The following is a 122,109-nucleotide window of genomic DNA, read 5'->3' on the forward strand; positions in this document are numbered from 1 at the left end:
ATACAGAGATCTCACATTGTTGAAATAAACTACTTTGGAGACAACAAACACAAACAAAGAGGTGAAAAGTACTCACAATAAAAATGCATATAAAGTACTTTTATCATTCCTACAACAATGTAGTAGATCACTGCAAAAAGTGAAATCGAAGCTATCCTAAATATCTTATATTGAGTGATAATTTGTTCAAATGTGTGTTTTTTCATACCAAGCTAAAGTATCTAACATCATTGGCAGATAATTTTGCTTATTAACCCTTTACACTGGCCGACTGTAGATGGATAGGGCTAAATTGAAATCTTACAGAAGAAATATGAAAAGCATATACATAACCATTTGAGCAATTTAAAGAACAGTTTGGCGATAATGGGAAAATGATTAGACCAAAGGTGAGTACACAGCAGTTCACCTGACACAAAACTGACTCCAACCATTACACTGTTGATTTTATGTGCATTTTACATTTACTGTACTTTTCGATGCATTTGCTGATAACAAAATCTGAAAATACTCTGGATACATTCAGTAACATAATAAGACTATTGCTGGAAAATGTGGAGTAGGTGCACATAATACAAAAAATGACAATTATTTGAGAGAGGGGACTAACTGGTGTCTACAAATAGACACACACCTCTCCAAAGTATACAATGTTCATAAGCAGTTTCAATGCAAAGAAGAGTCGTCAACTATAAGATGTTTCTTTCGCGCTCTCCTAGCTGTGCCGCTGAGGAACTGGAGCAAGCACACTTGTAGTTGTTTCGTTTGGAACACAACCCTGCATTCCTACCATCACACAATTACTGTTGGTATTTACACAATCCAAAAACGTCCCATTATATATCGCAATCTGGGTCAGGTGGGTATGACTTGCAAGCTTGTTCTATTGCCAACATGACTAGCTAAGTTATAAAATAGATCTTAAGTGTTAGGCTTTCACAAGACATTTCAAAGAAACAGATCGTAATTTTGGTGTGCATAGAAACAAGTCATGAGTGCATTTTTCTTCACAATAAACAAACAACCCAGGGTATGACGACATAGTATCTTGTACATCAAACAAATTGATCATAAACGTTGACACTGTACATGATTTGAGTTTTATGATTTGGAAATCAGAAGTGCACATTTGGACTCACGGATGTTTGGCTTGCTTGTATGACAACGAAGCAGTAGACCTATTTACAGAGCCTTCAGAAAGTATTCACACCCCTTGACTTTTTCCACATTTTGTTGTGTTACAGTCTGAATTTAAAATGGACTAAATTGAGATTCATTTGTCACTGGCCTACACACAAAATTCCATAACGTCAAAATGGAATTATGTTTTTAGAAATTTTTACAAATTAATTAAAAATTAAAAGCTGAAATGTCTTGAGTGAATAAGTATTCAACCCCTTTGTTATGGCAAGCCTAAATAAGTTCAGGAGTAAAGATGTCCTTAGCAAGTCACATAATAAGTTGTATGGACTCCCTCTGTGTGCAATAATAGCGTTTAACATGATTTTTGAATGACTACCTCATATCTGTACCTCACACATACAATTATCTGTGAGATCCCTAAGTCGAGCAGTGAACTTCAAACACAGATTCATCCACAAAGACCAGGGAGGTTATCCAATGCCTCGCAAATAAGGGCACCTAATGGTTAATGTGAAAAAACAAGCAGTTTAGAATAACAAGCAGACAATGAATATCCCTTTGAGCATGGTGAAGTTATTAATTACACTTAGGATGGTTTATCAATACACCAAGTCACTACAACAATACAGGCGTCCTTCCTAACTCAGTTGCCAGAGAGGAAGGAAACCGCTCAGGGATTTCACCATGAGGCCAATGGTGACTTTAAAACAGTGACAGAGTTTAATTACAGGGGCTGAGTCACTGGCTTACTGGTGCACTTCCATGCCGTCCCTAGGAGGGGTGCGTCACTTGAGTGGGTTGAGTCACTGACGTGATCTTCCTGTCTGGGTTGGCACACCTTATCCGGTGTCCTGTGTGAATTTCTCTCTCTCGGAGGACCTGAGCCCTAGGACCATGCCTCAGGACTACCTGGCATGATGACTCCTTGCTGTCCCCAGTCCACCTGGCCGTGATGCTGCTCCAGTTTCAACTGTTCTGTCTGCGGCTATGGAACCCTGACCTGTTCACCGGACGTGCTACCTGTCCCTTACCTGCTGTTTTCAACTCTCTAGAGACCGCAGGAGCGGTAGAGATACTCTTAATGATCGGCTATGAAAAGCCAACTGACATTTACTCCTGAGGTGCTGACTTGCTGCACCCTCGACAACTACTGTGATTATTATTATTTGACCATGCTGGTCATTTATGAACATTTGAACATCTTGGCCATGTTCTGTTATAATCTTGGCCACCCCTCATAGCCTGGTTCCTCTCTAGGTTTCTTCCTAGGTTTTGGCCTTTCTAGGGAGTTTTTCCTAGCCACCGTGCTTCTACACCTGCATTGCTTGCTGTTTGGGGTTTTAGGCTGGGTTTCTGTACAGCACTTTGAGATATCAGCTGATGTAAGAAGGGCTATATAAATAAATTTGATTTGATTTGATTTAATGGCTGTGATAAGAGAAAACTGAGGATGGATCAACAACGTTGTAGTTACTCCACAATTGTAACCTAATTGACAGAGTGAAAAGAAGGAAGCCTGTACAGAATAGACATATTCCAAAACATGCATCCTGTTTGCAACAAGGTACTAAAGTAATAGTGAAAAAATGTGGCAAAGCAATTCACTTTTTGTCCTGAATACAAAGTTTTATGTTTGGGGCAAATCCAATACAACACATTACTGAGTACCACTCTTCATATTTTCAAGCATAGTGGTGGCTGCATCATGTTATGGGTATGTTTGTAATCGTTAAGGACTGAGGAGTTTCTCAGGATAAAAAAGAAACAGAATGGAGCTAAGCACAGGCAAAATCCAAAAGGAAAACCTGGTTCAGTCTGCTTCCACCAAACACTAGGAGATGAATTCACCTTTCAGCAGAACAATAACCTAAAACACAAGGCCAAATCTACACTGGAGTCGCTTACCAAGAAGACAGTCAATGTTCCTGAGTTGCCGAGTTAGGGTTTTGACTTGAAAATTTATGGCAAGACCTGAAATTGGTTGTCTAGCAATGATCAACAACCAATTTGACAGAGCTTGAAGAACTTTGAAAAGAATAATGGGCACATTTTTCACAATCTAGGTGTGGAAAGCTCTCAGAGACTTACCCAGAAAACTTACACCTGTAATCGCTGTCAAAGGTTCTACAAAGTATTGACTCAAGGTTGTGAATACTTATGTAAGTGAGATATTTCTGTATTTCATTTTCAATACATTGCAAAAAATCTAAAAACATTTTTTCACTATGGGTATTGTGTGTAGATGGGTGAGATTGTTATTTTTTTTATTAATTTTAAATTGAGGCTGTAACACATCAACATGTGGATTAAGTCATGGGGTATGAATACTTTCTGAAGGCACTGTATTATAATCCTCAATTTCTCATCTTTCAAAATACATCAAGTCATCTTCATTTACAGGATTTCCCTGACACAGACAACAACAAATGTACAAAAGTTGCCCAATTACCGGGAGGGGTGTGGGCAACTTCTTGTCGTGCATGGGTGCTCAAATTCAGAAAGGCTGTCAGTCAAAACCCATACAGTGCTGTGAAGCGAAGAGCCTATAGCATGTTACTATACAGCCTCTACATTCCAATTTAGGCCCTTAATAGAGCTAAAATCTGCCATTATCAACCCATATAGGGTACTACTGTAAATGGCTACACTGACAAAGGTTTAATACAAGTAATTGATCTTATTTTAATATATTTTTCAATATATTTTACCTTTATCATCTTAAGGTATGTTTAAAGATATCTTAAGATACTATCGATTCTACACCGAACAAAAATATAAATGCAACATCTAAAGTGTTGGTCCCATGTTTCATGAGCTGAAATAAAATATTCCCAAAACTTTTCATACACACAAAAAGCTTATTTCTCTAAAATGTTGTAAAAATTCCCCAGACATGTCACCCATGTTAGGGATGCTCTGGATCGACGTGTATGACAGCGTGTTCCAGTTCCCGCCAATATCCAGGAACTTCGCACAGCCATTGAAGGGGAGTGGGACAACATTCCACAGGCCACAATCAACAGCCTGATCAACTCGATGTGAAGGAGATGTGTCATGCTGCATGAGGCAAATGGTGGTCACACCAGATACAGACTTTTTGTTGTTGTATCTGTGGCCAATAGATACATATCTGTATTCCCTAGTCATGTGAAATCCATAGATTAGGGCCTAAATGTCTGACTTCCTTATATGAACTGTAACTTGCATGTTGCGTTTATATTTTTGTTTCATATATTTACTCACCCCTAGTTTCTCATGCCGGATGGGGAATTTCCTGGCACTGGCCACTGACTGTCTGTCTGTCCTGTCTATATCGCATGAGATGCGGACTTTGCTCTCCTGCAGCGATGCACAGTGCTGCTCCAGCTACACAAGGGCCGTCTTCCTCGACATAATCAGCAAATGAAAGGCTTTTAGAAATCTATTCCGATGTTATTTGTCTTTTACATGTAAAATACCTGTCCTATTAAACTATTGTATTTTAAGGGTAGATTGTGCGGTTTGGTGCACACTTTATAACTTCTATCTAATGCTACATTCATAACATCTCGTTAACTTCTTATGGCTGTAGGGGCAGTATTGAGTAGCTTGGATGAAAGGTGCACAGAAGTGCCCAGAGTAAACGGCCTGCTCCTCAGTCATAGTTGCTAATATATGCATATTATTATTAGTATTGGATAGAAAACACTCTGAAGTTTCTAAAACTGTTTGAATTATGTCTCATATGGCAGGCAAAAACCTGAGAAAAAATCCAAACCGGAAGTGGAAACTCTGAGGCTGGTATATTTTCAACCAAGCTCCCATTGAAATCACAGCGAGATATGGATGAGTTTTCACTTCCTACGGCTTCCACTAGATGTCAACAGTCTGTAGAACTTTGTCTGATGACTCTACTGTGAAGGGGGGCCGGATGAGAGGATAATTAGTCAGGTCTGCCATGAGGTGACCATTCTTTGACCATGAGAGAGAGGGAGCTCCGTTCCATCGCTCATCTGAAGTCAATGTAATTCTCCGGTTGGAACGTTATTCAAGATTTATGTTAAAAACATTCTAAAGATTGATTCAATATATCGTTTGACATGTTTCTACTGACTGTTACGGAACTTTTGGACATTTCGTCAGGTTTTAGTGAACGCGCTTCCCTGACGTTGGATTTGTATACCAAACACGCGACAAAAATAGCTATTTGGACATAAATGATGGACATTACCGAAAAAAACGAACATTTCTTGTGGAAGTGGGAGTCCTAGGAGTGCATTCCGACGAAGATCAGCAAAGGTAAGTGAAGATTTATAATGCTTTTTAAGAGTTTTGTTGACTGCACAATTTGGGCGGGTAACTGTATGGCATGCTTTTGTGGCTGAGCGCTGTTTTCAGATTATTGAATATTGTGTTTTGTCGTAAAGCTTTTTGAAATCTGACAGCGGTTGCATTAAGAACAAGTGTATCTTTAATTCTCTGTAAAACATGTATCTTTCATCAAAGTTTATGATGAGTATTTCTGTTATTTGACGTGGCTCTCTGCAATTTCTCAGGATATTTTGGAGGCATTTCTGAACATGGCGCCAATGTAAACGGACGTTTTTGGATATAAATATGAACTTAATCGAACAAGACATATATGTATTGTGTAATATGAAGATCATCAAAGGTTAGTGATTAATTTGATCTCTATTTGTGCTATTTGTGACTCCTCTCTTTGGCTGGAAAAATGGCTGAATTTTTCTTTGAGTTGGCGGTGACCTAACATAATCGTTTGTGGTGCTTTCGCTGAAAAGCCTATTTGAAATCGGACACTTTGGTGGGATTAACAACAAGATTACCTTTAAAATGGTATAAGACACATGTATGTTTGAGGAATTTTAATTATGAGATTTCTGTAGTTTGAATTTGGCGCCCTGCACTTTCACTGTTGTCATATCGATCCCGTTACCGGGATTGCAGCATATTAATTCCTAAATACGAGTATACGACTGCAAAAACTCGACTTGAACGCCCGTCCAACTCGTAATCACTTGTGGGGAACTCGTCTATCATACCTGAGCTCTGACTCTCCCATGTGTTGAACTCTGACGTAATTGATGAAAAAGACATACGATAGTGAATGACCGCCATCTACTGGAACATGCACGAAACATTCTGGATTGTAATTTGGGCCATTATGCGATGATATCAAATAGACCACCAGAAATACTTTCACGCTATATTTTGCCAGTATTTCTCGAAGATTAGCCAACATTGCATTTAGTGTACATTCATGTTCAACCATTTATTTGCAAACAAAAATAGTAAATACACATTTAGCAAGTTGGTGTGACAGACATTTTCACTTTAATCTGTAGGCCAAACACATGATCACCAACTATCACATTTCCTCTACTTTTTCCCTTTTCTTTGGACTGACACAAAGTCAGTCTCACAGTAGGCCCCTATTTTTGTCTTTCTTTTTTCAGATAGTTTCGTTTTATCGGAAATGGGAGCACTGCAAAAAGTTAAATCTAAGCAAGTACAGAAGTACCAAGTATACTGTAGATATGATAGATGTAGAGTTCGAAGTCAAAGACCACCATTAACTATAACAGTGAGCTAGGCACAGAGTTACAACCGCATGAACACATCTCTTCATATTGACACAGAACCCGATATTCTCCCTGAGACGCTCAGTACTGAGACTATTGAATTTGTAGTAAACCGAGACCCCCGTTTATACAATAATGTAGGAGCATGCATACTATTAGTACCCAGAATAAATAAAGTCTACCCTGTTCCTCTGGATGAGTTCGATCGCTGCGTTTAACGGCTGGAGCCACAGTCCGATCGGACACGACAATATAGAACTCATGGACTCAGAGCACGCTGCAAAGAAACAACTATGGGGTTTGTGGAAATATTATAAATAATGCGAATTATTATCATGTAATAATTGTACATTTCACATGATCAAGCAAGAAAACGCATCAGAAAATCTATGAATCAGTATGCAGAATGCATGATCTAGATTATATACAGAGACAGAGAAATATCATCAATTATTGCTTTTTACATATATAAAATGTGAACATTTCAGCAGAATAAATAACACAAGATTGTAAGAGTAGGGAGCTAGAGAGACCACTAGATGGGGGTATTGAACACCAATAAGAGGCAATATATCAGTTACAAAAAAACACTTCAATAACAATTCTTTATTCATGCCTGCTGGGTGGAGAGTTTTTAAATAGAACATCCACCGGCATTCTGTCTGGAGAAGAACAAATTCAAGATTGCCACCCCAACGTGAACATGTTATCTGCTGTATAGCACAGAAGGACATGGAGGAGACGGGTGACCGGCCTCTGAGAAATGACATGCAATAGGAGATTTAGGGTAATTTCTCTTAACAGCACTAGTGTGTTCTATAATACGTGTTCTTAACTGTTTTACATAATGCAATTATCTTTGAAATAGAAACCAGGTGTGTGTGCTTACGATGTACAGTGATGATGGCCAAAGGCCGAAAACGATTTGTTTTCACCTTTCATTTATGCACTTTCTTGCATGATTTTTTGGGCACCATGACGTTTTAATAAACATCTTTATTTTGCATTCAATCCTCAGTTATGTATATATTTTGTTTTTTCAACAGTGTGCGGTTCTCCATCTCTTCCAGTATTCTTATTTTGACTCCTATACAACTGGAACAGGCACTATTCAGTAGTAAGGACCTTAAAAGAGCGCAGATGACCTCTTATCATGATTTATAATCCACATAATAATTCACATTTCCTGTTGCTGCAGGATTATTTTCCTGCTGTAGCAAACTGGCTCAAATGAAGATCCTACATCTGTAACTTTATCCTGATTAATAATACAAATCTAAACATTTGTATTTTTTACCATGGCATTATCTGAAAATTACTGCAATTGAAAAGGGCTTATTTTCTTCATTTTCTGTGTCAATAACTCATGCTTTCAATGTTTCAGGAAAATGCGGTGCTGGAAGATAAGAACAGAGAGCTGATCCAGAGTATCCAGGAACTGCAACACAGACCAACATCAGGAAAGACATATTCCAAGACATTTTCCCCAAATTAGATAAGTTTAGTTTAGTTTATTAATTATACCATTAAAAAAAAGAAGGAAAATCATTGAGTACAACACACAATAAAATGTGGGACTTCCATTGATTTCCATTGTGGTCCTAGCCTAGATGGCTAGGCAAGATCGAATATGGTTGAACACAGTATGGCAGCGAGATAATAAAACATAAAAACAAAGAAGAAGAACATCTGTCTCATCATTGCAGTTACGTCGTAGGGTACATTCATATAGGCACAGAAGTCATCAAACTGTTTTTTACTTTATTTTTAAAGCTGGAAAGAGGACATCGTTTTTATGGGCAGAGGCAACTCATTCCACTCTGAGGCTCCGGTACACAAGAAAATACCTTTCCCAGCATTACTCCTGAACCTGTATAAGCACATATTAGCAACACCTGATCTGGTGCTGTGGTTGTGTGCATCCCTAACATGGGGAAAGTAACAGAACCATAAATACTCCTGTAAACCAGATCCAGTGTCACGACTTCCGCCGAAGTCGGTCCCTCTCCTTGTTCGGGTGGTGCTCGGCCTTCTAGCCATCGCTGATCCATTTTTCATTTTCCATTGGTTTTGTCTTGTCTTCCTTCACACCTGGTTCTAATCCCATCAATTACATGTAGTGTATTTAACCCTCTGTTTCCCCTCATGTCCTTATCGGAGATTGTATGTTATGTGCAAGTTATGTTTTGGTGTGTGACGGGTTTTGTACCAACTTTTATTATTTTTTATATTTTGGTTTTCTGAGTTTTGTGAGCACTTATTAAACGACTCCGTTTATACCAAGTTCTCCTGCGCCTGACTTCCCTGCCACCAACACGCACCCATTACACCCAGTCTAATCTGGGACACCCTAGCCTCAACAGGCAGCAAGTTGAGTTCCTGAAAGCCGCTCCTACCTATGTGAGTACACGGATTCACCTTCAATACTACCTTGATCAGCTTATTCTGGGCTGTATGGAGTTTCCCCTCAGAAGCTTAGATAAGCCCCCAAACCAGGAAGTACTAGCATAATCAAAATGGCATTGAATGAGGGCAGTGGCTATCACTCATGGAGTCCTTATCAAGCAGCTTTGACTTTCTAGCCAAAAACTTGGTCCTGGCATTAACCTTCGCTAGCACTTTAATAGCCATGCTCACACCCCCCCCCAAGCTTCCATCAAAGATGCATCCCAGGTAGCTAACAGATGTTTTAGTAGTCAGCACCTCACCCCCTAACTCCACTCTGATTTCAGAGGACCTACACAGTTTAGGGTCTGGACCCAAACAGTATTGCCTCTGTTTTACCTAAGTGCAGAGATAGCTTATTATCTCCATGCCATTTGATAATGTTAGTAAGCTCTGTGCTAAGTATGTTCTCCAACATAGTTTTACTTTTATGAGACACCAGAAGTCTAGTCATCCGCATAAAGGAAAAGACAACAAGAACAAGCATCTTTCACATTGTTTATATACAGTAAAAAGGGTAGTGGCCCAAGCATGCTACCCTGCGGAACACCACAACTTATCAGTTTTGCCTGAGACAGTGGACCATTAACCTCTACCACTTGCACCCTACTTGACAAGTAGGACTTTACCCAGCCTAGAGGGATACTGCTTAACTCCAGTGCCTCCAGTTTGGATATTAGGAGAGAGTAGTTAACTGCATCAAAGGCCTTCTGTAGGTCAAGCAGTACCATTCCACAAAGATTTCCCTCATCAATCTCTTTCATGATGAAGTCAGTGAAGTAGACATGAATCAGTGGAGTATGTTTTTCAAAACCCTGACTGAAAATCATACATTAGGCTTTGTTTGTTGAAATATTCATAAATTTGCTCATGTACAACTCTCTCCAGGATCTTTGATGTTAAACTGATACAGGCCTATAATTCCCAGGTTCAAACTTTATCCGCTTCTTATACAGAGGTAGAACTTTAACTTGTTTCATGTCCTTGGGAAATATGCCTTGTTCAAGAGAGAGATTAATGATATGCATAATACAAGGGGCAATTTTCTCAGCAGAATCTCTAAGAAACCTTGCAGGAATATTATCAAGGCCTGTGGCTTTGGAGAATTTAAGCTCTGCTAGCATACTGGCTACTTTGGTTGTTGCTACCTTTGCAAAAGAAAAAGAGTTTGGCTGAACCCCTAATTCAACATAATACTTATTCGTTTCCATACAAACTAGAATTGGTGGGCAGCTTGCTAACCAGCTTGCTGGCAACAGAAGTAAAAATAAATGTTGAATTCATTGGCAACCTCTGCTTTTTCATATCATCTCCCCCCTGATGTTCAGTCCAATACTGTTTATTTTATTTTGGTAGTACTACTACAGCCTAGTTCCTTAAATGATTTCCAAAGCTTTTTAGGGTCATTTTTGTTCTCAATGATTGTATTAGCAAAGTAACCCCTCTTAGCTTCATTCATCCTGCTCTGTGCTTCATTTCTGTGATATTTATATAGGAGAGTTCTTACATTTCGTAAAGGCCTTATTCCTTGCTTGGATAGATTCTAGGATCCCATGATTAAACCAAGGGCTAGATCTCTCCTTTACTCTGACCTGTCTAATAGGAGCCATCACATTCACCACATCAAGGAATATACATTTAAACGCTTCCCAGGCACTGCCTACCTTTGCACTATCCAGCACAGGTGACCAGCCAATTTTATGAGTGACCAGTATTTTTTGAGTGCTCTGATTCTAACAGTTTTGTGACATGTAAATATACCTTTAAAAACACTCCTTGTGCAAAATGTAATAGAATGGTCAAAATGATCAATGACTATCACTCCACTCAATCGTACTTTGCACTGTTTATCATACCCTGGTGGGATCTTTTATTATTTGGATCAGAGCAAGTGATCTACAGAAGTGCATAAATACATGATGGGTTGGGTTATCCTTTTGCAAACATCAGCATTGAAATCCCCTAACAAAATGATTCCCTTCACCAGGGAATCATTACAGTTTGATGAAACAGTTTTCATAGAATTCATTCTGATTGGGCGGCCTGAAACACACCCCACAAAAAAATCTGCTTGATTTTGGGGAAGCAGATATCCAGCCAGGCAATTCCAGAGCATCGATTAAATTCGATCTGATGTTTTAAGTAATGTCCGATCTTACAAAGCACATATCTCGCCACCGTTCCGATTCCAATCCTTCCTGACAACAGAGTAATTGCCTGAGTCACAAACAGATGAATCCAACCATGTGTCTGTAAAACATAAGACACCCACCTCTGATTTGCAAACCAACAGGCGTATCTCATCAATCTTCAGTTGTAGGCTTCGGACATTTAAGTGCACAAAATGTAAACCTTTCTTCCCAAAGGCCTCGTTGAATTCCCGATCCACTTGTAACTTACTTGTATGTCAAGTCAACTTGATGGAGGGCACTTTACTGTACACTACTTCTCTTCATAGGCTGTGTGATGTCATCAATCCATGCCATGGGGGTGGTTACTTTAGACAATGTGGCTTCAGGCATTTCTTGATGGGGGTTTAAAAAGAATTCCGAAGGAACATTGTCTAATGTGCATCCCTAAAACTAAACAAATACTAAAACTAATATACTCACATTATTTGATTTAAGTAACTATTACCAATATGTAGTAAATTGAGTAAAATCTGAACTGTAGGGTTGTTTATCTATCAGACATCTATCAGTGTCACTAAAACAGTTGGACCGAACTAATACACGTGACAGGATTTTAACCTCTTCTTTCCTCTTTCCATCAAAAGCGATGTCTCGGAAATAGTAATGGGGTATCGCTGTTTAATATTACCCAGGTTTGGAAACAGACTTGCAGCGGCATCTTAAATTGAAATGAAGAAGCACAGAAGAGCCTTGTGTTCACGGAATCCCAGTCTGACATTAAAGGGTAATAAGGTGGTCAAATTTCCCCCCAGCCTGTTCCAAAACAAAATGACACTCAACACCCTCCGAATACATTCATTTCACGTGGGATTTTATATAAGGGAGATTCGATGTTGAATTGGGGTTTGAGAAATTACGACGTTTTCGGTAAACATCCTGAATCTCACTTAGCAAAGACAGCATTTTAGCACTAACGTGTTTTAAGCCTCAGAGAGGGAACTATAAATATGAAGTTGAACTGTAAGTGCAAATGTTCCATATGGAATAAGCTGTACTGACTCTGACTGATTCAAACTCATCATTCTCTGGGCTGGTAAATAGCGGGTCCACACAGACCCAACTGCTTTCTCTCACTCTGTTATTGTCTGAAGTCACTTTTGGGGAGAGAGTGTGTTTATTTAAACAGACGTGTTTTTTCCTTCTTCCGTGATAGGATACAGTCTTCCATAGAGAAACTGCTGTCAGCTTGTTTATTCTGTCTTTTACAATTACTTAAGGCAATGTGAGATGTTACTTTCCATTCATTTGTTCTCACTCAGAGGGGCCAGTTTAAGGATGTAAAATGTAGGTCTCCATCAGAATTGAATTAGCCCACAGTACATCTATCATAGGATAACACACCTGATATGCATGTAAGGAAAGGGACCCAACCCCTCTGAATCATTTTATGTGAACATTTAATTTTTTACATTATATCAGTACTGTAGGTTTCTAAAATATTGAATATCCATCAAGAATAGCCAAAACGTAATCATGATTTCATTTTTGAAGGGCACTTTAAAATGGCACCAAAACCTTTTCTTCCTTATGGCATTACACCTTCACAAACAATTAACATTTCCAAATGTATACTAAGTATGTTTATAAGGAAATTGTGCTCAGTGTGCATTAAGGTTCTAAATGTGTGTTGTGTTAATTCCAGATGCACCCCGGAAATGGCCGTGACCTTAAACATCCCTCATGAGGAGCGGCTCCCCATTTAGATGTGTGACAGACTAGTGTCACTTGGCTGCATTTAAACCTGTTGGGCTCTTTTAGGCGCAACCCCAAAATGTGTGTTACACTGAGTGCCCATCTTCTCAAACCTAGTTCCACATTGTAATACGGCTCAACTGGGGGTCAATAATCGATTGTAAAACTTTCAAATAAATACCTCCAGGGTTCAGGTTCAAATCATTTGTATATTCTTTGAAAGAGAAAGGAACTTCAAAAAAGTCAAATTTATTCTCCTTTTTTGGGAGTGGAATCATACACTATATATACATACACTTCAAATTAGTGGATTCTGCTATTTCAGACACACCCGTTGCTGACAGGTGTAAAAAATCGAGTACACAGCCATGCAATCTCCATAGACAAACATTGGCATTAGAATGTCCTTACTGAAGAGCTCAATGACTTTCGATGTGGCACCGTCATAGGATGCCACCTTTCCAACAAGTCAGTTCGTCAAATGTCTGCCCTGCTAGAGCTGTCCCGGTCAACTGTAAGTGCTGTTATGGGTAAGTGGAAATGTCTAGGAGCAACAACGGCTCAGCCGCGAAGTGGTAGGCCACATAAGTGTGTAGCATGTAATAATTGTCTGTCCTCGGTTGCAACACTCACTACCGAGTTCCAAACTGCCACTGGAAACAACGTCAGCGCGAGAATTGTTTGTCGAGAGCTTCATGAAATGGGTTTACATGGCCGAGCAGCCGCACATAAGCCTAAGATCACCTTAGGAGGAATAATGGTCTGGGGATTTTCTTCATGGTTCGGGCTAGGCCCCTTAGTTCCAGTGAACTAAAATCTTAACGCTATAGCATACAACGACATTCTAGACGATTCTGTGCTTCCAACTTTGTGGCAACAGTTTGGGGAAGGTCCTTTCCTGTTTCAGCATGACAATGCCCCTGTGCACGAAGTGAGGTCCATACAGAAATGGTTTGTCGAGATCGGTGTGGAAGAACTTGAATGGCCTGCACAGAGCCCTGACCTCACCCAATCGAACACCTTTGGGATGAATTGGAACGCCGACTGCGAGCCAGGCCTAATCGCGCAACATCAGTGCCCGGCCTCACTAATACTTGTGGCTGAATGGAAGCAAGTCCCTGCAGCAATGTTCCAACATCTAGTGGAAAGCCTTTCCAGAAGAATTATAGCAGCAAAGGGGGGACCAACTCCATATTAATGTCCATGATTTTGGAATGAGATGTTCGATGAGCAGGTGCCCACATACTTTCGGTCATGTAGTGTATGATGTGTTTGATGTGTTAATTGGTGTGGTTTCATTCAGCTATAATTTATGGTCTATAACTGTCAGTTGAATCTAATGTATTGCCCATTATCAAATTCTTCAATGTGCCGGTCCACAGAAAATTATTTTCAATATTTAGAATGTTTATAGTTTGCTTTTTCTTTCCACAGTAAGTGCCTCAGTGAGAATAATCCACTTCCAACCCACCCTCTTTTCACAAATCTCCTCAGACCCTGTAACTGTAGATTTGGGAAGTCTCTGACTGTGATTTACTTAAGTGTGGGAAAGAAGCTGGCTTTATAAACACTGTAGGGCCTTCATCTGGCCATCGTACGGCCGACTGGTCTGATTACTTATGTTGTTTCAGTTGGAAAAGATTCAGCAGAGCCTTAGAGAATACAATTTCCTGGTAGAGAGTGCTGGTCTGCGGCTAGGGGTGTGAACTCTGCCCTCTCACAGTGTTAGGACAGAACTGATTTACAGATGTGTGTGTGTGTACTGATTGTCTCAAACTGAAACTATGCAGCATACTTGTAAAAGTGCTTTTAATGGAGACTTGGCTCCCTTTGAAGATATTTTTGTACTTTATAAAGGGTTCAACACTGGGGCTTGATTTGACTAATCTAAACAGACATGGATGTATGGACAAGACACATCCTGTCCCCATATTTTCTATAGAAATGTATATAAAGCAGTGGTTGTCCTGCTTGGGCAATGTGTAATCATTAAAGGCATCCTAGTACAGCTGATTCAAGTAACCAACTCATCATCAAGCTTTGATGATTTGAATCAGCTGTGTAGTGCTAAGGGGAAAACCAAAACGTGCACCCAGATGGGGGGGCACCAGGACCGAGTTTGGGAAACCCTGCCCTAGTAGATATCTGCACCGTGGAGGTAAACATTATTGTGGTAAAAGAGAGAGAAAACTAACAGTTTAGAACAGGAAGTGACTTACTTTTACGTCATGTAGTCGGGGTGGGTTCTTCGATGAGATTAAAGTAGATTCACACAGGGAAAAGTTGCAGCAGCAATGAGAGAATTGAATGAGGGCTGATTCGAAGCACGCGCGCATCATCAAAGGACACGCTCCGCTGAAAACACCCAGAACGCGCATTGCCTACATGCGTTAAACGGAATTTACAGCACGGGTGAGTATCCATAGGTAGAAAACTGAAGTAGCCTAATTAAAATACGCCATATGACATTTGGAAATTAGCATCCACCATTTAGCCAACAACTTTTTGGACAGGAAGTGCAATAGCGTTCATAGAAGAAGCGCTATGGTTTTATAAAAGCGCATATTGAAATGATTGTCCATTACATGATTTAGTTGTTGACCAACAAAGTTAGCGGTGTTCGAGTTTTTAAAATAGTATATTTGAATTAGCCTACACCATGACTACGTCTCAGTGCATGTTATCACAGGAGGTGATCTGAAACATTGTGTCTGCCTTTGTGTGTGTGTGTGTGTGCGTGTGCATGCCTTCTTGTGTGATACAGAGAGGAGATTGAAAAAGAGAGGCGAGCGAGCAACCCCCGATTCCACTCTTACATTTTTACAGGGTTGTGGAACGTTGCAGGATGTTGCCATGACTCCAGGGGTATACTGTTACACTTGTATAGAATAGCTGATGGGACACTGTAACAAAACTGATTGATACATTGGAAGCTTTTCCTTGGTACAAGAACAGAATGACAGCTCAGACACAGCTCACCGACCCGAGAAAACTTTACTATATGGTGAAGTCTGTGCTTTGCTCTGCAATGGAGAATACTGGACAAAATTAGAAGATTCATGGCTACAGTTGTGAGTAAATTCCATACAATATTATGTTTCAGTGCTATTTACTGTCCATAGGCCGTGATATTTTTGTTTGTTTCACAATGTATCTTTTATCGGGGAGCAGTGTCTGTTTATAAAGTGTTAATTTTGGTGGTTTGTTATATTATTTAGCCCAACCAAGTATATTATAGTAAACGAAAACTAATCATGAAAAAACTACTTGGTAACCTGAAATAAAATAATCAACACCCCGTTTGAAAAACTACAACTAAACAAACTATTTGACTCCAAAACTAACTAAAATTAAATAAACCATCACGAATTATTATTTTTTCTAAACTTTGAGTAAAAATGTAATGGGGATTACAATCGTGTTTTCAAGCTTTTGACGGGGTTTTCAAGCCTACTAAATTGGGTGGTAAATGTGGCTAAGAGATGGTTTCAAAAAGACCTAGCTTGTGCATCACTATCACCAGCTAACAGGGGAAAGCAGCTAACTTGATTACATGTACTACTTAAGTTAAACATTGGATTGGTGTAAACATGGGCGAGATACCCATTCCACCATATTTCTTTGCATCAGTCTCAGCGCTATTCCTTTCAAATCCAAGTCACATTGAGAGTGACTGTATAACGTGAACCTAACCTATGACCTGACCCATCACTTTACTGACCCCCCCCAGTTGCAGACTATACAACACAAATGGCTCCTAGCCTGGCACACACATACTTTCTTGCCCTAACATTAAAACGGAAACTAAATAAAATCTAAATATTTTTATACAACTTATTAAACTAAATAAAACTAGCTAATTAGGTCTGAACTGAAACGAAACTGCATTTCAAATAAATCGCAAAACTAATAGAAATAAATATAAAAACGCAGAACTATAATAACCTTGAGCTTAACTCTTATGTCCTAGTAAATTGGGACTCTATCTTATGATTATTTTACATATTCTTATTTTTAAGGGATGTTCTTTGCCTTTTCGCTAAGATGACACACACACAGAGAGAGGGCAAGGAGACTTTGCGGAGAAGGGCAAGTACTCCTATCCCTGCCTCTCATCAGCCGGGGACGAGAGGTAGAGACCCGCCAGCCGACCCCCATCACCCTCCGCTCGGCCAGTCCGCCTCATACCATCCCGGAGACAAGTCTCTCCACTGCCGCGCCAACTGGTCGTCTGATGACTCTGATAATGACTCGGATGGCTCAGGAGCAGATTGTTTGTACCACGTTGTTTTGCTAGGAGACCACGGTGTTGGAAAGTCGAGTCTTGCCAATATCTTTGCTGGCATTCAGGAGAAGGATGCTCACGACCATACGGGAGGTGGGTTTCTTTACCAAGCACAATTCTTATGATTATTATGAGGCTATTAATGGTGTGTAGCCTATTAACACAACTATTTAGTAGTTGTTTGTCAATGCCTGATAAGTAACCTAAAAAACTATCAGTATCATCCATCCTCATCTGCTAATTAAAATGATGAACACTAAGCACTAATGAGTTATTCAATGAGTTAATTTTATGCATCTCTTCAACAATGACTGTCAAAGTAATGGTCTCTGACATTGCCCTGGCCCTAACAACCTTGGCTAACCTGTCAGAACTACATTGATTGAACTCTTGTCTCTGTCATGTGTAGTACTGAGTGACCTCAAAGCATTGATTGGCAGCTTATATTGACCCATGCATTTTGGCATTCAGCTGTGCTGCTGAGTGATGTGATTTGTGCAGTTTGTCCTTTTTGAAACACCAATTTCTCAAAGTGTTTAATATGACAGGATAAAAGTCATAATATTTACAAAATAAATAATGAAAACTTCTAGGTCTTGCCTGATACGGTAGCCTAGACACAGTTGCTTTATTCGTTTGTGAGAGGTTCATACTGTCGTGACTTGTGCGTGTCGGGTCGGCTGATGGGAGTGACTGGCTAAAGATGCGTCCCAAATGGTACCCTATTCCCCTTAGTGGGGTAGCTCTGGTCAAAAGTAGTGCACTATACAGGGAATAAAGTTCTATTTGTGAGGCAGCCCAGCTGAATGTTGCTGTATAGCCCCTGGTCAAAAGTTTCTGCAATATACAGGGAAATCGGTTGCTGTGTGTGTGTGGCAGCTCCTAGCTCTCCAGAGTGGTATGGTCTCTCCTCATGAGACCTCCCTCTGACATCATCAGGAGAAAGTGTATAGCTGTCCTGTTTTCAGCCTGTCACTGACTGGTCATGTTGTTTTTAGTTTTGTGTCACTTTGCTTGTCACACTGACAGCAATTTAACTGTTCTTCATAGTGGACTCCTTGGTTGGTTTAGAGCTGGTGTGGTGAATGGCAAGTGTTTTATGAGGAAAGAATGGCATTACGAGGACATTACAATACATTCCATTGTAGGCATATTACTTGTTTACAGGTTCTGACCTTCACAATACCCAGGTCCAGAACAAATTCAAGGAAACGTACAGTATTATACAGAGCCATGATTGCATGGAACTCCCTTCCATCTCATATAGCTCAAGTGAACAGCTCATCTGGTTTCAACAAAAATAAAGCAACACCTCACTGCACAACGCCTCTCCCCATGTGACTTTTTGTGTGTATGAACTGACATGTATGTGTAACTGATAGACGCAAACACACACACGCACACACTACATGTTCATGTATTTAAACGTATGTAAATGGTAGTCTTTTGTCTGTCATGTATTTTTCGTTATGTGTCGGGGCCCAGTAAGACTAGCTGTCACCATTGGCTTCGGCTAATGGGGATCGTAATAAATTCAAATCAAAAACCTAGATTGTCACTTCAACTCAGACCTCAACTTCTCAAGGCTTTGACGAGCCATTTGTCCTTGTCTTGTGCAGCAGCTTTTACAATAAGGCTAGGGTTGAAAGGAAAATGTAACAAGTTCTTTCACTCTTGGCCAAAGTGTGTTTTCGTCTCGCTAGGATGATCTAATCAGACTAAACTAGACATGGCTCAATGGTGTTTTCCACGGCTTATATTCCATGGTCATGATGATATGGTAGTGAAGTGTAATAACTATATTGCACATTTAAACAGTAGTAGGGATAAACACAAGTGTAGTTCTTGTATGTCAAATATATGTATATAACCAAATTTGTAAAACGCCTATTTTAGTTTCTAAAGTCATAACCTTAAAATGGACATGGCATAAATGATTCAGCATGAGGAAAAAAGAGATTCCGCACACTGAAATCTATGCTCCCATGTGGTTTATTGACAGCAGTCTACAAGATTTTGACCCTTAAGTCTCCATCAGGTCTCCATTCACAAAGAACAAGCCTATATTTATATTTACAGTAGGAAATAATATATTTTCTATTCTCTCTCCTGGTTGTTTTGTTTGTTTAGAGGACACCTATGAGAAAACCATGATTGTAGATGGGGAGGAGACCACCCTCATCGTCATGGACACCTGGGAGAATGAGAAACAGGTATGACACAACACCAACCATCAACATCTTTGTCACAAAAAATGCGTTGCACAGTAGAGAATATGATATAGTCTCACATCAAGATTTATTTCGAAAAGGGGGCTGAAAGCTTTAAGCTTTCTAATTTCTATAACTTAATCTTACTCAGTGTTACATGAGAACACAGGTAGAGCAAAGAAACAAATCCGCTTGTGCCAACCGAACCATAAGGCTCCATTCTAAACAACTATGACCCCTAGGGACAACCCTGCCCCTCCCTCGGTTTTGTGGAAAAATATATGTGCTCGCGCTGTGTGCCTGTAGCTAAACTCCATTGAGTCGAGCTGAAGTGGGGCGAATCCTGGCTGTGCTGGAGTCAGTGAGTGGTGGCTCCAGTGGCATTAGGCGAGTGTCTGTATGGGACACCGATGGCTGTGGGGCCTAATTACTCCAGTATTGATTACAGCTGGGGAGTGAAGCGTGCAGGCCAAGCCGCATGTTGACTTGTCTGTACCGGGTTAGAGGAGATATAGGGAGATAAGGATGTCTATAAAGACAGTGGTTTCAATGTGTTAAAGGGCACCAAGTGTCACTACAGGCAGAACGTCAGATGTATGTTTGACCAATAACCATCCCTGGAGACCAGAGTTCTGTATTCACAAATACATAAGTCAATTTAGCTTAGTGCTTTTTCAAATAACGACTTTAAAACTTCATGTTGACCATCAATTATCTTTTGAATGCATGAGTGCATTTTTGACATCAAAGGTGGCTTCAATGATTCAATTATACAGAAAACACATGCTACATTACAAAGACCCCTTTTGGAACCCTTTTTTATAAGGCAAACTTTTTTAATCCAATGAACTGTTTTTGGAAGAACGGGTTCTTCGGATGGCAAAACAGATTCTTTGGAAGGCAAGAAGGGTTTTACATGTATTTATTTTATTTATAACCTTTGTATAACTAGGCAAGTCAATTAAGAACATATTCTTATTTACAATGACGGCCTAACAAGAGCAAAAGGCCTCCTGTGGGGACAGGAGATTTAAAAAAAATACAAGACAAAATACGCATCACGACAAGGGAGACAACACTATATAGAGACCTGAGACGACAACACAACATGGCAGCAACATATGACAACACAGCATGTTAGCAAGACATGACAAAAACACAGTAGCAACACAACTTGGTAGCAGCACAAACATGGTACAAACATTGTTAGGCACAGACAACAGCACGATGGGCAAAAAGGTATAAAAAATGATAAATCACGTGAAGCAGCCACAAGTATCAGAAAGTGTCCATGATTGAGTCTTTGAATGTAGAGATGGAGATAAAACTGTTAAGTTAGTGTTTTTTGTAGCTCGTTCCAGTCACAAGCTGCGGTGAACTGAAAAGAGGAGCGACCCAGGGATGTGTGTATTAGGGGGCCTTGAACAGAATGTCACTGGCAGAACGGGTGTTATGTGGAGGATGAGGGTTGCAGTAGGTATCTCAGATAGGGGAAAGTGAGGCCTAAGAGGGTTTTATAAAAAAGCATCAACCAGTGGGTCTTGCGTCAGGTATACAGAGATGGCCAGTTTACAGAGTATAGCGTGCAGTGATGTGTCCTATAAGGAGCATTGGTGGCAAATCTGATGGCGGAATGGTAAAGAACATCTAGCCGCTCGAGAGCACCCTTACCTGCCGATTTATACATTTCATCTCCGTAATCTAGCATAGGTAGGATGGTCACCTTAATCAGGGTTAGTTTGGCAGCTGGGGTGAAAGAGGAGTGATTATGATAGAGGAAACCAAGTCTAGATTTAACCTTAGCCTGCAGCTTGGATATGTGCTGAGAAGGACAGTTTACCATCTAGCCATACTCCCAAGTACTTGTATAAGGTGACTACCTCAAGATCTAAACCCTCAGAGGGGAGGGGCATTCTTCTTACCGAACGACATTACCTTTGTTTTGGAGGTGTTCGGAACAAGGTTAAGGGCAGAAAAGGCTTGTTGGACACTAAGAAAGCTTTGTTTTAGAGTGTTTAACACAACATCCGGGGATGGGCCAGCATCATCTGCATTTAAGAGCGCTTCCTTAAGAGCACTTCCTGAGAGCGCTTCCTACTGCCTGTGCTATGTTTTTTTAAATATAAATTGAGAAGAGCGTGGGGCCTAGGATCGAGCCTTGGGGTACTCCCTTGGTGACAGGCAGTAGCTGAGACAGCAGATGTTCTGACCTTACACATTGGACTCTTTAAGAGAGGTTGTTAGCAAAACAGGCCAAAGACCCCTCAGAGACCCAATAGTCCTTACTTGACCAACAAGAATGGAATGGTCTACCGTATCAAAAGCTTTGGCCAAGTCAAAAAAAATAGCAGCACAACATTGCATAGAACCCTCTGAATCTGAATAAGTTTTATATTATAATTTTTCCCTTTTAAATAGTGCCTGAGCATGAATGTTTATCAACAGGAGTTTGAGTTATCTGATCAGTTAAAAAAGATAGGTGTGCTGTTTAAACTGTATCTATATGGGAATACTCAAAACCATGCCCATCATTACCAAATTTCTCAGCATGCACTATTTTGCAGGTAAATTTTTTGAGTTGTTTAAATATCTGTTTTTGCATGTATATTGATTAGATAATTACTCTTATGCTACACAGGCTAATCCAATATGTTAGTAGTTGGACTTATTTCACCCGTTACTGAGATAGTAATTCCAGATTAGAGGATTTAGGTTGTCTCATTTATCAATCTCTCCTACCATGGCAGTCATTCTAAATGCAGGTTGCAGGTGATTTAAATGTTCCAATTGTTGGATATCCTCACTCTGGCTGGATTCCAATAGGAATTACACATCAATTTGCATGCCAGCATAATGTGACTTGAGTTTCCTAACACCACTGTGTTAGGCTATGACTACGCTCTCAAAGAAAGGTCTTATGTAATGTATTGTCATAAAGATTAAGGCTAATAAAGCTGGTTGAACCGTTCATGGAGGGTTCTGGAAAGAATCCAAAGATAAAACGGTTCTCGGAAGAACCCATCTAGGAAGAACCCTTTAGATTATAAAAGAGTTATTGGTAGAACCATTTATAGATTGTACTTGGAAGGACCATTTACATGGAGTTATATCGATGGGCTAGCTGACAACGTCACAAACGGTGCGCGCCTTTCCATGGGGTAGAAGTCAGCGTGTTATTGTGATTTCTGGATTTTTCAGATTGCTAGCAAGAGTCTGGGGCATCATAAGTGGCTTTTTTCAGCTCATTTTATCTTGTTCTTGATACCATGTCTTGTTTTGACTGATTTCATGTCAATGCTAATATGGCTGTGCTCATTGTGCAAATGTATTTGTTTTCAATGAACATTGTAGATGAAATATAGATTACATGTTGTCAACAGTCTAAGCTGTGATGGAAATGTTATGTTCGTGCTTTTTTTAATAACCAATTTCTGTGTTCATGCAAGTGACTGAACGAATCCTCACTATCAGTATCTGCAATTTGGCAGTACGTCCAGACCCTTGTTTTGAGAACTAAAGATGTCTCAGCTTAGAGAAGAAGCCTTTTGAGGTATTATGCAAATATGACTTGTCTGCAGTATATAAGAGAACTAACAGGAATGCCCTGGGCGAGCTCCTGATCGACATGTGTACTTGATCCTGGACGAGCACCCAAATATGGCTGTTGGTGAATGTTGAACTTCTCTCTGTTGTCTGTATCTCTCAGGAGGAGGATGAGAAATGGGTCCAGGACTACTGTATGCAGGTGGGCAACGCCTACGTCATAGTTTACTCAATCACGGACCGCACCAGCTTCGAGAGTGCCTCTGAGTTACGCATCCAGCTGCGGCGCATACGGCAGGCCGAGAACATTCCCATCATCCTCGTGGGCAACAAAAGTGACCTGGTCCGCTCCAGAGAAGTGGCTGTAGAAGGTAACGTTGATTCTAATGTAATCATTAAAGCATCTCTCCACACCTTCTGAACAGTGACTTGATGAGAGCCATTTAACAATATGAGCAGCACTCTGCTTATAAAAGAGACAGTTTGGCATACAATAGTCTGTACTGCACTTTCTGTGGCCTTCATAGTCAAATAAACAAGCAAAAGTTACAACTACAGAACATGATCATATATCAAATGTTGCAGTCCACACAACATACTATAAGCTGTTCCCTTAATATTCCATGAGTTGGATTTACAGCACACATCTCATACACTAACACTGTATTTTACAATGTCACCGTAATTCTTGATATTTAACCTGTTCTGCAGATGAGAATAAGCTTGTGCTAATTCTGGTGCAATGGATCAAATGTATTTATGTTATGAGTTTCACCTGATCCCTGACTAATAAAGAATCAAACGTAGACCTCTCACATGTAAACACCTCTCGTATGACCTCTTCTTTCTCTGTGCTCTGCTCTCTCCCAGAGGGCCGTGCATGCGCCGTGGTGTTTGACTGCAAGTTCATCGAGACATCCGCTTCGCTCCATCACAACGTCCACGAGCTCTTCGAGGGCATCGTCCGGCAGATCCGCCTGCGGCGAGACAGCAAAGAGACCAACGAACGCCGGCGCTCCGTCTACAAGCGCAAGGAGAGCCTCGCCAAGAAGGCCCGCCGCTTCCTGGACCGCCTGGTGGCCAAGAACAACAAGAAGATGGCGCTGAAGGTTCGCTCCAAGTCCTGCCACGACCTGGCCGTGCTGTAACGGTTGCTGTGTGGCCAAGTGGTTCACGCCAACAGTGGTCGCAGACTTCAACTCTCCTCTTTGCCCTGACGCTGTGTTCTTCGGGTGGCCATCTTGTGGGTCAAATCCTTAAACCAACCAATGGCTGTATTGTACTGTCTAGAGAGACTAATTCTATGCTCCAACCCCCTAGTGGTAAAGGGGAAGGACGTTGTTATTTCCTATTTATTTTAGCCATTCAAAGCAATTGGGATGAGAAAATGTGAGGCAATTTAGACTATTTTTTTTGTTGCTATATCACAGATCCGCTGAGAGCGAGTTTGCTAAACAGACCTTATCAACTGTTTGCCTTACATCTAAGTCAATAGATTCCTAGACCAGTGTATCCAGACATAGATCTGGCATTTGAAGTCCTTTACGGTCTCGTTTGAGAAGGTTTTCTAAGATTATTGAGGTATGAAATAATCGTTTTATTTTCTACCAAAGAAAGTGCTTTGAATACACCGTATGATGTATTTTTGCCATGAGGAAAGCAATGCCCACTTACGTACTTTTAAGCAAACGTCACTAACGATTTGATTACAAGGTTTTGCACTATGGGAGACAGTCAATGGACATTCTTCTACAACAACCAAGAGAGCTCTGGTTTAAGACTTCTGTTCTGTCTATGAGCCCATCAGTTGACAGCTAAATGACATGTGAATGCCGATGTTGTTTGGGAATCGACACCATCGTGAACTTTCCAAACGGATTATCCCGTCCACACCTTCCTTTACAAGCACCTCCTACGCTGGAAGGACCAGTGGGGTGTTAACAGTACAACTGTAATGGATGCTTTTGAAGAGGCGTGGTCTAATTGACCACAGTCAAAAAACACGGTCCTGAAGAAACCAAAGAAGAAAAATGTTGAGTCTTCAATGTGTGTGAATGTGTGTGTCCTGGTTGGGTTTGAAAGGTATTCTAATCACTTTTGTACAGAGTTTGTAAATACAGTACATAAATGTCAAGGATTTTTATGAGGAAATAAAGAAGTAGGAAATACATTACCACTAATTGTCTGCTCTGGATTTTAAGGTTTGTCATGTTTTTGTAAGCTTTTATCAAAAAAATATATGTATAAAATAAATGGAAGAGATAGTTGTGCTACCTTTCTGCTTTTTCCCCTCATTGTCAAGTGACAATTTGGCTGAAGTAAAACCAGACCAGGCTACATATTACACTCTGAACAACGTGAGCATAGAGTTTTCAATGGCTTTAAAAGTACAAGCGATAGTTGTGCTGATTCTGGTGGGCACCTTTAGGCCAGAGCCTTCCATAAACCTGCTAAAGGAATCGGTGACTAGAGAACAGTTTTACAATGTCTACTTCCCAAATGGCACCCTACTCCCTAAAAAGAGCACTACTTTTGACCAAGGCCCATAGGGCTCTGGTCAAAAGTATTGCACTATATAGGGATAAGGTGCCATTTGGGACATAGGATACCGTCTGTTTGTGTTCCATATGGAGTAGTATGGCTGCCTCGTAACGTTGACAAAGTACAGATGATCAGGAGGTTTCCATTGATTAATGACAATGCCCATGTTGTGGTTTAAACCCCTAGATGGGTAGAAGCTCATGTTTGCATGAAATTCATGTCCAGACACAAACGTGTTGGGAAAAATATGGAATTGTTCAATGCAACTTTAATTTATTTTGATATGGAAGAAATACTGATCTCTTTTGATGATCCAGTCTTATTACATGTTCCTTACTTTGTTACATTATGGAAATTTTTTAATCAAATTTGAATTACATCTAAATATTGAATTAAGGAAAACAAGAAAAACATATGAACTGGTCAACCCTGGATTATTCTATGGATAATATCATATTGCATTTTATCCCCAAAACTGTCATTTGACACGGTTTAGATCAGGCCTTGGAATTATACGTGGATTTCCATGATTAGTTGCTGGCTTAAAAAGAGGAACAACATAAGTGGATACTCTCCCTGCGTCTCAAATGGCACCCTATTCCCTACATGGTACACTGCTTTTCACCAGAGCCCCCCCCCCCATAGGGCTCTGATCAAAAGTAGTGAACTATAAGGAAGGGTGCCATTTGGGACGTAACCCCTAAGTGACACTTTCACAAACAACCAGAGCCCAATGTTAGCCAACCATGCAGACAGTATCATTGAAACTACAGTGTGCTGAGAGGTCCTCAAGTGACATTCACAATAGGAGGCTATTCACTCAGTGTTCATTAACACAGGTTATTGCACTGCCATTTTGTGGCATTGATGAGGCTTCATGTAACATTCCTGAACAAAATAAAACTCAAAAACAGGATGGAATAGAAATAACAGTTTTCTCTTGTCATTCGTACAATATACACTGCTCAAAAAAATAAAGGGAACACTTAAACAACACAATGTAACTCCAAGTCAATCACACTTCTGTGAAATCAAACTGTCCACTTAGGAAGCAACACTGATTGACAATACATTTCACATGCTGTTGTGAAAATGGAATAGACAAAAGGTGGAAATTATAGGCAATTAGCAAGACACCCCCAATAAAGGAGTGGTTCTGCAGGTGGTGACCACAGACCACTTCTCAGTTCCTATGCTTCCTGGCTGATGTTTTGGTCACTTTTGAATGCTGGCGGTGCTTTCACTCTAGTGGTAGCATGAGACGGAGTCTACAACCCACACAAGTGACTCAGGTAGTGCAGCTCATCCAGGATGGCACATCAATGCGAGCTGTGGCAAGAAGGTTTGCTCTGTCTGTCAGCGTAGTGTCCAGAGCATGGAGGCGCTACCAGAAGACAGGCCAGTACATCAGGAGACGTGGAGGAGGCCGTAGGAGGGCAACAACCCAGCAGCAGGACCGCTACCTCCGCCTTTGTGCAAGGAGGAGCACTGCCAGAGCCCTGCAAAATGACCTCCAGCAGGCCACAAATGTGCATGTGTCTGCTCAAACGGTCAGAAACAGACTCCATGAGGGTGGTATGAGGGCCCGACGTCCACAGGTGGGGGTTGTGCTTACAGCCCAACACCGTGCAGGACGTTTAGCATTTGCCAGAGAACACCAAGATTGGCAAATTCGCCACTGGCGCCCTGTGCTCTTCACAGATGAAAGCAGGTTCACACTGAGCACATGAGCACATGTGACAGACGTGACAGAGTCTGGAGACGCCGTGGAGAACGTTCTGCTGCCTGCAACATCCTCCGGCATGACCGGTTTGGCGGTGGGTCAGTCATGGTGTGGGGTGGCATTTCTTTGTGGGGCCGCACAGCCCTCCATGTGCTCGCCAGAGGTAGCCTGACTGCCATTAGGTACTGAGATGAGATCCTCAGACCCCTTTTGAGACCATATGCTGACACATGCACATTTGTGGCCTGCTGGAGGTCATTTTGCAGGACTCTGGCAGTGCTCCTCCTTGCACAAAGGCGGAGGTAGCGGTCCTGCTGCTGGGTTGTTGCCCTCCTACGGCCTCCTCCACGTCTCCTGATGTACTGGCCTGTCTCCTGGTAGCGCCTCCATGCTCTGGACACTACGCTGACAGACACAGCAAACCTTCTTGCCACAGCTCGCATTGATGTGCCATCCTGGATGAGCTGCACTACCTGAGCCACTTGTGTGGGTTGTAGACTCCGTCTCATGCTACCACTAGAGTGAAAGCACCGCCAGCATTCAAAAGTGACCAAAACATCAGCCAGGAAGCATAGGAACTGAGAAGTGGTCTGTGGTCACCACCTGCAGAACCACTCCTTTATTGGGGGTGTCTTGCTAATTGCCTATAATTTCCACCTTTTGTCTATTCCATTTTCACAACAGCATGTGAAATGTATTGTCAATCAGTGTTGCTTCCTAAGTGGACAGTTTGATTTCACAGAAGTGTGATTGACTTGGAGTTACATTGTGTTGTTTAAGTGTTCCCTTTATTTTTTTGAGCAGTGTATATATTTTTTGTACTTTTACAACTTTTTCGTGATATCTAATTGGCAGTTACAGTCTTGTCCCATCGCGGCAACTCCGCTACGGACTCGGGAGAGGTGAAGGTCGAGAGCCTTGCGTCCTCCGAAACAAGACCCTGCCAATCCGCACTGCTTCTTGACACACTGTTCACTTAACCCGTAAGCCAGCCGCACCAATGTGTCGGAGGAAACACCGTCCAGCTGCCGACCGAAGTCAGTTTACAAGCGCCCGAAGTCAGCTTCCAGGCGCCCGGCCCGCCACAAGGAGTCGCTAGATCGTGATGGGACAAGGAAGTCCTGGCCGGCCAAACCCTCCCCTAACCCGGATGATGCTGGGCCAATTGTGCGCCGCCTCATGGGTCTCCCAGTCATGACCGGCTGTGACACAGCCTGGGATCGAAACCGATGCTGTAGTGACGCCTCAAGCACTGTGATCCAGTGACTTAGACCGCTGCGCCACTAAGGAGGCCCGATGTGCAATATCTTTAAGTTCCAAGAATTCAACCAATATGGAACACTGGAATCCATAAAACAGCATTGCTCCTGGCTGCACCTCTGAAAATATGTATCTGGGTTTGATAGAATTTGAGATCAACATGCTAAAAGAGAGTTCCGATTCTACATAGTTACAGCAAAGGCCTCATGTTATGGCAGCATTGATTGTTAGTGTTGTGCTATGCCGCCAGGATTGGTTCAATATATAAACTGATTTATAGAGGTTTGATGAGGTGAATTACTGTGGCTCACCACTGCATATAAAGTCAAATCAGCATTACTGTAAAGTTGAAAATGATGCGATATGGTGACCACCCACCGTAAGCAGCAGTGAAAAGTATAATTTTGAAAGTACAAATTTGAGTGTTCAAATCCCCCAAAAGCATTGATACAAGTTATTTGATCACTCATGGAAATGCTTATAGGCCTACATGTCAGGGTAGTGGGTCAAATTCCAGGAGCCCCCATACGTACAATGTATGCATGCATGACTAAGTTGCTTTGGATAAAAGTGTCTGCTAAATAGAATTATGTCAAATCAAATGTATTTGTCACACGCATCGAATAACACAGATGTAGACGTTTACCATGAAATACTTACGAGACCTTTCCCAATATTGCAAAGCTAAAAAGTAAGAAGAATGTGCACACAAAAAATAACAAAATAGTAACACAATAACGAGGCTATTTACAAGGAGTGCTGGTACCGAGTCAATGTTCAGGAGTACGAGGCAGTTGAGGTAATATGCACATGTAAGTAGGGGTAAAAGTGACTAGGCAATCAGGATAGACAAACAGAGTAGCAGCAGCGTGTGCTGTATGAAAGAGTGTCTGTGTGTGTGTGTACCGTCAATATGCATGTGCGTATGAGTGTATGTGTGTATGTGTTGGAGTATCAGTGTAGTATGTGAGTGTGTGGGTAGAGTCCAGTGAGTGTACAAGAGCCAGTGCAAAAAAAGGGTGTCATTGCAAATAGTACGAGTAGCATTATGTAAAAAAAAAAAATGAAACAAATAAGATCAGCGCAAAAACACAAAATAGCACAATTGGTCAGGAGCACGTAAAACGCCTGCTATTCCCTCCAGCGCCATAAAGTCATGTCCTGTTACCCAAAGGCTCATTGAATCATTTTGACTAGCTTCTTCTACTCAGTTTTCTATTCAGAAGAATGCCTCACTTGTTTTTTCACAAATTATCTCAGTTTTTAGGCATATTTATTCCGTTCCTGACATTATTTTGAACCGTCCTCCCCTCAGCAGCCTCCTGTGCTTTACACTTCTGACAAACCTCACCTTTCACATAAGGTGCCAAAACCAACACATTTCACAGGAATAGTCAAAAGAAACATAAGCAAACAGTAGAACTAAGAATGTGTGTGAATAGTCTATGTGTGCATGCAAGGCTGTGTGAGTGTGTGTGTAAATGTTATTGGAGCCTGGGTCGCATGTGTTGAGACAGCCACTGTCTGTGTGTGTGTGTCGAGCTCCATGAGCAGCAGCAGGAGGCCAGGCAGGGGGCCAGGGCTACATTGGGGCCAGGCCTGGCCTGACAGGGTTGGGTCAGCTCTTTCCACTCTCCCCCCTAGCACAGCACAGCACATCCAGAGAGGGAGGAGGAGGAGAAGAGATGTAGGGGGGTGCTAGTTGGCTCTGAGCTCACTGCATTGATTTGGTCTGGGTAATGGAAAGAATGCACAACCCCTAACGAACACACACATGCACCATACACACGCATACGCACACACAGACCCACTAACATACGTATGTATGCAAACAAACAGGATGTCACAGGTCACACGCAGACATGTAGAAACACACACACATCAAACACTCTTAATAAGCCCTTTCATTAATTTTGCATTATATCGTTAGCTGGAGTTATGAAGCCAAGATTATAAATTGAATGAAATAATGGTGTCATTAGACATTATCCATCTTCTGTGACTGATGTAATGGTTGTGGACAATTAGGTGAATTATTGTACTCACACTAAGTCATCTATGAAAAACGAAATCCACCATATGTTTTTACTGTACTGTCTAACTGTTGTGCAATCACCATGTAGAGTTTATAGATGCCACCATTAGCTATTCTTAGTAGAATAGCTAATGGATGAGTAACAGTGAAAAAGATCAGTCATTTGATAATCAACTTGAGAGTTTTGGGGAGAGTTTACTGCCTGCGGAGCACCGACAACAAAACAACAGAAAGCAGAGAGCAGAATGGAAAAAGTGAATAACAGCAAGAGGAGAAGGGAGGTGGCGGGGAATACAAGAAGATGAATGCTCCTGCGCCAGTCGCAAGGCTGGTTCTTGTTACGTGTCAAGAATCTGGCGTCCTCCAGATGTGTGTCATGTTTATATTGGGCAAATCCCCCAGAGAGATTTAATTCGCCGGCCCTGCTCTCTGGTGAACAGCTAGCAGAGATGGAGAGAGAGAAGGGGAGAAGGAGAGCGAACGTGAGCGAAAAAGAGAGAGCAAGAGGGACAGAGAGAGAGAAAGAGAGATAATTACGGAAAGTTGGCAGCCAGCAGAGGAGCAAGCTGTGGCAGGACACAACGGAAAGAATAAGATTAAACACAGAAAAATGCAGGGTAATAAAGTTTAAGACAAAAAAGATGAGTAATGATCATGCTCCTCAGCCTCTAAAAGGTGAACTTCCTCTCCTAATGTTTTGGCTAGTTTGTCCAGGAGTGCAGACTGGTTGTAACAAGGATAACTTGTAAGGGAAGGATGATCTCCAGGTCATAATAAAGGTGTACTTTGGGGCTCTTGTTTCAGGGCAAGTATCTTTTTCATTAATTTTGTTTATATCTTTTGTTTTCAAAATATAAGACATGCAAATATTATAATCCATACATATATTCAGGGTAATTTCTCACTGACTTCGATAGTCTACTGGGAGAGTTTTAAGGCCAACTGTTCCTTGTCCTCTTTCTGTCCCTCTCCCACACTTCCTGTGTGGACCAGCGCCATGGAAATCATGCTAATTAACTATCCTTGAACTGTAAATCTCAAAATAACATTCACGATAGCAATCCAAAACCATGGATATCGAGCCAACATAAAGCCCTATAAAACATGAAGGATTTCTTGTTACTTGCAAGAATGCTAAGTATGTCAACTTCTTGTTGCTCCCCATCTGAAAATCAAATATTGTAATCAAACTCGAGGGAATATTACTCTCAAACTACACTGTGTTTGAAAGTAATATTTCCTGCCCCCGACTTTGACATAACATCAAATGTAATAAAATGGGGATTATGTACAGTTTCAAAAGTGAAAAAATAAGACTATTTTAAGGGAGAACGTGCAACTGGTATCAATACAAATTAATTGCTTGTCATACTGTACTCAAAAACATTGTTTCCTAGATGAATTGTAAGGAAAGAGTGCCAATTTGCCATGTAAGGCTCCGACTTAACCCACACAGCCATTTCCACTCATCCTCCCAAACATCTCTTGGAAAAATGTATTTATCAAGGAAGATCATGTAATAGTATTGGGACACTGTGTCTGCTAGTTTATGAACTTACAATACGGTTGGTAACTGATCTAGACTTCAGATCCAGGTATATAAATATATCTATTGCTGACTGCAGATATGCACTGCTACATGGATTTTCCAAGAGTCCAGGCCTAGGTCGAAATGGTATGAAGACGAGGTGGTGTAACAATGACTGATTTAGATTTAGTCTTTGGCTCCCTCTTGTGGATGTACTAAATGCCAGCACACAGTCTGTACTGTTCCTAGGGACTTGTACTGTTATTTATCCAGTCAATGTACTATAAATAGCCTATCTATTTAGGAAGTACATTTTCTTATATAACTTTGCCCTGTGCTTCTCCAATCTTGCACTTCCTATAGCCTATCGTGCACTGCTGCTGAATTTATCAGAGATCAGGGGCATACATCAATATATAATAAGCAACAAAATAATCACAAAAAAATCTATTACAAATTACATGACCTGATTTGTTTCCTCGAGTTCCCAGTTGTCTTGAACACACTGATGTTGGAAGTCTGAAATTTCAGAGTTCCCAGTTGTATTGAACGCATTTCTACCACTGTATGTCATCACTACAAGCGCTACTTGATTCGCTAGGTTCTCTACACGCCCACATTCTTGATACGCCAAGCACAAAGATGGACTGATCGAACAGCCAATGGAAAGGTAAAAGCGAAATGCCCACCAATGCTGGCCTTAGCAAGGAGAATGAGAGAGCAAGGTTGTAAACCAAAGTTACATATGGTCTAATTCAATATGTACATTCCAAAATGCTGAAAAATACTGACATTTAATCGATTACAAATGACATGACCCTCCCCTGAACAAAAATAATAATAATACTAAACCCTGCCCCTGGCTGAAATTGAAAAAGCATGACCATCCCCCATTTTCCTCCAGGTAACAATTGCGTAAATTTCGACCACTCCCTAAAAATAAAGACTCAAGTGAGTCACCCAGTAAAATACTACTTGAGTAAAATATTCAAAGTATCTGGTTTAAAATGTACTTAAGTATCAAAAGTATAAATTACATCCTATACATCAAATTCCTTACATTAAGCAAACAAGACCGACCAATTTTTTTTTTTTTATCTACGGACAGCCAGGGGCAAACTCCAACATTCAGACATAATTTACAAACCTATTAGTTGCGTTTAGTGAGTCCGCCAGATCAGAGGCAGTAGTGACGACCATGCGTTCTCTTGATAAGCGCGAATTGGACCATTTTGCTGTCCTGCCTGAGCATTAAGTACTTTTGGGTGTCAGGGAAAATGGGAGGAAAAAGTGCATATTATCTTTATGAATATAGTAAGAGTCAAAGTTGTCAAAAATATATATACACTTGAGTGAAGGACAGATACACACCCCCACCCCCCCAACAACAACAAAAATGACTTACTTATTTTTACTTAGTTACTTTACACCACTACCTGCCAAGCAAGGAGGGAGATTTAGTTTAGTACCACACGAATGCCTTGCTGCGCCCACTGTCTAGCCTAGTGTTGCACATTATTTGTAAGTGGGTTACAGACATTTTTGAACACATTGTGCCTTATTGTAAACCCCACAGTATCCGTCCAACCCCCATTTATCCCCAACAAAAAGCCTAGCTATTAGCAACTGTAATAAACTCAACATGGGCATTTTTTTCAGGCAAGTAAACAGGAGTTAATTTTTGTTTGTTGTTCTTCTTTACAATTACTGCTAAATCGATCCTCTAAGGTAGTCTTCTTCTCCACTCCCTCATGTTGGCACTGATCATTAGCTGACATTCTAGAAGATGCTGTGGCTGGCTGATCCACGTGTCTAGAAGTTTGTTGTTCTTCTTTGTAGGCTCGCACGTCCTTTCAAATAAGTGTAGCCAAGCCTGTGAAATTAAAACAAATCGAGGGCACGGCCTTCACGTTGGAAAGGTAGTTTGATACACTTGAATGACTTGCTTTAGTTATTTAGCAAGAGTAATGGCACAGAGATTTTGCTAACGCTCTCTATCTCAACCACTGAGGTGTGATCACAAGTTTATCGAAAACTACAGAGGACATTCAAGGATATTCAACAACAGTGTCATAGAAAAATACATACACTAGGGGGTGCACAGTCCCATAGCATGACAAGGGCTTGAAGTTATGCAATGTGCAGTTCATTGCTCTTTAGAAAAACTCAAATAAGATACATTAAAGAATTAAAGATGGCTCCGGCTGAGAGTTTTTCCATATATGATAATCCAAATGTAGCTAGAAATGTTATTAATAGAAAAAGCTAAACTTTTGAAAGTAAAACAAACAGTTCATGTTATTCAGAGGGTTTCTGTTTATTTAAAACAACCGTAAAAGTAATAAAATGCATTTCATACAAATTGGTGACATTTTTTGTTGTTGTCACCATTAACATGGACTACAAATTATTTTTAAATAACCTTTTCAACAATGCCCCATGGGCTTGTTCAGTTGAGATGGTTTCAAACAGAAATGCAGTATATGGCCTACACAATTCCCTATTCATTGTCAGTGTCAGCTCTTGCACAAAAGTATTTTCCATTGGACCTAAAAAACCCAACTCTGACTTCCAGGTCTTCAAAGCATTGGTCACAACCTTACTTCTGTTTGGACTTCACAGCTGCTTTCAGTTTGGTGTAGAGATATCCACAATTCTTAAAATTGAAGAAGGAAAGTGGATAAATGAGCACATGGTCAGTGTTTCTTGAGCAACAATTTCAGACCCTGGCACTAATGCATAATTCATATTGCATAATCTCACAATAAAATAATATGCTTAATATCCCCGTTGGGAAAATTCACTTTTTTGGATCCAGTGACAGGGTTTGTTTGCAAATGGGCAGTCTATGTATACCAAGGTGAACTGTGAATGTCTACCAACCTCGATGGCATAGTAGACTATCGCCAGGTAAGCAGCTATACAGCCCCCAAGGAAGAGGTCAAAGGCTGCTGGCTTAATCCTGGTGATAAAACATGTAGGGAACGAAATCCAGTTAACAATTACCAAACATAATGAAAACATGGAAACAAACCTCACAAACACAGACTATGAAATGCATTGTTTACTTAATTTGCATACACTATTTCGTATAATAAAAATTTGAAAAATATAAGGTTAGTCGTTGGATTTGCAAGTGTGGGTGTTTGGATACTGTTTTCCTCATTGGACTAGCACCTAAAATGTGACTGTTTTACACATTTAGTCCTCATACCTATACATCATCATTGGTTGCTCCATTTGGTCAAAAAAGGTAAGTTCAGGATCCCTGAAAGAGAAACAAAATATTACCAATTCACTCTTATTAACAATCATAATTTCAAGGAATGAAAGGTAGGAAGACATGTTCTTTATGGCTGTGTGCATGCGCACGTGCGTGCGTCTGTCTGTCTTGTACCTCTTGTCTTGGCGGAAGGTGTGTCTGTGGACCTGGTGCAGATAGTACCTCAGCTCATGTTCCAGAGTGTTCACCAGTGTGGCGTGTTTGGGATCCTTATCCAGCTGTGTTGCCCGTGGGATTGACGTCAGGAAGGACATCAGGCTAGACATGCGACTGTCCTGAAACTCCTATACCAGAGATTGAGATGGACACTTGAGGATGCATACTGTACAAGTTTAGGTTAGAGGTACAGTGCCTTTTGAAAGTATTCATACCCCTTGACTCATTTCACATGTTGTTGTGTTACAGCCTGAATTCAAAATGGATGAAATGTATATATTTTTTCTCACCCATCTACACACAATACCCCATAATGACAAAGGGGAAAAATGTATTGACATTTCAATAAATATTTAATTTACATAAGTATTCACACCCTTTTGCTATGACACTCCAAATTGAGTGCATCCTTGAGATGTGACTACAACCTCATTGGAGTCCACCTGTGGCCAATTCAATTGTTTGGAACACACCTGTCTATATAAGGTCCCACAGCTGGGTCCCACAGCTGACAATGCATGTCAGAGCAGAAACTGTACCATGAAGTCCAAATAACTGTCTGTAGATCTCAGAGATAGAATTGTGATGAAGCATATACTGTGTGTATATATATGAGGAAGGGTATAAAACTATTTCTAGCATGTTGAAAGCTTCTAAGAGCACAGTGGTTTCCATCATTGGGAAATAAAAAAATATATAGAACTACCCAGACTCTGCCTAGAGCTGGCCGTCCGACCAAACTGAGCAAGAAGGACCTTAGTAAAAGGCACGTAAAAAACTGAGATCATAAGGCAAAAGATTCTGTGGTCTGATGAAACAAATGTTTCATCATGAGAAAACCAGGCACAGCTCATCACCAGGTCTAACATCATCCCTACTGTGGTGGCAGGATCATGCTATGGGGATGCTTTTCAGCAGAAGGGACTGGGAGACCGGTAAGAAGAGGGAACAATGAATGGAGCCAAATACAGACAAATCCTTGATGAGAACCGTGCAAACGACCTTAGACTGGGGTAAATATTTACGTTCCAACAGGACAATGATCCCAAGCATACCTCCAAAGCAATGCTGGAATCCCATTGACAATCTGTGTAAAGAAAGACTTGAAGATTTCTGTTCACTACTGCTCCCCATCTAATTTAACAGAGTTTAAGAAAATCTGAGAGAAAAATACCTGAATCCAGATGTGTAAAGCTGATACAGACATACCCAAGATGACTCAAAGCTGTAATCACTGCCAAAAGTACTTCTACAAAGTATTGACTCAGGGGTGTGAATTTTTATGTAAATAAGATATTTCCGTATTTCATTTTCAATAAATTTAGCAACAATTCAAAAAATACTATGGGGTATTGTGGGTAAATAGGTGAGAAAAAAATATATTTCATCCATTTTGAATTCAGGCTGTAACATAACAAAGTGGGAAAAAGTCAAGGGGTATGGATACTTTATGAAGGCACTCCAAGACGGAATTCTTTCACACAAAAAGTGGCAATCAAGTGTTTCCTTAAGAATGTTAGATTTGTATTTGTATTTATGGAACCCCATTAGCTGCTGCCAAGGCAGCAGCTACTCTTCCTGGGGTCCGGGACAATTAAGGCAGTTATACAATTTTAAAAACATTACAATACATTCATTACATAATTCACAACACTCTAAGTGTGTGCCCTCAGGCCCATACTCCACTTCCACATATCTACAAAACTAAATCCACAATAACATAGTGCGTGTTATTGTGTGTGTATGCATGTGTATGTGCCTGTTACTTCACAGATCCCACTGTTCCATAAGGTGTATTTTTACCTGCTTTCTAAATCTGATTCTACTGCTTGCATCAGTTACCTGATGTGGAATAGAGTTCCATGTAGTCATGGCTCTATGTAGTACTGTGCGCCTCCCATAGTTTGTTCTGGACTTGGGGACTGTGAAGAGACCTCTGGTGGCACGTCTTGTGGGGTATGCATGGGTATCCGAGCTGTGTGCTAGTAGCTTCAGCTTGTCAACACCTCTTATGAAAACAAGTAATGATGATGTCAATCTCTCTTCCACTTTGAGCCATGAGAGATTGACATGCATATCATTAATGTTAGCTCTCCGTGTACTTTTAAGGGCCAGCCATGCAATTTTCCCAAGTCCCTCTTTGTGGCACCTGACCACACTACTGAACAATAGTCTAGGTGCGACAAAACCAGGACCTGTAGGACCTGCCTTGTTGATAGTGTTGTTAAGAATGCAGAGCAGTGCTTTATTATGGACATCTTAGCTACTGTTGTATCAATATGTTTTGACCATGACAGTTTAAAATCCAGGGAAACTCCAAGCAGTTTAGTCACCTCACCTTGCTAAATTTCCACATTATTCATTACGAGATGTAGTTGAGGTTTAGGGTTAAGTGAATGATTTGTTCCAAATGCAATGCTTTAAGTTTTGGAAATATTTAGGATTAACTTATTCCTTGCAAAACATTCCGAAACTAACTGCAGCTCTTTGTTAAGTGTTGCAGTCATTTCAGTCACTGTAGTAGCTGATGTGTAAAGTGTTGAGTCATCCGCATACATAGACACACTGGCCTTACACAAAGCCAGTGGCATGTCGTTAGTAAAGAATGGAAAAAGCAAGGGGCCTAAACAGCTACCCTGGGGAATTCCTGCTTCTACCTGGATTATGTTTGAGAGGCTTCCATTAAAGAACACCCTCTGTGTTCTGTTAGACAAGTAACTCTTTATCCACATTATAGTAGGGGGTGTAAACCCATAATACAGTGAGGGAAAAAAGTATTTGATCCCCTGCTGATTTTGTACGTTTGCCCACTGACAAAGAAATGATCAGTCTATAATTTTAATGGTAGGTTTATTTGAACAGTGAGAGACAGAATATCAACAAAAAAATCCAGAAAAACACATGTCAAAAATGTTATGAATTGATTTGCATTTTAATGAGGGAAATAAGTATTTGACCCCTCTGCAAAACATGACTTAGTACTTGGTGGCAAAACCCTTGTTGGCAATCACAGAGGTCAGACGTTTCTTGTAGTTGGCCACCAGGTTTGCACACATCTCAGGAGGGATTTTGTCCCACTCCTCTTTGCAGATCTTCTTCAAGTCATTAAGGTTTTGAGGCTGACGTTTGGCAACTCGAACCTTCAGCTCCCTCCACAGATTTTCTATGGGATTAAGGTCTGGATACTGGCTAGGCCACTCCAGGACCTTAATGTGCTTCTTCTTGAGCCACTCCTTTGTTGCCTTGGCCGTGTGTTTTGGGTCATTGTCATGCTGGAATACCCATCCACGACCCATTTTCAATACCCTGGCTGAGGGAAGGAGGTTTTCACCCAAGATTTGACGGTACATGGCCCCGTCCATCGTCCCTTTGATGCGGTGAAGTTGTCCTGTCCCTTTAGCAGAAAAACACTCCCAAAGCATAATGTTTCCACCTCCATGTTTGACGGTGGGGATGGTTTCTTGGGGTCATAGGCAGCATTCCTCCTCCTCCAAACACGGCAAGTTAGGTTGATGCCAAAGAACTCCATTTTGGTCTCATCTGACCACAACACGTTCACCCAGTTGTCCTCTGAATCATTCAGATGTTCATTGGCAAACTTCAGACGGGCATGTATATGTGCTTTCTTGAGCAGGGGGACCTTGCGGGCGCTGCAGGATTTCAGTCCTTCACGGCATAGTGTGTTACCAATTGTTTTCTTGATGACTATGGTCCCAGCTGCCTTGAGATCATTGACAAGATCCTCCTGTGTAGTTCTGGGCTGATTCCTCACCGTTCTCATGATCATTGCAACTTCACGAGGTGAGATCTTGCATGGAGCCCCAGGCTGAGGGAGATTGACAGGTCTTTTGTGTTTCTTCCATTTGCGAATAATCACAGAAACTGTTGTCACCTTCTCACCAAGCTGCTTGGCGATGGTCTTGTAGCCCATTCCAGCCTTGTGTAGGTCTACAATCTTGTCCCTGACATCCTTGGAGAGCTCTTTGGTCTTGGCCATGGTGGAGAGTTTGGAATCTGATTGATTGATTGCTTCTGTGGACAGGTATCTTTTATACAGGTAAGAAACTGAGATTAGGAGCACTCCCTTTAAGAGTGTGCTCCTAATCTCCGTTCGTTACCTGTATGAAAGACACCTGGGAGCCAGAAATCTTTTTGATTGAGAAGGGGTCAAATACTTATTTCCCTCATTAAAATGCAAATCAATTTATAACATTTTTGACATGCATTTTTCTGGATATTTTTGTTGTTATTCTGTCTCTCACTGTTCAAATAAACCTACCATTAAAATTATAGACTGATAATTTCTTTGTCAGTGGGCAAACGTACAAAATCAGCAGGGGATCAAATACTTTTTTCCCTCACTGTACATCAGTTTGTCCAGAAGCAGACTATGATCGATAATGTCAAAAGCTGCACTGAAGTCTAACAAGACAGCCCCCACAATCATTTTATTATCAGTTTCTCTCAGCCAATCACCAGTTATCAGATTAACGATTCCCCTTGCATTATGTTTGCACTGTGCATAGGACAGTCAACTTCTGATAAATCTGCTTGGAACTGATGCAACAGTGTACACTAAACTGGAGGACAGAATTGTTCCCTTCATGACTGTAGTTGCCTTTCTGGATTCTGGTAAAAAATTGAATCTTACCATTTCACCCTTGAAGACCTGTATGTCTTTTGGCGAACCCTATTGGAAAACAAATTGAGATGAGTTCATTTGTTTCCTCATTGATTAAAATAAAGTATTCTAGTGTGTGTGTGTGTGTGTGTGTGTGTGTGTGTGTGTGTGTGTGTGTGTGTGTGTATGTGCGATAGTACATGTTTTATACCTTGTCAGAGAGATTATACATAAACCGAGCTAGCGATTCTGCAATAACGATGGCATTGCGCTTCATCTTCCTCAAGTCCACGTGCAACCTGTTGGGAGGGTAACAGCCTCAATATGGACCTTTTCCAGACTCTGTAATAATAGCAATATGTCTAAGAGTCTAGATGCTAGACTGGGAAAATCTTGTGGAATATGCATTTAATATACTGTTGTCATTCCACCCTAAAATAAAACAGAGCAGTGCCACTCACACAGTGTCCAGGATGGAGCCTCTGAGTTCAGCTTTGGGGTCCTCCAGGTGAGACAGCGTGAAGCCTGGTATCCTGCGCATGGCATAGCGCTCGTGCTCCCAGGAAACAGTGGACTCCCCCAGGTTGATCTTCTTGTGGACCATCCCAAACCTCACCAAAGGGAACCGGGAAGAAACTACCTACATGGAAGGTGGTGGGATGCATGTACGTTTAGTTCATACAAGTGACAATGGGCCATCAAGCGCCTCCACACTTCCTACAGTATCTGCTGGTGGGAGGAGTTACCTGCTCCAGATGTTGTACGAAGGCATGCTGAGGGGTGCCAGGTTTGGGGGGGCGGGACACGTGCAGGAACATGTTGTCCCCATTGGCCAGCGTGTCCAGACACAGAACAAACGCCACATTGTCATGGAGAAGGCTGGTCTCTGGAGGGAGACAGACCACAAAGATAGAATCGACTTGAGAGAGACATAAGGCACAGCTACAATCAACCAGACTACAGGGCTGTTGTAGCAGTGCCCTCCCAGCCATGGTTCACCCACTAAGCAGCAGATGAAAACACAAGTATGTGGCATAGTAGGTATGAAAACATGTGTTAGGGGGCCTACCTCCCTATTGTAGAAGCTGGGTGTACATGCAGTGGGTAAAGTTTTTAGGGTATAGATGCTTTATGTTTCTGACTTGAGATGGTTGGTCTTGGTCTAGTCTTCGATAGTTCTGGTCTCGACTCCATAACTGAAAGACGATCAAGTGAAACAACAACTCACCGGCATGATCCATATTCTCCTCAATAAACCTTTTGGTACCCAGGAAGTTATACTTTCCACCGCCAGTCAGGGAGAAAAGAAGATGGTATCTAGAACACAAAGAACACAAGTGTCATTTCAAATGCACAAACATTCCCTTAAAACCTGATTGGATAAGGTACTAAGGCCTATCACTCAAAGTGTATGATATTTGAAATGTAATAAAAATGTAATATACAGTGCATTTGGAAAGTATTCAGACCCTTTGACTTTTGCACTTTGTTACGTTACAGCCTTATTCTAAATTAGATTTTTTTTTTATATAAAAAAAAATCATAAATCTACCCACAATACCCCATAATGAAAAAGCAAAAACAGGTTTTTATACATTTTGACTGAAATATCACATTTACATAAGTATTCAGACCCTTCACTCGGTACTTTGTTGAAGCACCTTTGGCAGTGATTACAGCCTTGATTCTTCTTGGGTATAATGCTACAAGCTTGGCACACCTGTATTTGGGGGAGTTTCTCTCATTCTTCTCTGCAGATCCTCTCAAGCTCTGTCAGGTTGGCTGGGGAGCGTCGCTGCACAGCTATTTTTACGTCTCTCCAGAGATGTTCGATCAGGTTCAAGTACGGGCTCTGGCTGGGCCACTCAAGGACATTCAGAGACTTGTTTTCCAAAAGACACTCCTGTATTGTCTTGGATGTGTGCTTACGGTCATTGTCCTGTTGAAAGGTGAACCTTCGCCCCAGTTTGAGGTCCTGAGCAGGTTTTCATCAAGGATCCCTCTGTACTTTTCTCCGTTCATCTTTCCCTCAATCCTGATTAGTCTCCCAGTCCCTGCCGCTGAAAAACCACAACATGACGCTGCCACCACCATGCTTCACCGTAAGGGATGGTGCCAGGTTTCCTCCAGACATGACGCTTGACATTCAGGCCAAAGAGTTCAATCTTGGTTTCATAAGACCAGAGAATCTTGTTTCTCATGGTCTGAGAGTACTTTAGGTGCCTTTTGGCAAACTCCAAGCCGTCTGTCATGTGCCTTTTAGTGAGGAGTGGCTTCCGTCTGGCCACTCTACCATAAATTGGTGGAGTGCAGCAAAGATGGTTGTCTTTTGGGAAGGTTCTCCCATCTCCACAGAGGAACTCTGGAGCTCTGTCAGAGTGACCATCGGGTTCTTGGTCACCTCCCTGACCAAGGCCCTTCTCCCCTGATTGCTCAGTTTGGCTGGGCAGCCAGCTCTAGGAAGAGTCTTGGAGGTTCCAAACTTCTTCCATTTCAGAATGATGGAGGCCACTGTGTTCTTGGGGAACTTCAACACTGCAGAAATGTTTTGGTACCCTTCCCCAGGTCTGTGCGCGACACAATCCTGTCTCAGAGCTCGTCAAGGGGTCTGAATACATTTTCCGAATGCACTGTATATGTGATTAATTATTTTCATTTGATCTATGAATAGTGATCATATTTAATATATATAGTAATAATTTATGCCACTTAGCGACTTAAAGTCATGCGTGCATATGTTTTACGTCTGTAAATAACTAAAAGATAGTGTGTTTAACTCACGGAGGCTGGCTGTGGGGGTTGCTATAAAGTTTCTGGAAAAGACGGACCAGCTCAAGCAAGATGGTGACTCCGCTACCGTTGGAGTCTGCTCCATATGACAGCCACTGTTTTACACACACACCAATATTTTTGATTGAAACTCAGTATTTGTGAATACATCTTTATTTCACTAGTATACGCAGCGTGCAGTTGACTTACTGGAGTAAGGCCGTAGGAGTCGTAGTGGGCCGTGATAACGATGGTGGGCGCATCCTCTCCAGCACCAGGAAGTACACCCTGAAGGCACAGTGACCAATCACAATCTGTATACAAGTCTGACTTGGCTATGTTGGGACCAGTAGGCCTAACAGTATTTCACATCCAATTATAATTCATTCCATGGTTCATATGCCATAAGAATTAACTGATGTCCTTGGTCATAGACAGGGTTGGAGAGAGACTCACCTCCAGAGTAATGATTGTACTGTCAGTGATGGGCTTGATGGGGTTGGTGTTGCTCACTAGAATCTGAAATACGGTGGCTGTGACCATACTACGGAACACTGACAGAGTAAAATAAAGAAGTTCAAGTTGTGTTATGAAAGATGCTGAACCTATTACATTTATTATTATTAAAATCGACTTTCACATTGCGCTGTATCCCCCTCCTTTCTCTTCCCTCAGTCTACCTCCTTTCTTTCATCCCCTTCACTCATGCCCCTCTCCAACCTTCCTACTCTCCAGACCCTCTTCCTCCCATCCCGCCTTCTCCACTTACCTCGGACCAGTATAGAGGAGGTGCGAGAGGCTGCAGCGTGCTTGACCTCTTCGTACATATAAAGGAGCTGCTCGTCCTCCGGGGTCACATACACAGGCATGATGGTATCCTTTAACAACGCTTCGCTCTCACTCATCATGAAGGTCTGTATGGAAGCAAAGGGTTAACATTATATTGGATTAATGTGCCACATATCCAGAACTTGAAGGTGCCAGGTAGAGAAAACAGGCATTGTCATAAACCTGTAGATTGTTGTATACTCCCAAGTGATTGATATTACAATAGAATGTGCCGCCAACCCTGATAAAAGGTCTAACCTACCTGTATGATATCCTGGGGGACAGCGGACATGTTTTTGGGTAGCAGGAGGAGTACAGCGGCAGCGCTCTGCCTCAGAGCCTCCAGGTATCGCTCCACGGTGAAGTCCGGCAGCTTCATGATGACACAGCGTCGTGTTAACACTGGTTCGTCTGCTGAGCGGGCCTCCGCCTGCACTATGGCACCGCGACAACCTCCACAGGTCAACACAGAGGTCACATGAAAAAACACAGTTCCAAACTTCACTTTGTCTTTCCTGTCTCAATCACAGAAAATAAAAATATTAAATTATGAAAACAGTACACAAATACCTTCTTGAGGAGTACAGCACATAAAAAAAGCTGCTCCACAGAGCTGCACTATATATTTTGAAATGATAAAATAACAGGTGTAAACTTTTCTCTGGTGCAGATACTTAGTATGTCTGGCCAAGTGACCCTACCATGTTTTTCCTGCTGAACGGCGTACTGCTGCATCCTATAGGCAGTGAACTCGTAGGAGGATACAGCAGGCAGCACGGAGGCATGCAGTAGCTGAACACACAGCATGAGCAGTGCAGCCGCTCGGGGCAAAATTCTCAGCAGCATGGCTCCACGTCCTGATGAGATCCCCTTACTGTCCTGACACAGAAATCTATGGAGGAAGGTTGGCTGTTAAAACAAGCATGATACATGTGCTTATTGAAAACACGATTGCTCATATAGTATTCCTCTTTTTAAGGAGATTCCTCAGATACGCCAATAGAAAACTCCTATTACTCCTCACCTCACCAACAGATATAGCACTATAGCCAAAGGATTTACGAAGTACCTGAGGAGCTTAGGAGAGACACATACCAATCTCTCCATGGCCTATGCCCAGAGTTAATTTGGGGCCCAAACTATCCAGGGAGACACTCAGGGCCTGGATGTCTTACTCACCTGTCTCCTAGGCTCTCTCCCTCTCGGTGGACAGACAGCGAGTTCTCTCCACACCTCCTCGCAACGTGGACATAGACTAGCCTCCTAAGGGAGAAGGCTCAAGACGCCTCGTTGGTAAGCCGCTAAACCCGTGTCCACCATCTGTCCCTGGGGATAAAGTCAGGCTAATCACCACATCTTCCCTTCTCTCCCCTACCCTCCTGGCCCATAGTTACTGTCCCAACCCCAATCACTAGTGGAGGTAATAACTGTACAAGCCCTTGGTCATTGGGCTATCGCCTACAATTTGCTCTATTGTAGGTTCTCAAACATTACAAAAATAAACATGAGGACATTACTTTAAATATGTTTTCTATCCAGCACCTGACCATTGGCTGTGCATATTTTTCCTTTTTTCAGACATCACATGGAAGTTGCGCCACAACTTTTAATTCAGACCGTTGATATTTATTTGTAGACATGATACACTACACAGAACAATAACATTGTTACATACAGAAACTTTAATTGTTCACATCTTCTTTAAAATCACAATGAGTGTCTGAATGATACCCAAAAAAAGCCTATGGGCAATATTTAACATCCGCAAAATGGCACTAAACTCACAATATTGTGAGTACTGTAGAATTTCAGTGCAGTTTCATAGCTGTAAGTGCTGCCCTCTGTGTCCATGTTAAAATGTAGATTTCCCCCCCCCCCCCCCCCAAATAAAATAAATAAATAAAACAGGCAATAAATATCTTCCAATACAATGCATTACTTAAGGCATACTCTACTTTAGACAACTCTGGGGTGAGAGGGAGTGTGATCAGGGAGTGTGAACTTGTGATCACAATGACAGGGGAAGCTAATGCTTAGCGCTCAGACAAAGCAGGTATACATTTCCATTGCTATTTGGATGATGCGTCCTTGAATATAGACAAAGCGTTTTTCCACTTCTTGCCTACTGAACACAGTGTTCCCTGTTTCGCACCATCCCAAAACAGCAGGTATTTTCATTATTTTGGATTGACCCGTTTCTGCTTGATTTGTGTGTATTCAAACTGGAGTCAACCCCTCATATCATTCATTGCACTACAATGGAATGCACTGGATAACCAAGCACCCAAAGCAGTACAGTAAATAACATCTTTACCTCATCCATCCCTTGCTTTACATATAGTACGCTATACACAGTCTTGGATCGTTAGACACGAGGAGCCATTTCCAATTTGAAGCGTTCTATAGTGCGTTCTGTGTGTGTGCGCCATGTGTACTATGCCTGTGTGATTGCACAGACTGTGTCAGTGGCAGTGAGAGAAGCACAATGTGGCGCTACAGCCTACTTCTGGAAGCACTATAGGAGGACATGGGCTGCTGTGTGTACAGGCGGACATTTTGCCCAACCACTATCATTAGTGTACTGGGAACATCCCTGCTCAGGAATTCAGAAGGACACATTCTCCATTACAACTGTTATATTCATACAATAATTTAACACCATCTCATGTTACATTATGGCTGTTATGCCCATGAAAGTTGTTTTTTTTGGGACACTATTATACAAATACTTTTTTTTTTTTAATGGCCTTTTGGCAGTTAAACTACAGTACCCACAACCACTGGGTGCCAGGACTAGGACATGGTATTATAGTATGGCAGGTACAGTAATGGTTAGCACATGGTTGTTAGCACATTAATCCTACTGAGCATATTGGAAAATGTGCTTTTCAAACAACAGTTCAAAGCAACTTACACAACAAAATAAAAAGATAAGATTAGAAGTACAATAGACAAGTGAAGACAGCATAGTGAAATCAACAATGAGTATACATATAAGCAGGATGACCCAATATACAATTATATTGAGGGGTAACAAACCATTTAGTGTTACAGAAATATCCACTAAAATAAGTTATCATTTTCATGTGGACAGTAGTAGAATGGCACTAAATACACATTGGCTTCACCATACAGTATCGGACCTAGACCGGTCCCAGATCAGTCTGTGCCATCTTGCCAGCTCCTTGTCATGCCAAACAATGTGCAAGACAGCACAAACAGATCTGGAACCAGGCTTTGTGACCTATGAATCCCATATCTTTTCTCTAAGTTAAGTACTGCACAAGAAAATGACCCGATCTAATTGGCACTAGGGTGAAGTTGCAGTAGACTGGTCCCAGATCTGTTAGTGCTGTCTTACCTTGACCATACTCAAGTTTGTCAAGACAGCACCAGACAGATCTGGGACCAGGCTAAGGATGCAGTGGGTCAAGTTGAGAGCCTAACCCCCCCAGTTACTGTATTGGTAAGGGTGTTTATCTAAGTGGCACAGTGAGCAACATGCAAAGCTGTTCTCATGTCATATATCAACGTTGTAAATAGGAATAGTTATTCTGATGTCTTTGTATGAGAATTCAAATATTTGTTATGTTCACACATCATCATGTGAAACACGTATCACGACAACAGGAAGAGAAAGAAAATCTGATCAGAAAAGATAGAGGAGCGAGAAGACAGACTGCTGCAAATCCACTCAACTCAAAACTCACTTTGCATTTTAACTTGTGAGATGCCTGCTTGGAAACATAAAATAAATATTCGGGATTCCTCTGTGTTCGTTGCTGTATCTCCTTAAATATTCTAAAAGGTTTGATATTTGATTTTAGACACGTTACACACACTCAGACAGCTCTTCAATCAAATGTTTGTCCTTTTTCCACGCTCACAGTACATTCCCTGTTGATCTATCCATACAGTAACAGCAACAAAGACTTTCAGGAGGTCAAGAAAAGTTTAAGACGACATAATCCTCAAGAGACCATCTTCGAAACACTGCCATCTCACACAAGTTCAGCATTTGAGACCTTTCCATTGCCCTCCATGAAATATTCCAAGATGAGACAAGGGAGAGCTGCTTCTGAATACTACTCAGACATAAAGACCCTATAACGTAACAGACAAACGTATGCACATGTCCTACCATAGGAGGAACTAGTTACTCAGTAAATTTGTTCTGCATTTTCACCCTTTTCAAATCCACACTAATTCCAATACACCTATTCTTCTGTCCCGTCCCCCCAATCATTTCAACTCCTCCTCTTCCTTGTTGCTGCCCTGGTGGCAGGGGCGGGAGCATCTGTCATGGGAGGGGCTACTGGATGTGGCAGGCTGAGGATGAGGTGGCTTGGCAGCACATGCAGGTGGGGTTGACTGATTTGGGAGGGATCAGATCCAGATCCTCGTCGTCAGGGATCTCGTCTAGCCGGTAACCGTCCTTCAGAAGCTGGATGTTGAGGTCCTGGTTGATCTGCTGCAGGGGACAGAGTGGACAAAACATGACCATTTCCCAATCATAATACAGTGTGTTCAGAAAGTATTCAGACCCCTCGACTTTCTCCACATTTTGTTACGTTACAATCTTATTCTAAAATGGATGACGATGTCCGCCCTCATTAATCTACACACAATACCCCATAAGGACAAAGCAAAAACAGGTTTTTAGAGATGTAAAAACTGTCTTTTTTTTTTTTTTTTTTTTAACATGTCACATTTACATACAGTGGGCAAAAAAGTATTTAGTCAGCCACCAATTGTGCAAGTTCTCCCACTTAAAAAGATGAGAGGCCTGTAATTTTCATCATAGGTACACTTCAACTATGACAGACAAAATTAGGAAAAAAAATCCAGAAAATCACATTGTAGGATTTTTAATGAATTTATTTGCAAATTATGGTGGAAAATAAGTATTTGGTCACCTACAAACAAGCAAGATTTCTGGCTCTCACAGACCTGTAACTTCTTCTTTAAGAGGCTCCTCTGTCCTCCACTCGTTACCTGTATTAATGGCACCTGTTTGAACTTGTTATCAGTATAAAAGACACCTGTCCACAACCTCAAACAGTCACACTCCAAACTCCACTATGGCCAAGACCAAAGAGCTGTCAAAGGACACCAGAAACAAAATTGTAGACCTGCACCAGGCTGGGAAGACTGAATCTGCAATAGGTAAGCAGCTTGGTTTGAATAAATCAACTGTGGGAGCAATTATTAGGAAATGGAAGACATACAAGACCAATGATAATCTCCCTCGATCTGGGGCTCCACGCAAGATCTCACCCCGTGGGGTCAAAATGATCACAAGAACAGTGAGCAAAAATCCCAGAACAACACGGGGGGACCTAGTGAATGACCTGCAGAGAGCTGGGACCAAAGTAACAAAGCCTACCATCAGTAACACACTACGCCGCCAGGGACTCAAATCCTGCAGTGCCAGACGTGTCCCCCTGCTTAAGCCAGTACATGTCCAGGCCCGTCTGAAGTTTGCTAGAGAGCATTTGGATGATCCAGAAGAAGATTGGGAGAATGTCATATAGTCAGATGAAACCAAAATATAACTTTTTTTGGTAAAAACTCAACTCGTCGTGTTTGGAGGACAAAGAATGCTGAGTTGCATCCAAAGAACACCATACCTACTGTGAAGCATGGGGTGGAAACATCATGCTTTGGGGCTGTTTTTCTGCAAAGGGACCAGGACGACTGATCCGTGTAAAGGAAAGAATGAATGGGGCCATGTATCGTGAGATTTTGAGTGAAAACCTCCTTCCATCAGCAAGGGCATTGAAGATGAAATGTGGCTGGGTCTTTCAGCATGACAATGATCCCAAACACACCGCCCGGGCAACGAAGGAGTGGCTTCGTAAGAAGCATTTCAAGGTCCTGGAGTGGCCTAGCCAGTCTCCAGATCTCAACCCCATAGAAAATCTTTGGAGGGAGTTGAAAGTACATGTTGCCCAGCAACAGCCCCAAAACATCACTGCTCTAGAGGAGATCTGCATGGAGGAATGGGCCAAAATACCAGCAACAGTGTGTGAAAACCTTGTGAAGACTTACAGAAAACGTTTGACCTCTGTTATATACCCTTTTACCCTTTTTTTTTCTAATTTTGTCTGTCATAGTTGAAGTGTACCTATGATGAAAATTACAGGCCTCTCTCATCTTTTTAAGTGGGAGAACTTGCACAATTGGTGGCTGACTAAATACTTTTTTGCCCCACTGTAAGTATTCAGAACCTTTAATCAGTACTTTGTTGAAACACCTTTGGCAGCGGTTACAGCATCGATTCTTCTTGGGTATGACGCTACAAGTTTGGCACACCTGTATTTGGGGAGTTTCTCTCATTCTTCTCTGCAGATCCTCTCAAGCTCTGTCAGGTTGGAAGGGGAGCGTCGCTGCACAGATATTTTCAGGTCTCTCCAAAGATGTTCGATCGGGTTCAAGTCCGGGCTCTGGCTGGGCCACTCAAGGACATTGAGACTTGTCCCGAAGCCACTCCTCTGTTGTCTTGGCTGTGTGCTTAGGGTCTTTGTCCTGTTGGAAGGTAAAGCTTTGCCCCAGTCTGAGGTCCTGAGCGCTCTGGAGCAGGTTTTCATCAATGATCTCTCTGTACTTTGCTTCATTCATCTTTCCCTCAATCCTGACTAGTCTCCCAGTCCATGCCGCTGAAAAACATCCCCACAGGATGATGTTGCCACCACGCTTCACCACAGGGATGGTGCCAGGTTTCCACCAGACATGACGTTTGGCATTCAGGTCAAAGTGTTCAATCTTGGTTTAATCTGACCAGAGAATGTTGTTTCTCTCGGTCAGAGTTCTTTAGTTGCCTTTTGGCAAACTCCAAGTGGGCTGTCATGTGCCTTTTAGTGAGGAGTGGCTTCTGTCTGGCCACTATCATAAAGGCCTGATTGGTAGAGTGCTACAGAGATGGATGTCCTTCTGGAAGGTTCTTCAATCTCCACAGAGGAACTCTGGAGCTCTATCAGAGTGACCATTGGGATCTTGGTCAACTCCTTGACCAATGCCCTTCTCCCCCAATTGCTCAGTTTGGCCGGGTGGCCAACTCTAGGAAGAGTCTTGGTGGTTCCAAACTTCTTCCATTTAAGAATAATGGAGGCCACTGTGTTCTTGGGGACCTTCAATGCTGCAGGAATGTGTTGGTACCCTTCCCAAGATATGTGCCTTGACTCGGAGCTCTACGGGCAATTCCTTCGACCTCATGGCTTGGTTTTTGCTCCGACATGTACTGTCAACTGTGGGACCTTATATAGACAGGTGTGTACCTTTCCATATCATGTCCAATCAATTAAAATTTACCACGTGGACTCCAATCAAGTTGTAGAAACATCAAGGATGATCAATAGAAATAGGAAGCACCTGAGCTCAATTTCAAGTCTCATAGCCAAGGGTCTGAATACTTGCGTAAATTAGGTATCTGTTTTTTATTTGTATTAAATTTGCAAAAATTTCTAAAAACCTGTTTTCACTTTGTCATTATGGGGTATTGTGTGTAGATTATTTTATTTTTTCCCCTCATCAATTTTACAATAAGGCTGTAACGTAACAAAATGTGGAAAAAGTCAAGTGGTATAAATACTTTCCGAATAGACTGTAATAAAGAGCCACACACGTTATTATTGATTTGAAATGTCACAATGTTTTAGGTAAAACCTAAGCGACTACAGAAATGCTATGGGTCGTGCTAGTGCTAGTCATTGTATAGTCGCAGACCTAACACCAAGTAATGATGTAAAAAGAAAAAAACTCAAGTGAGACAAAAATAAAATGACTACTTAAACACATATAGACAAACACATGGATAGAAATGTATGGTGATGAAATGTATGGATAAATCACGACTGATGGAAACGCCAGTTATACATTTACAAAAGTGAATGGTGATCAGAGGAGAAAATATACAGGTTACAGGATAGAAGCCATGGGAATTGACATAAGCAGGGAAGTGACATGACAGGTTATGCAGTGCTTATGACAGCTTATGGTGACATTAGCTGTATGTAGTGCATAGATACCTGGTCCCTCAGACATCTCACCTCGGCTGAGGAGTATCCAGACGAAGAGTATCTGGACATGTCAAAGTCATCATCACTGAAACAAGAAGAGATGATTAGTCTGACACCTAGACCTCCCAAACACCAGGACGTAACACAAACATTGATAGGGACAGTAAAAAAAAAGTTAAATAATCAATACAATATTGTGCTATGGAGCTTAAATTTCTAGATAATAAAAAGGGAACTGTAAACTCATTTCGGGATACTTTTGAAAACATTGCTCAGCATTTCAGTGTGTTCCCTTCCAGAAAATGATTTATGAAAAACAGTGTTATATTCTAGATCTCCAGGCATCTCCCCAGCAGATAATTAGGCACCACGAGGAGTTGACATTTCAGCAGGATTGATTTATTCTAACAGAGACAACCAGCAGAGACAATCTGGAACGTTCCATTGATCCTGACTCCAGGAATGATTGGCCCTTTTCTTAATGAGGCTGAACTCTATCAGACATGCCCAAAGACAATAAACACAAACACACATGTACTTTCATACATGTGTTTTTGTGTGTGTGTGTTTTCGAGTAAGGGCACATGACATAATACAAAATTGTGTGTGTGTGACAGAGAACAACAATGGCAGTGCAATTGAGTGCAAGTGTGAGAGACAAATGAGAACAACCGAAAGAGAATAATTGGGGGAGTGAGTGTGCATGCTTAAGCTGAAATAAGTGTCTCTCTCTCTCTGTGTGTGTGTGTGAGTGAGTGTGTGAGAGTGAGAGTGTGTGTGAGAGTGTGAGTGTGAGAGAGAGAGAGGGAGAGAGAACATGACGTCATCGTTGTGATGGGTGCCAAAAAGCGCAAATCGGCAGATAAAGGTCATGGAAAAACAACACAGGGTACAGGACCCATGTATTCGTTCCAAATGGCACCCTATTCCCTTCATAGTGCACTACTTTTGACCAGGGACCTAGTCAAAAGCAGAACACTATGAAGGGAAAAGGGTAGAAACGGGTGCCATTTGGGACACATCCCATCTGTATCACACGCTGGGCAGAGAGCACTGAAGGAGGGAGGACACTGAGCCTCTTTTCCCGGTGGTCCAAATCCCAAACCCCCTAATCCGGCACCCTGGGAGAGGATTTTCCCTAAATTTGGGAATGACTCTGCCTGCTTGCCGAGAGAGGGAGGCTCAGAGCGGAGCTGTAACAGCCAACAGAGCAATTACACTTTTCCTGCTTTCCCCGAGTCGGCTCACTCTTTTCTGGTATGTGCTACTCTTTCAGCCTGTATTGAATAGTAGAAGTAGTTAGTCCCCTACGCACTGTGACTGAGCTTTGAAAGGCTGAAAGCGGAGGTCTGGAACAAGTCTGTTGGACGCCAGTGTCAGAGAGAAAGAGAGTAGACATCGGCAAGATGTGAGATGGATATCTTCTTCTCACCCTTTTGAAATCCCATTCAGAGAAATATTACATTCACCGTTACCTGTCTGTATCCAGCGCTACCAGGGGCTTCTCATCTGGGCTGGTCTGGTCTAAAGAGGAGTAGCCTTTGTTTGGCACCACCAACCTAAAGGAGAGTAGAAGAAAAGACACAAAACGTGTGTGAAAATGTCATGGGGATCCTCAAAGTAACATTTTCAAGTTTTCAATAAAATGGGCAATATATCCCAAAATTGTAAACTTGAATGTTAGCTGAGTTCCAGTTATGTGGCGCCAAAATGAAGATATTCTGGTTCCTGGGTTTCTCCTCCGATCTCTTGAATACAACAGATCTGTGGCTAAATCTAGGCCAAATCTGGGATATCATAAAATGGCATGAACCAGCCTCCTCCTCAGCAGCAGCTGTTAGCCACAGCAGGGGTTAGTACTCTCCTAGCCTGGATAGAGCGCTTTTGGCTAAATCGCCAGCCTCCAATCTAATGGGTGCTGCCCATAATCTGGGGCTCTGGGTGTAGGGGGAGCTGCTTTCACATCTCTGCTAATCCACCGAGGGACTAGGATTACAGACAAAGGGAAGGGCACCTGTTAGTGGGTTTGACTGAACCAGGCCCATACGCTTATCAACTAGAGTGAGTCTGAATTTATCATTCACACAGACCCTAATTTCTAAAGTCCCTGTTTAATTATGAATGGTTTATAAAATGTGTTTTTGTGCATTTCTGATACCATTTAAGACTTTCTGGTAGATGATTTCTAAGTCCCCTTTTCCATCTGTTTACCCAGAAATCAAAGCTTTTACCTATGGCTAAATTATAAGACGGAAAATACAGACTCAGCTTTCATTTGACACCCAATTTGATATGATCAATTAAGTTCACGTTGGTGCTCATTGGTCCTTTTCCATGGAAATGCCCCAAAATAATAACATGGTGAGGAAACCATAACGTTTGAGCTTGTTACCGTGTTCTGGCCATGACGTTGTTCTTCTTGGGTTGCTGGTTGACAGGGCTACCCACGGTGCCATTTTTCACTGATCCCTTCCTGGCCAGCTCTCTCTGTTTCTCTGCCAATCACAGGAGATAACATCATAGTTAGAAACAATTAACAAACAAGGCAACAGTAAACATGTAGTCCCCCATGAATGATGCAGCGCCCAACTTTGGGCCAATTGAGACAGCTGAAATTTGTTAGTCACACGCGCTAATTACTTCAGCTCCTGCCTTGGGCAATGTAATTTTGCAAATTCTGGATCTCTACGGCAAGACACATCATTCACCTAAGTTTCTTCAAAATCAGACCAGGGCTGTCTAAGATATCATGTGTCACTAACATATGAACGAACGAACAAACAGAGAGAGATCCAAAGTCCCCTCTCCAATTTCATCGTGGGCGACAATGAGGGAAAGTGTCACCCCCTCCATCCCCATTGTCTTCCAACAGGTGGTGTCATTCCTAGACGACACACAGTCCTCAGCGTAGTCGTCACCACTATTTAATGCAAGACAATGCCCCAACACCCTTTTCCACAATGTATTCAATTGTTCATCTGCTTTGCTTTCTTTAGTGGGTCTACAATAAAACATGTTGCTTTCAGGTCCATCACTACCTTCTACCTGAAAATGACTAAAAACAAATGATAGTAGGCAACCGTACTGCAACACTGGTCGTGCTGACATATGGAACACTGTGGTCATTTATAACTCATATAGCCCTACTGGTGGGGGCATGTGGGGTTTATAATGTAAACTTTGGGCTTGACTTTTATGGGACTTCCACACTGTCGTCTGTGTTCTTGGAATTCCTCTGCGGTCCAGTAGTGAATAAGCAGGCTGCCAAGACGATGATTGTGATGCAAAGCTTAATTAACATCAACATGACACTTCATTTATTTAATCTCTGAAGCACAGTGCTGCTGACCAACTGAGTACATGAGGGAGATAGGGTTATGGGATTGGAAGCTGTGACCTCAAAGCCCTTTCAAAGTTCCTGCCCTGGGATATGTTGAGTAACTTCAGCCTGTTACTGCTAGCAAGGGCAGAATGGCTATTGGGTATTGGCTTTAGGCAATATACCCCAAACAACCACAGCAATGCTCAGGGAGATCAAACACACTAAAGCTTTATTAGGCTTTATTGTGGAAACCGTTTAATAGGAATACAGTGCATTCGGAAAGTATTGAGACCCCTTGACTTTGTCCACATTTTGTTAGATTATTTTATTTTTCTCACCAATCTACACACAATTCCCCAAAATGACAAAGTGAAAATAGGTTTAGACATTTTTGCAAATTCATAAAAATAAAATAAAAATGTAAACGTTATTTACATAAATATTCAGTATTCGGTGTCAGAGAAAAGGCCCAAAAAATTGTCAAAGACTCCAGTCATCCAAGTCATAGACTGTTCTCTGTGCTACCACACGGAAAGCGGTATCGGAGCGCCAAGTCTAGGTCCAAAAGGCTCCTTAACAGCTTCTACCCTCAAGACATAAGACTGCTAAACAATTTATCAAATGGCCACCCGGACTATTTACATTGACACTCCACCCCCTTGTTTTTACACTGCTGCTACTCGCTGTTTATTATCTATGCATAGTCACTTTACCCCTACCTACATGTACAAATTACCTCGACTAACCTGTACCCCCGCTAGAGTTGCAAAGGGTCTGAAACTTTCTGGTCAAATTCCCAGAAATGTTCCATGGGAAGTTAAGCCCGGGAATTTGGGGAATTTTTCTTAAATTCATAAAAAAAAAAAGTTTGCTTATAACAGTGAACCTTTTTTGTGGGATACACAAGGCAATTCTAGGTATTGTGGCATATTTTGGTTAACCTATCCCCAATTCAATGGAATTACAACCCTCTGCATGCACAGTGCATTCTTCCATCACATGTGCAGCTGATTCTCAAGATCTTGCACACTAATGAGATGCTATTGAGCCCACACTACTACACTGTCTGAGCCAAGGACTACATGCTTTCTAGTATGTTTTGATTACAATACTGGGTGGGGTGAATATATTTAATATGACATGCATGATTTTTTGTTTACTAGTAAATAGTAGCCTACAGCAAAGTGTGTTTAAATCATTTATAACTTGTTAATTTCGGCTAGTTAGTTTTTTCTACCATGTGGGTTTTAGCTTGCTTGAGCCTGCTAACTGAGGAGTGTTAATTCACCTGTTTCCATACATTTTTCATTTTAAAACATTTATCTTACAAAAGGAGTTATTTAATCTAACTGCTTAACTATTTATCTGTACATGGAATTGTATTTGGTTTTTTTACAATTTTTTTTCTAATCTTTACACAAAAATGCCACAGGCACTATCTGATGTGTGGAGAATTTTCACTGCAGCCAATGTAGAAGGAAAAGCTGTGTACATTTGCAAATACTGTGCCAAATCATATGTTGGACCACAGAAAGTATTTGCACTGGTGACAGACAATGCTGCGAATATGAAGGCTGCTTGGTCTAACGTGGTGGAGTCCTACCCTCACATTACACCCATTGGCAGTGCTGCTCATGCACTGAATCTGCTCCTCAAGGACATCATGGCACTGAAAACAATGGATACACTCTACAAGCGAGGCAAGGAAATGGTTAGGTATGTGAAGGGTCATCAAGTTATAGCAGCAATCTACCTCACCAAGCAAAGTGAGAAGAATAGGAGCACCACATTGAAGCTGCCCAGCAACACCCGTTGGGGTGGTGTTGTCGTCATGTTTGACAGTCTCCTGGAGGGGAAGGAGTCTCTCCAAGAAATGGCCATATCAGTCTGCCGATATGGACAGCACCATCAAGAGGATCCTCCTGGATGATGTATTTTGGGAGGGAGTGGTAAGCAACCAAAAACCTATAGCAGTAGCCATTGCACAGACTGAGGGAGACAATGCCATCCTGTCTGATGTTCAGACACTGCTTACAGATGTAAGAGAAGAAATCTGTACTGCCCTTCCCACTTCACTGTTGCTCCAAGCAGAGGAAACTGCAATTCTGAAATACATCAAAAAGCGTGAAGACTTCTGTCTGAAGCCCATACACACCGCAGCGTACATGTTGGACCCCAAGTACGTTGGCAAGAGCATCCTGTCTGGTGCAGAGATCAACAAGGCCTATGGTGTCATCACTATCGTGTCTCGCCACCTTGGCCTGGATGAGGGCAAGGTTCTTGGCAGTCTGGCAATGTACACTTCCATGCAAGGACTTTGGGATGGAGATGCAATATGGTAGTTGTGCCAACATATTTCATTAGCCACCTGGCGGAAGGGACTTTGGGGATCTGAGGCTCTTTCCCCTGTTGCCTCCATCATCCTCCAAATCCCACCAACATCAGCCGCCTCAGAGCACAACTGGTCCTTGTTTGGGAACACACACACACACAACACTAAAGCACACAACAGGCTGACCAATACAAGGGTTGAAAAATTGGTGGCCATCCGGGCAAATTTGAGGCTTTTTGAGCCTGACAACGAGCCATCCTCAACAAAGTTGGAAAGTGACAGTAAAGATGAGCCCTCAGAGTCTGATGTTCAAGAGGTGGACATTGAGGAGGGACAGGGAGAAGACATGGAAGTCTGAGAGGAAGACAACCAAAGCTTTAGTTCCTAAACTCATTTTTACAGATGTACAGTTGAAGTTTACATACACCTTAGCCAAATACATTTAAACTCAGATTCACAATTCCTGACATTTAATCCTAGCAAAAATCCCCTGTCTTAGGTCAGTTAGGATCACCACTTTATTTTATGAACGTGAAATGTCAGAATAATAGTAGAGAGAATTATTTATTTCATCACATTCCCTGTGGGTCAGAAGTTTACATACACTCAATTAGTATTTGGTAGCATTGCCTTTCAATTGTTTAACTTGGGTCAAACGTTTTGGGTAGCCTTCCACAAGCTTCCCACAATAAGTTGGGTGAATTTTGGCCCATTCCTCCTGACAGAGCTGGTGTAACTGAGGTTTGTAGGCCTCCTTGCTAGCACACGCTTTTTCAGCTCTGCCCACACATTTTCTATAGGTTTGAGGTCAGGGCTTTGTGATGGCGACTCCAATACCTTGACTTTGTTGTCCTTAAGCCATTTTACCACAACTTTGGAAGTATGCTTGGGGTCATTGTCCATTTGGAAGACCCATTTGTGACCAAGCTTTAACTTCCTGACTGATGTCTTGAGATGTTGCTTCAATATATCCACATAATTTTCCATCCTCTTGATGCCATCTGTTTTGTGAAGTGCACCAGTCCCTCCTGCAGCAAAGCACCCCCACAACATGATGCTGCCACCCCTGTGCTTCACGGTTGGGATGGTGTTCTTCAGCTTGCAAGCCTCCCCCTTTTTCCTCCAAACATAACAATGGTCATTATGGCCAAACAGTTCTATTTTTGTTTCATCAAACCAGAGGACATTTCTCCAAAAAGTACGATTTTGTCCCCATGTAAAAAAGCCAAACCGTAGTCTGGCTTTTTTAGGGCGTTTTGGAGCAGTGGCTTCTTCCTTGTTGAGCGGCCTTTCAGGTTATGTTGATATAGGACTCGTTTTACTGTGGATATAGATACTTTTGTACCTGTTTCCGCCAGCATCTTCACAAGGTCCTTTGCTGTTGTTCTGGGATTGATTTGCCCTTTTCGCACCAAAGTGCGTTCATCTCTAGGAGACAGAACACGTCTCCTTCCTGAGCGGTATGACGGCTGTGTGGTCCCATGGTGTTTATGCTTGCGTAGTATTGTTTGTACAGATGAACGTGGTACCTTCAGGCGTTCAGAAATTGCTCCCAAGGATGAACCAGTCCTGTGGAGGTCTAAAATTTGGAGGTCTTGGCTGATTACTTTTGATTTTCCCATGATGTCAAGCAAAAAGGCACTGAGTTTGAAGGTAGGCCTTGAAATACATCCACAGGTACACCTATTGACTCAAATGATGTCAATTAGCCTATCAGAAGCTTCTAAAGCCATGACATTTTCTGGAATTTTCCAAGCTGTTTAAAGGCACAGTCAACTTATTGTATGTAACCTTCTGACCCACCGGAATTGTGATACAGTGAATTATAAGTTAAATAATCTGTCTGTAAACAATTGTTGGAAAAATTACGTGTGTCATGCACAAAGTAGCTGTCCTAACCAACTTACCAAAACTATAGTTTGTTAACAATACATTGTGGAGTGGTTGAAAAACTAGTTAATGATTCCAACCTAAGTGTATGTAAACTTCCAACTTCAACTGTAGGTCAAATAGGGGAGAGGCGTTGTGCCGCTTTATCTGTTTTTTGAAACCAGGTTTGCTGTTTATTTGAGCGATGAGATGGAAGGAAGTTCTATGCAATTAGGGCTCTATATAATACTCTAAGCTATCTTGAATTTGTTTTGGATTTGGGGACTGTGAAAAGACCCCTGGTGGCATGTCTGGCAGGATAAGTGTGTGTGTCAGAGCTGTGTGTAAGTTGACTTGCAAACAATTTGGGATTTTCAACACATTGTTTCTTAAAAAAAGAAGAAGTGATGCAGTCAGTCTCTCCTCAACTCGTAGCCAAGAGAGACTGGCATGCATAGTACTTATATCAGCCCTCTGATTACAATTAAGAGCAAAACGTGCCACTCTGTTTAGGGCCAGCTGCAGCTTAACTAGATCTTTCCTTGTAGCACTAGACCACACGACTGGACAATAATCAAGATTAGACAAAACTAGTGCCTACAGAACTTGTTTTTTGGAGTGCGGTGTCAAAAAAGCAGAGCATCTCTTTATTACGGCAAGACCGCTCCCCATCTTTTCAACCATTGAATCTATATGTTTTGACCATGACAGTTTACAAATCTAAAGTAACGCCAAGTAATTTAGATCCCTCAATTTGTTCAGCCACACCATTCATTACCACATTCAGCTGAGGTCTAGAACTTAAGGAATCATTTGTACTAAATACAATGCTCTTAGTTTGAGAGATGCTCAGGACCTGTTTATTTCTGGCCACCCATTCCAAAACAGACTGCAATTCTTTGTTAAGGGTTTCAGTGACTTCATTACGGCGGTACAGCTTGCCATGCGTCTTATGGCTTGGGGGCTGAAGCTGTTAATAAGAAGCCTTTTGGACCTAGACTTGGCGCTCCGGTACTGCTTGCCGAGCGGTAAGGGCTTGTAAGTAACCATTTCACGGTATTCGGCGCCTGTGACAAATAAATCTTATTTGATTCAGACCCTTTGCTATGAGTAGTGGTGGAAAAAGTACCCAAATGTCATACTTAAGTAAAAGCATAGATACCTTAATAGAAGATAAGTTACCCAGTAAAATACTACTTGAGTAAAAGTCAAAGTATTTGGGTCTAAACATACTTCAGTATCAAAAGTAAATGTAATTGATAAAATATACTTAAGTATCAATCATTTCAAATTCCTTATATTAAGCAAAGCAGACGGCACCATTTTCTTGTTTTTAAAATGTACAGATAGCCAAGGCCCCTGGCACTCAGATATAATTTGTGCATTTGTGTTTAGTGAGTCTGCCAGATCAGAGGCAGTAGGGATGACCACGTGTTCTCTTGATAAATGTGTGAATTGGAATATTTTCCTGTCCTGCTAAGCATTCAAAATATAACGAGTACTTTTGGGTGTCAGGGAAAATGTAGGAAGTAAAAATAACATTTTCTTTAGGAATGTAGTGAAGTAAAAGTAGTCAAAAATATCAAAGTAAAGATACCCCCAAAAAACGACTTAAGTAGAAATACTTGAAAGTACTTTACGCCACTGGCTATAAGACTCGAAATTGAGCGCAGGTGCATCCTGTTTCCATTGATCATCCTTAAGATGTTTCTACATCTTGGAGTCCACATGTTGTAAATTCAATTGATTGGACATGATTTGGAAAGGCACACCTGTGTGTGATTTGGAATAGTTGACAGTACATGTCAGAGCAAAAACCAAGCCATGAGGTCGAAGGAATTGTCCGTAGAGCTCCGAGACAGGATTGTGTCGAGGCACAGATCTGGGGATCTGCAGCATTGAAGGTCCCCAAGAACACAGTAGCCTCCTCCATCATTCTTAAATGTAAGAAGTTTGGAACCAAGAATCCAATGGTCACGCTGACAGAGTTCCTCTATGGAGATGGGAGAACCTTCCAGAAGGACAACCATCTCTGCAGTACTCCCCCAATCAGGCCTTGGTAGAGTGGCCAGACGGAAGCCAATCCTCAGTAAAATGCACATGACTGCCTACTTGGAGTTTACCAAAAGGCACCTGAAGGACTCTGACCATGAGAAAAAGATTCTCTGGTCTGATGAAACCAAGATTGAACTCTTTGGCCTGAATGCCAAGTGTCAAGTCTGGAGGAAACCTGGAACCATCCCTACGGTGAAGCATGGTGGTGGCTGCATCATGCGGTGGGGATGTTTTTCAGCGGCAGGGACTGGGAGACTAGTCATGACCGAGGGAAAGATGACTGGAGGAAAGTACAGAGCGATCCTTGATGAAAACCTGCTCCAGAGCACTCAGGACCTCAGACTGGGGCGAAGGTTCACCTTCCAACAGGACAACGACCCTAAACCCACAGGCGAGACAACCAGGAGAGCCTTGGGGACAAGTCTCTGAATGTCCTTGAGTGGCCCAGACAGAGCCCGGACTTGAACCCGATCAAACATCTTTGGAGAGACCTGAAAATAGCTGTGCAGCGACGCTCCCCATCCAACCTGACAGAGCTTAGGAGGACCTGCTGAGAAGAATGTGAGAAACTCCCTAAATACAGGTGTGCCAAGCTTGTAGCGTCATACCCAAGAAGACGAGGCTGTAATCGTTGCCAAAGATGCTTCAACAAAATACTCAGTAAATGGTCTGAATACTTATGTAAATGTGATATTTCAGTTTTATTTGTAAGAAATTTGCAAGAATTTCTAAAAACCTGTTTTTGCTTTGTCATTGTGGGGTAGTGTGAGTAGATTGATGAGGAGAAAAAAAACAATTTAATCAATTTTAGAATAAGGCTGTAACGTAACAAAATGTAGAAGTCCAGGGGTCTGAATACTTTCCGAATGCACTGTATCTTGGTTATGACTTTCAGTCAGTAACTCAAACCTATTTTGATAGATCAAGGCCTATGTCAAGAAAGAAATTCAGCAAAACATGGTAAAGGAGTAATGTTACAAAGATGCATGCCAAAGAAGAATCATCACTTTGGTGCATCTGACTGAACCTGCCTTTCTACATGTCGCTGTGCTAGAAGCCTATCATAAATATTTATTGTGCTTACGCAAAGACCACAGCATTGCTCCAAAAATAGATGAACTACTGAATGAGAATAACACCGTTGACTCATTAATACATTCTGTGTTGTGGATATGTGGTGTAGGGATGTTATATGATGTACCGTTTCATCTTTAGCTCATTTAGTACAAACATAGTTCACCGTTTTATCTTTTGTTTTAGATGTAATGTGGGTGCTTTGGTGTCTTTGGACCCCAGGACGAGGCAGCAGCTAATGGGGATCCCAAATAAATACATTAACCAATTGCTATAGCTGATTCACTCAGTTTGATAGCATGCCATCAATTTATGCATTTGCTCAAATGCCACAGCTGGTGGTTGTATGTTATATATTGACTGACAGACTGAATGATTTAATCATTTATAGACAGAGAGATGGTCTTATTGAAGGCCACCGTGTGTTAGTAGAAAACAGACACATTGATGTTGTACAGAAAATGAGGAGTGGATATCCTATTATAAGGCTCACCTATTTTCACTTGCAGTGGGGAGGGCTTGTAGTTCATGGCCACCGTTTCCCCTTCTCTAGTATCGGAGTCGGCCTCGGAGGTGGAGGATGCTGCTGGGTCCTGCCGCAGAAAACAAATTATGATTAGCTTTCCCAGGTTTGATATTGTCATTTTCTGTCAGATGTATTCAACTTTCACTTTCCCCCCCCCCCCACCTTTATTTAACCAGGTAGGCCAATTGAGAACAAGTTCTCATTTACAACTGCAACCTGGCCAAGATAAAGCAAAGCGACAAAAAACAACACAGAGTTACACGTGGGATAAACTAAAGTAGTCAACTTTCAAGATTCACTATGGTTGTTTTACATTTGACCTCTGGCACAAATCAGCTTCCATAAGCGACAGTCGTATTCTTAATTCCAAAACAGGCAGACTTCAGCTTAACTTCACAACCGGTGAAAATATTTGTATTATTTGACCATGTCCAAAAGGCCTTTTCCAGCCCCTTGAGCACCTTCTTCCCCTCATCTATGGCGTTCTACTTATATTTTACTGTTTAGTTAGCCTCTGCTTCCAGGCTTCGCTCACGTGAGGTGAAAGCCTGTGACAGAGACTACTGTTAAGTGTGTGCCTGCTTGTGACTCTATGCTTGGCCAGTTTCCACTGCCAGAGCATTCTACTTGTGAGACTGGGCTGGGAGAAGGCCAGTGAGGATGTCTGCGAGTGACGTCACTCGGGGGCCGTGGGAGAACAGAGGGGGTTCCTATTGGACGGGAGTGCGTCCCAAATGGAACCCTACGTAGTGCACTACTTTTGACCAGGCTCTGGTCACAAGTAGTGCACTATAAAAAGGTAAAAGGGTGCCGTTTGGGATGCAACAGAGCTGCTGGAAGGTCTGGCTGGCTGGTCTGCCTACTCCGTTGACAGAGCCCTGCATTATGTTCACCACAAGCCTGTCACAGCCAGCAAAGTAGGCCGGAGCAGAGATCCCACAAGGGCAGCCTGAAAGAACCCTGCATTCTCTCCAGGGAACTGCCTGGCTGCCGTGGTGAAACAACAGACCACTAACAAGCAGTACAGCAGGCAGAGCTTGAAACTACTATACAGCACCTAGTGAACATATCCAGTCCCTCTCTTGCACAGTTTTCCCATTCTGCTGACTTCAATTTTACAAGCATAGTTGATTACATTTAAACACGTACTGTGTAGTCTACACTGTAGACAGACCTAAGTGTCATTACGTAATAGCCTATATTTATAATTTAGCAGACACTCATCCAGAGCCACTAACACACACAGTTATTTCGCTCCCAGAACAAGTGTTAATAATGGACTCAGAGCTTTTTCCCCTGTCTAGTACAATTCATACCGGCACTGGACACAAACAACGGCTTCATCCGGTGAAATATTGTTCATTAAGCTGAACGAATTAATCAAAGTGACAACGTGGTGCTAACAGAGCACAGGGACATGGGAAAGTACAACAATGAGCTATTCCCACTGTAACAGCCTGCAAACATCAGGCTATTTTTATAGAAACAAAGACCCATTATTTTCTTTATGAGGTTTTCCAAGCACCAGCTTCTCCTTCTACCCATTCAGAGTCACACCTTAGCTCACACAATAGAGGTCTGAGCAGCTGGAGAGAAAAAAAAAGAATATTGAAGTAATCTCCACTCACAATAGATGAAGTGTGGATGATGTGTCAAATTATGGAATTATGTTCTCCTTGAGGTCTTTAATCTAGTATGGATGCATGTAGAAGGTGCATCTGTTTGTGTGTGTGTTTTGATGAAGTGAGCTCTCACTGTGCAGAAGGTGTGAGGGATACATGTTAGAGGTCATACGACATATCATCAACACACACTGATACATCTTCTATATGCATCCATGCTTGATGAAAGACCTCAAGGACATCATACCATACACCAGTTAAACTAGGTGTGTTTCCATTGCCTAGTCTGGTCAGCTATGACCTCCAGAGCTAACATCAGTGGTGGAAAAAGTATCCAATAGTCATACTTGAGTAAAAGTAAAGAAAATGACTCAAGTAAAAGTGAAAGTCACCCAGTAAAATCCTACTTGAGTAAAGTCTAAAAGTATTTGGTTTTAAATATACTTATTGATCGATATGACAACAGCCAGTGAAAGTGCAGGGCGCCAAATTCAAACAACAGAAATCTCATAATTAAAATTCTTCAAACATACATGTGTCTTATATCATTATGTTGTTAATCCCACCAAAGTGTCCGATTTCAAATATGCTTTTCAGCGAAAGCACTACAAACGATTATGTTAGGTCACCACCAAACCACAACAAGCACAGCCATTTTTCCAGCGAAATATAGCAGTCACAAAAAGCAGAAATAGAGATCAAATTAATCACTAACCTTTGATGATCTTCATCAGATGACACTCATAGGACTTCATGTTACACAATACATGCATGTTTTGTTTGATAAAGTTCATATTTATATAAAAAAATCTGAGTTTACATTGGCGCGTTACATTCACTAGTTCCAAAAACATCAAGTGATTTTGCATAGCCACATCGTTTCAACAGAAATACTCATCATAAATGTAGATGATAATACAAGTTATACACATGGAATTATTGATATACCTCTCCTTAATGCAACCGCTGTGTCAGATTTCAAAAAAACTTTACGGAAAAAGCAACCCATGCAATAATCTGAGACGGCGCTCAGAAATATAATAAAATTAGCCGCCATTTTGGAGTCAACAGAAACCAGAAAATACATGATAAATGTTTCCTTACCTTTGATGAACTTCATCAGAATGCAGTCCTAGGAATCCCAGGTCCACAATAAATGCTTGATTTGTTCGATAATGTCCGTTATTTATGTCCAATTAGCTACTTCGGTTAGCGCGTTTGGTAAACAATTCCAAAGTCACAAAGCGCGTCCACTATAACGTGACGAAATGTCCAAAAGTTCCGTAACAGTCAGTAGAAACATGTCAAACGATGTACTGAATCAATCTTTAGAATGTTGTTAACATACATCTTGAATAACGTTCCAACCGGAGAATTAGATTGACTTCAGATGAGCGGTGGAACGGAGGTCCTCCTCATGTGAACGCGCATGGTCAGCTCGTGGCAGTGGTGACTAATTCCTGTCTCCTTCGGCCCCCCTTCACATTAGAGTCGTCAGACAAAGTTCTATTGGCTGTTGACATCTAGTGGAAGCCGTAGGAAGTGAAAACTCATCCATATCTCGCTGTAATTTCAATGAGAGCTTGGTTGAAAATCTGCCACCCCCAGAAAAAATCTAAACAGGAAGTGGAACTTCAGGTTTTTGCCTGCCATATGAGTTCTGTTATACTCACAGACATAATTCAAACAGTTTTAGAAACTTGTTTTCTATCCAATAGTAACAATAATATGCAAATATTAGCAACTATGACTGAGGAGCAGGCCGTTTACTCTGGGCACCTCTGTGCACCTTTCATCCAAGCTACTCAATACTGCCCCTGCAGCCATAAGAAGTTTTAAGTATCAATCATTTCAAATTCCTTATATTAAGCAAACCAGACAGCACCATTTTCTTGTTTTTATTTTAATTTACGGATAGCCAGGGGCAAGCACCAACACCCAGACATCATTTACAAACGAAACATGTGTTTCATGAGTCTGCTAGATCAGAGGCAGTAGGGATGACCATGGATGTTCTCTTGATAAGTGTGCGAATTAGAATATTTTCCTGTCCTGCTAAGCATTCAAAAAGTAACGAGTACTTTTGGGTGTCAGGGAAAATGTATGGAGTAAAAAGTACATACTTTTCTTTAGGAATGTAGTGAAGTAAATATGTTGGCGGGAAAATTCCAGTTCCCGTCAGTTAAATTGGATGTGGCATTTGGCTTAAATACATGTCACCCTTCTATAGTGCTGTTTAAGTTAAAGGGAGTGTTGGCACAACCCAACTCAAACCGTAGCCTAATTCTACACAGGACAGCCTGTTTAATTAATTTAAAGTCAATTTAAGAACATTTGAAAGGCAGTTGCTAAGTTGATTCATTTGCTTTACCATTCACAATGAACTGATTAGCATGAGAATGCACAGAGCTCTCTGTGCAACAGAACAGCTGGCTCTTTGACTCTCTGATATGGGTTGAATAAGGATAGACCACAAGTTGTCATTGCGGTCTACGTAGACCTAACAGACCTAGCCATTGGATTTTCTTCAAGTAAATCAGGCTAGAAGTAGAAACCAATACTAGCAATCTGAAAAAAAATGAAGAAAAAAATCACTGACAGCAGTAGTACGTTGAAGTCTTAATACAAAAACAGGCTTGAGGAAAGGTGAATGTCAATGTTGAGAATTTTAAAAAAGCAGGCTGAGAGAAGAAAATAACAGCAATGATGGAGCTCTACCATTCATTTATGACCAACACACACAAATACATTAAGGCGTAACCAGATAAAAGCATTAAATCCATGCCAGCCTTAGCAGACGTGAGAAACATGAGAACATGGACTGTGAATCAAATCGATATGTTGAAGAGAAGCGAGATAGGCCTAAATTATTCTCTGATTTTGTGTGGGGGGGCACCTAATAATATCAAGGAAGCCCCCACAGTGTAGCTGCACTGTATCTTTTTCACATTCAAAGTATTTTCTATCCAATGCACCTTGAAAGAGAAGATATAAAACTAGCAGACACTAGGCCTTCCATGGAATGAATTTGAGTAGTTGAGGAACTGAAGTGTATGGGGCACTACGCATATTGAGAGGTCTGAATGGTGAAAACCCATAAAGAAACAATGAAGGACACTGAAAGACCTAGTTGTGGTGGTGAACCTATACTCATCCTGCACTGACAGGCACCTGCAGTCCCTGTTGAGACTCAAGAGGTACAGAAAGGTCATTCCTGAAACACCATGCATATATCGAAGCCAGAATGCACAAATTAAATGTGAACTGACACAGTGTCCAGACCAGTGTGCATGTATACAGTGCAAGTGCGAATGTTAATCTGTATCCAGAGTTAAGCCTATCAGTGGTATAGTACTGTAATTCTCTCCTCCAGACGAACCTACCATCTCGGGCTATGCATCAGCTGAGGCTGGGACTGAGGCTGCCGGGCTGGGGCTAGGCATCAGCTGGAGACAGCGCATATTCACCCAGCCAGCAGTCGTCATATCGAAACGAGCTCTACTTCCCCCTCCCCAATTCCCAATAAATAACACGTCACCAGTTTGGTTAGAAACTAATCTCGGTGGCAATGACTGCCAGACGAAGTCCATTCAATAAAATGTTATCGGTCAGAAGAAATGCTTAGGAAGACTCAAACATAATTGTCAAACGGGAACCCACCCACCCCCACCCCAAGCAAACAACACCAGGCAGTCGCTAACCAGCTGTCTGACAAGGATTTGACAAACACACCCGTACACGCATTTACATTCTAGTATAGGCTTAATTTCAAGGTAATTTGAAGTCAAATGAAGCTAGCAATAAACTAAACAAGACATTGCACTTGCCAAGGGCTGCGTCTCCGTAACTGGGGGTACTTGGAACCTATCCATTTCTTCTTCCTTCATCATTTTCGACGATTGGTGTTAGCTAGCTACACCGCCAAACCGATGTAAGATCTTAATACTTGTAAGCACAAAAATACTCGACTTATTCCTTAGGTTGTCGCATAAACGATCTGTTATTCTTGTGTGATTCTCGTTTGTTTTCTGCCTCTAGTCAGTCAGTAAGGCATGGTCAGATCTGGTGACTCAACCAAAACAGACAGAGCTACGTCGGTCCTAGTGATCTGTCATTCGCGAACAAACGGCTCTTTTTGGATGTATCTTTTTGGTGAACGTCGGGAACATAATGGAATCGGTGAAAGAGCCGTACATTTGGCTCCCTGATTTGCATACTGCTTTTTGAGCTCAAAACAACGTTTTTCTGCGGATAAGTTACAAAATAATTATCTAAAGAGGGTGAATCCTCACTGCAAAATCAATAAATAATGGGGAGAGCGCGTCAATCTGGTCCACGCCGTTTTGGAGCCAAATGAGCCGGCTCTTTTACGTGAATGAGCCAAATGAGCCGGTTCACCAAAAAGACTCGGAATGACCATCACTAGTCGGTGCCATCTTCCGGGTCTGGAAAAATTCATACATTATTCATGACATCACCGTCCAATCATGGACGAATGATGATGGCAATATGAGATAACGCTTGAAAAACATAAATTTAGGAGATCACAACAACCACGTCGACAATATAGGAGGTCTAGATTAAAGCATGTCAGATAAAGGCTATATATATATATATATATATATGTGTAAATGTAAATGTAAATATTTGTATGAACATAACAAGATTCAACAACTGAGATAAAAACTGAACAAGTTCCACAGACATGTCACAAACAAAAATGGAATAATGTGTCCCTGAACAAAGGGGTGGTGGGGGGGGGTCAAAAGTAACAGTCAGTATCTGGTGGGGCCACCAGCTGCATTATGTACTGCAGTGCATCTCCTCCTCATGGACTGCACCAGATTTGCAAGTTCTTGCTGTGAGATGTTACCCCACTCATCCACCAAGGAACCTGCAAGTCCTGGACATTTCTGGGGGGAATGGCCCTACCCCTCACCCTCCGATCCAGATGTACTCAATGCTATTGAGATCCGGGCTCGTCGCTGGCCATGGCAGAACACTGACATTCCTGTCTTGCAGGAAATCACGCACAGAATGAGCAGTATGGCTGGTGGCATTGTCATGCTGGAGGGTCATGTCAGGATGAGCCTGCAGGAAGGGTACCACATGTGGGAGGAGGATGTCTTCCCTGTAACGCACAGTGTTGAGATTGCCTGCAATGACAACAAGCTCAGTCCAATGATGCTGTGACACACTGCCCCAGACCATGACAGACCCTCCACCTCCAAATCGATCCCGATCCAGAGTACAGGCCTCGGTGTAACGCTCATTCCTTCGACGATAAACCTCGAATCCGACCATCACCTCTGGTGAGAAAAAACCGCAACTCGTCAGTGAAGAGCACTTTTTGCCAGTCCTGTCTGGTCCAGCGACGGTGAGGTCCTGCCTTACAACAGGCCTACAAGCCCTCAGTCCAGCCTTTCTCAGCCTATTGCGGACAGTCTGAGCACTGATGGAGGGATTGTGCCTTCCTGGTGTAACTCGGGCAGTTGTTGTTGCCATCCTGTACCTGTCCCGCAGGTGTGATGTTCGGATGTACCGATCCTGTGCAGGTGTTGTTACACATGGTCTGCCACTGCGAGGACAATCAGCTGTCCACCCTGTCTCCCTGTAGCGCTGTCTTAGGCATCTCACAGTACGGACATTGCAATTTATTGCCCTGGCCACATCTACAGTCCTCATGCCTCCTTGCAGCATGCCTAAGGCACGTTCATGCAAGTGAGCAGGGACCCTGGGCATCTTTTTTTTGTGTTTTTCAGAGTCAGTAGAAAGGCCTCTTTAATGTCCTAAGTTTTCAAAACTGTGACCTTAAATCCCTACCATCTGTAAGCTGTTAGTGTCTTAACGTCCGTTCCACAGGTACATGTTGATTAATTGTTTATGGTTAATTGAACAAGCATGGGAAACAGTGTTTAAACCCTTTACACTGAAGATCTGTGAAGTTATATGGATATTTATGAATTATCTTTGAAAGACAGGGTCCTGAAAAAAGGATGTTTCTTTTTTTGCTGAGTTTATAGACACACACACACATATATATATATATATATATATATAGTAAAATTGATTGAATGATCCATCAAAATATATCAGACAAATGTTAAGTATATCTATATCTATATATATATTTTTTTTTTTTGCTGAGTTTATAGACACACACACACACATATATATATATATATATAATAAAATTGATTGAATGATCCATCAAAGTATATCTATATATATATATATATATATATATATATATATATATATAGATATACTTAACATTTGTCTGGTATATTTTGATGGGTCATTCAATCAATTTTACTCTTGGAGTGCATGCAAAAGGCTTGAAAATTGCCCTCCGTCAATATACCTTCATCAACAAAATGTAGGCTGCATTTGGAATATCACTACCATTGACATGCAAAGGACAGCTGGAGGCGCTCGTGCTCCACAAGACCCAGACCCGACATGTTCGTTGGCACGGCAACTGATAAACACTTGCAGCAGCTGGAGTAGAGTTACAGTTTGAAAACTTTTCATCTCTCTATTTAAAAAATTGTTGTATAGCGTTCGTTATCTATACAATAAAAATACATTTCTTATCAATAGTTTGTTATCTCTTGGACACAATGCCTGTAGCTCACAAGACAGGAGCTGTGAAATCCAAGCAGGTAACGTTAACGTTTTATAACGCTAATGTTTTAGCTAATAAGTTCGCTATTGCTGAATGCATGATTGTACAGTAACATACATTGTAACTACGTTGCTATCAAGTAGCAATAAGTGACTGGTTTGCTGATTAATGGCTGCATCGCAACGGTTTACAGTGGCTTCCATTCTTTGTTCCCTCTCCTTATCTTCATTTAGGTGAAGAAACTAAAGTTACTAGTAAACAGCTGACAGGGTGCTCCCAAGGTGATGCTGCTGAGTACGGCTGTAACTGACATTTTCTGCAATCAAAAGCAGAAATGTGCCTTAAATGATAACAAATACTGGCACAACCAGTCCACAAGGTTAAGCAGCAGCCCTCTTACATTCTTTGGGGAGAACCCTGAGAGGCAAATGTCTGGTTGCTATGGTCTACTCTGTTCTTTTCAGAAAATTGCAGATAAAGGAGAGAAGACAAGCAGACGAAGCCACTGACTGACTGTAGAATATTGAGATGCAGCCCTAGTGGATCATGAAACAAAGTTATGAAATATGTCTGTTTTGTATAGGGATCAAATGCTCAGTCCCAGAAGGCACCCGCAGCAAAGACTGCAAAAGCTGCCAGCAAGAAAAAGGTAGGTGGCTATTATAACTATACACAAATTTAATGACTAAATTCTATTTGTGCCATTGGAAGCAGGTAAAACACTTCTTTCATTTGTGTTTCGTGTCACGTGTGCTTCGAAGTTGTTACATTTGTATAATTTAATTTCACCTCACCTGTGAAAGTGAAGAGGACATCCAGCATCTCTGGAGGACAGTGGAAGTTGAGCAAAGGGGTTCTTTAAGATGAACCCTATTCGGTAAAAGCAACACCCGTAGCTTCAGATTCTAGGCCTACAGTCTGTTTTACTAATAGAAAATGACGGAAGTTTATGTCTCAAAATCGACTCTTATTGGTCAGATTTTTCTACCAATCCCGTCATGTTTTATGTTGTATTCCCATTTTGATTGGTCACTGAAACCACAGGAGACAAGTTTGAAATACAGTGAGCTCCAAAAGTGTTGGGAGAATGCATTTTTTGTTGTTGTTTTGGCTCTGTACTCCAGCACCTTGGAATGATACAATGACTATGAGGTTAAAGTGCAGACTGTCAGCTTTAATTTAACAGTATTTTCATCCATATCGGATGAAAACGTTTAGAAATTACAGTACTTTTTGTACGTAGTCCCCCCCATTTCAGGGGACCAAAAGTGTAGGGACAAATGAGCTGATGTGTATGTATTATAGTAGTCAAAAGTTAAGTATTTGGTCCCATATTCCAAGCACACAATGATTACTTCATTTTGGAGTCACTTTTATTGTAAATAAGAATAGAATATGTTTCCAAACACTTCTACATTAATGTGGATTCTACCATGACTACAGATGTAGTGCATTTGGAAAGTATTCAGACCCCTTGACTTTTTCATAATTTTGTTACATTACAGCCTTATTCTAAAATTGATTAAATTGTTATTTCCCCATGTCAATCTACACACAATACCCCATAATGACAAAGCAAAAACAGGTTTTTAGAAATGTTTGCAAATTTATATAAACCCCCCCTGAAATATCACATTTACATAAGTATTAAGACCCTTTACTCAGTACTTTGTTGAAGCACCTTCTTGGGTATGACGCTACAAGCTTGGCACACCTGTATTTGGGGAGTTTCTCCCATTCTTCTCTGTAGATCCTCTCAAGCTCTGTCAGGTTGGTTGGGGAGTGTCGCTGCACAGCTATTTTCAGGTCTCTCCAGAGATGTTCGATCTAGTTCAAGTCCGAGCTCTGGCTGGGCCACTCAAGGACATTCAGAGACTTGTCCCAAAGCCACTCCTGCGTTGTCTTGGCTGTGTGCTTAGGGTCGTTGTCCTGTTGGAAGGTGAACCTTCACACCAGTCTGAGGTCCTGAGCGCTCTGGAGCAAGTTTTCATCAAGGATCTCTCTGTACTTTGCTCCTTTCATCTTTCCCTCGATCCTGACTAGTCTCCGAGTCCCTGACGCTGAAAAATATCCCCACATTATGATGGTGCCATCTCCATGCTTCACCGTAGGGATGGTGTAAGGTTTCCTCCAGATGTGACATTTGCCATTCAGGCCAAAGAGTTCATTCTTGGTTTCATCAGACCAGAGAATCTTGTTTCTCATGGTCTGAGAGTCCTTCAGGTGCCTTTTGGCAAACTCCATGCGGGCTGTCATGTGCCTTTTACTGAGGAGTGGCTTCCGTCTGGCCGCTCTACCATAAAGGCCTGATTGATGAAGAAAATGTTTTATTTCATCTATTTTAGAATAAGGCTGTAACGTAACAAAATGTGGAAAAAGGGAAGGAGTCTGAATACTTTAACCTCATAGTTATTGCATAATTTAAAATCCAAAGTGCTGGAGCACAGAGCCAAAACAACAAAAAATGTGTCACTGTCCCAATACTTTTGGCGCTCATACAACCCTCCTTCATGTCTCTTTTCTGTCCTGAACAGTCTTTTTTTTATCTCCAGTTTGGCATTTCTCTTATGATGCGGTTCACAGAAGCACTGACAAATGTGTTGACTTGACAACTGCGTCTGAGTTTTGAACAAACCTTTCCCACTTTTGTTCCATGCTGGCTGAAGACCTAGCTAGCCAGTAACTAGCTAACAGTAGACACAAAGGGGAAACATATAAGTATCTTTGCCATAGATGGGGTAAACTTGTAATGATATATGCTGACATTTGCCTACAGTAAATTGTTGGCACCAATAGAGTAGCCATCTCATTATATAAACCACGCCCCTTTGCAAACACGCCTTGTCTGATGTTGGTTACAAGGCGGTACATATTTAAATTAGGTAAGAGAATATCATGTTACCATTGGTGTATTAAAATGAGAGTTAAGATGATGTCACCTTGTCCCCTTAGTAATGAATCTAAGTGTTTGACATGGGGGAGGGCACCAGTAACTTTATGATCAAACTTTATCAGTTTAGAAGCAACAGTAATTGTTCATACTTTGGTCATCATACTTTGATCTGGTTTCCTTCAAATATAATCACATTTCATAAAAAATGTGATTTTGACAGTTCATGACCTTTAAAACCTGATAAATACATAGACTGAGTGCATTTTTTATGTTATCAATAAAGATGCACTTTTAACAACTTCCACTGTCCTCCAAGAGTTGCTGAATTTTCTCTTCACTTCAGTTTGCTCCTCACATAATGCATCTTTCCCTTTGCACTTCACCTGTTAAAACCACGACCACGGGTAAGTCTTTTCTGCTTTGTGACCATAGTTGCGCCTTTACGATGCAGTAAACTGCTCCTCTCTAGCCAAAACCTATCGAAAGTTATGACTCATTTACTGAAGCTAAAATGTTTCTTTCTTCGCGGTCACATTTTATTATAATAATTCAACGTTATAAACTAGCCTTCTCACTATTTGTTTGATAAGAAACAAACATGTCGAGCCATAACTTTTAGATGGCACTGAAAGATAGAAAAAGGGCTGGATAGCTACTCTAGGAGATCAGACACTCATTACTAAAGCACCAGTGCTACCAATGAAAAAGTTCATTCAGAGCCCTGTATCCACATGATCACATCGTTAGCATTAGGCAAGCAATATAGCCTATGTCCACTTTTTTTAGTCAGACAAACATGTTGGTTATGTCCGTTTGGTCATGTTTTTTTGGTCAGGATGAGGAGGATGGAACAGAAACGGGTGAAGGAGATGAGTGGATGCAAGGGAAGACTCTGATCAAGCCACTTGACCAGCTGGATCTCACCGAGGCTGTGAGTTTACTGTAGCTGGACTGTGGTGTCTGGAATCCTGACATGGCACCAAACAGAGCCAGACTGTAATTGAGTCATAAAGGATACACAGAATAGTTCTGACCACAGATACTGTATAAGTAACTTCTTCTTCATAAGACTTTAAGGTTCTGGCTCATTCATTTACCAGTTGTATGTAATGTTTAGAAGTTGTTTGATGTACTGTATCTTTTTTCACTTAACCAGGAGTTAAAAGAGGAATTCACCAGGATCCTGACTGCAAACAACCCACATGCCCCTCAGAATATCGTCCGCTACAGCTTCAAGGTAAAGTATTACAGTAACCTCCAGTCTAATCCATGATTTTATGAACAACTTCTCCCTTCTTCCTTATTGGGTCCATCATGTAATGGATATTAATGTAAACAAACAAGATTTTCAAGATACCTTGTATGATGGATACACATAAGCATTATCCAATGTAAATACATGTGTATCATTGTCTTCTCTCAGGAACGTTCATACAAGCCAATCAGCAGTGTGGATCAGCTGGCTGTCCACTTTGTGCTGGAGGGTAACCTGTTGCACCAGGACTCAGATGAGGCACGCAGACAGAGGGCCAAACAGGGCCTCCCTGAGGGTAGATAGCCAGGGCTTCAGGAATTTTTGTGTGATCAAATATGCTGCCTTTACAAGAGCAAACGTTTGAAATAACTTTGAATGTAACATGAGATGTTGATTATTATTCCAGAAAAAGCCACAGTTGAGACCGCTGTAGCTGAAAAACCTGAGACTCCGGTAGGAAAGCACTTAATTTATTAACATACCAAGAAGTCTGTGAAATAGCCTACATTCAGTAATTTGAGTGACTCTTAAGTGAAGTGACCCAAACAAGAGTCAGAGACAAGATAGTGAAAAGTGTTCTCTGGTTCTTTCTTCTGGCTCAGGCTGCAGGTGGGGAGGATGCAGGGGATGTGGAGGAGGGCGGGGGAGAGGAGAGAGCTGACAGCGTGGAGTCCAGGGCTGGCAAGAAGGAGCAGAAAATCACCAACCAGTTCAACTTCAGTGAGAGGGCCTCCCAAACCCTCAACAACCCACTCAGGGTAGGTAGGGTAGGGCCAAGGCAGACTATGTTGCAAGAAGCATAAATTGCCTATAATATTGTAGAAGGGCAAATCTGTCTTGCGAAGATTGTCAAGACAATAATTCTCAGAATTCCTTCTCAGGAAAGGGGATGTCAGACAGAGCCCCCTCCTCGTGCAAACTTCTCAGCTACTGCCAATCAGGTGAGAAATACATAATTTTGAGTTTGATGATTATTATCGTTTGTTGCTCCTAAACATGAACTTTATGAAGGCTAGTGATACAACAGGGTAACCTCCTCCTCCTCCTCCTGCAGTGGGAGATCTATGACGTGTATTTGGAGGTGCTGCAGAAGCAGGAGAAGAACAAGGAGAAGGCGAAAGCCGTCCCCAAGAAGGACGACGACAAAGGCAAGAAGAAGATGATGCTGGTGGAGACTCAGGTAAACCTCAAGTCATCAGCTATTCACTTTGACATGAAAAATAAACTATGACCCCAAGCCAATCAATTGGAGATAACACTTAGATAAATCGGACCCTCAATCAACAACACACAGACATTGTTGATCCCATTGAAGGTAGAGAACTGAAAACTTTCCCCGTTTTCCCCTCAGAGTGATGACACCACCAAAGTGGCCAAGGTGGCCAAGATCATCGAGCGGATGGTGAACCAAAACACATTTGACGACATTGCACAAGGTAGGTCCTTCTTGTGTGTGCCATGTTATTTTACCTTGATACAAAACCTCCTGATAGTCCCTGCATGGTGACATGATATGAGATGTCACTTCCCTCTTTTAGATTTTAAGTACTTTGAAGATGCCTCTGATGAGTACCGGGAGCAGGAGGGCACCCTTCTCCCCCTCTGGAAGTTTCAGTATGACAAAGCCAAGAGGCTGTCTGTCACTGCCCTCTGCTGGTCAGTCTTCTCACATTACAACAACAACGACAATGCGGCTTTACTATCACTGAAACAGTTCTGATAGGTGTGTGGCTTATAGACAGTAGTTGGACCACTGGGAAAACCTGAGATCTTCGTAATATTTTTGGGGAAATGCATGAAATAATTATAGTCTCTCTGTTTCTCCATAGGAATGAAAGCTACAAAGATTTGTTTGCCGTCGGCCTTGGATCATGTAAGTACGCAAGGTATAAACCTCCAAACCTGTACCCTTTTTTACTTCTTTCTCTGAGCTATCTTGACCCAGCTCTTCCACCCAGACGACTTCACCAAGCAGGGGCGGGGCATGCTGGTGTTCTACTCCCTGAAGAACTCCACTTTCCCTGAGTATATCTACCCCACGACGTCGGGCATCCTGTGCCTGGACATCCACAAGCACCTGCCCTACCTGGTGGCCGTGGGCTTCTACGACGGCTGCGTGGCCGTCTACAACCTCAAAGAAGAGACGCTGCAGCCCATCTATAAGAGCACCGCCAAGTCTGGCAAGCACACCGACCCCGTGTGGCAGGTTTGTGTTCGTTTGTGCATGTTCTGTATTTTGGATAACACTCACTGACGCATGATGTTCTAAGACTTTGTTTGTCTGTCTGGCTGCCTGTTTGTCTGCAAATCACTGTCGCGGATGTATGTTTTTCTGGGTCATTGTGCTAAATTATGTTTGTGGCATTTCTTTTTCAGGTGAAGTGGCAGAAGGACGACATGGACAACAATCACAACTTCTTCTCTGTGTCATCTGATGGCCGTGTGGTGTCATGGACTCTTGTCAAGGTGCTCGAGAAATACATTTACTTTCCTCAGTATGTGTGTTAATATATGCATGTCTGCTTGTGAGCATTTGTGAATATTTTGTATTAGGATCCCCATTTAGCTGTTGCAAAAGCAGCAGCTACTCTTCCACAAGACATGAAACATGACATAATACAGAACATTAATAGACAACAGCTCAAGGTCAGAACTACATAAAAAAAATATATATATTACAAAAGGCACACGTAGCCTACATATAAATACATACACACAAACTCTCTAGGTCAAATAGGGGAGAGGCGTTGTGCCGTGAGGTGTTGCTTTATCTGTTTTTTAAAACCAGGTTTGCTGTGTATTTGAGCAATATGAGATGGAACAGAGTTCCATGCAATAATGTCTCTATATAATACTGTATGCTTTCTTGAATTTGTTCTGGATTTGGGGACTGTGAAATGACCTCTGGTGGTATGTCTGGTGGGGTAAGTGTTTGTGTCAGAGCTGTGTGTAAGTTGTTTATGCAAACAATTTGGGATTTTCAACACATTAATGTTTCTTAGAAAAATAAGAAGTGACGTAGTCAGTCTCTCCTCAACTTTTAACCAAGAGAGACTGGTATGCATAGTATTTATATCAGCCCTCTGATTACAATGAAGAGCAAGACGTGCCGCTCTGTTCTGGGCCAGCTGCAGCTTTAAAAACATTAAATATGCGTTAATAAGTACAGTACGTGAATGTTCATGTGTGTGTGTACCAGTCAAACGTTTGGACACACCTACTCATTCAAGGGTTTTTCTTTCTTTTCTTTCTTTCTTTTCTTTATTTCTACGTTATAGAATAATAGTGAAGACATCAAAAAGATGATATTCTTTTAATCTTCAAAGTAGCCACCCTGATATATTTTATTCTTCAAAGTAGCCACCCTGTGCTGAGCACTTGTTGGCTGCTTTTCCATCACTCTGCGGTCCAACTCATCCCAAACCATCTCAATTGGGTTGAGGTCGGGTGATTGTGAAGGCCAGCTCATCTGATGCAGCACTCCATCATTCTCCTTCTTGGTAAAATAGCCCTTACACAGCCTGGAGGTGTGTTGGGTCATTGTCCTGTTGAAAAACAAATCATAGGGCCACTAAGCGCAAACAAGATGGGATGGCGTATTACTGCAGAATGCTGTGGTAGCCATGCTGGTTGAATTCTAAATCAATCACAGACAGTGTCACCAGCAAAGCACCCCCACACCATCACACCTCCTCCTCCATGCTTCACGGTGGGAACTACACATGCGGAGATCATCCGTTCATCTACTATGCGTCTCACAACAACATGGCGGTTGGAACCAAAAATCTCAAATTTGGACTCATCAGACCAAAGGACAGATTTCCAGAGGTCTAATGTCCATTGCTTGTGTTTCTTGGCCCAAGCAAGTCTCTTCTTCTTATCGGTGTCCTTTAGTAGTGGTTTCTTTGCAGCAATTCGACCATAAAGTCCTGATTCACGCAGTCTCCTCTGAACAGTTGATGTTGAGATGTGCCTGTTACTTGAACTCTGTGAATCGTTTATTTAGGCTGCAATTTCTGAGGTGCGGTTAACTCTAAATGAACTTACCCTCTGCAGCAGAGGTAACTCTGGGTCTTCCTTTCCTGTGGCGGTCCTCATGGGAGCCAGTTTCATCATAGTGCTTGATAGTTTTTGTGACTGCACTTGAAGAAACGTTCAAAGTTCTTGACATTTTCCGGAGTGACTAACCTTCATGTCTTAAAGTAATTTTAGCTGTTCTTGCCATAATATGGACTTGGTCTTTTACCAAATAGGACTATCTTCTGTAAACCTACCTTGTCACAATACAACTGATTGGCTCAAATGCATTAAGAAGGAAAGAAATTACACAAATTAACTATTTCAAGGCACACCTGTTCATTGAAATGCATTCCAGGTGACTACCTTATGAAGCTGGTTGAGAGAATGCCAATAGTGTGCAAAGCTGTCATCAAGGCAAAGGGTTGCTACTTTGAAGAATCTCAAATATAAAATATATTTAGATTTGTTTAACACTTTTTTGGTTACTACATGATTCCATATGTGTTATTTCATAGTTCTGATGTCTTCACTATTATTCTACAATGTAGAAAAAAATTAAGAAAAACCCTTGAATGAGTAGGTGTGTCCAAACTTTTGACTGGTACTGTAAGAGTATTTTTGTGTATCAAATTGTTCTCACAGTAGTTTTGATGTGGGTTTGAATGGTTGCAGAATGAGCTGGTCTTCACAGACATCATCAAGCTGTCGTTGGCGGGAGCTGTGTCAGAAGGACCAGAAGGCGTGCAACTTCCCATCATGGGTAAGACCTGTCATCAACTGATGCATCATTTCAACACTGTTTGATACCTGTTAGGATCATTGAAATATTTGACAATGTTTGTCGTCCCGCAGCTTGTGGAACATCCTTCGACTTCCACAAACAGATTGACTACCTCTTCCTGGTTGGCACGGAGGAGGGCAAGATTCACAAGGTGAGAAGACATTAAAACATGGTCCCCAGTCATGTATCCCCCACTGACTATTGCTGTGTTCAGCCACTCCAAAACGTTTACTTATTTTACGGCAACTTAATGAGATATGAACCCTCTTGGGTGTCCTGACCGTCTGCTAGTTGCTCGTCTGAGGAATCAAATGGAGTCTTGTTCTGTTGTGTTTGTAGTGTGGTGTGTGATATCCTGCTTGGCCACAGAAGCAATGCCTTCTCCTTGTCTCTCAGAGAGTGAGGAAGTTCTCTCATTAGCACTAGGCTTTGGGCTTGGCACAGCCTCTTCCCAGCGGGCTGTAAAGCACCACTCTGAAGTGGTGCTTTACCTCTATCTCCGCTCTCAACGGTGTAGCCCTACAACTTGTTTAGTGGTTTTTCAGGGGCTCAGAGGGAAGGCTTTTTCGAATGCTAAATTTAAGAAGAGGAGTAGTCACGGCGATTGGCATAATTTAAACACTGTTTAAAAAATAAAAATAAATGTTTTACTGTATTTGTCAGTCTATGCTAGGCTTGTTAGTCTAGGAAAGGCTTGTCAGTCTAGGCTGGCGCTCTGGGAGGCCCTCTCACGCGGTGCTAAGCATTTAATGAGAGCCAAAATGAGGGCAGAGCCTCCAAACCTCTCCCAGATTTGCTCATTAACAGCAGACAGCTGTAGTTTTTGGCTGGCGTCCATCCTCATTTGGCCTTCTCACACAAGTGTCTATCCAGCAGTGGTGCAAAGAGACACGCTACTGTGAGATTCTGAACACATTCCACACACACTGAAGCAGAGTTCTACAGGGGATCCTTTTTTTTTGCCTCAATCTAGACGGGATGACGGATTCAATAAGGTTCCATCGCTCTCAGCTACAGCTTTGAGACAGATTGACTCAATCTCACACACACAGACAAACGCCTTTTAGAAGCCCCTTACAGAACTGCCACAGCCACGCAGAGCCTCAAGTGACAGGCAGCTCAGTCTACTCTCTCTAAAGGCTATGCTAATTGTGAGCCTTAGCCCACTGTGTTAGCTAGCTAGCTCCCTGCAATGTTATGGTTCGGTAAGCGCAAATGCTAATGAAGGGTTTTGGCTGATTGCGAGCTCGCTGTAGCAGTGTCTCATCAAAGGCCCATTCTGATTTTCCAGATCTTGCTGACTGTGCAAGCTCATTAGTGTCTCTTCAGTGTCTCGTTGTTGTGGCGTTTTTGCAACATCGGGTGGGAGATAGACCCCAGTGCATGTGTGTGATGAAACTAAGTCACAATAAACCTACAGTATTTAGTGTTTAATATGCCTACATGAAGGGTTTTTGAAAACTCTGTACATTACATTGTAATGAAGGCCTTTTATGTTGTACAACAGGGGTTCCCAAACGTTTTCTCCCAGGCCCCCCTTCCAGCATTGGGGAACATCCTGCCACGTTTATCTCTATGGGCATAAGCACTGTAAACAAATGTAGGTTTTAAAGCTTATTTCCTGCAATTCTACACATTTTGTCATGAGGTGTAGAGAAGTTTCAGTTTTAAAGCAAATTTTCTTGCAATTCTATACATTTTGCCATGTCTAATGTGTATTCATGTGATATTTGAGTGACTCAAACATTACAACAAAATCTATGGGGGGAAAAAAACTAGCTAAAAAAACGTTAGCTGACATGGGCAAGTTGATCTGGACATTTCTGACAAGTTGTAAATAGCTCTCTTAAGGTATGCAATGACTGACATGAAAAGAGAATTATACTAGTGCATTCTACTATTACAACTTTCAAGAGTAAGTTGAAAGCCGCGCCCCGCCCCACAGTTTGGGAACCACTGTTGTAAAAGATGCTAAGACGTTCATCAGGCTCATGATCGTGTGCTCTATATCAGGATAAAATTGAGAGAAAAGATCATAGGTGGCACAGGAGTTTCAAGTTTGGGGAAACTATCTTTTCACCCCCCAAAAAATCACCTTTAAGATAAAGCATGCATCTATCATCCCATTTGCAGACTAACGTAAAATAGCCTACTATTTCTAATGTGATGAGAAGATTGAATAGTCATAAATTAGGATTATAATATAACTCAATATTTGCAAAATAATTAGGTTCTGAGCAATGCTTTTTTCTCTTTGCACCTTTGCACAGATTCAGAGCTCAGCCCTAGCTAGAGGATTTTTTTGGGGGTTCCGGAATACATATTTTCATTTTAGAAACACATTTTATGCAATTCTACGACACTTTACATGACTGCCGACATATTAGCAGAATCCTAATCTTTAACAAAAATGACAGGGTAGCCTGCTCTGCTGACAAACTGACAACAATAAAAAAAAAACTTGTCTTGAATGCATCCATATTGTACAATATGACGTCCATCTAGCCTGGAGGAGGAAATTATATTATCCTAAAATGACTTTCCAGTGGCACTGACTCACACAACGAATGATAAAGACAGTGAATATGTTCTCCACTAGTGCTAATACGATGGGCAATAAGCCTACTGTTTCGTTCAATTTAAGAATTGAGAATTTTTGTAACTAAAGACAGATTATAGTTTTTACTCTCTTTTCTCTTTAGTGTTTGTCCCGCGATTGTATTTTGAAATATTGCGATAGCCCTAGGACTATTTTAGATGCATTTCACTGACAGCCGCACTCAACAAACAGCTATGCGCTTGTGATTTAAAACAATCCACAGCTATTTCTTAAAAGAAGCTAAAGGCCCTCTGTGGATAAATCATGCTCTCTGGTGTAGTAATTTGAATGATTTAAAAAAGTTATTTGTATCATTTATATTATAATTTTATTTATTTATTCATAGATACGATTAATTATAGCTAGCTCCTTGTCTCCTCCTTGTTAGCTCTAGCTAGCTCCTTGTCTGTGACACTTTTTGATTCATGCAAATACACACACACCCACACACACAGCTATGCGTGTGATATCAGTTCCAATCTGTCACCTCTTGTTGGAAAACAGCCACCTCCGGGAGCTCTTGGGACAAATGTAATATCTCTGCTGTGATTTATTCACTACATATCCCCTTATATAACAACCCCACTGGGCACAGACATCAGTTCAACGTCTATTTTTATTTACATTTGGTTGAGTTGTCAACTAACACGAAATCAACAAAACATGTCACCATGACATTGGATGTAGGTTAAAAAAAAAAAGAAATTCCCTTACGTTGATGACTTTTTGCAAATCCAATCTGTTTTCCACGTTGATTCAACCTCCTAATAATGAATGTCCTTGTTGAAATGACGTGGAAACAACGTTGATTCAACCTCCTAATAATGAATGTCTTTGTTGAAATGACGTGGAAACAACGTTGATTCAACCAGTTTTGCCCAGTGGGGGACATGCCATTTAGGCCTGGGCTGCATTTTGATTTATCCCTTTAATTTAACTCTGATACTTTCTCTGTGCTTTCACTCCTATCATTCTGTCACCATGCAAATGATGTAGCTTGCAATAATAGTAGAGAGCAAGTTTGGTTCACAGATACAGTATTATGTCTATCTGGAGTGGTTTATGGGGGAATGTGAGGACTGACTCCATATTATTGCCGTGTCATTTCCAGTGCTCCAAGGCTTACTCCAGCCAATTCCTGGAGACCTACAATGCCCATAACATGGCAGTGGACGCAGTTAAGTGGAACCACTTCCATACCAAGGTCTTTATATCCTGCAGCTCTGATTGGACCGTCAAGATCTGGGACCACACCATCAAGTAAGTCTACTCACCATCACAATATTGTGCCCACCCGAATCAAACTATGCTGTCTCTGATATTTATTTTCACATTGGCCAGCTTAGATTAGAGGAGTAGCTAAATTCAAAAAGGTCTCGCTGTTCCAAATCTATGTCAGGCTATAATTCTGGTTTTAAAATGGCAACTCAAAAACATCAATTTGAACCCTGGGGGCTCTACTTTTGGCTGCCACTAAGGAGGCACAAGTTAGTTTCCAATTTTATGATGTAAAAACTGGTGGCCTGGCATTTTCCAGCTCCAACGTCAGGTTCGGCAGTTTACCTGTCTAACATCAGCTCGATTGCGCTGAGGTGGGAGGGGTGGCAATATCTGAGGCCTGTCCTTAAAAACAAGCACAAAATAGAAAATGTCATAATGCGCTAATTGGAAGTTTTAAGACCCAAAAAAAGCAGGTCTTAACGGTAACGCATGGATTTTGAGAGCGGATGCGCAGCCTAGCCAGCCATGACGTGCAGTGCACATGGTGATTCTCGTTTTTATAAACATAAAAAACTATTGGTTTCCCCCCATTTTGTTTCATTTGATTAAATACCAAGCATAGCCTACCCTCCCCTTAATCAAGAGTGGTTTAGCAGCATCACATAGGTTTGTCTTTGTATCCTGGCCATTAGCCAAAAGTAGCCTATGAATAAAGGGGTTTTAAATGGTCTACTGAGTGCTTCAGTTCACATACCTGCATTTCACTTGTTCAAGTAGGCATCCATCTCCATTTTCAAAGAGCGCCCCTCGCTCGATTACCAATGACACGCACTTCCAAACTATTCAGTCCTCCGGTAATGCCAAATCAATGGGCAATTTTTGGGAGAATCAGTCTCGCACTTAGGCAACGATACAATTGACAGGAGCCTAGTATTTTGTAGACGTGCAAATGTTATACGTAAAGACATTTAGGCCTACTTGTGCACACAGTGCCATGGAATGAGAAAGTGATTTATGACATCATGCTTCTGACCCAATCCTATTTAGAAATATTGTTGTTGGTTTCAAAAACAGATTGATTGTTTTTCGTTGAATTTGATTAAAAACCAAACATATTAGAAAGATTCACCTTCCATGGGTTTATGGTGAGAACGTACTGTACATGGCTCGAATGCAATTTTGTCTTCTATTTCTGGAGATGTGCAAATGTGGTCTGTAAGATTGTTCTATGATGTTTATAAAACATTACATTTGCAAGCAGTATAACGGTGAGTGGACATTCCCCCTTTTTCATTATATTGGATCTTAATCCAGCTCCTGTCAAAAGTTTGGATGTGTGTAAAACCCTCAATAGTCTAAGTTGCCTTGTCTGTATTATACGCCTACAGGGAGCAATTATGGTTCCTGGAACTGTATTTAGACATAGCCTGTTTTAAAACAAGTTGTTGTTTTGTTTTTATAAGAATTTGATTAGAATGATGCACATTTTTTTCAGGCCTTATCAATAGCCTAGTGATTTTAATCATGCATATTGACTACGTTTGGCATGTCCAGACTGTATTTACAGTTTGCCTAGCACATATATCAGTGTACAGTAAATGCTATGGCCTATGTTTAACAAATCAAATCAAAAATACATTTTCACATGCGCCGAATACAACAGGTACCTTACCGTGAAATGCAGGGGGTACATGTACCGAGTCAATGTGTGGGGGTACAGGTTACTCGAGGTAATTGAGGTAGTACAGTATGTACTGTAGGTAGGGGTAAAGTGACTATGCATAGATAATAAACAGCGAGTAGCAGCAGCGTATAAAAGGGGGTCAATGCAAATAGTCCGGATAGCTATGTGATTAACTGTTTAGCAGTGTACACTGAAAAAAATATAAACGCCACATGTAACAATTTCACAGATTTTACTGAGTTACAGTTCATAATGGAAATCAGCCAATTGAAATAAATTCATTAGGCCCTAATATATGGATTTCATGTGACTGGGAATACAGATATACAGTACCAGTCAAAAGTTTGGACACCTACTCATTCAAGGGTTTTTATTTATTTTTACTATTTTCTACATTGTAGAAAACAAAATATATTTTATACTTGAGATTCTTCAAAGTAGCCACCCTTTGCTTTGATGACAGCTTTGCACACTCTTGGCATTCTCTCAACCAGCTTCATGAGGTTGTCACCTGGAATGCATTTCAATTAACAGGTGTGTCTTGTTAATACGTTTAAAATCAAATCAAATCAAATTGTATTAGTCAAATGCGCCAAATACCAAAGGTGTAGACCTTACAGTGAAATGCTTACTTAAAGGCCCTAACCAACAATGCAGTTTAAAAAATATGAATAAGTACAAGTAATTAAAGAGTAGCAGGAAAACAACAAAAGTGAGACTATATACAGGGGGTACCGGTACAGAGTCAATGGGCGTGGGCACCGGTTAGTCGTTGTAATTGAGGTAATATGTATATGTAGGTAGAGTTATTAAAGTGACTATGCATAGATAATAACAGTGGGGGGGGGGGGGGGGGGGGGGGATGCAATGCAAATATTCTGGGTAGCCATTTGATTAGATGTTCAGGAGTCTTATGGCTTGAGGGAAGAGGCTGTTTAGAATCTTCTTGAACCTAGACTTGGCGCTTGCCGTGCGGTAGCAGAGAGAGCAGTCTATGACTAGGGTGGCTGTAGTCTTTGACAATTTTTAGGGCCTTTCTCTGACACCGCCTGGTATAGAGGTCCTGGATGGCAGAAAGCTTGGCCCCAGTGATGTACTGGGCTGTAGTGCCTTGCGGCCGGAACCCGAGCAGTTGCCATACCAGGCAGTGATGCAACCAATCAGGATGCTCTCGATGGTGCAGCTGTAGAACCTTTTGAGGATCTGAGGACCCATGCCAAATCTTTTCAGTTTCCTGAGGGGGAATAGGTTTTGTCGTGCCCTCTTCATGACTGTCTTGGTGTGCTTGGACCATGATAGTTTGTTGGTTATGTGGACACCAAGGAACTTGAAGCTCTCAACCTGCTCCAATACAGCCCCGTCGATGAGAATGGGGGCGTGCTTGGTCCTCCTTTTCCTGTAGTCCACAATCATCTCCTTTGTCTTGATCACGTTGAGGGAGAGGTTGTTGTCCTGGTATCACACTGCCAGGTCTCTGACCTCCCTATAGGCTGCCTCGTCGTTGTCTGTGATCAGGCTGTTGTGTCATTGGTAAACTTAATGATGATGTTGGAGTCGTGCCTGGCTGTGCAGTCATGAGTGAACAGGGAGTACAGGAGGGGACTGAGCACACACCCCTGAGAGGCCCCTGTGTTGAGGATCAGCGTTGCGGATGTTTTGTTACCTACCCTTACCACCTGAGGGCGGCCCGTCAGGAAGTCCAGGATCCAGTTGCAGACGGAGGTGTTTAGTCCCAGGGTCCTTAGCATATTGATGAGCTTTGACGGCACTATGATGTTGAACGCTGAGCTGTAGTCAATGAATAGCATTCTCACATAGGTGTTCCTTTTGTCCAGGTGGGAAAGGGCAGTGTGGAGTGCATTAGAGATGGCATCATCTGTGGATCTGTTAGGACGGTATGCAAATGGAGTGGGTCTACGGTTTCTGGGATAATGGTGTTGATGTGAGCCATGACCAGCCTTTCAAAGCACTTCCTGGCTACAGACGTGAGTGCTAAGGGTTGGTAGTCATTTAGGCAGGTTACCATAGGGACATGGTGGTCTTCTTAAAACATGTTGGTATTACAGACTCGGACAGGGAGAGGTTGAAAATGTTAGTGAAAACACTTGCCAGTTAGTCAGTGCATGCTCGCAGTACACGTCCTGGTAATCCATCTGGCCCTGCGGCCTTGTGAATGTTGACCTGTTAAAGGTCTTACTCACATCGGCTGCGGAGAGCGTGATCACACAGTCGTCCGGAACAGCTGGTACTCTCATGCATGTTTCAGTGTAATTTGCCTCGAAGCGAGCATAGAAGTAGTTTAGCTCGTCTGGTAGGCTCATGTCACTGGGCAGCTCTCGGCTGTGCTTCCCTTTGTAGTCTGTAATGGTTTGCAAGCCCTGCCACATCCGATGAGCGTCAGAGCCGGTGTAGTACAATTCGATCTTAGTCCTGTATTGACGCTTTGCCTGTTTGATGGTTCGTGGGAGGACATAGCGGGATTTCTTATAAGCTTCCGGGTTAGAGTCCCGCTCCTTGAAAGCGGTAGCTCTAGCCTTTAGCTCAGTGCGGATGTTGCCTGTAATCCATGGCTTCTGGTTGGGGTATGTACGTATAGTCACTGTGGGGACGACGTCATCGATGCACTTATTGATGAAGCCAATGACTGGTGTACTTCTCAATGCCATCGGAAGAATCCCGGAACATATTCCAGTCTATGCTACCTAGTCCTGTAGCATAGCATCTGCTTCATCTGACCACTTTTTTATTGACCAAGTCACTGGTCTTCCTGCTTTAATTTTTGCTTGTAAGCAGAAATCAGGAGGATATAATTATGGTCAGATTTGCCAAATGGAGGGTGAGGGAGAGCTTTGTACACGTCTCTGTGTGTGGAGTAAAGGTGGTCTATATTTTTTTTTTTAGCACATTTAACATGCTGATAGAAATTTGGTAAAACGGATTTAAGTTTCCCTGCATTAAAGTCCCCGGCCACTAGGAGTGCTGCCTCTGGATGAGCGTTTTCATGTTTGCTTATGGCGGAATACAGCTCATTGAGTGTGTCCTCAGTGCCAGCATCGGTCTGTGGTGGTATGTAGACAGCTATGAAAAATACATATGAAATCTCTCTAGGTAGATAGTGTGGTCAGTTTATCATGGGATACTCTACCTCAGGCGAGCAAAACCTAGAGACTTCCTTGGATATCGTGCACCAGCTGTTGTTTACAAATATACAAAGTCCGCCCCCCCTTGTCTTACCAGACGCCACTGTTCTATCCTGCCGATACAGCGTATAACCAGCCAGCTGTATGTTGATAATGTCGTCGTTTAGCCACGACTCCGTGAAGCATAAGATATTACAGTTTTTAATGTCCCGTTGGTAGTTTAATCTTCCTCGTAGGTCATCAAATTTAATTTTCCAATGATTGCATGTTAGCTAGTAGAACGGAAGGCAGTGTGGGTTTATTCGATCGCATATGAATTCTCAGAAGGCAGCCCGACCTCCGTCCTCTTTTTCTCCTTCTTCCTGTTCCCGGGAAAGCAGTATGTCCTTCACGTCGGGCTCGTTGGACTCGTTAAAGGGGAAAAAAATCTTCTGCCAGTTTGTGGCGAGTAATCGCTGTTCTGATGTCCAGAAGTTATTTTCGGTCGTAAGAGACGGTAGCAGCAACATTATGTACAGAATAAGTGAACAAATAAGTTACAAACAACGCAAAAAAATGAACAAAAAAACACAGTTGGTTAGGAGCACGTAAAACATCAGCCATCTTCTCCGGCGCCATGAGCCAATCAGTTGTGTTGGGACAAGGTAGGGGTGGAATAGCCCTATTTGGTAAAAAAACAAGTCCATATTATGGCAAGAACAGCTCAAATAAGCAAAGAGCAACGACAGTCCATCATTTCTGTAAGGCATGAAGGTCAGTCAATCTGGAAAATGTCAAAAACTTTGAAAGTTACTTCAAGTGCAGTCGCAAAAACCATCAAGCACTATGATGAAACTGGCTCTCATGAGGACTGCCACAGGAAAGGAAGACCCATTATTACCTCTGCTGAAGAGGATAAGTTCATTAGAGTTAACCGCACCTCAGAAATTGCAGCCCAAATAAGTTCTTCACAGAGTTCAAGTAACAGACACATCTCAACATCAACTGTTCAGAGGAGATTGCGTGAATCAGGCCTTCATGGTCGAATTGCTGCAAAGAAACCACTACTAAAGGACACCGATAAGAAGAAGAGACTTGTTTGGGCCAAGAAACACGATCAATGGACATTAGACCAGTGGACATCTATCCTTTGGTCCAAATTTGAGATTTTTGGCTCCAACCGCAGTGTCTTTGTGAGACGCAGTGTAGGTGAACAAATGATCTCTGCATGTGTGGTTCCCTCCGTGAAGCATGGAGGAGGAGGTGTGATGGTGTGGGGGTGCTTTGCTGGTGACACTGTCAGTGATTTATTTAGAGGCACACTTAACCAGCATGGCTATCACAGCATTCTGCAGCGATACGCCATCCTGCCTGGTTTGTGCTTAGTGAGACTATCATTTGTTTTTCAACAGGACAATGACCCAAAACACACCTCCAGGTTGTGTAAGGGCTATTTGACCAAGGAGAGTGATGGAGTGCTGCTTCAGATGGCCTGGCCTCCACAGTCACTCGACCTCAACCCAGTTTAGATGGTTTGTGATGAGTTGGACCGCAGAGTGAAGGAAAAGCAGCCAAAAAGTGCTCAGCATATGTGGGAACTCCTTCAAGACTGATGGAAAAGCATTCCAGGTGAAGCTGGTTGAGAGAATGCCAAGATTGTGCAAAGCTGCCATCAAGGCAAAGGCTGGCTACTTTGAAGAATATAAAAAATATTTTTTTGTTACAACATGATTCCATATGTGTTATTTCATAGTGTTGATGTCTTCACTATTATTCTACAATGTAGCAAATAGTAAACATAAAGAAAAACCTTTGAATGAGTAGGTGTGTCCAAACTTTTGACTGGTACTGTATTTATATACTGTTTCCTGATCTTTGTTATATCCCTCATATATAGGACAGACACTTCAGAACAAACATCCTTTAGATTTTTTGGGGGGGACTATCTGTTGTTCCATGCAGTGAATCTGTTATTTAATGCGTTTGTATGGGCTATTAGCAGTAAGGCCAAATAACACTTTTCATAAAATATTTTTTTAATGTATTTTTTTGATACTTCAAGGGGTCTTAAAATTCTAAATCAAATAGCAAAATGATCCTTGGTATGACCTTCTTAAAATAATTCCATACAGCTTAGTAGATATTTATCTTTCAAAATACATATATTGAAATATATATTTCTTCCCGTATGGGTTTAGTCATGGAACATTGCGTTAGGTTTGTTAAAATAGAACCCTGGGTCTTATTTCAACTTTCACCCAACCATTATATGATACTACAAATTGTGAAAACTATTCCAAGATTTTCAACCATATCCATCACTTTTCTCACCCCCTTTCTGGAAACAATGTCATTTGCCTGCCAGATTATTTGACAAATCCAATTAGATATTTATATAAAATATAATTTCATACTAAACAATAATCGTAATTATCTAATCGCTTTCCATGAAGTCCACGTTTATGGCTAGCATTTTGCTACACCACAAGCATTTTGCTACACCCGCGATAACAGCTGCTAAACACGCGTATGTAACCAATAAATTTTGATTTGATTTTGGCTATAAACAGAACTACCAGCAGAGGGCTTGAACACATCGAAACACACGCATGTTCAGTGATTTTCAACTGGTTCTCAACTGACCTCAGTGTTATCAAGACTGTTCATTATGTTGATCATTACCACTGAGATATTGACTGTGCCTGCTTTGGTCTTTTGTGTTAGGGCAGACTGTTGGTGTTATAGTACTTGTATGTATCACTACACAATCATTAGTTTAGCACCTATCTCCGACCTGCCATTGAACCCACCAATGATATCACATCTTTAATCAAGTTGAAAGGGGTTTGACAACAACAGAATACTTTTTCAGAAATTGATTCTACATTGTTTAGGGAGCATGGTGAAGGAGCCACTTATTTAGTTCAGCAGTAGTTGAACAGTAGTCCCTCTGCACACTTAAATGGTCATTTGAATAATAATCAATCATGTGGATTGGTTAGGTCGGAACTACTTTTTCCTGTTGATACAAGCCCTGGTAACTCCATCTCTCAGAATGGGTTGTGAGTGATGAGTCATGCGTCTCAGATAAGATCTAGCCTGAGTCACAAAATGTCAGAAGTAGTGTTACAGATTTCTCTGCCGGTTACAGAAATCAGGACTTCAGCCTGGCAGCCTGTGATAAACTAATAATATCATTCAGCTTACCCCGCACTCTCTTGACATCCTAGCTTCTTTCAGTGGCTTCATGTGCTATCTGTCTGTTTATCCACATAGAATAACTATCTCTCTAGTCTATGGACTGGCTGCACCACTTTTTGATTGACAAAATACAAGCGTTTGGCTGCACCTGCAAATCTGTGTACGCAACCAATAAACTTTGATTTCTAACCTATTTTGTATCTTAGTAAACAGAAATGATTTAGAGTAAATGTGTTCTTTAACTACCTGATACCACTTTGGAATCAGTGTGACCCAATCTGTTTTGTTCTCATTTAATGAAGAATCACTCCAAAGATATTTTGGATTGATTTTATTTAACCAGGGAAGTCATTTAAGAACACATTTTTATTTTGAATGTCAGCCTACCGGGGAACAGTGGGTTAACTGCCTTGTTCAGTGGCAGAACAACAGATTTTTTACCTTGTCAGGTCGGGGATTTGATCCAGCAACCTTTTGATTAGTGGCCCAACACTCTAACCACTAGGCTATCTGCCGATATGGAATTGACCAGGTTCTATTTTCCACATGCCTTTAGCGCTACTTATCTGCCTGCCTGCACCTCAAAAGACTGAGGACAAACATTTCAAACCATTGTATTGTTCCTACAGTTCACAAAGCAGTCTCACCATTGGGAGCAATAACAGTCACTGTTCATGTCTCCTTCCTTTTCTTTGGAAAGAATGGAATATAAGATACTGCAGTTCACGCACTTTCTAACTTATCATCCTGGATCCCATTCCCCGCTCTGGCTCATCTCTCTAGACGCTGAAGACCTCACAGGAGGACTATAATACACTGACAGGAAGGAGAGGATATCTTTGGTGGGATAAGAGGAGGGCGCAGGTTGCATTTACTCATCGGCTCGACCCAATGGAGTCTATGTAGCCTGAAGAGGTGCTATTGATTTTTATTTTCAAGCCCTCTCTCTCTCTCTTTCTTTTTCTCTCTCGGGAAGAGTAATGTCTGTCTTCGTCTTTTTCACTCTTTACTCTCTAACTTTTTACTTGAACTTATGATGAACAAGTAATGTGACCTGCTTTTACAAAAGTTTAGAGAAGGTGTCTATGATGTCTTGTTTTCTGCTATCTTTAAGGTAAATAAAGTAATCTTGACTTTATAGTATTAGTATTTGTATCCATTACGGAGTCCTTATACTTCAGTGTCCATGTCTCTCTAGGACCCCAATGTTCACCTTTGACCTGAACGCCTCTGTGGGAGATGTGGCATGGTCTCCTTACTCCTCCACTGTCTTCGCTGCAGTCACCACTGATGGCAAGGTATGTAACCAAATAGAGGCAAAGAGACCAAGGCATGTCCTCTAACTCAAAAGTTGTTTTTATGAAACTCCATCAAGGCCAATGTAGTCAAAACGTTGTTAACTAGCAAAAGCTTAAATAACTTTTTTGAGGAGCAGCAAACGGTGAATGGACATTAATGTCTGTCTGTCTATCTTAATTTCTTTCGAAAAATATGTTTAACACAATGACTCTTATATGGCTAAGAGGTAACAACCAACTTATATTACAAGGGTATCCCCTACTGAAGACATCAAAAAGAAAGAAATCAATAAGCATTGCCAATGCAGGTTTGATGGAGTCCGTCCCAGAGTCATTTGTACTACAGCACTCTCCAAGTATTTTGTTCTGTTTATCTCGGTGTCTGTTGTTAGCGCGCCAGCCAGCTGTTGTCGTTGGTCTACTGACGTGATTGGTCTTCAGTGGCTTGGCCGGTCCATTGATGCAGGAGTAGCTGTGGAGGTTGTCATCTCTCTGGCCTGCCTGGGAGTTCATCACATATTCCTGTCTCTCTCTCTGTCTTTCTGTCTCTCTGTCTCTCTTTCTATTTCGCCTGTCATGTGAAATTAAGGAAATTAGTGCTGATGAACAATGTGACGAAGCGCTATGAACCATCTGCTCTGTCACTTTGTCTGCAAACAGACAAATTAGAAAACTCTGCGGTGTGCATGGTGTCTGATATGGCTGAAAACTGAGTCCTGTACTCCAGGGGTTTGGGCCTCCCCAGTCCCCCACAGACAGGGAATGATATGGTTCACTGATAAAGACAGTCAAAAGGATGCAATAGCCTACATAAAAAATCTGGGCTAATTCACAAAACATGTATCCAGAAAATACTCAACACAAACACAACAATAGCCTCAATAATGGCAAATAATTACTGAAATCCAGTTACCTCAACATTTGCTGGATAAATAGTTACTGTAGAAATGGAAAAGGCCATATTCACCTAACCAAAGAGATACCTTCCATTAACACTATACGTTTATCTCATTCTCAGCAATGCCAAATGAAATACATTAACAGTCATAACAACACAATTATTATTGAAAGGAATTACACTCATTTATATTCCCTAGATTCAACGATAAAGAAGAATAGAGACTTCCCAATTGTATGATATTACCAGTTATTTACCTGTTTTGTATCTAATCCAGTTCCTAGCTGCTAGAAAACTTTGTATGGCATAGCCTAGATTTTGTTTTTCAAGCAGTTCCACAGCAACATCAGTTTCTAAGGAGACCAGAATATTAAGTATTCTTGGTTAAGGTTGAAACTGTCAAAATACAACCATTCGTTTTTTGTCTTATACAGTACCACTTGTCTAATGACTGCTACAATTTGTATCATTTGGATTATATTTACAGTCATTCATAGTTGTCTCATTGAGATGAAAAATCCCTATTATAAGTGATAGCAAGCCTAGAGGTCAACGGCACCCCTTCTTCAGAATGTCACCGCTGGCTGTGTGGACTGCTTGCTTCGTCACTCCCGCTAATGACCAAAATACTCCCTCTACACTGTGATGTGGTATTTGTTGTTATTGTGTGTGTGTGTGTGTGTGTGTGTGTGTGTGTGTGTGTGTGTGTGTGTGTGTGTGTGTGTGTGTGTGTGTGTGTGTGTGTGTGTGTGTGTGTGTGTGTGTGTGTGTGTGTGTGTGTGTGTGTGTGTGTGTGTGTGTGTTGACATGTATTTACTGATGAATGGACCAATCTGCAGCGATGCTAAATGTCAGGAGAGGCAAGCTTTTCCTGTCAGGGTCATTTGAATAACAAGACACCACGCACACACACACACACTCTCTCAGTGTTGCGCAAACACTGGTACGTACACCAGATGGTCCGAGTTGCATCCCCACTGAGAATCTCTCTCTCTTGCCTTGCTGATTTGGTTTGTCACTCAGAGGTTCCCAGCTGGAATAGATGAGGATGGAACAACATGCGCAACTCAATTTATTTAGAGAATATCTCATATATTCTTCTATAAAAAACAGTATGAGTCAGCTTTCACACTCATTCCAAAAGGCAGCCGGTTCAACCATATTTCTGTTCTCCACCATCCCACATTGTATTGCTTTTCAGGTTTGACCAAATGACTCCCCTTGCATTTGCATGCAATAATCTACCGAACTTTCTATATATTTGTTACTTTTTTTCCTCAGGTTCATACCTTTGACCTTAGCATCAACAAATATGAGGCCATCTGCCAGCAGCCGGTGGTGGCCAAGAAAAAGACTAAGCTGACTCACATTGAGTTTAACCCCGTCTACCCCATCATCATCGTGGGAGACGACCGAGGATATGTCACCAGCCTCAAGCTCTCGCCTAACCTGCGCAAAAAACCCAAGGTAAGAGCCTAAAGAGCCCAGCAGCGCTGGAGCTGTGTCAGCAACTCTTAGCATGGTAATTTGGTATGTTAAAAAAGCAGCCTTTCTTTGTTGGAATGGTGTGAGCGTACCCCAACGAGAGAATGGTCTAGGTGTGTACCAGTCATTTAAAAACATGAATTTAAGTAAACCGTTGATTGGCCAGCTCATCCTCCATGAGGAAATAGCAGGCTTTTTTAAAACAGTTTGTTTGAGATATTGAGATACAAGTTTGAGGTTTTTGAAGTGTTTTGTTTCTCTAATTTATGCTTTGGCCACAAATACAGGTATATTGTGAGTCAATAACATTATTTGGGTATATGTTAACAGAATATTAACTTTTAAAAGTGAGATTTTCACTGGACAGTTAGTTTAACAATCAAGCGCTAGTTTACCAAGGATACTTTTATGTGTTGCGTTAACAGGAGGCCATGGCACCCTATTGCCTATATTAGTATTTTGGACCAAAAGTAGTGCAGTATATATGGGAATAGGGTGCCATTCAGGATACTTTAGCTCTTTAGACCCATTTTCAGAAAGAAAAGCTAGCTCACAGTGCTACTGATGATTAAAAAACGATTAGATAAGCAGTGCTCTAATGATGAGCAGTAGTTCAGTGTTTACTGATTTCAACAAAGCGAGATGAGAGTTTTTTTCCCTCCTTGGAAACAAGAAGATGCCGTTTCTTCACTTCCTGATGACGTGACCTCACTGGGCCGGCCATCGATCGGGGACTAAATTGTTCATTGCCAGCCGCTGCGGAGCTTATTGAAAGTATCACTCAATTGTACATTTATGTGAGCCGGCCCTTGTCACATGCAGTTCTCATAAAGGAAAAAACTAATTTATAATCATTGGTGTGTCTAGCTGCCAAAAAACACCATTGATTGAAGGCCTTTGTGCATTTGTTTATTTTCACCTCTAGAGGCTCAAGCGAAAATGGATTGAGTGATATTTTATTACAGTATCGGATTGTTTGTGGCAGATATCCATTTGAGGGCAGAGCGTTCGGTCTTTTTAGGTGCTCATGTTCATTTTCATACTCTCCGTATTAATTCTTTGATAGTTGAGTAAGGCCACATATTTTCCAGTCACTTATAATTTCATGTCATGCTGACGCATGGCCTTTCTTCAAGGAACACACTTGTTTGCATCTCAGTGCTACAATGAGACAGCAAAATGACTTCCAAAGCCAAATGCTTCTAATTGGCATCAACAATGCTCCGATAGAAGAGCAGAGTATACTAAATGATAAATCACATTTCAGGGGGCGTGCAGTTATCGTGACAAAAATGGTCAAAGATGATTCACTTCCTTCGTAGCTTAAAAGGACTACACTCTGCTAGCGTCATTGGTGTACTACTTGTACATTCTGTGCTTTCATTTGAGTGGGGAAACTTTACTATTCACCTGTGGCTGTATCCCACTCTAGATATGTATCTGGCCTTTGCATTATTCATACAGGTTTGTTGTTGTTCTACACAGCTGGGAACAGATCAAATGATTCATCATCAGCAATGCCCACACCCAACACATAATGCAATAAATAACACTGTCATGTTGGCTCTGCTACTCTCTCCTCTAGGCCCCGACACACACACACACACCTCTTTTTCCCCCCTCCTCTCTTTACGCTAAGTGCTTACACATAGGCCTTTGTACAATGTAAACAGTTGATTGAATCACGTGTATAGTATGTGTGGTTCAACATGGGACTACCGCTCTCTCTCCCCCACTCTGTCCAATTAGCTTTGGTTGTTTGTTTGTTCATCTGTTTAATTAGATAATCAGTTTCTAAATGATTGTTGTACTGTGGTGAGAATATATATATTCTCCGTTTCAGTTCTTGTTCCCTCTTGAGGGCTCCGCTGAAGAACATGGGGGTTGGGGTCCGGGCAATTCACGGAGTAAAACCAATTTGACACGGGAGCCTTCAGCTGTTCCCATCTCATTAGTCACACTCCCGTTGTACCCTCTGATAGTGGTGGCTAATGAGGTGTGGTGTTTATAATCACTGTGCGCTCAGTAACCACAGGCCAAGAGAAGGAGTCTCTGACATAAAGGACAACACGGACATCAGACGTCAAGTCACGGCATATTAATTACACTCATTTTGGGGGTTAGCCGCGGCTGTAGTTCCGGTACACGTCAGAGCATTTAACAGTTGGACTCTGATGTTTCTCAGTGACTAAATGAATCATTAATGGGAATTGTTGGTGTTGATGAGACCCGAGTTCTAAGCCAAGTTATATAGTTGAGGGCAAACATTTGTCTGTCCAACTCCATTCCCAGCACAGCACCCTCCAGATGTTTATTTAGGAGCATTGTGACAACCAGCCTCTCCCCTCCTTCTCCCGTGGCTGTCCAAAGTCACTGACAGTGAAAAAAGACAAAGCCTGCCCAAAACTCAATCTGTTGCCCCAGGACACAGCAGAGCCATCTCTTCCTTTGTCCACTGGCACACCAATGAACCTGCAATGTGTATTCACGGTTACCACCTTCACAACGTTGCAGATAGACATGCAATGTATAGCCTAGAGCTGACATAATACACAGCCTAGCCTATCATCAATGACTGAGATCCATGTAACTTCTACTCCAGCGATTCTCAACTGGTGAACACAAATTTGGGTCGAGGGAGGTTTTGAATGTGTCTGAGTTAAAAAGAATATATATATATATATAGTATATACAGTACCAGTGAAAAGTTTGGACACACCTACTCATTCCATGGTTTTTATTTTTACTATTTTCTACTTTGTAGAATAATAGTGAAGACATGAAAACTATGAAATAACACATATAGAATCATGTAGTAAAGTGTTAAACAAATCAAAATACATTTATATTTGAGATTCTTCAAAGTAGCCACCTTTGCCTTGATGACAGCTTTGCACACTCTTGGCATTCTCTCAACCAGCTTCATGAGGTAGTCACCTGGAATGCATTTCAATTAACAGGTCTGCCTTGTTAAAAGTTCATTTGTGTGATTTCTTTCCTTCTTAATGCGTTTGAGCGAATCAGTTGTGTTGTGACAAGGTAGGGGTGGTATACAAAAGATAGCCCTATTTGGTAAAAGACCAAGTCCATATTATGGCAAGAACAGCTTAAATAAGCAAAGAGAAATGACAGTCCATCATTACTTTAAGACGTGAAGGTCAGTCAATCCGGAAAATGTCAAGAACTTTGAAAGTTTGTTCAAGTGCAGTTGCAAAAACCAACAAGCGCTATGATGAAACTGGCTCCCATGAGGACCGCCACAGGAAAGGAAGACCCAGAGTTACCTCTGTTGCAGAGGATAAGTTCATTAGAGTTATCTACACCTCAGAAATTGCAGCCGAAATAAATGCTTCACAGAGTTCTAGTAGCAGACATCTCAACATCAACTGTTCAGATGAGACTGCGTGAATCAGGCCTTCATGGTCGAATTGCTGCAAGAAACCACTACTAAAGGACACCAATAAGAAGAAGAGACTTGCTTGGGCCAAGAAACACAAGCAATGGACAAGCAATGGACAAATCTGACCTTTGGTCTGATGAGTCCAAATTTGAGATTTTGGTTCTAACCGCCGTGTCTTTGTGAGACGCAGAGTAGGTGAACGGATGACCTCCGCATGTGTGGTTCCCACCGTGAAGCATGGAGGAGGAGGTGTGATGGTGTGGGGGTGCTTTGCTGGTGACACTGTCAGTGATTTATTTAAAATTCAAGGCACACTTAACCAGCATGGCTACCACAGCATTCTGCAGCAATACGCCATCCCATCTGGTTTGCGCTTAGTGGGACTATCATTTGTTTTTCAACAGGACAATGACCCAAAACACACCTCTAGGCTGTGTAAGGGCTATTTGACCAAGGAGAGTGATTGAGGGCTGCATCAGATGAGCTGGCCTCCACAATCCCCCGACCTCAACCCAATTTAGATGGTTATGATTCAGTTGGACCATAGAGTGAAGGAAAAGTAGCCAACAAGTGCTCAGCATATGTGGGATCTCCTTCAAGACTGTTGGACAAGCATTCCTCATGAAGCTGGTTGAGAGAATGAGTGTGCAAAGCTGTCATCAAGGCAAAGGGTGGCTACTTTGAAGAATCTCAACTACAGTTGAAGTCGGAAGTTTACATACACCTTATCCAAATACATTTAAACTCAATTTTTCACAATTACTGACATTTAATCCAAGTAAAAATTCCCTGTTTTAGGTCAGTTAGGATCACCACTTTATTTCAAGAATTGGAAATGTCAGAATAATGTAGAGAGAATGATTTATTTCAGCTTTTATTTATTTCATCATATTCCCAGTGGGTCAGAAGTTTACATACACTCAATTAGTATTTGCTAGCATTGCCTTTCAATTGTTTAACTTGGGTCAAATGTTTCGGGTAGCCTTCCCACAAGCTTCCCACAATAAAGTGGGTGAATTTTGGCCCATTCCTCCTGACAGAGCTGGTGTAACCGAGTCAGGTTTGTAGGCCTCCTTGCTCGAACACGCTTTTTCAGTTCTGCCCACCAATTTTCTATAGGATTGAGGTCAGGGCTTTGTGATGGCCACTCCAATACCTTGACTTTGTTGTCCTTAAGCCATTTTGCCACAACTTTGGAAGTATGCTTGGGGTCATTGTCCATTTGGAAGACCCATTTGCGACCAAGCTTTAACTTCCTGACTGATGTCTTGAGATGTTGCATCAATATATCCACATCATTTTCCTACCTCGTGATGCCATCTATTTTGTGAAGTGCACCAGTCCCTCCTGCAGCAACGCACCCCCATGAAGTGATGCTGCCACCCCTGTGCTTCACGGTTGGGATGGTGTTCTTCGGCTTGCAAGCCTCCCCCTTTTTCCGTCAAACGTAACGATGGTCATTATGGCCAAACAGTTCTATTTATGTTTCATCAGACCAGAGGACTTTTCTCCAAAAAGTACGATCTTTGTCCCCATGTGCAGTTGCAAACCGTAGTCTGGCTTTTTTATGGGGGTTTTGGAGCAGTGGCTTCTTCCTTTTTGAGTGGCCTTTCAGGTTATGTTGATATAGGACTCGTTTTACTGTGGATATAGATACTTTTGTACCCGTTTCCTCCAGCATCTTCACAAGGTCCTTTGCTGTTGTTCTGGGATTGATTTGCACTTTTCGCCCCAAAGTACATTCATCTCTAGGAGACAGAACGCATCTTCTTCCTGAGCGGTATGATGGCTGTGTGGTCCCATCGTGTTTATACTTGCGTGCTATTGTTTGTACAGATGAACGTGGTACCTTCAGGTATTTGGAAATTGCTCCTAAGGATGAATCAGACTTGTGGAGGTCTACAATCTTTTTTCTGATGTCTTGGCTGATTTCTTTTGATTTTCCCATGATGTCAAGCAAAGAGGCACTGAGTTTGAAGGTAGGCCTTGAAATACATCCACAGGTACACCTCCAATTGACTCAAATGATGTCAATTAGCCTATCAGAAGCTTCTAAAGCCCTGACATAATTTTTTGGAATTTTCTGACCCACTGGAATTGTGATACAGTGAATTATGAGTGTTGGGAAAATTACCTTTTTTTCTCTATGTTTGTTTGGTCAGGGTGTGACTCGGGTGGGAAATTCTATGTTCTATATTTCTTTGTTTTTGGCCGAGTGTGGTTCCCAGTCAGAGGCAGCTGTCTATCGTTGTCTCTGATTGGGAATCATACTTAGGCAGCCTGTTTTGCCACCTTAGTTGTGGGATGTTGTCTTCGTGTATGCATGTATAGCCTTACGGAGCTTCACGTTCGTTTTTTGTTGTTTATTGTTTTGTTGGCGACATTTAAAAATAAAGAAAAATGTACGCTCACCACGCTGCACCTTGGTCCGGTCATTTTCAAGACGACGCTCGTGACACATGCACAAAATAGATGTCCTAACCGACTTGCCAGAACTATAGTTTGTTAACAAGAAATTTGTGGAGTGGTTGAAAAACAAGTTTTAATGACTCCAACCTAAGTGTATGTAAACTTCCCACTTCAACTGTATATTTTGATTTGTTTAACACTTTTTTGGTTACTACATGATTCCATATGTGTTATTTCATCGTTTTTATGTATTCACTATTATTCTACAAAATAAAGAAAAAACCTTGAATGTGTAGGTATGTCCAAACTTTTGACTGGTACTGTAAATATATGTGTATATTCGTTTTTTTAAATGAAATCGACTAAATAGTGGTGGAAAAAGTAGCCAATTGTCATTCTTGAGTAAATTTAAAGATACATTAATAGAAAGTGACCCAAGTGTCAAGCCCTGATCTGTTTCACCTGTCTTTGTGATTGTCTCCATCCCCCTCCAGGTGTCGTCCATCTTCCCCATTATCCCCTGTGTATTTATACCTGTGTTCTCTGTTTGTCTGTTGTCAGTTAGTCTTGTTTGTCAAGCTTACCAGCGTTTGTCCTGTCAGCTCCTGTCTTTTCCCAGCCTCTCTTTTTCTCGCCCTCCTTGTCCTGACCCTGAGCCTGCCTGCCGTCCTGTACCTTTGCCTCTGTTGCTATAATAAACGTTGTTACTTCGACACAGTCTGCATCTGGGTCTTACCTTATCCTGATTTCAAGTAAAAGTGAATGTCACCCAGTAAAATAGTATTTGGGTAATAGTCAAAATGTATTTGGTTTTAAATATACTTAAGTATCAAAAGTAAATGTAATTGCAAAAATATACTTAAGTATCAAAATTAAAAGTATTAATCATTGCAAATAGCATATATTAAGCAAACCAGATGGAACAATTTTCTTGTTTTTATTTATTTACGGATAGCCAGGGGCACACTCCAACACTCAGACATAATTTACAAACAAAGCATGTGTTTAGTGAAGCCGCAAAATCTGAGGCAGTAGGGATGATAAGTGCGTGAATTTGACCATTTTCCTGTCCTGCTAAGCATTGAAAATGTAATGAATAATTTGTGTGTCAGGGAAAATGTATGGAATAATAAGTACATTATTTTCTTTAGGAATGTAGTGAAGTAAAGGTAAGAGTTGTCAAAAATATAAATAGTAAAGTACATATTTTTATTTATTTTTACATATACCCCAAAAAACGATTTATTGTAGTACATTAATGTATTTTTCCTTTAGTACTTTACACCACTGTGACTAAAACCAGGAAGAACAAGTGTAGACATGATAATGATCCTATATTTTTTCACATTTAATTTAACATCTTAACAATTTTTCTTCAATCACAGTATTATTAGCAGCGATATTTAGCGGATTTGGTTGATTTTGTGATCACAAACAGTGACCTTAACATTCTTCATAAAAAATATTGGCAAAATTGAATTATTGACAATGAAAAATGTTTGACTGTTGTCATATAATTGGTACGTTTACTATCAATATAGCATCAAAAATAGTTTTCCAGCTTGCATTTTGGCAAAACATTATTCGCAATGTGAATATTGGATTGTGACTGAGACAACCTGGTTAAATTTGGGTTCCGAGGCAAAACCAATTGAGAACCAATGTTCTACAGTATATCTATCTGCATGTCCTGTAACGTTGCACCCTCCTGAACAAGCCCCTGATTTAGGAGCCTACGTGTTATATTAGTCTGCAATGCAGCACTGGGGTCTCATCTATATGCATAACCTCTCGGCATTGAGAGAAATCCTATTGAAATAGGTAGGACAAGTGCCATGATTTGAAGATCTCTGTCCCATGCATGCCGACAAGATAAGCTCCCCCTCGGTAAAAGCTTTCTAAACAAGGTTATGAATGAGATGTATTTTTTCAAGGCCAGTCAGCTATCTACTCACTGTACCACTGCCTAAATCAAGTCATCCACTACAGCATCAAGTCATCTGTAGCATTTTTGCAAAATATATTTTCGAAGATTGTGAATATTGCAGCGCTCTGTCACTGAATTTCCATAAATTCAATATTAGACCACCATGTTAAACTGCTGTGTGTGTGTGTGAAGGTCTCTGTGCTATAACACTCTGCAGCCCAGCCCTGTGTGCTTTGAGGATCCCTATAATATAGTATAGAGATGTTGTATGAGGGTTGGAGCAGGCAGCAGGAACAGGAATGGGCTGGGTGGAGAAAGATGAATCTCACTCCACTACTTATCATCTCTGCCCATTCAGCTTTCTCTCTCTCTCCCATATCTATCAGATATGATGAAATGCCTTAAACAGATAGAGGGGGCATATTTAAACAGATAGGGGAATATTTTAATAAATGCACCAATTAAGATACTATGTCCGGTCTGCCCACCTGTCCTCGCACTTCTACCTTGCAACTTCTAGAAACAGCATTAGTGTTTTTCAAGAGTGTTAAAGCACTCTGTGCATGACATGTACCGCAATGCATGTTGGATTGAATCATACCCTTCCTTAGTCCTTACCAGTTAGCAAGGTTGGGCAATGACCGCTGAAAATAACCAGCGCTCTCAAGTAAATAATCCAAAGGATGTTAATTCAGTTAAAGTCTCACCCCCGGATACACAGTGTTCCATCAGCTAGGTCGGTAACCATAGTGATGATCTCAGATAAGGAGGAGGTACTTGATGTCCTCCCAGGGAGAAATGATGAACCTCCAGAACAGCATGGGAGAAGTGCCAGGTGGCCACATTACCACCGGACACCATGTTGGACCGCTTCCTTTACCTCTTGTTGGCCACGTTTGAAGTCAACAATGGATGAGTTTTAACTGCCAATAACACATTCCATATTGGAAGTTGCACGCTCTGCAAGTCTGCCTTTTTCTAATTTCTTAGTCTCCGGAAAGAAAGGCTTTTATTGGATTGCATTTCTCCAGGTCTTTTATCTTGTCTTTGTTTATCATCCCTTCCTTCCCAGCTTGTTTTCAGTGTATGTTTTTCTTCATTAAGGTCAAGTTGTTTCCCCTCCGGTATTTGACATGTGTGCTACTGTGTCTCTCACCAGGAGAAGAAGGGTCAGGAGCTGCCCAAGGGGCCTGAGGTGGAGATCGCCAAGATGGAGAAGCTGCTGAGTTTACTGCGGGAGCCAGAGAACAGCAATGCTTAGAAACTATGACAACACCATGCAGGACTGTGGTCACCCACTATTTTTACTACTGCACTCCAGTTATAAACCCACCACCATTCATGCCTTATTCCTACTGTCTTATGTCTTCTAAACCTGCGATACTAAAGCCACCGTTCCTTCCCATGTTGAAGTACAGTGCTGTCTATTGAATCTGCAATCTAGCCTACTGTTTTTCTCACTCTTGCGCTGTGCACTATACTAAACATATAGATAGTCATTGTGCAACCAGCAAAGTCTTCTTTACCTGATGCGGCAAAACCACTCAAGCTTTGGGATATATTTTTTTGTTTTGGAAAACAGAGTAGCTCAGTTTGTTTGGAAATATTCATTAAAAAATGTATCATTCCAATGTCTGGCACGTCTTGTTATTTTTGTTGTGAAGGGGAAGAGATGCTATGTCCTCGTCAGAACAAGTCACATAATAGGAGTTGTAGGAGTACTGTCCTACAACAATGTGTGGGCTGTCATTGACACTGTACCAAAGGAGGTTAGTACTGAGAGGACCACATTTTAAGAGGACAAAGCGAACAAAGCCTCTAAGCTCCTTACATAACACTTGGTATGCTTCGCTCACAGACCACTGCTATGTATGAGTGACCATGACCATGTATGAGTGACACACTCCACACAGCCCGCTGTTACCGTCAATACACACAGGCTTGTTTTTCTTCGCAAGAAAATGTCTGAAATGAGAAGCATTTAGAAGCTTTGCAGAAGTCCAGTCCTTCGGAGAAGTCTGGTCCAGTCCTCAGACACTCAAGGTTCTAGCCTCTTTGACTCCACATGAACTAACCTTGTGTTAAACCATGTGTCTTTGACCTCACTAGGTTGTGAGTGTGTGCGTGTGTGTGTATAACACATTTATGCCTGCATTTCGTTATCCATGTCAGTACTATCAAGGACCAAGAAGATCAAAACGGACTATAACAGTTGAGTTATTGATGCCAACTTGTCTCTGAGACACATTTTTAACTGTTACAGGTTGTTTCATTCATTCCGCTGCTGAATTTAAGAGGAATAGTTATACTTTGATTTTTAAGAGGGCCAGTGAGTGTTGTCTGCTTGACAGTTGACATGCAGTTAGAGCCAATTTGTCTGGCACCCACTCCTCTACTAGCCAGTTGGCTAGTAGAGATCAGTCTATTCGGTCTACTATACAGGGGATCAGTCTATTCCTCTACTATACAGTACCTCCCTGAGCATTTAATATACGCTATGGTGCTCACTCTCTCTAGCTGCCAGTCAGGAGGTCAGCAAGTACTTGTGTTCGCTGCTCTGTTGCGGCTGCCCAGCGGGAACAGCCAGCACTGGCAGCCTCTCCTGGCTGGAGGGCACCTTGCAGGCCCTGTAGATGACGAGGAAGAGGACGAGGAGGAGGATGGCCACCAGGGCATTGCAGGCGATGGCCACCACAGCTGCCGTGGACAGCCCCAGTCTCTCCCCGGACTCCATGACACAAACCAAACAGGAGCCGAGTCAACTGAAACGAGTCACCCAACACTAGAGTGGGCTCTCTTTAACTGTAGACTCAGAGTAAGAGTATATGGTGTGAATGTATTCAAATATCTGTGGGTGGGTAGACTGGCGCCAACTAGAATGATTCTAGAGCTCTTGATGTTGTGATATTTGTGCAGGACAGATGATGTCAGTATGATGTCATTTAAAATATATATATATAGTTCCTCGACTCAGGCTCCCCATCAAAAATGTAACAACTGCTTTTAAGCTTTTAACTTGCTCTAAGGCTTCATCTTCGTTTTCATTCTTGTAATACTGAAGAACAACCTTTAAAATATGAATATATTAGAGTAAAGTATCAGTCCCAGGAAGCAGTCTATGCTTTCATTTTGGGGAAAAAATGTAATTCAACCCTCGATTTACTTGAACAAAAAATGAAATGTCTTCTAATGATACAGCACTGTATATTGGAGAGATGTTTTTATGTCCTATAGTTCTCAAATCTCTCTTTCTATTTTGTCTGGAGTAAGTCTTCACCGCTGCCCCTGCTATGTCTCAGAGTCAATCAGGGCCCAGTCATCAGGACCCCCAAGGGTCAAACCGCTGCAGCTGGCTCTCTATGATGATGATCCACAGTGATGTCGGTACATCCTGGACATGTGTGTGAGGCGGACGGCTCTCCGCAGGTTGGCTACAACGGTTGGCTTTACAGTGGTTGCCCTGCAACAGAAAACATTTGAGAAATGTTAGGAGGTAGAGAAAAAAGCCTGTCAGAAAACAAATATATTTTTGATGCACAATGCAGTCTCTTCATTGTAGCCTTTAGACATTCCGTATTGCTTGTTTTGTCCCACTTACATATAACATCTGCTCCCTTATCTGTAAATGATCCACTCAGCAACTTTACATCCCTGAGACATACCACATGCTGATGTTCTGAATGCAGTAGTGAAATTGTAAAGCTGCTCTTATGCCGGTTCTTCCTAATTAACTTTTGCATACCTATAAATGTTCTTGAAAAGCATCATCAAGCATGTATTAGGTAACATTTGTTTACATAGAGGGCATCACAAATGGCACCATGTTTCATATATAGTGCACTACTACTATGTGCTGGACATATTGTTAAGCACTATGAAGGGGAATATGGTGCCATTTGGGACGCAGGCATACTGTACATATGTTCTTACACATTTATATTTAGCACCTCTTTTTTAGGGTTGTCACTATACCAGTATCGTGATACTACGATACCTGATTTTCCAGGGCAAAAAGCAGACCCCATTCTTTGGTCCTTTAAAAAACCTACTGTATGTAAAATATTGTGTGCTATACAGTGCCTTGCAAAAGTATTCATCCCCCTTGGCGTTTTTCCTATATCGTTGCATTACAACCTGTAATTTAAATAGATTTTTATTTGGATTTCATGTAATGGATATACACAAAATTGTCCAAATTAGTGAATTGAAATGAAAAGAATTACTTGTTTCAAAAAATTCTTAAAAATAAAAACTGAAAAGTGGTGTGTGCATATGTATTCACTCCCTTTGCTATGAATCCCCTAAATAAGATCTGGTGCCACCAATTACCTTCCGAAGTCACATAATTAGTTAAATAAAGTCCACCTGTGTGCAATCTAAGTGTCACATGATCTCAGTATATATACACCTATTCTGAAAGGCCCCAGAGTCTGCAACACCACTAAGCAAGGGGCACCACCAAGCAAGCGGCACCATGAAGACCAAGGAGCTCTCCAAACAGGTCAGGGACAAAGTTATGGAGAAGTACAGATCAGCGTTGGGTTATAAAAAAATATCAGAAAATTTGACCATCCCACGGACCACCATTAAATCCATTATAAAAAATGGAAAGAATATGGCACCACAACAAACCTGCCAAGAGGGGGCCACCCACCAAAACTCACAGACCAGGCAACGAGGGCATTAATCAGAGAGGCAACAAAGAGACCAAAGATAACCCTGAAGGAGCTGCAAAGCTCCACAGCGGAGATTTGAGTATCTGTCCATAGGACCACTAAGCTGTACACTCCACAGCGCTGGGCTTTACGGAAGAGGGGTCAGAAAAAAGCCAATGCTTAAAGAAAAAAATAAGCAAACACGTTTGGTGTTCGCCAAAATGCATGTCGGAGACTCCCCAAACATATGGAAGAAGGTACTCTGGTCAGATGAGACAATAATGTAGCTTTTTAGCCATCAAGGAAAACGCTATGTCTGGCACAAACCCAACACCTCTCATCACCCCGAGAACAACATCCCACAGTGAAGCATGGCGGTGGCAGCATCATGCTGTGGGGATGTTTTTCATCGGCAGGGACTGGGAAACTGGTCAGAATTGAAGGAATGATGGATGGAGCTAAATACAGGGACATTCTTGAAGGAAACATGTTTCAGTCTTCCAGAGATTTGAGACTGGGACGGAGGTTCACCTTCCAGCAGGACAATGACCCTAAGCATACTGCTAAAGCAACACTCGAGTGGTTTAAGGGGAAACATTTTAAATGTATTGGAATGGCCTAGTCAAAGCCCAGACCTCAATCCAATTGAGAATCTGTGGTATGACTTAAAGATTGCTGTACACCAGCGGAACCCATCCAACTTGAAAGAGCTGGAGCAGTTTTGCAGGTGGCTGTACGAAGTATTGGGTTTGGGGGGTGTATAGTTATGCACGCTCAAGTTCTGTTGTCTTATTTTGTCTTACTTTGCATCTTCAAAGTGGTAGGCATGTTGTGTAAATCAAATGATACAACCCCCCCCAAAATCCATTTTAATTCCAGGTTGTAAGGCAACAAAATAGAAAAAATGTGAAGGGAGTTAATACTTTTGCAAGCCACTGTAGCTTGGAAAAGGACCATGATTCTTGGGGACAACGTAAGGATGCTTGTTTCCAACATTTTTCTCAGGAGATCTAGTCCTCTTCATGTTTTGTTTCCTTGCCACGATTTTGCGAGTATGGTATCGTGACAACCCTATTTTGTTTACCTGTACATTTTTCATGGCAAGCTTGAAAGGCTTTAGCAGATATTCCATGGCTAGATAATAGTGGCAGGTGGATGCATGGAGTGCAGTTTTCAGAATAAGTTTAACGGTAGACTCCCATGACATCATCATACACAGTGGGGCAACTTCCTGCTTACGGACCTCAACAACAACATAATATTTCAAGAAGTGACACAATTTTCACCCTGCCTTGAGGGCACACCCCAACACTAAGCAGGAAAAAAAATGATTTTACCAAAGGATACAAATAAAGAGTTAGGAGGGAGAGATGAGGAAGAAAAGAGGTTCAGATACAAAGATAATCTATTGTGCAACAAACACATGCATGCTCGGACATACACACACCTACCGACCGTTACTGTAAAACAGATACTCACACTTATCCACTGTTAAACAGGGATGTGGTAGAGCCGGATCATATACAGTGCCTTCGGAAAGTATTCAGACCCCTTGACCTTTTCCACATTTTGTTACGTTACAGCCTTATTCTAAAATTGATTAAATAGTTTTTTCCCTCATCAATCTACACACAATAACCCAAAATGACAAAGCCAAAACAGGTTTATAGAAATGTTTCCTAATTTATAAATAAAAAAACTTAAATATCACATTTACATAAGTATTCAGACCATTTACTCAGTACTTTTACGTAAGTATTCAGACCCTTTACTCAGTACCTTGTTGAAGTACCTTTGGCAGCAATTACAGCCTCGAGTCTTCTTCTGTATGACGCTACAAGCTTGGCACACTTGTATTTGGGGAGTTTCTCCCATTCTTCTTTGCAGATCCTCTCAAGCTCTGTCAGGTTGGAAGGGGAGCTTCGCTGCACAGCTATTTTCACGTCTCTCCAGAGATGTTCGATTGGGTTCAAGTCCGGGCTCTGGCTGGGCCACTCAAGGACATTGAGACTTGTGCTTAGGTTCATCAGCTTCCTATTTCGCAACAAAGCATTCTTCACTCATGCTGCCAAACATACCCTCGTAAAACTGACTATCCTACCGATCCTTGAATTCAGCGATGTCATTTATAAAATAGCCTCCAACACTCTACTCAGCAAATTGGATGCAGTCTATCACAGTGCCATCCATTTTGTCACCAAAGCCCTATATACTACCCACCACTGCAACCTGTATGCTCTCGTTGGCTGGCCCTCGCTTCATATTCGTCGCCAAACCCACTGGCTCCAGGTCATCTATAAGTCTTTGCTAGGTAAAGCCCCACCTTATCTCAGCTCACTGGTCACCATAGCAGCACCCACCCATAGCACGCGCTCAAGCAGGTATACTTCACTGGTCACCCCCAAAGCCAACTCCTCCTTTGGCCGCCTTTCCTTCCAGTTCTCTGCTGCCAATGACTGGAACGAATTGCAAAAATCACTGAAGCTGGAGACTCATATCTCCCTCACTAACTTTAAGCATCAGCTGTCAGAGCAGCTTACAGATCATTGCTTCTGTACATAGCCCATCTGTAATTAGCCCACCCAACTACCTCATCCCCATATTGTTTGTTTTTTTGCTCCTTTGCACCCCAGTATATGTACTTGCACATTGATCTTCTGCACATCTATCACTCCAGTGTTTAATTGCTAAATTGTCATTATTTCGCCACTATGGCCTATTTATTGCCTTACCTCCCTAATCTTACTTCATTTGCACACACTGTATGTAAACTTTTCTATTGTGTTATTGACTGTACGTTTGTTTATTCCATGTGTAACTCTGTGTTGTATGTGTCGCACTGCTTTGCTTTATCTTGGCCAGGTCGCAGTTGTAAATGAGAACTTGTTCTCAATTGGCCTATCTGGTTAAATAAAAAAATTTAAAATTAAATTGTCCTGTTGGAAGGATCTTTCTATACTTTGCTCCGTTCATCTTTCCCTCGATCCTGACTAGTCTCCCAGTCCCTGCCGCTGAAAAACATCCCCACAGCATGATGCTGCCACCACCATGCTTCACCGTACAGATGGTGCCAATTTTCTTCCGAACCTGACTCTTGGCATTCAGGCCAAAGCGTTCAATTTTGGTTTCATCAGACCAGAGAATCTTGTTTCTCATGGTCTGAGAGACATTTAGGTACCTTGTGGCAATCTCCAAATCGGGCTGTCATTTGCCTTTTACTAAAAAGTGGCTTCCGTCTGGCCACTCTACTATAAAGGCCTGATTGGTGGAGAGTGCTGCAGAGATGGTTGTCCTTATGGAAGGTTCTCCCATCTCCACAGATGAACTCTGGAGCCATGTCAGAGTGACCATAGGTTCTTGGTCACCTCCCTGACCAACGCCCTTCTCCCCCGACTGCTCAGTTTGGCAGGGCGGCCAGCTCTAGGAAGAGTCTTGGTGGTTCCAAACTTCTTCTATTTGAGAATGATGGAGGCCACTGTGTTCTTGAGGACCTTCAATGTTGCAGAAATGTTTTGGCACCCTTCCCCAGATCTGTGCCTCGACACAATCCTGTCTCTGAGTTCTACGGACAATTCCTTCAACCTCATGGCTTGGTTTTTGCTCTGACATGCACTGTCAACAGTGGGACCTTACATAAACAGGTGTGTGCCTTTCCAAATCATGTCCAATCAATTGAATTTACCACAGGTGGACTACAATCAAATTTTAGAAACATTTCAAGGATGATCAATGAAAACAGGATGCACCTGAGCTCAATTTCGAGTCCCATAGCAAAGGGTCTGAATACTTACATAAATAAAATTTAAAAAATGGACATTTGCAAAAATTTCTAAAAACCTTGTTTTTGGTTTGTCATTATGGGTTATTGTGTGTAGATTGTTGAGGAAAAAACGATTTAATCCATTTTAGAATAAGGCTGTAATGTAACAAAATGTGGAAAAAGTCAAGGGGTCTGAATACTTTCCGAATGCACTATATATTTAAATATATGGCTCGGGATAGAGCAGAGTTAGCCCTAATCCATGCCACATTGTAGCAAAATAATGGTCTACTCTGACTCTAGCAGCAGAAGAAGATTCTGCTGTGTGTGTGTGTGTGTGTGTGTGTGTGTGTGTGTGTGTGTGTGTGTGTGTGTGTGTGTGTGTGTGTGTGTGTGTGTGTGTGTGTGTGTGTGTGTGTGTGTGTGTGTGTGTGTGTGTGTGTGTGTGTGTGTGTGTGTTTGTCAATAACAGAAGAGAGCAGCTGCAGTAATCACCTGGGGTGGTCATTCCTGCAGAGCTGGCAAAGGATGGACCGATAATTAAACAGGTGATGAGAAGGAATCAACAAGAAAAACTTCCAAAATGATTAATTTGAGGTAGAAAGGAGTTGGAGCATATCCACAAAAAAAGCATACATTTATTTATTTTAGCTCACTTTAATCCATTGTACAGGATACAAATAGGTGAATTAAACAGGTGGGTGTGCTTACATTCAATCTCTTGAGCAGTTACACCTTCTTATAGAAAGGCATAGCCTACAGAAGGACAGACATCAGGTTATGGAAGTGGATATGGATGTAGAATTATCTCGCTCTTCCTCTGTCTCTTTCAATCTCTCTCTTTCAATCTCCCCCTTTCAATCTCTTTCTCTTTTTCTCTCAACTCTCCCACTCTTTGTCCCATTGCACCACTGCACAGAGAGATAAAGAAGGCAAGTTTGCCCTGCAGGCCTCTCCAAATCGTCTTCCAATGGGAGAGGTGGCCTGGGAGGGGTTATCCAGAATATGTCAGAAGCGATATGAACCATGGAGAGGAGAATAGTGTGCCTAATTACCCAGGGGGTCTGCCTTACACAACAAGCTGTATTTTACAAATGTGCCTGTCACACACCACTCAATGACTTTCAGCTTGGCTCGTGGCATAGGGCATGGCCAAATCGCACAATATTTCAGGGTTTTCCGAGTAGGGAAGTCTGAATGAGCACAGAGAGAGAGAGAGAGAGAGAGAGAGAGAGAGAGAGAGAGAGAGAGAGAGAGAGAGAGAGAGAGAGAGAGAGAGAGAGAGAGAGAGAGAGAGAGAGAGAGAGAGAGAGAGAGAGAGAGAGAGAGAGAGAGAGAGAGAGAGAGAGAGAGAGAGAGAGAGAGAGAGAGAGAGAGAGAGAGAGAGAGATACAGAGAGAGAGAGAGAGAGAGATACAGAGAGAGAGAGAGAGAGAGAGAGAGAGAGAGAGAGAGAGAGAGAGAGAGAGAGAGAGAGATAGAGAGAGAGAGAGAGAGAGAGAGAGAGAGTGTGAAACCCAGACTTGGGCTCGGTGGAGTGGATCTGAGTGCCCGAGACATTAACAGTAGTTAGCTGGACCACTTTTAGACTATAAGGTTTGCCAGGAATAGTTCCCACCAAGTTGGTAAATGTTGTTGTTGAGGATGTTGTTTCAAAAATGCCTCTGTACAGACAGCCCGTCGCATGCACGCACACACACACTCACGCACGCACACACACACGCACTCACACACAAACCTTGCCTATGAATAACGATGAGACTCTAGTGATTAATATGACAGACGAGGGCAAAATCATTTCCTGGGAGATAAACACGCAGACACCTCACAATACCCAGGCAGGCAGCCTTGAGATCAGAGTCAGCTATGTGTGTCAGCCTGAATGTGGGAAGGACATGCACAGCAGATAGGCGCTTTGTCTGCCAACGCGTGGGCAGGAAGGAAGGACTCTGCAAGTTCCAAAGAAGTGGGACACGGGAGCTGGTGATAACCACTGAGGCTGAGTAAGAGCAAGCATCTCCCTGCAGAGAGAGGGTAGAACGGCATTCTTCAATGGTGGAGACCCACAGGGCAAGAAAACTTTTGTTTTAGCCCAGTATTAACAAACCTAACTCTAAAAATCAAGGACTTGATGACTAGTCGATTCGATGAGTGGGGTGCTTTAGTCGTGGGCTGGAATAAATGACTGCACACCCTGTGGGTTCCCAGGACCAGGTTTGAATAACAGTGGTGTAGAAGTAATCAAAGGCTTTTGACCACTGTAAGTATTTGGTTCTTCTAGTGGAGGGCACTTTATTACTTATTTAAAACTTACAGTTTAAGTCGGAAGTTTACATACACTTAGGTTGGAGTCATTAAAACTAATTTTTCAACCACTCCACAAATGTCTTGTTAACAAACTATAGTTTTGGCAAGTCGGTCAGGACATCTACTTTGTGCATGACACACGTCAGTTTTCCAACAGTTCTTTACAGACAGATGATTTCACTTATAATTCACTGTATCACAATTCAGAAGTTTACATACACTAAGTTGACTGTGCCTTTAAACAGCTTGGAAAATTCCAGAAAATGATGTCAGGGCTTTAGAAGCTTCTGATAGGCTAATTGACATCATTTGAGTCAATTGGAGGTGTACCTGTGGATGTATTTCAAGGCCTACCTTCAAACGCAGTGCCTCTTTGCTTGACATCATGGGAAAATCAAAGGAAAACAGCCAAGACCTCAGAAAAAAAATTGTAGACCTCCACAAGTCTGATTCATCCTTGGGAGCAATTTCCAAACACCTGAAGGTACCACGTTCATCTGTACAAACAATAGCACGCAAGTATAAACACCATGGGACCACGCAGGCCGTCATACCGCTCAGGAAGGAGATGCGTTCTGTCTCCTAGAGATGAACGTACTTTGGGGCGAAAAGTGCAAATCAATCCCAGAACAACAGCAAAGGACCTTGTGAAGATGCTGGAGGAAACAGGTACAAAAGTATCTATATCCACAGTAAAACGAGTCCTATATCGACATAACCTGAAAGGCTGCTCAGCAAGGAAGAAGCCACTACTCCAAAACCCCCATAAAAAAGCCAGACTACGGTTTGCAACTGCACATGGGGACAAAGATTGTACTTTTGGAGAAATGTCCTCTGGTCTGATGAAACAAAATTAGAACTGTTTGGCCATAATGACCATCGTTATGTTCGGCTTGCAAGCCGAAGAACACCATCCCAACCGTGAAGCACGGGGGTGGCAGCATCATGTTGTGGGGGTGCTTTGCTGCAAGACGGACTGGTGCACTTCACAAAATAGATGGCATCATGAGGTAGGAAAATTATGTGGATATATTGATGCAACATCTCAAGACATCAGTCAGGAAATTTAAGCTTGGTCGCAAATGGGTCTTCCAAATGGACAATGACCCCAAACATACTTGCAAAATGGCTTAAGGACAACAAAGTCAAGGTATTGGAGTGGCCATCACAAAACCCAGACCTCAATCCTATAGAAAATTGATGGGCAGAACTGAAAAAGCGTGTGTGAGCAAGGAGGCCTACACCGGCTACATCGGTTACACCAGCTCTGTCAGGAGGAATGGGCCAAACTTCCCCCAACTTATTGTGGGAAGCTTGTAGAAGGCTACCTGAAACTTTTGACCCAAGTTAAAAAACTTATTGTCAATAGGGGGTCGCTATTTTCACTTTGGGAAAAATCGTGCCCAATTTAAACGGCCTCGTACTCTATTCTAGATCATACAATATGCATATTATTATTACTATTGGATAGAAAACACTCTCAAGTTTCTAAAACTGTTTGAATTATATCTGTGAGTAAAACAGAACTCATTTGGCAGCAAACTTCCAGACAGGAAGTGAAAATTCTGAAAATGGGGCTCTGTTTCAGGGCCTGCCTATTCAACTGGCTTATATTTATCGATATACATGCACTTCATACGCCTTCCACTAGATGTCAACAGGCAGTGGAAGGTGGAATGGGGTGTCTAGCTTGATCTGAGGTCGAACAAGAGCTTTTGGAGTGGCAGGTCAGGAATTTCCTTTCTCTACCAAGGCGCGAGGCGGAGCTCGACATTAGCTTCTGAAAAGCTTTCGGGTTACACGGCGAATATATCCGGCTCTGATTTTATTTGATACGTGTGATAATAACATCGTAAAGTATGTTTTTTCAACCGAGTTTTATCAGATTATTCAACGTTTATTGGGACTTTTGGAGTTTTCCATTCTTTGCGTCAAGAGAGGGTGGGAACGTTATCAACCTTGGCTAGCATTGTTGGCGCGAATTCGACAGAAGAAAAGGACATTCTAAAACCAAACAACGATTTATTCTGGACCAAGGACTCCTTGTACAAGATTCTGATGGAAGCTCAGCAAAAGTAAGAACAATTTATGATGTTATTTCGTATTTCTGTGGAAAATGTTGATTCCTATTCTCTGCCGTTTTGGCGAGCGCTGTCTCGCAATAACGCAAGCTGTTTGTTATGGTAAAGTTATTTTTAAAAATCTAACACGGCGGTTGCATTAAGAACCAGTGTATCTTTCATTTGCCATACAACAAGTATTTTTATGTAAGGTTTATGATGAGTTCTTTGGTCAGATTAGGTGAGTGTCCAAAATATCTCTGGAGATTCTGGTGAATTGATGCTACGTATTCACAATGTATAATCAGGATTTGTAGCTCTAAATATGCACATTTTCGAACAAAACATAAGTGTATTGTATAACCTGATGTTATAAGACTGTCATCTGATGAATTTGTTCAAGGTTAGTGATTAATTTTATCTCTATTTTGTCGGTTTTGTGCAAGCTATTTTTGCGGGGAGTAAATTGCGTTGTGTGTTTGGCTACTGTAGTGAGCTAATAGAAATATATATTGTGTTTTCGCTGTAAAACACTTAAAAAAATTGGAAATATTGGCTGGATTCACAAGATGTTTATCTTTCATTTGCTGTACACCATGTATTTTTCATAAATGTTTTATGATGAGTATTTATGTATTTCACGTTGCTCTCTGTAATTATTCTGGCTGCTTCGGTGCTATTTGTGATGGTAGCTGCAATGTAAAACTATGATTTATACCTCAAATATGCACATTTTTCGAACAAAACATGAACGTATTGTATAACATGTTATAAGACTGTTATCTGATGAAGTTGTTTCTTGGTTAGTGACTAATTATATCTCTATTTGGTCGGTTTTGTGATAGCTACCTATGCGGTAGAAACATGGTGAAAATATGCGGTTGAGTCTTTGGCTATTGTGGTTAGCTAATAGAAATACATATTGTGTTTTCGCTGTAAAACATTTAAAAAATCGGAAATGATGGCTGGATTCACAAGATGTTTATCTTTCATTTGCTGTATTGGACTTGTGATTTCATGAAAATTATATTATATGATATCCCTGTCCCGTTAGGCTAGGCTATGCTAGTCAGCTTTTTTGATGAGGAGGATCCCGGATCAGGGATGGATATTAAGTAAAGGTTAAACAATTTAAAGGCAATGCTACCAAATATGAATTGAGTGTATGTAAACTTCTGAACCACTGGGAATGTGATGAAAGAAATAACAGCGGAAATAAATCATTCTCTCAACTATTATTCTGACATTTCGCATTCTTGAAATAAAGTGGTTGTCATAAGAACGGGACCAAGGCACAGCGGATATTGAGTTCCACATATTTATTCCAAAAGTGAAACATCAGCCAAAACAATAAATCAAATAAACGAACAACGGAACATGACTACGTGATGCACAAACACAAAATAATATCCCACAAACACAGGTGGGAAAAATATCTACTTAAATATGATCCCCAATTAGAGACAACGATTACCAGCTGCCTCTAATTGGGAATCATACAAAACACCAACATAGAAAACATAAACTAGAACACAACATAGAAATATTATACTAGAATACCCCCTAGTCATGCCCTGACCTCCTACACCATAGAGAAACTAGGGCTCCCTATGGTCAGGGCGTGACAGTGGTGATCCTAACTGACCTAAGACAGGGAATTTTTGCTAGGATCAAATGTCAGGAATTGTGAAAAACTGAGTTTAAATGTATTTGGCTAAGGTGTATGTAAACTTCCGACTTCAACTGTATGTATTATTTATTATTAAAACATTTGTGGAGGATGTATGCTCCTCACAGAGCTAAAGAGTTTGAGTCAAGTCACTGTATTACGACTGGTGTTGTAATCTTTATAAATGGTGTAAGAGTAACATTAACGTTAACATCGGGGCATAAGGCAGCTGTTCTGTTTGTTATGAAGCCTGCGTACTAAGCTTGACTTCCATTTTGTCGCTGCTCAAAGTCAAGCTTTAAAAGGACAAATAACAAACGTCTTGTAAATCCTTGGGGTACTACGGAGCACATCAGACAGGCAGAACACATTGCCTCCGGGACTGTGGATTGTAGGTCAGAGAGAGAAAAAGAAAACATAGCACGGTTTGGCTGTATATGGTAGCAGTATACATGGTCAGAATGTTGAGCAACACAAAGTATGCGTCCCTAATAGTTTCATATTTGAAGTCATTTTTATAGAGCAATGCATTCAGGCATATTTGTTTGCACTCTCTGGTATTGCATTTTGAATGATGAATTCAATACTGTTTATTAACCTAATATTGCATTAACTTCCTTCGATAGAAAACAAATCTGTGATGTGCTGAGGTAATGGGAAACTGGTCTTCCGCTCTTTCTCATTTGTTTCCATTCCACGCAGAGGCAATGAACAGTGATTCTGAACCTCTTTCTTTCACTGCTTCACTGATCCATGACATTGAAATCAATATAAATACAATACTCGCCTCAATGTCTTTCATTAAGCACATTGAATAGATGACAATCTCTCATACGATAACAAGATCAGCTTATCCTCTTGCCCAGCATTGACCCCAAACACAACGTCACTCAAATGACTGGTTGGAAACAGGGACTACCACTTAATCATTCATAGTAGCATGTACACTGGTCTTAGGGTGATATATTTCCTTGATTCCTCTCTCCTTGCCCCTCCTCAAAATGCATTGGAGGAGAAGATCCGAGGTTCCTCCCCTCTGACGTTCTTCTCCAATGCGTTTTGAGAAGGAAGCAAGGAGAGAGGAAGCGAGGAATCAAGGAAATACAATTGGGATTCATTCACATTTGGAGACATTATTACATCAGAAGCATTAGCAGAAACCGGGAATATTGCTCAAGCATGGAACGTAGAATTTTCCACAACAACAAACCACCCCTTCTTCACCCTGAAGGCAGCAGAACGAACCATCTGTATCAGCAGGGGGGCGGGGTTGATGCACGACTAGCCTGGGCATTCATCTGAGATGATTCCCAAGGTCTAAGTCACTGTCAGTTTAGGTCTCTCTAGTCCAGGGGTCTCCAAACCTGTTCCTGGATAGCTACCCTCCTGTAAATTTTCGCTCCAACCCCAGTTGTAACTAACCTGGTTCAGTTTATCAACCAGCTAATTATTAGAATCAGGTGTTCTAGATTAGGGTTGGATTGAAAACCTAAAGGATGGTAGCTCTGCGGGAACAGGGACGGAGAGCCCTGCTCTAGTCTCACATTGCCAGTCTCAAGGCTACGTTTACCCCGCAGGCTTAAATAAGTACATCAAGCCTGCAAGGCTGTAACCCATTGACATCACCTAATTTGATATCTTAATTTTTTAGATACTTCATGACATTCAGTCTTTACTCTTTACTTTGCAGAGCCATGTTCAGTTCAATTGTTGCATGTGGGGTTTTCTGACTGCAGTCTCCTCTTCAGCAAGTCAAATGCATGCTTAAGTGGGATAACTTTGAACCTTCTCCCCAGTCTGAGGTCCTGAGCGCTCTGGAGAAGGTTTTCATCAAGGATCTCTCTGTACTTTGCACCGTTCACCTTTCCCTCTATCCTGACTAGCCTCCCAGTCCCTGCCGCTGAAAAACATCCCCACAGCATGATACTGCCACCACCATGCTTCACCGTAGGGATTGTGCCAGGTTTCCTCCAGACGTGATGGTTGGCATTCAGACCAAATAGTTCAATATTGGATTCATCAGACCAGAGAATTTTGTTTCTCATGGTCTGAGGGTCTTTAGGTGCCTTTTAACAAAACTCTGAGTGGGCTGTCATGTGCCTTTTACTGAGGAGTGGCTTCCATCTGGCTACTCTACCATAACGGCCTGATTGGTGGAGTGCTGCAGAGATGATTTTCCTTCTGGAATATTCTCCCATCTCCACAGAGGAACTCTGCACCTGAGCTCAATTTCGAGTCTCATAGCAAAGGGTCTGAATATTTATGGAAATAAGGTATTTCTGTTTTTTAATTGTAATAAATTAGCAAACATTTCTTAAAAACCTTGTTTTCGCTTTGTCATTATGGGGTATTGTGTGTAGATTGATGAGGAAAATGTTTTATGTAATCCATTTTAGAACAAAGCTGTAATGTAACAAAATGTGGAAAAAGTCAAGAAGTCTGAATACTTTCCGAATGTACTGTATCTACCTCAATTACCTCGTATCCCTGCACATCGACTCTGTACTGGTACCCCGAGTATATAGCCAAGTTATCATTATTCATTATGCATTTATTATTACTTTTATTATTATGTTTTACTTTTCTATTAATTCTCTATTTTCTTTCTCTCTGCATTCTTGGGAAGGGCCCATAAGTAAGGATTTCACTGTGATAATCTACACCTGTTGTTTACGAAGCATGTTGACGAATACATTTGATTTGAACTCATACTTTATTTTTTGGAAACTATCGTTTTTTTTACAAAGACATTGTTAATTTTTACAAACAATGGAGTAAAACCATGTATTTCTATCAATACTCTGGGTTATGATAGGATAAGACAGTTGTAACCATTATGAAGCTTTAACTTATATTCATGAAGAATAAAATGCCATTGAACAGCTGTAAATATTGCATTTGATAAGCATGTGTGCAGGCATTATCTCTCAACCCACTACACTACAGCCTCTGGAATATAATCAATTTAATATCAGACAACTAACCCGAACAGGGAGACCAAAAATAGAATAAAACAAAGAGCACATAGCCTACCTCTTGAACACAGATGTAGATTCTTCTCGGGATAGGCATCTGAATTCATTCTCAAAGCAAAGCAGATGAAATGCCAACTGTTCTTGACACAGGGACTGTCTGGCTCCAGTCTGCGCAGTGAAATGCCTGTAGCCTACTCTCAGTCACATGGTTTGTCACATGTTAAGCCAGAAAATGTAAGGGAATTTCTGGATTTCTCTTCAAAATAAAAGCTCCTCTTCAAAATGAAAGCGTTCTTATAAAACATATAAAAATGTTTTAGAAGAACATTTAGTTCAAATATACACCCATCTAGTACCATGTTGGACACACCTTTGCCTCCAGAACAACCTGAATTATTCGGGGCATGGAAACATTGCTCAATTGTCTATGTATGTTTTTTGTTTGTTGTCAGAAAAAACGGGGGAATAAGTTAAATTAAATATTACAAGAAAAGGAAACGTTGCTCAATTGGTATCAATGGACCTAACGTGTGCCAGGAAAACATTCCCCACGCCATTACTCCACCGCCACCAGCCTGCACCGTTGACACCAGGCAGGATGGGGCCATGGTCTCTGCCATCAGCATGACGCAACAGGAACTGGGATTTGTAGGACCAGGCAATGTTCTTCCACTCCTCAGTTGTCCAGTGTTGGTGATCACGTGCTCACTGGAGCCGCTTCTTCATGTTTTTAGCTGATAGTGGTGGAACCGGTGTGGTCGTCTGCTGCAATAGCCCATCCCTGACAAGGACCGAGAGGGCCTCACAAATAAGGCCCTCTCACTTCATATTTGCTGTTGTTTCTTAGTCTACTTCGCTTGTTACCCCTCTCTCTTCAACTCAACATTACAAACCATACAAAATGTCTACTTGTCTTGGACCAAAGTGAAAAGGAATTGGATTTCATTATGACAGACACAGGTGTTTTGGTGTCAGGTGTGTGGCTGCAATCTCAATTGAACATAGCTGTAGAGACTGAGCCAATGAAAAGAAGCATGCAATGTCCTTTAATTACATTTTCCCTTTTGAATGGGGATGTGTGGCATTTGGCTGCAAGATACTCTGCAAGGCAAGGCAGTTTCTGAGGAAAATATTGTATACATTTTAATATGCATGCTGTGGTAGCAACACCCTCTACTGATTATCCTGTGTCTCCTTGACCTGCCGACACTCCC

General features: G+C 41.6%; 4 protein-coding genes and 1 long non-coding RNA gene across 15 annotated transcripts; 3 read left to right on the top strand and 2 right to left on the bottom strand.

The window, feature by feature from the left end:
- The first annotated feature begins 7,407 nt into the window (after window positions 1–7,407).
- On the top strand, window positions 7,408–8,219 carry LOC139562117 (uncharacterized). Its single transcript, XR_011672302.1, has 3 exons — window positions 7,408–7,509; window positions 7,769–7,839; window positions 8,107–8,219. It is a non-coding gene; the product is annotated as an uncharacterized lncRNA (long non-coding RNA).
- An 803-nt stretch (window positions 8,220–9,022) lies between these two features.
- On the top strand, window positions 9,023–25,265 carry LOC139562090 (GTP-binding protein REM 1-like). Of its 6 annotated transcripts, none has more exons than XM_071379452.1 (6): window positions 15,125–15,463; window positions 15,816–16,122; window positions 17,071–17,429; window positions 19,467–19,549; window positions 23,253–23,460; window positions 23,960–25,265. In XM_071379452.1, exons 3-6 carry the CDS (start codon window positions 17,096–17,098, stop codon window positions 24,235–24,237), a joined length of 903 nt encoding a protein of 300 aa, XP_071235553.1. In that variant the 5' UTR covers window positions 15,125–15,463; window positions 15,816–16,122; window positions 17,071–17,095; the 3' UTR covers window positions 24,238–25,265. The 6 variants fall into 6 exon arrangements, with proteins under 6 accessions (XP_071235528.1, XP_071235561.1, XP_071235553.1 ...); XM_071379443.1 differs by having other exon boundaries at window positions 15,151–15,463; window positions 15,878–16,122; window positions 17,096–17,429; XM_071379435.1 differs by having other exon boundaries at window positions 15,257–15,463; window positions 17,096–17,429.
- A 9,215-nt stretch (window positions 25,266–34,480) lies between these two features.
- On the bottom strand, window positions 34,481–45,120 carry LOC139562123 (BOS complex subunit ncln). Its single transcript, XM_071379484.1, has 16 exons — window positions 45,013–45,120; window positions 44,535–44,725; window positions 44,096–44,286; window positions 43,775–43,919; window positions 43,462–43,559; window positions 43,216–43,293; window positions 43,018–43,121; window positions 41,465–41,553; window positions 40,983–41,122; window positions 40,698–40,876; window positions 40,448–40,535; window positions 40,267–40,305; window positions 35,574–35,743; window positions 35,391–35,444; window positions 35,060–35,138; window positions 34,481–34,832 (listed from the first exon to the last, which is right to left on the bottom strand). Exons 2-16 carry the CDS (start codon window positions 44,677–44,679, stop codon window positions 34,776–34,778), a joined length of 1,656 nt encoding a protein of 551 aa, XP_071235585.1. The 5' UTR covers window positions 44,680–44,725; window positions 45,013–45,120; the 3' UTR covers window positions 34,481–34,775.
- A 317-nt stretch (window positions 45,121–45,437) lies between these two features.
- Window positions 45,438–72,204, bottom strand: LOC139562134 (protein FAM219A). 6 transcript variants are annotated; one of them, XM_071379547.1, is made up of 6 exons: window positions 72,074–72,204; window positions 62,997–63,096; window positions 54,244–54,346; window positions 53,327–53,410; window positions 51,882–51,936; window positions 45,438–48,304 (listed from the first exon to the last, which is right to left on the bottom strand). In XM_071379547.1, exons 1-6 carry the CDS (start codon window positions 72,092–72,094, stop codon window positions 48,146–48,148), a joined length of 522 nt encoding a protein of 173 aa, XP_071235648.1. In that variant the 5' UTR covers window positions 72,095–72,204; the 3' UTR covers window positions 45,438–48,145. The 6 variants fall into 6 exon arrangements, with proteins under 6 accessions (XP_071235648.1, XP_071235630.1, XP_071235613.1 ...); XM_071379529.1 differs by having other exon boundaries at window positions 51,861–51,936; XM_071379512.1 differs by lacking the exon at window positions 72,074–72,204 and adding an exon at window positions 68,479–68,781 and having other exon boundaries at window positions 51,861–51,936.
- dnai1.2 (dynein, axonemal, intermediate chain 1, paralog 2) lies at window positions 71,126–105,100 on the top strand. Its single transcript, XM_071379498.1, has 20 exons — window positions 71,126–71,316; window positions 71,863–71,928; window positions 75,008–75,103; window positions 75,329–75,409; window positions 75,596–75,722; window positions 75,834–75,880; window positions 76,030–76,185; window positions 76,309–76,368; window positions 76,482–76,607; window positions 76,779–76,863; window positions 76,966–77,083; window positions 77,257–77,300; window positions 77,386–77,633; window positions 77,804–77,893; window positions 80,120–80,207; window positions 80,300–80,379; window positions 83,939–84,087; window positions 93,251–93,350; window positions 95,530–95,715; window positions 104,629–105,100. Exons 1-20 carry the CDS (start codon window positions 71,275–71,277, stop codon window positions 104,728–104,730), a joined length of 2,091 nt encoding a protein of 696 aa, XP_071235599.1. The 5' UTR covers window positions 71,126–71,274; the 3' UTR covers window positions 104,731–105,100.
- Window positions 105,101–122,109: the final 17,009 nt, after the last annotated feature.

This window comes from Salvelinus alpinus, chromosome 2, assembly GCF_045679555.1.
Source record: "Salvelinus alpinus chromosome 2, SLU_Salpinus.1, whole genome shotgun sequence".
Classification (NCBI taxonomy): Eukaryota; Metazoa; Chordata; class Actinopteri; order Salmoniformes; family Salmonidae; genus Salvelinus; species Salvelinus alpinus.

Excerpts from the sequence above, each read along its gene's own strand:
- LOC139562123 (XM_071379484.1), bottom strand. The coding sequence starts at position 44,679 with ATGCTGCTGAGAATTTTGCCCCGAGCGGCTGCACTGCTCATGCTGTGT. Across the intron at positions 44,287-44,534 it reads CGTTCAGCAGGAAAAACATG|GTTGTCGCGGTGCCATAGTG; the intron begins GTAGGGTCACTT and ends TGACCTGTGGAG. Across the intron at positions 43,920-44,095 it reads TCCCCCAGGATATCATACAG|ACCTTCATGATGAGTGAGAG; the intron begins GTAGGTTAGACC and ends GCTTCCATACAG.
- LOC139562090 (XM_071379427.1), top strand. Across the intron at positions 17,430-19,466 it reads TGCTCACGACCATACGGGAG|AGGACACCTATGAGAAAACC; the intron begins GTGGGTTTCTTT and ends TTGTTTGTTTAG. Across the intron at positions 19,550-23,252 it reads CCTGGGAGAATGAGAAACAG|GAGGAGGATGAGAAATGGGT; the intron begins GTATGACACAAC and ends TGTATCTCTCAG.
- LOC139562134 (XM_071379512.1), bottom strand. The coding sequence starts at position 68,541 with ATGATGAAGGAAGAAGAAATGGATAGGTTCCAAGTACCCCCAGTTACG. Across the intron at positions 51,937-53,326 it reads GTAGCGCTGGATACAGACAG|TGATGATGACTTTGACATGT; the intron begins GTAACGGTGAAT and ends TTCTTGTTTCAG. Across the intron at positions 48,305-51,860 it reads TGAGATGTCTGAGGGACCAG|CAGATCAACCAGGACCTCAA; the intron begins GTATCTATGCAC and ends TGTCCCCTGCAG.
- dnai1.2 (XM_071379498.1), top strand. The coding sequence starts at position 71,275 with ATGCCTGTAGCTCACAAGACAGGAGCTGTGAAATCCAAGCAG. Across the intron at positions 76,608-76,778 it reads TGATGCTGGTGGAGACTCAG|AGTGATGACACCACCAAAGT; the intron begins GTAAACCTCAAG and ends TTTTCCCCTCAG. Across the intron at positions 77,084-77,256 it reads TCTGTCACTGCCCTCTGCTG|GAATGAAAGCTACAAAGATT; the intron begins GTCAGTCTTCTC and ends GTTTCTCCATAG.